The following is a 144179-nucleotide window of genomic DNA, read 5'->3' as shown; positions in this document are numbered from 1 at the left end:
GAAGGAATGATAGTAAATGTTACATCCATTTAATTGTTGAACAGGTATTTTTGTGGATGGCATATGCTCTAGAACAGGAGTGTAGAGCTCAAGGGATATGTCAGGTTTCGAGATACACATTTTGGTAGCATTGTCATATTCATAAGAACAAGTTTGAGATAATTTATGAGATAAACAGTAAGAAGAGATGGCTGAGCAGGAAATATAAGGGAGCTAATATTTAACAGGGAGATAGAAGGAGGAAATCAATGAAAAAGACTGATCACAGAAGTGATTGTATTATTTTTTTTTTAAAAAGGTTTTATTTATTTATTTATTTGAGAGAGAGAAAATGAGAGAGAGAGAGAGCATGAGAGGGGGAAGGTCAGAGGGAGAACCAGACTCCCTGCTAAGCAGGGAGCCTGATGTGGGCCTCGGTCCCAGGACTGTGAGATCATGACCTGAGCGAAGACAGTCGCTTAACCAACTGAGCCACCCAGGCGCCCGTGATTGTATTCTTCTTTAATGTTAAAGTGGGATTAATTTCTGTGAACTTTATTTGACTTTGAGACCTTAAAAATAAGTAGTGAATAATTTTTGTTTATGTAAAGATTCCTAAGCTGATTCATAAAAATCAGAAAAACTGAGCTTTCATACAATCATTTTTACTTATATTCTTCTATCTATATGAATGTATGTATTATGTAATATAAATTAATTAAGATCAATATAGTATAGAGACTGAACTATATGATACTAACATTTTTTTTCTAATTTTAAATTATTGATTTGAATATTAATTAAATAGTCCATGAGCATGCACACGCACACACACACACTTACTCTTTTTTTTTTTTTTAAGATTTTATTTATTTATTTGACAGACAGAGATCACAAGTAGGCAGAGAGGCAGGCAGAGAGAGAGGAAGAGAAGCAGGCTCCCTACTGAGCAGAGAGCCTGATGCAGGGCTCCATCCCAGGACCCTGGGATTTACAACCTGAGCCGAAGGCAGAGGCTTTAACCCACTGAGCCACTCAGGCACCCCACACATTTATTCTTAAAAAGGTTCAACTAAGTAAGTTACTACAATTAATGCATATGGAAATAATCTCTGTAGCTTAAAAGGATCCCTCAGGATTTACTAGCAAGCATGATACATTATCTTATTCTTCTTGAGTGTGGCCGATTTCAAATGCTATACTCTAATAACATATGACAACATCAATAATTTACTGTTTTTTAACTTTTCCATACCTCACTTTCATAAAGAAGAATATATTGAATATTTAAAGTGAATATTATCAATAAGTTTCTTGTAGATAAGAGGCAGGATTTTACATTTTTTTAGATAGAAAAATTTAAATGTATTATGTATGTTTTCTAGTTATCCACATTATGTATATAATTTCCTTTTTGTTTGTTTAGAAGTACTAAAGTATTTTTAAAGTTTTATGACTATGCATTTGCTTTTTTTTTATCCTTGAAGTATGAATTAATCTAGTTCCATTTCAGGTTTATTCAATGTTGAATATTATAGGTCAAAATTATAATTGAACAATTAACCATGTTTTTTTTTTTTTAAAGATTTTATTTATTTATTTGACAGAGAGAGATGACAAGCAGGCAGAGAGGCAGGCAGAGAGAGAGGAAGAAGCAGGCTCCCCACTGAGCAGAGAGCCCGATGCGGGGCTCGATCCCAGGACCCTGAGATCATGACCTGAGCCGAAGGCAGCGGCTTAACCCACTGAGCCACCCAGGCGCCCCAATTAACCATGTTTTTTGCAAATAAAAAAAGATCCTATGTAATTTGAGGTTTAATTCATATGTTTCTGTCAACCTATTATCAAAGACTAAATAGTTAATGTTTCAAAAGTTCCATTAGGATGGGAAGCTTAAGAGAGATACAAAAGTTCAACTAATAAGATTTTTTTTGGTTTGTATAATTGATACTTTTAAAAATCCTCAAAGTCTTCAATGTAGTACTGTGATACTGAAGTTACAGTGACTTAAAGCTCATGATATTTATATCAACATGGAGATATCACCATTACTACAAATATTCCATCAGCTGGATCCAATGTCTGCACCCTGTTGCTCTCCTCTACTCCAGATTGGTTCCTGGCAAATAAAACACAGAAAAAGTGAAAGAAAGAAGAAAAGATGGAAGAAATAAAGAAATTAAAGAAAGAAAGAGGGAGAGTAAAAGAGAAAGGGAGGGAGAAATGTTGGAATAAGAGAGAAGAGCTCCATGGACTTACAGGTATGATATTTTAGAGAGAGGTGAAGTGAATTCTAGACTGAATTTTCATATTATATTACCTTCTTCCATGAATTGTTTCCTATGGTTCAGTCATGGGATATGCTTCAATTTCAATTCTACTGTGTCTCAATTGCCTTAATTTTTTATAGTGGTTTTTAAATAATCTAGATCACATTTACTATGGTTTTTAAGTGTGAATTTTTCTTTTCTAGCAGATTATCTGCTATTTCCTAAGAGGGACTGGACCACATTTACCTTTATATTCCCATTTACTAACCCCATAACAGCTGCATAGGAGGATCTCATTAAATATTTGTTGGGCTAATGAATTAACTCATAATTTTTTTAGGAGCTTTGGAATCCATTAGAATCTGAAATCTTTAAATAATGATAATACGACATTAAGTATTCTTCACTGATTGTCATTATAACAGTAATCACAATAATAATAAGCCTTTTCATCTCTTTTCTAATTAATACTCAATTTAAAATTTAAATCTTTCACAGCCTATCTTGCTTCCCCCCCCCGTCTTTATAGTACTGAAATATATTTAGTAATACCAAAAGAAATGAATACAGACAGATTTGCAAAAGCTGATATTTACTAGGTAACTATCTGCAGGGAATGTTATATCAAGTCTGTCACCCTGAACAGTTTGGAATCCACATGTCATAAAGGAGACTAAGTAAAGAGCAATTTTTGACAACAACAATAATCTTAAACCTAAAATAAAAACATTTGACTTCAACAGCCTGGGCATTTATGCAGTCACAGTGATCAAATTAACCTGTATTTGTTCTGATCAGAGGCACACAAATACTATCTCTTATTTGTTAGATTTAGGTTGGAATTGAACACTTTAAAATATGCTATTTATCTCTCTCTCCCTCTGCTCCACACCAAAACAAAATAAAAATATAATTTTGAAAAGAAATGGTCATATTGGTATACAGGAACAGTTTCCATAATTTCAAAACAAGGTATTTCAGATGCATTAAATATAAGGTGGAGAAAGAATAGGAAAGGGGCTAACATTTACAAAAAAAAAAAAAATGCTATTTATATGCAAATAATTCTATTCTTTTTATACATTAGCAATTGAATTAGCCCATCATAATCAAATAACCAATTTTTAAAATTTTTGTTGCCCTTCTTCTAATGGGCTTGAAGAAGTTACATGAACAAAGGTATAAAATGAAGGAGGTGAAAGAGGAAAGGGAAGCGGAGGAGGAGAGGGAAGGAAGAGGTTTAGAAAGAAGTCAAGAAAAGAAAGAAGGCAACTGTAACCAGTTTGACCACTGAATAAAGCAATTTAATTTGGCTTTCAGTGGCTAGATGTCCAAAGAGAAATGAGGAAAGATGCATGTAAAGAGAAAAGGCAACAATGAACCTCTTGGAACTGGCTCCATACTGTCTCTGGGGGCTAGGGCTAAAACAGGGAAAGAATCAATCTCTGCTGATTTTAAGGATTGAATTTAATTTTAAACTAGGTTCGTAAGAAAATAAGCATAGTGAGGTCACGTACTAGCGGAAGCATTATTATAAATTCGACTCTAGATCAATGGAATAGAATTGAGACTACAAAGTAAGTTCTTACATTTATGGTAAATTGTTTTTCAACCGATGTGCCAAGACAATTCAATAGAGGATGGATAGTCTTTTCAACAAATGGAACCACTGGATAGTCACATGCAAAAGGATTACGCTGGGTTTGTACCTCACACCCTATACACAAAAAATTAACTCAAAATTGGATTGTAGAGCTAAAACTACAAAACTCTTAGAAGTAAATGTAGGAATAAATCTTTGTGACCTTGGGTTAGGCAATGGTTTCTCAGATACGACATCAAGAGCACAAGTAACCAAAAAACAAAAGGTACAGTGGTATTTTCAAAATTGAAAATTTTTATGTTGCAAAGGAAATAGTCAAGAAGGTGAAAAGACAACCCACATATTGGGAGAAAATATTAGCAAATCATATGTCTGATAAGGGGCTGGTATCCAGAATACATAAAGAGCATTTACAATTCAATAGTAAAAGGCAAATAATCTAACTGTTTTAGTCTGTTTGGGCTGTATTCATACAAAATAGGATAGATGGGGTGGGCTATAAACAACAGAAATTTAGGAATGCGCTGGAAGCTGCAAGTGTGATCAGGGTACCAGCATGATCAGATTCTGGTGAGAGCCAATGTATTTGTGTGCTTACTCATGATCATTATTTGATTTGATCTCATGGTAGGTAATTTCATAAATAAACCCCATTAACTACACAAGACCCCTGCAGTGATCGGTTTAGCTTAAAAAATGTGTTCTATCTAACATCATCAGTTGGAAATACATTTCAGGCAATGGCAATTTCTTTTACCTAATGGATTGTAAACTGAAACTCAAGTCAAATCAATACATTTATTGAATGCCTGTTACTGTGCTGGGGTGCAGAGAAAATATTAAGTACAAAATCAATGATTTTAACCTCAAGAAAGTTTCTAAGTTTCTCTGTAGTTCAGAAGATCATTACCAATCTCCTGTGAATTCTTCAAGATCTATACCCTTACACTCAGAAGTCTTTTTTCCTTGTCATAAGCAGAGATAGTTGGTTAGTATTGTATCTTTTATTAGGTTATTTTAGGTGTCTACTTACATGTCTACTTGCCCTTACACATTTTAAGCTCCAGGTGACTTCATTCATTCATTCATATAACAAATATTTGTCAAATGTCGATTACCATGGTAAGCATATATGATGATATGATATAAAAAGATAATATATGATAAAATGATAAAAAAGAAAGACAAAGTTCTAGTTTCCATAGAACTTTTGGTAGAATAATACATAAAATAAACAGGTAGTATAAGTTCACTAATTTAGTAATTATTTCTCATACATGCAAAGAAAATGCACCTCTTACTGGATTGAACTGGGAAATACATGTATGTACCATAGCTCATCCCTGTGTGGCTCTTTCTTCCCCAGACCTACAACTAAGTATAGGAAGGAATCATCTCTTTTTGACTTACCACTAGCGGAATGTATAGTTTTCTCTCTTCACTCTGCAAACTTCCACTTTGCAATTTCTTTGGTTCAGACTTTCACTTTGGAATTTCTCAGTTGGGAGACAAATACCAGATATTTATGTTTTCCAAACCTAGGCAAACATTCGATTCTCTCAGCAGTAGCTAGCTCGTTCCATTCAGTAGCCTTGGAGTGAGGGAGAAATACTTCCTTCCCTAACCAAGCAGTGTGTGTGTGTTGAGGGCAGTATAGGTAAAGTACTACTGTTTTTGGATAGCTTGGCCTAAAGACATTCTCACTTTCTTCTTTAGATTTCTTTAACTTCGTATATATCCCTAAATTAGGTAATAAGTCAAAAAATGCAAAAATATTTTTTGATTGCCTATTTTGCAAGTCTTGCGTAGATGATTTCACAAACTACCTCAAAATTGAGGGTAGGTGGCATTAATGGTTGTTTTGTGTTTGGTCTTGACCTTAAACTGAAGTAGATGAAATTCCATTTCAATATCCTGTTAGGTTTTGTATCTAAATTTTATTTTCTACAACATTAACTAATTTATATTCTCAACAGTCTGACCAGACTTTTTCTACAAGGGAACTTAGTTATCAGTAGATTTGTTACTTTAACCAAAGATTTTGGAGAAAAATTAGTAATTTGTTTAAAATGGTGTTGAATATATACTAAGTTCATTCACATTCATGTTTGGAACTGGTAAGATTTTACACTGAATCATATATTCCACGATCATTTTAAAAATATTTATGATGGATTGTTAAAGGAAGTCCTATCATGTTTGGCATATTACTTTCCACACTTCAGTGGTAACAATAAAGGAAAGTTTTTCTCTTTTATCATAAATGACTGTATATTTTGAGTCTGAGACTCTCACATTCAGCTTATCTCTGATTCTTTTGGTAGAATAGGTCATGATAGGCATTAGGACTTCTGAAGAGCTCTCTAAAACTCCTGAAATTAATTGTATGCAAAAGTTTGTGCTTAAGTTTACAAACTGTTGTTCTACAATTTAATTTATAAGGACAGTATCTTAAAACAAGACCATTAGAAAAATAACATGTATTTTAGTCAAAGGAAACTAGTGGTAAACAACAACAAAAAAATTCACAAATTGTGTATCAAAATAATTGTGTTTATGCATTTATTATGTCATTGTACAAAGAATTTGACTTGACTTATAGAAATACATTGGGTAAACAAGATTTAAAAGAAAAAGGACTTTCAGTTTAAAAACAGAACATACTGTCAGTATATTCCCCCTTCTCCTCTAAGAAATCATGAGAAGACCACAATATGAAGAAAACACACATTTCTTTTTCAATTAAACTAGTTGACAGGTAAAACCCCAGACTCAAAGATAGTTGGAAAGTATTCCATAATCAGTGAAGACTAAACAGCAGGGCTGTAATCAGTGGGCACTGCAAGAAATTATGAATTTTTAAATAACCTCTGAGAGGAAGTTCATCTAAGTATGAAACAAAACTTAGAATATGTAAAGTAAAAGATTGATAAATTCAAGAGCATAAAACAACAACAATAATAAAATTTCTTCAAGTTGAAGAAAAATGATCAACTGGAAGAAATATTTGCAACCCATTACATCCAGTGGTCTAGTTTTCCTTATATAAAAAGAAATTTTAAAATTCAGGAAGGAGAGGCATCTGGGTGTCTCCATCGTTTGGGCGTCTGCTTTGGGCTCAGGTCATGACCTCAGGGTCCTGTGCATGAGCCCCATGTCAGGCTTCCTGCTCAGCGGGGAGCCTGCTTCTCCCTCTCCCCCCTGCTCATGTTCTCCCTCTTGATCTCTCTCTCTCTCTCAAATAAAGAAATAAAATCTTTTAAAAAAAATCAGTAAGGAAGAGATCATCAATCCAAAAGAAAAAGGGGAAATGATATAAAAAGACAATTAACGGAAAATACAGATGGATCTTAACCATAAAAAGATTCCCAACTCCACTCACAATAAGCTAGTACTATGATTATGACATTGTTCTTCACCGATCATATTGGTCCATGTAAAAAATAATGGCATGCTAGTGGGAATATAAATTGATAATACTTATATAAAGTTTTTGGGAAAATTCTCAAAATTTCAAATTTTATATTGTAAAAAAAATAATATACTTACAAGTTTGTTCATTGTAGTACTGTTTGAAATGGCAGGAGATTGAAAACAACCCTAACATTATTAGTACAGGTTGGGTTAAATAAATTATGATACATACGAAGAATGTAATACTATGTAGCTGTAATAAGAATGTAGGAGATCTATATGTAGTGACATGGGACTATGTTTCTCTATATGTAGATAAAAGAAAATAGCAAAGGATAAAATCATGTGCACGGCTTGCTTCTTTTCTGCCAAAAAGAAAAAAAAGAGAGAGAAAGAAAGAAAGAAAAAAAGGTATATGCACATGATTATACATTCTTTGAAGGCCTCTTGAAGAATAAAAAAACAAACTGATAATGATGGTTTTTCCTGATTTGGCAGGCGAGGTGGGTAGTAAGTAGCTGGAAGAAGGGTAAGAAGAACCTTTTATATACTCCTCTATATTTCTTTTGAATTTTGGACCATTCAAAATTTGTACTGTATTCATATCTATACTGCATATTCAAATAAAGAAAATTAAAGGTAAAATCAAATAACAATAATGACAATATGTATATTTATGATTTTGTATAGTTATTTCTTTAGTGGAAGAACATATGGATATATTTATTTTTAGATTAAGGAGAGCTGCAGAGTCTTTATTAACAAATGATATTATTTGTATTTGCCTTTTCAAAAAAACCAATTTCAGTTGTTAGTTATTTCTAGAAAAATGATTAAATGCCTAAACGCAAACAGAGTAAAAAATATGATTCCATCTTCAATGTACTTTAACATAATTGTATTCCATGGCTCACTTATCAAATTACTCTTTTCTGCAGAAGCTATTTCTTAACTGTCATGCATTAACAACAACACATAATCCCTAGACCATCCAGACTTTTTCTTGACAAATAAAAAGCCATATGTATCTAATTTATACAACTCGCTGAGTTTAGAGATAAGTATATACTCATGAAACCCCACAAGAACAAAGATCTTTTTTTGTTCCTAAAGTAGATATAATTATTGCCCATTTGACTGTGGAAAACTTGATAGTTTCACTCTGGAATATTTGATTTTAAGCAATATATCTTCCTGATGGACCTTTTAGGATAAAGTTGTAGCAAAATGCACATACATGTAAAGGAGTAGATACTTTTGCTATATTCAGTTGTTGATTGTAAATCAAATACATTTTGGAAGATGTCTTCCAAATTTTCTGCATCGAGTTATAGAGCAATTCATCTTTATCTGCTGTTTCTGAAGTAGTTAGGTGGCAGAAAATGTATCTATTGAGGCTAAATCTCATCATAAATGTAGAGAAGACCAATCACTCTCCATCCTCTTACAAAACATACATCTGGCATTTCAAAAGGAGTTTAAAATAATGAAGATTTCACCCTAAAAAGGAGCATCAAAACTTATCTGTGCTTTACATTGCTCTAAATTACAATCTGATCAGTAAGTGATTCTTTTTTTTTTTTTAAGATTTTATTTATTTATTTGAAAGACTGAGATCACAAGTAGGCAGAAAGGCAGGCAGAAAGAGAGGAAGGGAAGCAGGTTCCCTGCTGAGCAGAGAGCCGGATGCGGGGCTTGATTCCAGGACCCTGAGATCATGACCTGAGCTGAAGGCAGAGGCTTTAACCCACTGAGTCACCCAGGCGCCCCCAGTAAGTAATTCTTACCCACATTTATTCTCATTGTGGTATTAAGACATATATGCTGTTTAAATATAAGTATACAACTTGACCCATTCCTTCTTCTTCTTTAGAGTTGAGGGAAATGATGCTGATGGTGATGATGATGATAGTAACAAAACAATAGCAACATTTATTTTGAATAAAGATGACATACTTTATTCTGGGCACTTGATGAGTCCTCTACATCTGTAATGTTATTCAGGCCTCACAAAGACTTGCGAAGTAGGTACTATTACTATGACTATTTTATAGAAGGGAAAACATGGATTTTAGAGGGTAACATTTAAAGTCACATGGTGGCTAGTGCAAGGCAGATCCTGATAGTGTAAGGTGCAAAATTGTGTACTTGGTAAGTTTAGAACAAATTCTGCTCCATGAAAGTCTTCTTAATTTTAATTTTGTTCATCTTGAAATGTATAAATATTTCTACCTAAATCCATTCATAGGTAAGTACTCTTTGTCACCCTTTCAAGGTATCTTTCTTCAGCAAATACTCTCACTAGACCAAACTGATCAAATACATTGTCTCTATTTTGAGTTTTTTGAATTTTTCTTCCAATTTAGTTTCATCATAAATTTTCCTCACAAACTAAAATATGTTGAAGTGCATTATAAAATTTCAAAATTAAATTTTTATGCCAATGGAATTCCCATGATTTAATGTGTTTGATTTGTCCTTTGCATTTGTAGGGAAATAGTTCAATGTCTTCCTGTTTGTAAACTCTGTTATGTTTGTTATAATTTTCAAAAACTTTCAAAAGTTGAAGGCTTTTAAAAACCACTATTTATTAAATATTTCAATTAAAAATTTTCAACTTGGGGCGCCTGCATGGCTCAGTGGGTTAAAGCTTCTGCTTTGGGCTCAGGTCATGATCCCAGGGTCCTGGGATCCAGCCCCACAACGGGGCTCTCTGCTCAGCAGGGGGCCTGCTTCCTCCTCTCTCTCTGCCTGCCTCTCTGCCTACTTGTGATCTCTGTCTGTCAAATAAATAAATGAAATCTTTAAAAAATTTTTTTTCAACTTATTTTGAACAAACTGTGAATACCATTGTATTGCAATACCGTTGTAGGACACTTAGGTTGATTATAGGGTAGGATGTCTTCAGATATTTTAAATTAAAACAATAATAAGAACAGCTTTGGTGTCTCTTGAAATAAAAATCAGAATTTGGGATTGTGGAACCATGCTTCCCAACAGTATCAGAAGGTTCAGTTTTCTTGGTTTTACTACTTGGGACACTGACTCCATCTTTTAGGTCCTATCTCTTACTGGAAACACTCTATATTTTTCTTAAAAACACTGAGCAAGGTCCTAACTGGATGGCCTCTGATCTCCCACTGCCTTAATCTGATAATACCATTAGTTTGTGAGACCTTCCCTCTAAAATGTTATCATAGCTATCCACTTCACAAACTGTAACTTTGGTTTATCAGACAGAGTTCCACATGAGACTTACAGCTTTGCCATTACTGGTTCCTATTGCATTTATTACTATATTGAGGAGAAATCTACTGGGAACAATATAAGACACTATGACAACATTGCCATTTAGCAGAATTTACTCTGAAAATTCTAAGCATGTGCATGGAAAGCATTTTCTTAATTACAAAAGTTGAGTGAATATATCAACAATTTCAACTTTATTAGCCATAAGATATCGTTTGAGAAGATTTTAGCAAAGCATTGATCATTTTAAAATATAAAAATAATAAAATTGTGTTAAAATATACTTTTCAGAAAATTTCAGAGGACATCGAATTAGAGACAGCTATCACTAAGAAATTCATTTAAAGATGTGACTATGTACCAAGAGCATTTATTTTGCTTTTATCTTCTTATGTTCAGATAATGAATATAAAGAAGTCTTTGTTTATACAGATATTTAATTTTTAATTTTTGAAAAAAGTTTTATATAATTTGAGGCTGATGTAAAAAAGTTTTCTCATTCTCAGAAATGTCCTGATTTGGACAACAAATAACATGGTCATTCTTAAATCATGTCATTTCTGTGTAACCTGCTCTGTCAGTAGGTGGCAGTCCTGACAACGTCTAAGGGAGAGTCAAGCACATGAGGAAAACCAGTTTAGTGCAGGAAGAGAGAGAGAGAGAGAGAGAGTTTATAATTGGATTATAGAGAGCACTGTGGCTTATTTGCAGCCATTTCATCCACTTCTCATAGATTTGTGTAGAGCTGAAATTAAGCTGCCTGATTCATGAAGACATTTAAAAAAAAATTAGTATAGAAAGGTGAAATACCTTTATAATTTTTTTTTCTGTCAGTTGCACTTGTCCTATTTTTCTTCTATAGGTTATGTGAAGTTAGGTTGAGGCTATGAACTAAAAAGAAAATATGATGATTTATTTTTACCAATATGCTAAGGTTGTGAAAGAATAATGATAAATGATAAAAAAGAATTATACACATAGACGAACTCAAAATTGTATTGGCTGAGGGTAGAACTGAGAACTCCCAACTTGATCTAGTAGAAAAATGTTTAGTTATTTCTAGAATTAGGGTGAAAATTAAATTCTAGGCAGAATTTCACATAATATGCATATATTTATGATTTGCAGTCAAGTTGTCAACTGAATGTAATTAGCTCTGAATATTTTTGTACTTATATATTAGGCAATTCAAATATGCTGTTTATGTATTTTAGTGACAGGTCGCAGAAAGAATTATGTTGAACTTTCACAGAAACGGAAAAGAGGGTTTTTTGGAAGGTGGGTGAGAGCGAGTAAGTTGGGTGAATCTCCCTCCTGTCTCTGCCTTTCTCTATACGGCTACTTTCCCATCTTCGGTGGTCAGGGAAGACGAAGGATATGTTTCCAGAATACTCCTTCATACTACCAAAATATCACCGAAAGTGCTAAGGGGAATTCTAGGGCCAAATGTGATAAAATATATTTGGAGAGGGAAATCAGAAATATTTAGCTGTTTTTAGTAAAACATAAAAAACAATTTTCCAGGGCAAGATGATGGTTATTTGTAATTTGTAACTTTAGGGGAAGTAGGGAAACAAAGATTTTTTTTTTTTTTAACAATCAAAAGCACAAACTAATCAGATGTGAAATATCTAGAGATAATAACTTGCCAGAAACCTTAGTCTAAGGTCAGGAAGCAATCAAAAGTATTGGAAGAACCGAGGGCTCGGAAAAACCCAGCCCAGAGCAACACCTTTGTGAGGAAGTTAAAAGGAACTTAACTTGAAACTCAGGTTTGAAGATACTCCCCTTCCGTGATCTATGGATTCCATGGAGCAGTGAATTCCACTGTCCTGGTAAAAATATCCAAATTCTACTTTGCAAGTCAGGTCCCTTTGTGAGATGTCTCAGCCACCGTTTGCTTCCTAGTTGGTCCCAGTAAAGAGACACCCTGGACTGCTCCGTGTCAGGCAGGTGTCCAGGTCTTCCCATCTCTGTAATACCTGGGCTCTCCTACTCCTCTTCCCTTAAACTATCCACACCACCACTTTGAAGAGGCACACACTTGCCATATTCAATCAAATGCCTTACTTTTGCCATAAGCCTCTGTTGGATTCCCTCAGCTGGAAGCACTCTTGCCTTTTTCTAAATCTGAATTCTATTGCTATATCTCTCATTCATCTCTTAGGCCATTCTACTTTCATTGGAACTGTTGATGCCTACCTTTTCTAGGCTGTAAAGCCATAGAAATAGCTACATATTTTATTGTGCACAAGAAGAGCCAACCTTACCAATAAATACTTACAGAATAATTAATTATTATATGCATAATTATTAAATTATTATTATTATTATTATAAAAACAATGGTTAGAAATTAATTGGCATGGGTGTTTTCTTTCTTCTTTTTTCAATTAGGTCATTGGACCTCAGGGTCACTAATTTAAAAAAGGAAACTGAGGACTGGAAAGCAAATCACAATGGAGAAGGAATTATTTACAGTTTAAACCTGTTTATGTAATGTTACGTGAGACTCTAGATTTATTTACTTCTACCATATCTGGTGTTTACCCAGTAGTAAACTTGAAATGATTCCATTGTACAATGGAAGGTTTAAAAAAAAAAAAAGCAGAAGTTTTTTTTTTTTTTTCTAAGAACAGTGGAACCACGGTCAATGAAGGAAATATCTTCTCCTCTCTTACTTGAGTGGGGGAGAAGTAGGTTACATTATAGAACCAGAGGCCCTCCTTTTTGAGGTTTTCTTTGGGAGCTATGCCATTTTATCACCTGTTACATTGGTGAAAGCATTTAGCACAGTGTCTGTATATAATAGATACTCAATAAAAAAAATTATTTACCTTGTTGTTGCATTGCCAAATGCCTCTGAAAAATTTTTCTAGTTATAATAATGAGTTATGAAATAAAGTGTTTGTCTCGGCAAACCACCAACTGTGAAACAGGTGGAACTTAATTAGGAGTATAAATGATGCTTATATCCTGCTGGATAACAGATAACTCGGCTTTTTTTTTTTTTTTTTTTAAGATTCTATTTATTTTTCTGAGAGAGTCAGAGAATGAAAGAGAGAGAGAGAGCGTGAGTAAAGGGAGGGTCAGAGGAGGACCTGGACCATGACCTGAGCCAAAGGCAGATGCTTAACCAGCTGAGCTACCCAGGCACCCCAGCTCGGTTTATTTTTTATAACTAGAATAAGAAGTAGAAAGTCAAGTTGACAAGTGATTAGGAACTCTGATTTCCTTTAAAATTGGGATTCTACTATAAATATTACTATTATAATAATATTAATAACTTTGTTGGGCTACCTGGGTGGCTCAGTCATTAAGTGTCTGCCTTCCGCTCAGGGGCTGGGATCAAGCCTCATACTGGGCTCCCTGCTCAGCGGGAGGCCTGCATCTCCCTGTCTTACTCCTCCTGCTTGTGTTCCCTCTCTCACTGTGTCTCTCTCTGCCAAATAAATAAATAAATTTTTTAAATATTAATAACTTCATAATCAGGCCTCAGAGGTGGTTTCTGTTAAATATAAGAAAATGCATTTAAATATCCATTTAATATTTTTTCTAGTATTTGAACAGTTTATTTAATAAAATCTTTAATTTGAAATGACCTCTTTATATATACCAAAATTAGGATTTGTCAGCACAGCCCAGTATTTCCATGGCCCCATTATGTAATGCATATGGAAGTTATTTAAATATACTCTAAATCTTTTAGTGAGGTGTACTTACAACAGACGGAAGAATCAAAGAAGTTGTAGCATTGTAAATACAAACATAAAATAAAATGAAATACATTCTAGATACTCTTTGGGTATAGAATGATTCCATAGCATTTCCCATTTTGGACAGTAGATGTCATCAAAAAGTTAAAGATGCCTGAGTAACATCCACTCAGTACACCGAGGTTATTAAGTATTATTTGAATACAGTTGTGAAAAAATGTTAGAGGGAGAAAAACTTCTTTATCATAAACCTTTTCCCCCTGATGCCTTTAAATGCAATTTTCCCTACTATTAGACATTTTTAAAGCCCACAAAATGACAATGTATTTTATTTCTTTTTCCTGAAAGAACAATGTGTTTTCTTTTTATTATTCTACCCTTTTCTGTCACATCTTGAAATTCCATTTATAATGTTCATTTGTAGTCTGCAGACTCTAAAAATAGAAAGTTAAGTAGTAATTTCTATAAACTTCTGAGATTCTCAGATGAAAGGTGTTAAATGAAATGTATGCCTAATTACAATATGTGCCAAGTTACCCTATTTTTCTCTGAAGCTGGGGCAGAGTACTCTCCAGCTACTATCAGTAATGCCAGCATCATCATGTTTGAATATGACTGCCTAATAGTGAATTAAGGGTTGCCAGAGCCACCTCTCAGTAGGAGGCCAAGAAAGAGGCTGAGGGCCTTCCTTCCAGCTGCTTTCTCAACTTAGCGAAGGCGGACCAATTCCAACCTTGCACTAATGTTTTGATCCCAAGAGAACCGCAAAATAATCTCAGCCTCTTGGGCTAAGGGGAAGAAAAAAAGGGGCGAGGCTACCCCACCTCCCCAACCTTAGGAACCACATTGGTTTGAGGAAATCATACCCAGCAGCAGCCACAACGAAAGGAAAAATTGAGCTATCAATGAATTAGGAAAGATTCCCCTGATGGACCTATCACAAGGCTTTTTATTTTAATTAAATAATTAACTCATTAATATTGAGAGAGAGGGTAGAGAAGGGCAGAGGGAGAGGGAGAGAGAAAGAATCTTAAGGAGGCTTCACACCTAGTGTGAGCTGAAACGACGCTTGATCTCCTCACCCTGAGATCATAACCTGAGCCAGAATCAAGTGTTGGGTGCTCAATGACTAAGCCATCCAGGTGCCCCAAGACCTTTTAGACAGATCACTGTCATTTCCCCACTATTTCTGAGTCCTAAAACTCTAAAATAGGTGTCAAATGTGTCAGCTCCAATGTCCCTGGGAAGCAGGACGATAACAGAAATGTATGAATTGGTCCAAACTAGTTTCTCCATGGTAAGACATTCCAATTCAAACTTTGCCAGCACTGTCTCTGCTCAAACATAAATCTATAAACCAAGGTAAGCCCCTAGGCTTTGAGCATTGGACTCTTGCTTAATACTTGATTTGGATATTTATGGGTAATACTTAGACAAATCATTAACTTGGAACTTAATGAAAACAACCAAAGGATCTATTGCAAGCTGACTGAGCTCGCATTCTAATGATTTCATGCAGCAACCGAACACATAATCATACAGGTAAAATTATAAAGGATATGATATAGGATAAAATTATTAAGGTAAAATTATAAAGGATATGGGGGAAAGTTCTGGTATGATTTCAATTTCTCCTAAGTACTTGGAGATGATCTCTGATTAGAACAGTTCTGATTCTGTCTGTATGGCCCTTTTTTGTTGCCCTTGACCTGTGGGAGAGCTCAGCCCTTGTTCTTGTATCCAAAACACTGTCAGTGAGTTCAGTAAACCATCCTGTCAAAATCCATCTGCCTGAATTAACAGCACTGACCAAATATTTTATTGAATATAATATCACAGCACATACATAGTGGAAGGATATTGTTTTGGAAATAAATTGCAATGCAAGTTTAGTTAGAAGAGCTTATATTTAACTTGAAATTACTGACTTCTAAAAGAAACCTGAGCAATCTTTACTAGTTTTCTCCCCCAGATAAGTTAGAATAAACTATGGGTAAAAGTTAGACACAGAATTAGCAGTATTTCTACTTTTGATGATTTTTTTCTTTTTCCACATTCCTTTTGATTTTCTACAGCTATGCAGTTTTTGACAGCTGTTTTCACTTCATATTTATCATATGTTGCTACAGAATTCTGATACATGTTTTAATTATTGCCCAATACTCTTCTATTAAGTTGATAGGCCAAAATTTAACTAATCATTTCTTTTTTTTTTTTTTTTAAGATTTTATTTATTTATTTGACAGAGAGATTGCAAGTAGGCAGAGAGAGAAGGAGGAAGCAGGATCCCTGCGGAGCAGAGAGCCAGATGCGGGGCAGGATCCCAGGACCCTGGAATCATGACCTAAGCCGAAGGCAGAGGCTTTAACCCACTGAGCCACCCAGGCGCCCCAATCATTTCTTATTGTTAAATATCTAGGATTTTTTTTGTTTAGAATAAATAATTCTGCAATGAGTATAGATATTCTTTCTTTTAGATAATCCTTGGGAATATTCCCTGGAGTGAGATTATTGCATCAAAGGATATCAACATTTATATAGTTTTTGGGACACATAGTAAAAATGATTTCTAAAATGTTTATCAGTTTATGTATATACATTAGCCAGCATAGATACTTATCTTATTTTTCATTTTGCACAATCATTAGTCATAACATGTTTTTAAAATTTTAATGTCCAATTTTAATTTGTTTACTTATTTTTCCTCCTATGTGCTCAATTTTTTTCTTTTTGATATTATGTCTTTTCCTGAAAATATTTCCTTAGTTTTTTCTTCTTTATTTTAGTTATGATATATTTTATTATAAAGAAAGGATAGCTAATACATAGAAGAATCTTTTCCTTTGTGGTATCTTTTCTCTCTACTTTTTTATCAAGATTGTAAATGAGACCACTTTCCTCCAAGGTCTTTGTTAATTAGTTTATATAATTCTTCCTGGCAGCCAAGCTGTAGGTAACATCCCAATTTAGTTATTAATCTACTGGCATTGCAGGGAAGGCATGTGAAAAAAATTATCTTTAATAATTCTCATTAACTTTGAAACACTTGCTGCAAATAAACTATTATTTATTGTCTTAACTAATTTTGTTGGGAATAACTAAAAATAAAAACTTGCTAATAATTAGAAGTACAGCAAATTTCAAGGTAGTGTGCTCAGCTCTGTGAATTTTAGGCAATATTTTTTTCGCTTCAACTTATTTTAATATACAACTCTAAATATCAAGGAGAATTCTTCTGAAGTTTTTTCCTCCCAATGTAATAAAACTGATCATTGCTCTACAGAACATATCATTTGTCTTAACCAAAACCAGGTAATTTCTAATTGGTTTTTTGAAAGGTTACCATTTGCTTTCAAGTTGATTTGCTCTTTTTTTCAAAAGACTGCTTGACACCACATGACTTGTGAATTTTTTGTTTGTATGGACACATCTGGCCTTAGAATATTGCAGTTTATGGATCAAAGAAGGCTATTCATCCCTTATGTAAGAATTTGAGAAGATGAAATGCTATCATCAGCTTCATAAATATGGAACATATCTACTACCCCACTCAGAAGCCATGAAGTATTTTACGCAGAAAGAGATTTACTACAATTTGCTGAGTGTTCACAACCCTCCCGACAACAATATTAATCTCTCAGGCTTGACATACTCACTCAAATGGACTGAAATAGACCAAATATTTGCCTTCTTCATACATTTCAGAGGTAATTTTCTTGGTCTTCCTCCGTAACATCTAGCGATTTCCAAATTGAGAGATAAGAGAACACAGGCATATGCATGGAAGAGACATTTCTTAAAGCTCACTGCAAATTGATACAACAGAAAGCACACCACAAATTCGTGGAAAGGCATGACAAAATCATTGCATTTCTTGTTAGTGCCTTTGCCCACTACTATTAGGAACACTGACTGCTTCACATTAGGCTCACCCTGAATTAGTCTAAGCCCTATGCCCCACAGACTGGTGTTTATTGTCATGGTCATTATAAGCCATTATTATTTGTTCCTAGAGTGCAAATGAGTTTGTTTCCTTTTAATTTCTCTTTGGAAAAGTACCCCAAGGGAATGATAATTTGCAAAAAAATGGACACATGATTTTTTTTTTTTTTTTTTTTTTTGCCAAGTGAGTTTAAATTTAATTCGGGACTTTCTAAGGGAAAGGCTGAAGGGACCTGACTTAAAATGATTCATTCTAATTGATCATATCAAGGACAATTCATACTTATAGATGAGAGAATCTCAGGGTCAGAAGGTATCTAGAGGGTCTTGTACTCAACTCACACTAGCCTCAGGAGACTACTGTGAGAAAAGAGAAAGATCTAGCAAGGAAAACAAGGTGTCAGTCTGTGGGAAAGGCTAGGAACAGGAAACAGGAATGGCATAAAGGAATGGAGAAGTTCCAAGTGTTCAGGCATCAATTTCAACATGTTACAAGGAAATCCTTGTAAAAATGCATCCCTTTGTGAGGCTCCTGTGAGATTTGTTTCTTTGGTATTGTAGTGAAATTGTTAGTGAAGTAAAGATATTGAAAAAACAAGGTGATTCACAGCTTAGTAGAAATACTGAACCTCCTAAAACATCATAGAGAGAAAGAGTACAGGGTTAAGGGTGATATGACAGATGTTTCATTGCTGGTAATTTTGTTGATGATGGAATTGCTTCTTTTTGTTTTGTGAGTGATACCTTCATCTGCCAAACTGACGATTCTTAAAAAATGGCAGCATTCCAATACTATCCTTCAAAAATTGCAATCACTCTCTTTTCCATGAGGAAGCTTTCTCTTAAAATTTGGAACTCATATTCAAGTAGCAGTCAGTTATGTCTACACAATTCTTGGTAGTCCTCTGATTAACTATGTTGGATACATTGGAATTATGTGTTATTGCTTTTTAGGTTTTATTGGGAAATTCAAGGAGAAGCTGGAACACTTCGTCTCTTTAGCAATTATGTGTTTTGTCTCTCATGACTATGACTAATAGTATGTTCTCAATTTAGAGCATCTTTTTCCAGGAAAATGGTTTAAGAAATATATAGCCAGAATATGTGATTCTTTCTTGGCTGTTCTTCCCAATGCAGTGTTTTAGGATTATCACTAGTCGTTGCCTGTGATTCCACAATGTGTTCCTTCAGGCAATTGAACATTATAAAATCTGGACACATTCTTCATACTTAAAAAGGATCTTTCTTGCTTTCATGTGAAAAGCTCTTCATTTCTCTTTGGCTTCATTAGTCTTCAAAATTAGTATCCAGTCCTTAAATATAGCAGGGCTTGGTTTCTGTTCTGCCAATTACCATGCTCCAAATCTCTTCTACATTCCTCATATGTTATTAAAGTACAGCCCCAGATCTACCTTCAAATAACCACTGGCTACTTTTTTATAATTTAATTTTTTTATTTTTAAAACTTTCTACTATACTCTCTTTGCTGCATTTTGGGGTATTTTTGTTGTATGTCTTTAAACTTTTTTTTTTTAATGTTCAGTTAACCACTGTACAGTACATCATTAGTTTTTGATGTAGTGTTCAATGATTTATTAGTTGTGTATAATACCCTGTGCTCATCACAACATGTGCCCTCCTCAATACCCATCACCCAGCTACCCCATCCCCACATCCCCCCTTCCCTCTGAAACCCTCAGTTTGTTTCCTGGAATCCATAGTCTTTCATGGTTCATCTCCCTCTCTGATTTCTCCCCCTTCAGTTTTCCCTCCCTTCCCCTAAGGCCCTCTGTGCTGTTCCTTATGTTCCACATATGAGTGAAACCATATGATAATTGTCTTTCTCTGCTTGCCTTATTTTACTTAGCATAATACCCTCCAGTTCCATCCATGTTGATGCAAATGGCGGGTATTCATCCTTTCTGATGGCTGAATAATATTCCATTGTGTATACCTCCTTTTAAAATCTTTCTATATTTTCTGTGTGTAGAATAAAAGTTAAGTCTATCTATCTTCAGACGTTGATTTCTTCTGATCTTGAAAGGCCGAGCTCATGTATAATTTCTATGGTCTTATCTTTAACCATTCCAGTCATAAGTGGTTAAATTCTTTTCACTAAATGTATTTTGAACACATACTGTATATGAGGCATTAGACTAGGCTCTGATAGAAGGTTTCATGGAGGAGATGTCATTTAGATTTCATGGAGGACATGTCATTTAGGAGATGCCCTCAAGGATGGGTAGAATATGACAGGTATATGTTTTTGGAAAAGCTTTTTGGATGGAGGTAACAGAGCAAAGTTACCTTTGAAAAAGTCTATAACCCGTTATGTTAAAATAGTCAATAAACCAGACAGGTAAGGATTTATAAAGAGAAAAATGCTGGGATGGTAGGTTTAGGCTAGGTCATGGAGAGTGATACACACACACACACACATACACACATGCATATATATATATAGTTTTTAAAGCAATCTCAAACTTACAAATTTACAAAAAATTGCAAATTTAGGACCAAGAACTTTTATTTTCTTCAATCATCTGAGACTAAACTTGTTCATCTGACTTCTCATTGCCTTGCACACTTTAGTATGTATTTCATATAAACAGACATTATCCTACACAGCCACCCAATATCCAAATGTGAAATAACCATTCAAATATGAAAATGAATACAACTATGTATCTCATCCTAATACCTCATTCAGGTTTCTCCAGGTTTTTTCCAGTAATATCCTCTAAAGCACAAGAACCCTATTTAAAATCATATATATATATATATATATATATATATTTTTTTTTTTCGAGTATTTCAAAGGCCCACAGAGTCCCTTTAGAGGTCCATGTGCAGTCCTTCAAGAAAGAAGTATTTAGCTTGGCCCTGAGAAACTTACTTTGGTCTCAAACCAATCCAGCATTGTGTTCCTAGTGTATAACATTTCCTCTGTAAAATCAATTTTTTTCTCATAGGAATTCATTCCTGATGATTTTTATAGGAGACCATGCGGTTTTGACTAGTAACAAAGCAAGGACACCTCTGAGTAGTATCACTGCTCCAAAGCCAGGTGATGAAACCTTTCTCCGGAGGCTGTGCTGGTGGGCACTTGGTCAGCTCCACGATTCCTCCAGATGAGTCCATGTGTCTGAACCTTCATGCTGACAACACAGAAAATCCTCTACCCCACATTTAAATCATCTAGACTCAAGGTTTGAAATTTTAAGCCGCCTGGTTTATAATTTCCAATTAGCCAGAATTGTGGAATAAATATACAATTGGGAAATTATGCTAGAGAAAAGACTATGAAGAATGTTCTTTATTACTCTCACTTCCCCACACTAGAGTTGTATGATCTACTCTGCATGACTCTATGCATGATCTACTCTTAGTTTTGATCTTAATTGTTCCGTGTTTTACCTGCAGGAAGGTGTTCACCTGATGGCCCAGAATAGAGGTGAGCCTCTTCCAGCTGTGGTCTCTACATTCACAATAGAGTCTCACCAAGCCTTAGTTAGTAACAAGTCATTCTGTGTCTTCTGGTGGAACTTCAGATCATTCAGATTTCTTTTTCAGTTAGGGAAATGTTCTCATCTTTCTAGGAATAAATCTTTACATTAGAAAATGATTTTTATTTCATTTTCAAGACAACTTTTTGGAAAATTAAAATAATACTTGGCATAATTTAAAATTTCATCTTTCTTAAAACATTTGAGGACAAACTATATCGAGCTAAATAAATCTCAAAGCTTTGTCTCTCTACTGTAGTCACACTTGGCTATGACAATTCTGTTATTTTTCATGATCTTATATCTTTCCTTACTTTCATCTGATTATAGTGGAAAATGTATGAGGAAGCATCACAGATTTCATAGTAGAATTTCATTAGATTCTGTGGCTGTCACTTCTCAATGCCTCATTAGCGAAGAGGGGCTTTTTGAAGCTGGCTGCCAAGTGTCCTGCTGATTTTATTCCCTGCTGGCATGGTTGGATCTTGACAAGGGCAGGAAGGAAAAGAAAGGAAAGCTGTCTGTGACCCAGAGGCCTGTGACTTTTGGGGAAAAATGTTCCCAATGGGACCTTCATGACTGAACTCCAAAATTTGTATGCATGTTAAAATAACATGGATTCACCTTTCAAAGCAGATCATTATTTTTGAAATACAGATGTGAAACACAAGCTTTTGTATATACAACATATATAAAGACTAATACAGAAAAGAATTAGAATATTTCCATTTTATCTATCTTGTAAGGAGAAGAGGTGCTTAATTGGGATTCTCAACAAGAAATTTAAGGAGCAGAATTTCCCATGTAGTTATTCAATCTCTTCTTTTGGGGTGATGCTCTTCCATTATCACAAACAAGGGTTCCCACCCTTTGGCATTTGCTAGTAGAATATTTGGTAATAGCAACAGTAAAATATGTTTCTTGTTTTACTTTGTTGAAAGGAAATGCATCACCTATTGTACTAGTTCTGGATGAACCTTACAGTTTTACAGGGAATTCCTGATAAGAGTATTAACAACAAATTCCATGGCTACTTAATAGTGACCTTAAGGTTTGATGCATACCAGATGTTTCCATTAAAGCATTTGGCTTCTTTATTTTTTCAGTTATACTAAAAAAGTAAATTATACCTTAAATAGAGAAAAACTCACTAAAGCAGACATCGTTATTACTGGAGTTCCAGTTCAACCATTGAATTCTTTTCCTTCACATCACTAAAAAGAGCAAAAGTATGAGATACCTTACATAGCTTACAACATGGGTTCTAACCCATCAAAGGATCACCATGGAGTTTATAAATGGAATCACTAAGAGATGAATGAGTAGTTCCTCTATGTATGTTTCGATGTATCTATGATTAAACATTTAAGTGTAGCGGGTTAAACCATCTTGAAGTCAGGGTTCCCTCTGCTGCCTAGTAAAGATAATAGTAACTGGTATGTCTGCCTCTGTGATTTGTACTGATGATCATATGAGAAATATTTATACAATTAACTCATAAGTGATGAAGCATTATAAATAGGTGCATGATTCCTGTTATTAGTATTTAGATTTATAATGACTTAAAATCTCCTTTTTTTTGTAAAAAATTAGAAACTGTACAAAACTAATGATTTATTACCTATGAATGGAATTAGTCATAAATTTGCCACAGTCCTTCCCTTTCCTGCTTATGGTCCAGCAGGGATGACCACCAGTAAGAATCTGCTGTGGTAGGTGCTGAGATGTGCAGCATACGGGTATTGGGACAACAGGTGGCTGAGGAGGAGCTCGCTCTTCCACATAGCAATTTAAACTGGTTGTTAAGAAAATATGTGGGACATCAAACTTACTCTTTGAAAAGCCATTTTTTATTCAAGAGAAATTCTGTGTACATTTCCCTTTACTTTCTTCATTTTAAAGAAAATCTGTCAAAGGAATTTTAAGTAGCCTAAATAGATTTTGAAATTTCCTTTTACACCTTTAAGCTTTCTTCATAGCTTTCTTAACAACTACTTTTAAGACTTTTCCGTTTTAAAGCTATTCCGTGAGAAGGATACCTTAAAAAATCAATTTTGGAAGTTATGAACTTGTATCTCTTGTATGGGAGGGAAAAGTTTCCCTTGATCCTCTAAGGGTCTCTGGCTGAGTCTGTAAAATAAACTGACAAAGACATATTTGTGGGAGAAAAGTATATATGTTGACTTCATGTAAGCTTCATATACCATGGAAGCCTTCATAAGGAAGTACAAGCCCAAAGAAACAGTTGAACGTGAGTATTTTTACGCTAGGTTTGATGAAGAGTGGACAGTCCTGTAGAAATATGACAGGTCAAAGGAATATGAGGTAAGTGTAGCAGATTGGGGGAAATTTAGCAGGGCATTTGCTCTGATTTGCCTTGGTGTCCCTTTGTCTCCTGAGATAGGCATGTTCCTTTCTTCCAGGTATGGGGGGCTACCTCACATGAGGGTTTTATGACCTGTTTCTGAGGAGAAGGGCAGGGGAGACAGTCCGAGTGACCCCCTTTCTGCTATTTTCTTACAATTCTTCTGCTTAAAATAGTCCGTATTCCAAGGTGCTCTATTTTGAGGTAGCTTGTGCGAAGTCCCATCACTCTGTGAGTAGAAGCAAAGAATTCAAGGCTAAAAACATACCTCCTGACTCAGTCTTTAAGAAAATCAATCCCATTCCTATTGATTTTACTTCTGTCTTAGGAGCATTTATCAGTTCTCTGCTGGCTACTGGAGGAGGGAGGGGACGGGAAGCAGGTAGGAAATACACAGCATGCTCTAGGCCCCAAGGGCCTTAGTTTTAGTATTTGTAGAGATGGATATTAGTCATGTAAAACAGAGGACCATAGAAAGTATGTAATGATGTATTTAACTGAATATAACCAAGTGCTAATTCAACCAAGTGCTACAGACAATTAGTGTTGCAACAGTTATCTGTACAGATTCATTTTAATTGAAATTATAAAATAATTAAAATGTATTTTTGCTATCTTTCCCTTCTATCAATATGCATACTTACTTTTCCTGTTCCTTCCCTACTCCTAAATTTTACTTAGATCTTTTAGAGGTCAGAATGAACCAGGCTAAAATTCCAGTTTGATGGCCAACATTTTGCTCTTGATTCCTCTTCCTCCTGATGCTCCATTGTGGTCAAAGAGTCTTTGTTTTTTTGTTTTGTTTTCAATTTTATAATTATGAATTTGGAAAATAAACTGAAATTTTAATACATTTAAATTAATTCAAAAATTTTAGTAAAGTGATAGTTTTGGGTATTTCCAAAAACCACTCAGTGAAATATGAAAATGCTACTGCTGAGATTTTGTTTTCATTAAACCTTGATAAAAGTTGCTTACATTGTATTACTGAATAAAATTGTCCCACTGTGCATTAAAGGCAAAGTGGTACGGGCAAAATTTCAGGCTTGTAATTCCAGTTTTTAAATTAGACAAGAAAAAAAAATACCCCTCTGCATTTGTAATGAATGTATATCATTATACTCCATGTTCCATTTCCTTCCTCTTTTATCCCAGGTACCTCCAGAGAATTCTTCAGATCCTTGCTTTTCCTTTTTTCCTACTGTAAAACAACATGCTCTGTTTTTGAAGAGACTTTGTAGGATAATTTTAAAACCTATTTTTTCCAGTGGGACAGTGAATGCGTTAGTGCTTTCTCTATTCAGTTTATCTCTTGTTTACAGGTTTATGGGAAATGAGATTATCACCATTTTCAAGCCTCTCTGCATTGTAGTTTCCTTGACGACCAGTAGAAATCCTTTACTGACATAGTAATGGTGAATGGGAAGGTTGAACTGGACTAAAAGTTGGGAGAAACAAGTAGTTTTTAGGTCATTCCTGAATTTATTCATTAGGTAGTAAAATGGCTAAACTCTAAATTTTAATATGTTTATATGTGATATATAAACATATATGTATATGTATATGTGAAAAACTGCTTTCTTGGATTGTTATGCATTATTCAAAGATCCCTTATTAATTAATTTACATGATATAATTTTCTAAATGGTAACAACCATGTAACAGTTTTATAGGATAGTAAAAGAGATAGTCTTCCCTCCTCCACTTATTTATGTCATTATTTACTTGGGAAGAAAACATCATGAACTTTCTGGACTCAGGATTTATCACTCTATAAAGACTTTCCAAAAAATACAACCTCTAATTTTGGGAAGAGTGTTTTTCATATCACAGAATTAGAATCTTGGCAGGTACTTTCCTGTTTTCAAATTTTACCAAACAGTTGACTGAATCATGTCATAAATGCAGTGATTGCAAACTCTGTAAAACCCATAATGTCTTGACCACTAATTATTTCATGTATAATGTATACCTTAGGTTTTCTACCATGTTTAAAATTCTGTATTTGTTTCATTGTGCTGTTGAAACAGTAACGATTAGGTGCTGCACAATCTTATTGATTAATATGAGGTGAATCTAACTAGCATAAAAATGACAAAAAATCATTATGTTTTAGTAATTTTATTTTAGAAATAATAACACTAATTTCCAAGCTCCGTAAGGGAAGGGAGCATATCTGCCTTACTCACATTTGTTCTCAAAGGGTTTTTGGTACAGTGCTCGGCATATGAGAAGGGTTGAGAAAATTTTTTCTGAGTGAATGAATGGAAGGATTTTTATTCAAAACCTCACAACTAGATTTCTATGTGTTCTAAAACTGGACTGAAATAGAGCCAGATACCATGAAAACACATAGATCTTCCATCAGGAAAAAAAAAATGCTACAAAGGTATTTAGAATACAAAGGGTTCTGTCTAAAGGATTGTTAATTATTGTAACCTGGTAAAGATTGTGTTAACTGTCCAAAATCAAAGGAATGATTTACTTGTTTTAAACTAATGTCTATGAAATAATTAAATATAATATTTCACTAGCTGCCATCAGCTTTTTTGCATATTATTTTCTTAGGAAATATTGAGTCCGTGCACAAAAACATATGTACAAGTCTTAATAGCATTTGGTTAGAAACATCAGAGCTGATGTTTTAGATTTGTTTTGTCGTAAGATTTAATCAGCCCTAATCTCTTCCTTTTATTATTTTTGAGTAAAGGATTTCAAAATTAATGAAAATAGATTTGTGTTTGAACTACAAGAGTAATATTAGGAAAATTTTATGGGAAAAATACTATTAAATTTAGCTAAAGAACTTAGCTTTCCGGGGCACTTTACGCTGCCTTTTAAATGAATGACCCATTGAGATTTAATTTATACCAGCTCTGCTGTGCTGTAACAAGCAGCCATTATGTCTCTAAAGCATGAAGTTAATGAAATAATGCCCATTTGAAGTTGGTTATTAGGTGCACAGAGATATTTTTTCTTGTTTAAAGCTAATTAACAAGAGAGACAACTTGACCATTTTAAATGAAATGAGTGGGAAATGAGAGTGATATGTCCACAATGAGGCAGACAATGGAAATTTAGCTATCAAAGAAAAGTGGAAACATACAAACACTTCAAATTATGCTAGCTTTGAGAAAAGAAACATCTTTTCAGGTAATTTTTAAACCAAGTGGTGTCAGCTAAAATGATCCATTCTTTTACCAAAGTTTAGCCTAATTCTCTGTTTATATTATGTATGTGACACATGATATTATATCATTAGTTTGGAAGACTGGCAAGAAATCCACCGAAGATAAGGGAGCACATAAATGGAAATAATGCTTAGATGTATAAGAACACTTCTCAATGTAACCTTTTATGTCTGGGTCTTAGAAGAGGTCTTAAAGTGTCCTTGGAAAGGCTGAGCTTGAGAAACAGTCACAAAAAATTTATTTTTATGTGTCCTTTAGTATGGGGTCGATAGAGTCTTCCTAATAAAAAGTTCAGAGCAAAGCTTTCTCAGCCTCTGAATTCTGGAGCATCTCAGTTTTCACTCAGAGTTGGAGTCAGGAGACTGCTAAAAATGTTTCAAGTTCTTTATAGAACGAAGCTGAAAAGCAAAGGTGAAGATTCCTTTGGGGTGTCCAGAAAGTTGTGACCTCCTATAGTAGTGGACAAAAAAGTCAGCTGGGACCAGTGTTTAGAATCAGATTTCTGGGCCCCACCCCCACTAGTGGGTCTGGTCTATGAGTCAATACCCTAGGTGGTTTGAATGCAGGTGGTCTTTACCCTCCTTCTTAAGAAACACTGGCCTAGCAGCAAGACTAACGAGGTCAGAGTAACTTGGACACTATCCAACACTCATCAAAACCTACAAAATTTGTGTTGGAAATAAAGCTCTCCTCTAAATTCTGTTGCTTCCTCTCCAAGCAACAGAGTCAAGAAAAGGCAGTGATGGCAGAGAAGGAGAAACAGAAGCAGTTAATGAGACAGCAGGACATCGCCTGGAACTAAAGCACCCAACTGGTTGGAGAGAAAGAGCCTCATACACTTCAAATGAACAGAAAAAATAATGGTACTGCAGGTAGATTAGGGATTTAACAATAAATACTCGGTGAGTACTTGGGACAAAATCTTTGAAGCTTTTATCCTGCTGTGTAATGGTTTGATACAGCTTGGAGGAAATTTACCTTTGAAAACACTTAAATGATACTAGTCTTTTGTTTGTGTGTTTGTATTAGAAAAAGGAAGATGGGGCTCCTGGGTGGCTCAGTCAGTTAAGCATCTGCCTTTGGCTTGGGTCCTGATTTCAGGGTTCTGGGACTAAGCCCTGCCTCAGGCCCCCTACTCGGCAGAGAGTCTGCTTGTCCCTCTTGCTCTGTCCCTCCTTCCCGCTCATGCTCTGGCTCTTGCTCTTCCTCGCTCGCTCTCTCTCAAATAAAAAAGTAAAATCTTAAAAAGAAAAAGAAAAAAGAAAAAGGAAGAACGTTGGTAGAGGAAGCCATCCTGAATTGTCACAAAGAAGTGGAATCACTTTAACTTACTTGCATACAAGAATCATAATATATTCTCGATATTTTCCCTCTAAACTCCACCTAATTCACAAAAATTTTTAAACTCCCTGCATATCATGTATCAAATATGTGTTTTGGGATTGTTTCATCCTACATGCTTCTAAATGCTGACTTGTCTTTTATTTTTTCAATATAGTTTTTTATTTTGGAATAGTTTTAGATTTTCGGAGAAGTTGCAAAGATAGCCTGAGAGTTCACTTAGAGTTCACCTCTCACTTGGTTTCTCCTACTATTAACTTCTTACACAACTGTGGCATGTTTGTCACTACTAAAAACACGGATGCATTACGATTTATTGAACTGCAAGATTTCACTGGTTTCTCTACCAGTGTCTTTTTCTGGTCTAGGAGCTAATTCAAAATACCATATAGTATTTTGTTTTCATGTTTCCTTTCATCTTCTCTGGTCTGCCACAGTTTTTCAGTCTTTCATTGTTTTTCAGAACTTTGATGGTTTTGAGGAGTATCGATTAGGTATTTTAGAAAATGTCCCTGAATTCAGGTTTGTCTTACGTTTTTCTCATGACTGGACTAGGGTCATGGATTTTGGGGGAGAATACTACATGATGAAATGCTCTTCTCATCATATTGTATCAGGGGGTCCGTGCTATTAACATGATTTATCACCAGTGATCTTAATATTGATCAGCTGGTCAAGGTAGTGTTCGACATGTTTCTCCACTGTAAAGTTATTTCTCCCTTTCCCTATTCTACTTTTTGGAAGGAAGTCACTATGTCCACCCCACATTCAAGGAATCGGCGAATTAGACTCCATTTTCTAGAAGGACAATATCTACATAAATTATTAGAAATTCTTCAGTAAGAGAGATTCATCTCCTTTTCCCCATTTATTTATATCCATATAGACTGATAGATATTTATTTTATACTTCGGATTATAATCCAGCACTACATTAACTATTTGTTTTATTAGTTTGTTCTAGCTTGGATCACTGTGACCTTTCAGGCTGGCTCCTTTGTTCCTATAACATGCCCTCCCCACCCCTTTCCTTAATACTGCCTTACTTCCTGGCTCCATAAGATGTCACAGGTCTACCTTGTACTTGCCTGTCCTATCTGTGATATCAGCTGGCTTTGACTTTTAACCTCATAAAAACAATGAGTAAATGTATTTGGTTTCCTGTTTATAATACTTTGTGCCATATCATGAATGCTTTTGGGGATACTGATGGCATAGGCCAAGAACAAAGCAGCGTTTTGCTAGGTGCACTATGCTGGACAAAATGTAATGAATGCTCTTATCTGGCCTGAAGACACTGTTAGGAAAGTGATGACAGAGATGCTTTCGGATGGACTGCACATTTTCCTTTTCACTTCCTCTCATTATGTAGAAATAGTTTGGAGAGAACCCTGTAGGGAAGGGCGGTGGTTTTGTTACCTACCACACACAAAACCAGGCATGACCTTGTTCTTTGCTGTTTTTTCAGCAGCCTAAGTTTCTAGGGTAAACAACAAAACCGCTGGGAACAATCTTCGGCAAAGAAATAAAGAGAATAATTTATTGCTTTATTCTTCTTCCCCCCTCATCTCCCATTATTGCTTGATTAACATGTATTAAAAACTTCTGGTACTTCCATTATTCCAGTCAACAAATTCAACTGCTTGATGTTCTTATCTTTCTTGCCCAGTTGTATCCAGAGATTCTTCCTACCTTCTGGCACAGCTGGAAATGAAGTCAGTGGTTGCCTTTGTCTCCTTTGTCATACCTTAACATTCGGGATATGTACTGCCGAACAAGTAGTGACCGTACAATATAGGTTGGAGTGTCCCATTAAAAAGTACCTTCCAGGCGCCAGTCACTGAGCCATCCCTGAGGACTCAGCAGCTTCCCCTTGGAGGCCCCTGGCTTCCCCATGCTCCTAACCCTCTATCCAAACCTTGCTCTCGTCTTCCCCTGCCTCCACCTTCTACAGGCAGTTTCTACAGAGGAAAAAGGAATCCTATGTCCGCTATCCAGATGCTCTGCTCTTTCTATCCCTTTGCTGATGCAAATAAGGGTGATCTTCCTGCTGGGACTGAGGATTATATCCATAGAAGAATTCAACAGAGAAACAGTAGGAAGATCCTTACTCATCTTCTGAGGAGTGGCTGGTGATCATGAGAGAAGGAAACAAGTGAGGCGTTGAAGAGGAAATTTGCCCCCATTTGTACTGTAATTAAGCATCTAGAATGTGAAGTGATTCTGCTACAGGGTGACCAGCACGAGAACATATGCTGCTTTCTCCTAAACGTTGGACTAGCTGAGGTTCCTGGGTTTCCAGCACTTTGGCTCACTCAGCCTATGTGAGGATTTCCTTGCAATGAGTAGAAGTTCCCTTCAGTCCGTTGTCAAAAACCATTTGGAGTCTGCTTTAACTTGAACTAGTATAACTCCCTGATCAAATAAACTGAAAAGATCCATGCAAAAAATAATTAATTAATTAAAATTAAAATAAAGTAAATAGTACCTTCCTATAATGAATGGTTTTATCTAAGGAAGATAGGGAGTTATTGCTTCCAATAAGTACTAGGAAAAAACAAGCAAATGAACAAGTGAGGTAAAAATACCTCTGCACAATGAAGGAAGCCATCAACAGAATAAAAGCAACCCACTGAATGGTGGAAATCATTGGCAAGTCATGTATATAAGAGGTCAATTTCCCCAATATATAAAGAACTCATAGAACTCCGTAGCAAAAAAACCATCTGATTAAAAAATGGACTGAGGAACTGAATAGACATTTTTCCCAAGGAGACCTGTACATGACCCACAGGGACATGAAAAGGTGCTCAACATCACTAATCGTCAAGGAACTAAAAAAATCAAAACCGAAATGAGATATCACTTCACACCTGTTAGGATGGCTATCATCAAAAAGAGAAGGGATAACAAGTGTTGGTGAGGATGTAGAGTAAAAATAATACTTGTGTGCTATTGCTCAGAATGTATATTGGTGCAGCCACTATGGAAAGCAATATGGAGATTCCTCAGAAAATTAAAACTAGATCTACCATCTGATCCAGCAATCTCACTTCTGGGTATATATCTGAGGAAAATGAAATCACTACCTTGAAACATGCATCCCATGTTTAGTGCAGCATTATTTAAAATAGCCAAGACATGGAAACAACACATTCTCTCTTTTTCTCTCTCTCTATATACATAAAACAACTATATATATATACATATATATGTATATTATGTGTATATATGTGTATACATACACAATAAAATATTAAATACTTTATAATATTTATATCTATAATTATAAAATATTATTCAGCCATTAAAAAAAAGGAATCCTGTCATTTGTGACATGTGAAGTGACCTTGAGGGCATTAAGCTAAGTGAAATAAGTCAGAGAGAGAAAGATAAATACTAAATATGTGGAATCTAAAAGTAATGAACTCACAGAAAAAGAGAACAGATTGGTAGTTGCCAGAGGTAGAGGAAATGGGTGAAGATGATAAAAAAGTACAAGATTCCAGTTATAAAATAAATAAGTCCTTGGATGTCATGTCCAGCATGAGGACTATAGTGAACAATACTGTATTGTATACTTGAAAGTTGCTAAGAGAGTAGACCTTAAAATCCATTGCAAGGAAAAAATTATAACTATATGAGGTGATGGATTTTAACTAAACTTTTCTTGGTAATAATTTCATAATATATACATATATCCCATCATTATGTTGTATACCTTAAACTAATAAAATGTAATTTCAATTGTATCTCAATAAAATTGGAAAAAGAATTCACTGTGACTTTTCCCTAAATTATCTTACAACAAACACCAGATCTTGAAAGAAGCCATTTACATTTGAAAACCTACAATGATTAGTTGGTGTATTCACATGTGTAGAAGGACATATCACTGTCAAAATATATTTGTGAAACAATGGTTTGGGAACCACCTGACATAGAACTCTTGGAACATTTCTTTAATCTCAACACACAGTACTTGAGATTGCCAGATATTTTCTCCCTAAAGATTTTGTTTTCTTTAATATTCTTTTGGTTATCCTGATTGTGTTGTGGATAAAGGCAACAATTAGGTGGTTGGACTAGATTGCAAGGTCTTTTTCAAATTTTTGGCAAACACAAACATAAGAATCAGATTGTCATTATTATGGCACTAGGAGAAGTGGGTTTAGTTACCAGAAATGGACTATGAATTTTTGATCCCAAATGTCATTGCAGAGATGTGTCAGCAGGGGCACCTGGGTGGCCCAGTCAGTGAAGCATCTGACTCTTGGTTTTGGCTCAGGTCATGATCTTGTGTTTCATGATCTCATGGGTCATGATCTCATGGGGTGACCATGAGATCTAGCCCTGAATTGATCCTCTGCTCCCTCTGCATCTCCCCCAACCCATGTGTAGCTGTACACTCTCTCTTTCCCTCTCTCTCTAAAATAAATACATAAATCTTTTTTTAAAAAGGTAAGAAAAACAATGTACTGATCATTCCTTTAAACAAGTGATTTTCAAACTTGGCTGTACACTAGAATCAGCTGGGAAACCATTAAAAAAATAATGATGACTGAATTAGAACATCTTCATGGGTCCAGGCATTGGCATCTTTTAAGGCTTTCTAGGTTATTACAATGTGCATCCAATGTCATAGAACAATAATTATCAAATTTCAGTAAACATTTAAAATCTCTGGGGATGCCCGGGTGTCTCAGTCAGTTAAGCCACTGCCTTCGGCTCAGGTCATGATCCCAGAGTCCTGGGATCGAGTCCCGCATCGGGCAGGGAGCCTGCCTCTCTTTCTGCCTCTGCCTACTGCTCTGCCTGCTTGTGTGCTCTCTCTCTCTCTCTCTGGAAAATAAATAAATAAATAAAATCTTCAAAAACTAAAGTATCTGGATAGTTTTATAACAATGCAGATTCTTGGGACCAACATTAGCACTCATATTTATTGATCAGATGTGGCATCCAGTAACCTACATTTTAAAAAGTAAGGCCTCAAATACTTTGGTTCTTTGTATAATACTTTAATCTTAACTGCCATAACTGTTTGTGATACAGTTATGGCAAAAGCCAAGCCCCAGATATCACCTCTACTGAGAGCTGGACAAAATTCAATGAAATGTTTGGTTTTCTTTACAAGTTCTGAGGTCTACTTATTTCATTATATCTTCCTCATCATCTAGAGAGCCCATCTTTTAACATTCAGCTTTTTGTTACCTACTCTTGAAATATCCTGGTTCCTGCAAACTCCCTCTTTCTCTAATTCAGATTAGATTGTGTTCCTATGCAATTGTCTTACTATTTTGTAAACCTTAGTATTCCTATCTGTCTTCCAAAAAACACAGAATTCTTTAAGATGACCAACTGTGATTTAATTTCTGTGCTTCTACTGCATGACTCAATTGCTTATCACTGGTACCTCCAAAATTCCAACTCTAATAGACAAAACATTATAAATATAATGTACTGTGAAATATTCTATCTCAGTGATAAATGCAATATGCCATGGAAATACAGATATTTTTGTTCATCTGTAAATTTAATGTATTCATACTTTATTTTTTCCTTCTCCACAATTAGCATGAATAATTCAGAGGAAGCAATATTCTGTCTAGCTGTGAATAAGAAGTTCACATGCAGTTGACTCAATTTTCCAAGCTATTGGAGAGGAACAAAAGTAGATAATCCAAAAATCACTTACGTTTGTGTGTGAAATACATTTTGGCATTTCTTTTGGAATAAGTATGGCCAATGCTCTAGACATTCCCAGTATTTCATGTAAAAGATTCTAGTCATGTCTGTAAGACCTGATTCTCCAGAAGCCAAAAAGGGGCCTATATAGTTCTTCCATGCACTACCCGTATGGACTGCTTTCCTGAGGACTCCTCTGGAAGTAAGAGCAAGTTATTTAATGAAATAAAAAGAAACAAGAAAGGGATTGGCATTTGTGGTGTGCTGTGTGTTTTACTCTTGGACCTCTCCCCCTCAAATGTAGTGGTCTCCTGTTATTTCCACATATACAAGAATATTCTATTTATGTCAGTAAGAGTTAATCAAGCAAAATAGGTTATGACACCCTGAAGATCATGAATGCAAGCTAAAAGAATCAAGGGAAATGTCTGAGGATGATAGATTGGATTTCTATCCCCCCCATAAATATTTAACCATTTATAAAGAAACATTTTTTGCCCCCCTCAGGAAGACTTTTAGGTGCTTCTCCAAGTTCGATAATTTAACTTTATTTAAATATATACTTTAAGTAAAAAAAAAAAAAGGAAAATTTACAAAATTCAGATTAGAATTAGTTAACATATTTTCTATTGGAAGCATAAAAAATATATTTATGGATATGTAAATGTGGTAGATTTTTTACTTATTTTTCTCTCTTTTTATATGCTAGTGATAAAGCTCTTAATATTGATAAAATTTACAAAGCAGTAATTAAAGTATCTTCATTAAGTGTTTTAATTGCAGAGCAGTAATTAAAATATCCTCATTAAATCTTTGACTTTTATTATGGCCTTGATCAGTTATGCCTCCAGTATTCACTCTATCCCTTTACCATTGGGGTGAAGCGATGGGGATCTGAGTAGGCAGAAACCAAACAGCAAAATCATATTCTCTTGGGACACCTGGGTGGCTCAGTCAGTTAAACGTGGGCCGTCAGCTCAGGTCATGGTCCCAGGGTACTGGAATTGAACCCCACATTGGGCTCCCTGCTTAGCTGGGAGCCTGCTTCTCCCTCTGCCTGCTGCTCTCTCTGCTTGTGCGTGTGGTCTCTATCTTTTTCTGACGAAGAAATAAAATCTTAAAAAAAAAAAATCATATTCTCTTTCTGACTGTGATAGGTTCACGGCATTGGACAAAAGTTGATCCACTCAAAGGATAGCCCAGAGCTTTTAGTCCATCCTTAGGATGGTAAACACTCCCCCTTTGAACTAGAAGGAGAAACATGCATTATTTCATTTGTAGCTGGCAACTATCTCATGACCACAAGAAGAGCCAGTCTTGGGATAAAGGTTTTGGTGAAATCATTTAGTCATCAGCTCAGGCACCTGAAACCTATTCTCGTCTAAACTTTGTAACTCTGTTAACTAATAAACCATCTTTATCATGTACAACAATTTGAGTTATAATATCTGTTATGTGTAACTGAAAAAACTCTTAACAGATAGGAATACATATGGCTTATATTGTCAGATGAAAGAGAAGAAAAGTGATTATTCTATCATGGGACAGAAAAAAATAACAATCCCACAAAAAGTATGAAAGGATTTACATCTGTGGTATGATGTGTTTGAACCTAGCCTTAAAAGTTGAGGGCAGCTTTTCTTGTGTTTTGCATTTCCTCCTGATCATGATAGAATGAGAAAATGTGACACAAAACTACTCTAAGTGGCCTAGTGGGAAGTGATTTTTTTCATAATTTCCTTATGTTTGTTTTACACTCCATCTATCATATAATCCAGACTAGAAGGTACCTTTCAGATGATCTAGTCTAATCCTTTCATTTTATAAAGGAGGAAACTGAATCTCATTGAGGTTAAGTGAAATGGGCAAGGGCTGAGACAGATGTTTTTGCTTCTTGATTTCTGATGAGCCTTCTTTCCACTGCTGTATGCTATCTACAAAATGCAAACAAAAATAAAAGCAAAACAAAACAAAACAAATGACTGATGGGCTCTTGGATGCCTCAGTCAGTTCAGCATGCGACTCTAGGTTTTTGGCTCAGGTCATGATCTCTGGGTCATGGGATTGAGCCCAGTTTCGGGCTCCAAACTCATCATGGAGTCTGCTTGTCCATCTCCCTCTCCTCCCCACCTTCCTCAAATAAGTAAATAAATAACATTTTAATAAAACACACCCATACACACAAACATAAATGACTGACTCAGGTAGATTGTCTTATTGTTCACGACCAATTATTTTCTCTCCTATAGGAGGATTGTATCTCATTGCCATTACCATTTGCCTTTCAGTGCCTCCCAGCACTTTTTACTCTATCAGCAGCCTTGACCAGGTGACTTGCTGGTAAATGTGAGTAAGTGTGAAATAATCATAGCATACAGTTATGTGCGGCAGGTTGCTCTCATGCTATTTTAACAAATCCCAGGAGGTGACTATTTTATCCCAGGTCCTGGAAGGAGAAATCCCACCACACAATGCCTGTGCCTTGTATAGAGATATAGTTATATATAACATTAATGGGCAAGAAATATTTGTGGTAGTAATTCACTGAAACTTGGAATTATTACTTCAGCAAAGTTGACTAGTATTGGGAGAATCAACAGCAAGTATCCCATGTGTTTTAGAATGAGAAAAGAGCAAAGCCCTATACATGTAAAATGCATTCCTTGTTTTTCACTGGATGTTTGAAGGATATAATACTAATTAGTCTCTTTTTCATGTCACTAACATTTTACAAAATCCGAGTTAACCTATTTCATTATTTTTACTAATTGTGAGGAAGAAGGCGAAATGGCATAACACATCAAGATACAGATAAATAATGTCTATATTAATATGATATCTTAAGTCCATCCTGTGGTAGGACATAGTCTACTATATTATGTGTTTTTAAACATGTCTCATACTTGACGGTGAACTTCTAGCACCAGGTACTGTTTCTATGCACTAAACTCACAGAGATAAGAGACACAGTTATAGACCTCAAAGAGGTCAGAGTTGATTGTCTCATTCTCATTTAGGTATTGGGACATGCAGTGGAGTACTATGGTTTGGGAGAGAGAGAGAGAGAAAGAGAGAGAGAGAGAGGAGAGAGAAATTTATCTGGAAGAGCCAGGGAATTTCCAAGAGAGGATGGTATGTAATTCAAATGCCAAAGAATGAAAAGGAGTTGTCAAGATAGGCTGAAGGGGAAGGGACCAGCATATGCAAAAATAGTGAGTCATTAAGTACTACCTCATGACTGAAGCATAGGACAAATGTGAGGTGACAGGGAGAAGCAGACATGGGCTCAGCCATGACAATTTATCACATTGAGGACTTGGCCTTCATTCTGTATATAATAAAATGTCACTGGAAGAATAAAATCAAAGTACTGACATGGTCAGAATTTAGTTTTGCAAGTATCTCTTTTTTGTGTGAGAATGAAGAAAAGAAAATCTGGGAACACTGGTAAGAAAACTTTTAAAAGTATCTGTATCAGTGTGGATAAGAACTGTTAAGATACTGCATGTAAATCAATGGCTATGGAATACAAAGTTATTTAAACTTACTTATAAGGTACACTTTGCTGAATTTTGTGAGGATTGAGGTAGAAGTCACTTTCCCTAGACAAGTAGGTATAAGGAAGTTTGCAACAAGTATCTTAATGGAAGGGGAAAGAGAGAAAGAGCCTAATGTAATGATTTTGGACTCAAGATTAAAGGAGAATACCATTTAGACCAGCTCTCTGATCTTAATCATTAATCTTTTCCAAGTCTCCGTTAATAAATAATAAAATAATAAAAGTTTATTTATTTATTTATTTGAGAGAGAGAGCGAGCGCAGAGCAAGCAAGAGAGAACATGACTAGGGAAGAAAGGCAGAGGGAGAGGGAGAGGGAGAAGCAGGCTCCCTACTGGGAAGGGAGCCCAATGTGAGGCTCGATTCCAGGACCCTGGAATCATGAAGGCAGTCACTCAACTGACTGAGTCACCCAGGTGCCCCTAAAGTACCTTAAAAGTTATGGTGAGATTATGGACCCTGAAAAACAATCTGAGGGTTTGGAAGGGGCGGGGGGTGGAAGGTTGGGGGAACCAGGTGGTGGGTATAGGAGAGGGCACGATTGCATGGAGCACTGGGTGTGGTGCAAAAACAATGAATACTGTTACACTCAAAAGAAATAAAAAAAAAAGTTATGGTGAAAATGAAACGAGATGAGGCATAAAAACATTTTAATATTTAGATCCATAATAGGGGATTTATAATTTTTTGAATGTATCTTTTTTCTCCTTATTCTTATTCATTCAGTCATATCCACTAGGATAGAAAATATGAGAGATTTGGGGTGAAAGATGGGGTGGAGACAAATTCAATTTGAAAATCTAGAATCTGATTTTCCTGTAAGATGTCAAGATGCAAGAATCTACTGGAGAGTTGGCAATTCAAAGACGTATCTAGTAGGTGATTTACATTCAATTCTGAGGCTAAGAGGACCCTAGGAAGGCGGGTTATATTAAAATTGATGCCATAGGTGCGAATGATATTACTAATGTGAATGTATAGAAATAAGAATGGACAAGGGGCAAAGAGTTAAGATAGGAGGCTGAGGAGTAAGTAGCCTGACAGTGTGTGGGTAATCAGCAGAATGTTCTACAAAGCAAAAAAGACATTTTTAGAAGAAGGGATTTAATTAGAGATAAATATTTCAGATGGAAGGATATAAAATATCTAGGATAGATATAAAATACTGAAAAAAATAAATATAGACTGTTATAGAGAAGTTAGATGACAGAAGACAGATGTATCAAGGTGTGAATTAAAAGGGATTAAATAGAGAAGAGTAATTTAAGGCAGTTCTTTTAGGACCACCAAATGTGAGGGAAGGGAGACTGTGAACTCCCAGCAGCCTGCTCAGGGTCAACTCTGTCCCCACTGAGTAACAGAGTTCTTGCTTATTGTTGGTCACAGTAATATGTCCAGTTTAAAATCACAGTTCCAAGCCGCTCTACAATTGGGTGGCTAATGAGACGGGATCACACATCAGCGGGTGGGGCTTCCAGGACAACTCTTTTAAGGAGCCGCCCTAGCTGGAAGCCATGTCCTTCTTGCTTTCCTTCTGGGAAGGGGTAGAATGGCTGAAGTTAGAGCATCCATCTCGGGACCTTGAAAAAAGGTGAGGAAAATCATATACTTCAGTACTAATAACCTTGAACCAATGTCACTGTTTACTTCTTTTGTTTAAGAAGAATCTGTATTTTAACTCCCTGTTATTGGAATGGTTTTTAGCAGCTAAATGCAAGTATAAACTGACAGATTATGATAACTTGGTGACATAAGGTTAAATGTACACATATGTATATTTTTTCAAAGCAATGGCTTACATGATTTCCAAGCTTCTTGAGGTCATCGTTATTATTATTATTATTAGATTGTTTTACTATTCTTTCCTCAACAGGAAATGCTGATACAACCAGAGCTGTACTTAACAGATCACACTCCATAACCTCCTTTACACCTGGGACTGATTGACATGATTTTGAGCAGATGCTCTAATAGGATGAAACTCTGGGGAAACAGGGTTAGCCAGTAAATACATGAGCAGATGCTTCTCATCATTGGTCATCAGGGAAAGGCAAAAGCACATGGCGACATCCTTACACTCTCACTAGAAGGGCTAACCTGGAAAGGATTGAAAATACCCTATGTTCGAGAGGATGTGGGCAACTGGAAACTGGACATCTTGTAAAATATATGACCAGATACTTGGGGAAAAAAGTTTGGCCAATTTTTCTATGGTCAAACTGCTTATACCATGCAACCCAACAATCCTACTCTTGTGTATTTACCTAGCAGAAATGAAAGCACATGTTTACATAAGCAATTGTACAAAAAGTTTCATTGCAGCTTTATTTATAATAGCCAGAAATTAGAGATAATGCAATAGGTGAAGGATACAGGAACAGGTGAATAGATACACTGTGGTACATCCTCCATGAAATATTTCCCCCAGCCCATGGCTGAGCACAGAGGAAGTGCTGCTTCAGGTCCATTCCTAAGAGACACAGGCCTTCTTTGGCCTGGCCAAAGTTTTCTTGGAATTGTACCCTGCAGTCTAAGAATCTCTTTTTACCACTTCCTCTTGCTTTCCTCCTTACTTTCACAAGCATCAGAGCTGCCTTGCTCAGCAGGCTCTCCACACCTTGATCCTCTCACCATTCTCCTTCACATTATTTCCCCTACATTTCTTTCATGGCTAATCCTGTCTTGGCACCTGCTTCCCCGGAGTATATGAATTAAGAAAATGATTGGGTTGGGCTGGGCTGGGCTGGGGGTGGGGGCATGAAGGAAATTTTGGAGCAATGGAAAAATGTTCTAGATCTTTATCACTCCAGTGGTTATATTCATTTTTGTCAAAACTTATTGAAATGGATGCTTAAAGTGAGCATATTTTATTCCTCAAAAAAACTGATAAAAAATAATCCCAGTGGGTGCTGTGGTTTACTGGTCAAGTCAGGTAATTGTTAAGTGACATGATTTGCACAGACTGCAAAGCAAAGGAAATAAGAAATCTTCATGGCACTGGAAAAAATGCATTCTTCACTTATTTAAAGGCTGCATTTATAAATATTTAGGAATCATTTATTTCCTTGATAAACCTATACTATTAAGCCATGATGGCTTATTCATAAGCAGGCATGAAATGGTTAAGAAATAAAAACCTGGGTGGTGGTACCAGGGGGAATATTTGAATGAGACAGAGAAATTATCATTAAGCAATGGCTTTCTAAAAATTTTATCTGAAAATTATTTTTTTCCCCACTGGAATGGCTCCTGAATTTATAACCACTGACTGTACAGAGTGCGATAGTATACTGAGACAGCAGCCAGCATATTTTATAAACCAGGAACATTGGAGGAAAAAGGCAACTCTAGCTTTTACCAGTATATTTAAATTCTCCCTTTCCTCATCGGTTCTTCTCCCACATTGTGACTTTCACGAAAATAACAGGGGATCTATCCTTTTTCTGTTTCTGGGTTAGCTAACTCACCATAGGCAAGCAACGTATTTTTATTGAAGAGATTATTTAATGAATAAATAACTTTCCATCACAATCTTGCTTCTCATGAGGCAACTTTTCAAAATATCCCGTGTTCATTTTCTTCCAGACTCAGCTGAGTCCCTGTAATGACATGATTGTTTTATTGATTTGTTTTTCTTCATTTACCATCTATTTTTACTAGCAGGCTTAGCCTTTACTAAAAACTAAGGAGCCAGATCAAAAGAGGATCTTACTATTCTAATTGAGGTCAGAAAGCCTGTGTTTCATACAACCCAAGTACAGATGGTTTGTGGCATATAATTGAATTGCTAGTTTGCTCAATCTGAATGCAGTCTTTTCAAGGTGACTTTACCACAGCAGAACTATTAGAAATGTCAAAATCCATGGGATACAAGATTTTTGATTGACTATTTTAAAAAAAATTCTGTAGAGCCACAGTGTGAGAAAAGCAATAGTTCTGTTTTTAAAAATAAGCTTCTGGGGTGCCTGAGTGGCTCAGTGGGTTAAGCTTCTACCTTCGGCTCAGGTCATGATCTTGGGGTCCTGGGATCGAGCCCCGCATCCGGCTCTCTGCTCAGCGGGGAGCCTGCTTCCCCCCACACCCCTGTTTGCCTCTCTGCCTACTTGTGATTGCTGTCTGCCAAATAAATAAATAAAATCTTAAAAAATAAAACAAAAGTTTCTAATTTTAGAATACTTTTTGACTAACAGGGAAGTTCTAAAGATAGTACAGAGAGTTCTAGCATGTATACCCTTTCCCCAGTTTTCCCTCATGTTAACATCTTATATTACTGTGATACCTTTGTCACACTAAGAAAACAACATTGTATGACTATCATCTGGACTCCAGATTTTATCCGGATTTCACTCTTTCCCCCTGATATCTGCTATGGATCCCAGGACCCCCTGCAGGATAGCACATTACATGTAGTCGTCATATTTCACTCTTTCCCCCCTGATATCTGCTATGGATCCCAGGACCCCCTGCAGGATAACACATTACATGTAGTCATCATGTCTCAGGCTCCTCAGTGTCTCCATCTTTCCTAGTTCTTGATGATCTTGACAGTTTGGGGGAAATGTTTTGTAGAATGTCCCCTCCATGGGTTTCTCTAACGTCCTTCCCATGGTTGGACTGTGGTTAAAGTTTTGGGGGAAAGACCAGGGAGGTGTTAAGGGAAAGATGGTGAGGGAAAGACCATGACATCCTATGAAGGCAGCATGCTATCCCCATCATTTATTAATGTAATGTTAGCCTTAATCACCTGGCCAAGGTAATGCTTGCCAGGGGTCCCCACTATGAAGTTCCTTCTTCTCCCTGCTGTAGTTGTTCTCTCTTTGGAAGCAAGTCACCCTGTGTAGCCCACACTCAAATGTGAGGGGTGATTTAAGCTCCACCTCCTGGAAAGGAAAGAATCCGCATAAATGACATGAGATTCTTCTGTGAGAAAGAGTCCGTCTCTTTCCCCTCATTCGTCTACCTACTACATCATTTATTTATATCGGTACAGAGTCGGGATGCTTATTTTATGGTTTGGATTATCATCCAATACTATGGTGTTTATTTTATTGTTTACATTGTTCCAGCCTTGGCCATTAGGAGCTCTTTCCCCTTCATTCCTTTGACAGGACCCATCCTTCTATTCTCTGAGCACCACCTACTTTCTGGTACTTGATGTTGCTTCCGGCCCCAGCTCTAGAACCAGCCATTTCTCCAAGGAGCCCTGGTTCTTTTTTTTTTTTTTCTTTTTAGAGAACGGTGTCAGAACCCAAGATCTGGGCACCGGGTCATAGTTTTCTTAAGGGCATGAAGGAAGAGTTTTGCTTCATATATTGGATATATTCATCAGGGCTTTCTGTTTTGTATTATTTAAGTTCTGTTTACAGTATTATTTCTTTTGAATTCTTATAAGATATATGGAATATTAGATTACGGTGGGCATTGTCTTGGCAGCAAACAACAACCAGTTTTTAAAAGAACTCATCACTGGATTGATTTTCTCCCTGCAGAATTGCACAATGGCTGTTAAGCTATGCAGAGCTCACTGGGTTAAGGAGGCCTGTTACAGAGATACAGGTACATTCATTTGGTGAATTTATTATATTTGGAGTTAGGTTCCTTTATTCTTCTGCTGATTCATCAATGCACTAGGAACTGATCTATCTTTCCTGAGTGGGTTTATGTTATTCAAGTTTGTAAAAATTGATATATCTCTATTAATTCTGAGTTATTCATTTATGGTAAGAAATGCAATAGTAAGCAAACTAAAATGCTTACATCAGTAGAATCTTACTCATTAAATGAGATCTTTAGGAAGCAAAATTACAGTCAACCCTTTCTGGCGAGCAGAGATTAAAACAAGAGGAGTTTCAAAATTTACATATTGAATGACATGCTGTCAAAGTAGCCTAATTTGTTTTCTTCTTGACAAGGTACCTCTACCTCTAGAAACAGAGAACTCTAAATGGGCATAGCCTACTTTCTGGCTGACCAGCCCCTTCGTTGTTCCTCTGTGAGCTGACAATTCTCTCTTCTTTTTGCAGTTACTTACTGAATATGGCACAGTGGATGTGCGTCATTCTCTCAATGCAACATTTCGCTCTTACTCCAGTTATAATTTTTCTGAAAATAACTGCCTCACTAACCTTAATTCAAGATTTTGGTATTTGAAAATTCTTCAGTTACGTATTTAAAAAAAAAAGAAAAATATATTATTTTGGGGTTTGCTTCTATAAAAGGCTTAAGCACAGATATTGCTTATGGATTTCACTACTTTAATCCAGATAGAGTGACTTTTTTTTTTTTTTAATTCCTAATTCCATTCCCCAACTCCTTACTGGTGCCCTTATGCTCCTTTTACTGGGAGAGGCACTTTTCTGTTGTCCCCATGTAATTGTGTTACATCGGCTAAATTATTTAACTTCCATAATCTCCTGTTTCCTTATCTGTAGAATGAGGAAAAGTAATACCACTTCAGAAAGTTGTTGTATGGCTTAAACAAGACAAAACATATCAATCTCTTAAAAAAACAAAAAACAAACAAAAAAACCCACTGGTGAATATTAAGCATTTAGTAAAGGTTAGCTATATTTAATAACTAACAATATCCCAAACAACAGCTTATAAGTAGAATCAACATTTCAAATGCTGCAGCAACAATCTTTGTTCCGACTCAGTGTTGGCCTCTGAAAGTGGTATGGATAAGCTACAGTTATTTACTGAATAGAGATCTGTCAGGCTCAAATATTCATCTTGGAGGCTAAATTGTCTGTTTCAATCATTATTGTTGTATAGATGCAGCAATTAATTTCTAAACATTTTTAAAATACAAAACACACAAAAACCAAGAGTAGTTTTTCATGAACATTAATTCTTGTTCAATGAAAGTGTCTAATAAGGGTTGGCAAGTGTGGATTGTGTCCATTATGGTATTTTTATGTTAGAAGAAAGTATTCATATTCATAAACTAATAAATATGTATGTTTATTACCATTTTAACATCATCATTTAAGTCTTATAAATTGGCTTTTTTTTGAGGCAGCTCTATTTGGAAATTAAATGACTAGCCTACAAAGCAATGGGAGTTATAGTTGAAAATGGCCTTCCCTTATTGCTGTGTCATAAATGCAGGACTGTAACAAGGAAAGCCTTGACAGAAGGTCATCTGCTTGGATTATTGTACACATGGTCTGTCATTTAGGTTCTCTGGAGAACCAAGGAGAAGACTGTTGTGCATCGTGTTAATATGTGTCAATATGAATATCTCTCTATAAAGAGATATTTACCAAAGATTATGTTCAATATCCATGAGTCTTTCAGTGGATCTTGAATTTCATCTGTTTCATTAAGCTCTTAGAATTCTTAGTGCTCCAGAAATACCCACCCAAGTGAAATCACCAGTGTCTCCTTCCTGTAGAGTGGACCGTATCTCAGAGGCACATCTGTTCCAAAGACCAGAAGTTATGGGGCATGCAGCTGTGTCCTACAATTAAAAATTACTCATCTGGGTGGCTTAATTGGTTATGCATACAACTCTTGATTTGGGCTTAGGGTCGTGAGGTGGAATCCTATTTCAGGCTCATGCTGAGCATGGAACCTGCTTAAGATTCTTGTTCTCTCTCTCCCCTCCCCACTGCATGTGCACACTCTCGCTTTCTCTAAAAAAAATAATACAAAAATTATTTAATTGTTTTCAACACTTAAATTTAAACTCTCCTCCCATTAGGACTCTTTTCTCCTGTTTTGTTTATTTTCTTGTTTGTTTGTTTGATTTAAATTCTGGGCTGTGGTATATATATTGTCAGATTCTGCTCTGTCCTATTGCCCAGTTTGGTCCTCTCCACACTGAACTTAATCTTTGATTCTAACTGTATTTTTTGTTTGGACAAAACTCCCTGCCTTTTACCCTTGCCCAGTTCGGATTTCTGAAGTTTAACTTTGACCTCCTACTTAGAAATTATTCTTGTCTATGTCCATGGTTTTGACTTTATCACCTTGGAAAATACACTCAAGATTCATGATCTGGTGGTTTGAGTCATTCTTCCTCATGGCTGAGTCTCATACCAGAACTAGATAAATGATGTTTCAGGATGTGCAGGATACAGGTGATGGGGAATAAGGGTTTTCTTTTTGGAGAATCATGACACTATTTTTCCCTGAAAAGTCAGAAAAAAATAGAAACTGTGCTATTGGAAAGTTTATTTTTACAGCTTAGAGATTTTTATGAAAAGTTACACTATGGTAAACATAATAATTAAGTTTACTTATTTAAACAAAGACATTCTTTTCAGTTTCTTTCCTTATATTTCCCAAATGCACATACTTTCTAAAATATTTGAAATGATAATTATTCTGATTTCAATTTTGACAGTATACAGATAATAAAATGGGAAATGTGAAAAGTGAGCATCCTTAAATCAGTAAAATATAGTAATAAGATCCACTTTCTAGGATTGCTGTGTTGTATGAGTTTATGCATGTAAAGCATTTCACTCTAAGCCTTGCACACAAAGTGTGCAATTAATTACCTCTGTTATTTTTTTTCAGTTGTCATTTATTTTGGCTCTTGGAGTAATGTTATTTTTTCAATATAAAAAAAGCAAGTTCAACACAAAATAGAAATTTGAAACATAGGAAAGGATGAAGCCAAGGGAAGGGAAGGGAATAGCAAAAGAAGAAATGAGATGTTGCCAAAGATGGAGGGTCTCCTTGTACACTCTCTGGAAGAATGATCCAAAATTCTGGAAGATTTAGGTGGCAATACACACCTTTCCATATATACACAGCAGAGCTGGGTGTTTGCTAAGAAAATGTGGGGTTGAGGAGAGCTTTTCTGGAGGCCAGTCCTTCTTTCCCTTCTTGGCCCCCTTCTCCAACCAGGGGAAAAAGAAGGTATCCAACATATGAGGGAGGTTATGTAGGAAAGGGAATGGTCCTGCTTAATAGAATGGGACAGATCCCAGCAAAAGACACAGCAAAGGACAGAGCTTGGAAGAAGACTAAAAATAGAGATAATACTGTCAACACCTCTCATGAAGCCGAGAGAGGAGCAGGGGATTTCCTGGAAATTAGAATTCAGTAGCCTAGATATCCCTCCCCAAAACTTCTCTAGAATAGAAAACCTCCCCCTTCTTTATAGGTACCTCTACTACGATGAGGTAGCTTGGTTTCCTTTTCCCTAGGCTACCACATGGATCTAGGATGGTGGCCATCTACTGGTTTTCAGCACATGGTTCTAAATGGGGTCTGATGAGACCCAAGTTCTTGGAGAATTATCTTAAAAACAAAGAGAAATATCAACTGGACAGCTGAAGGAAGTGGACATTAAAAGGAAATACGGAGTTCCCCAGAATGGCAGAACTTTAGGTTTCCCAGAGTAGAAGAGAGGAGATATTCAACAAACAACAAATATTTATTGAATGCATATTATGTGCCATGCACTGTGTTCTAGGACCACCCCCCCCCCCACTTCTGCTCCAAAGAGGGAAAACAAAACAAAACAAAACAAAATGAGACAGAGGCAGAAAATGCAATTCTGAGGGAGAGGACAGGGACAGCTGAGGAAGAAGACTGAGGAGATGGAGAAGCCTGAGGTGATTGTGCTCTGCCGTAGGCCTCCTCTTTGGCCTCCTCACCAAAATTCTCTTCTTCTGTGGTGGCATCCTTTTACTGCTGGTACTCAGAGACAAGGTTGTTCAAATTGCTCTCAGCTTCAGTGAACTCCATCTTGTCCATGCCCTCACCTGTGTACCAGTGGAGGAAGTTCTTGTTCCAGAACATGGCCATGAACTGCTCTGAGATGTGCCTGAAGAGCTCCTGGTTGCCTGTGCTATTTCCAGTGAAAGTGACTGCCATCTTGAGGTCACAAGGTAGGATATTGCAGAAAGCCTTGGCATTGTTGGGGATCCATTCCACAAAGTAGTTTCTATTCTTATTTTGCACGTTGAGCATCTGCTCATCGACTTCTTTCATGGACATCCATGGACATCCATGGAAGACAGCCACGGTGAGTTAACAGCCATGGTGGGGGTCACAGGCAACCATCATATTCTTGGCATCAAAGACCTGCTGGGTGAGTTCAGGCACAGTGAACAGTGCACATGCACAGTGTGGAAGCCAGCATATATTGCTGGCTTCCATGGCTGGTCAGAGTGCAAAGCCAGGCATGAAGAAGTGAAGAGATGTAAAGGGCAACATGCTGTTGGCTAGCTTGTGGAGGTCAGCACTGAGCTGATCAGGGAAGCAGAGGCACGTGTTGAGATCGCTCATGGTGGCTGAGACAAGGTGGTTCAGGTCCCTGTAGGTTGGCATGGTCAGCTTGAGAGTACAGAAGCAGATGTCATAAAGGGCCTCATTGTCAAAGCAGTAGGTCTCATCTGTGTTCTCTAGCAACTGATGGATGGAAAAGATGACATTGTAGGGTGTGACCACTGTGTCAGATGCTTTGGGTGAGAGTACCACACTGAAGGTGTTCATGATACAGTTGGGATACTCTTTTTGGATCTTGCTGATGAGCAAGGTGACCGTTCCAGAGCCTGTGCCCCCACCCAGGGAGTGGGTCAGCTGGAAGGCCTTCAGGCAGTCACAGCTCTTGGCCCCCTTCCTCACCATATCCAGGACTGAGTCAACCAGCTCAGCCCTCTCTGTACAATGGCCCTTGGCTCAGTTGTTACCTTCTTTGACTGATCAAAAACAAAGCTGTCTGGTCTGAATATCTGCCCAAGAGGCCCTGAGGGAACAGAGTCCATGGTCCTGGGTTCTAGATCCACCAATATAGCACAAGGAACATATTTGCCACCTGTAGCTTCATTGTAGTACAAGGAGATGTGGTCATGTGCCTGTGGGCCATCTGGATGAAATGTTGGTTCGTTGGAGAAAGGGAGAAATATCTTCTTTGGAGAAATGTCTGTTCATGTCTTCTGCCCATTTTTTAATTGAATTATAATTTTTTGGATATTGAGTTGTGTAAGTTCTTTATATATTTTGGATACTGATCCTTTATCAGATCTATCATTTGCAATTGTATTCTCCCATTCTGTAGGTTGTCTTTGGGTTTTCTTGATTGTTTCCTTTGCTGTGTAGAAGCTTTTTTATTTTGATGTAGTCCCAATAGTTTATTTTTGCTTTTGTTTTCCTTGCCCCAAGAGATCTATTTAGAAAAAAAGTTGGTATGGCCGATGTCTTCGGGCCTCATTAGAGATCCAGTAGATTTTTATTAACAGACAAAGATTAGCTTTTATGGTTGGTGAAGACTTTGTGTCCATGAAACCAAATAGTCAAATGTACATGAAATATCTGGTCCCTTTGAAGTTACTTATATTAATCTTATTACCTCATTTAACAAGTTGTCAGAAGATTGGTAAAAAAAAAAAAAAAGAGACTGCTGTATCACTTACTGATCAGAAAGTACAATGGGAAGTTCCTAGGAATCTTAGTCTTATTAACTTATAGATTTATTAATTCCTTAAAAATCTGCAAATCATATGAAAAGCATCATGCTAAGGGTGGGACATTGGAATTCTAGTTCAAGTACTATCATTAATAAGCTATGTGATCTGTAGCAAAAACCTTTCCCTGGACTTCAGTTTTCTCACTAGTTTAACAATATTTATTAAGTCCTTACTGTATGCTAGGGTCCATGCTTGGCATTAGGGTCACAGAAAGGAAAAAAACAGCATTGTGAAGGAGATAGATATGCAAATGATTAAAGTATGCATGTTAAAATTATATATCATTTTTTCTATTTAAAGAAAAAAACAGAAAGTCAGTGACTAATCTTCTTGGGGAAATAGGATTAGAAAACCTTCAGAGGAGAGATGTTTAAGAATAAAAAGAGTTTGAAAAAAAAGAGAAAGTCATTTCGTATAACTCATTAAAGACAGCTCAAATTTTCATGATCTTAGCAATATACCTTTTGAATTTTTGGAGCAAGATGTTGGGCTAGATGCTAATAATATGAACTAATTATTAGGGGCGCCTGGGTGGCTCAGTGGGTTAAGCCGCTGCCTTCGGCTCAGGTCATGATCTCAGGGTCCTGGGATCGAGTCCCGCATCGGGCTCTCTGCTCAGCAGGGAGCCTGCTTCCTCCTCTCTCTCTCTCTCTCTCTGCCTGCCTCTCCATCTACTTGTGATTCCTCTCTGTCAAATAAATAAATAAAACCTTTAAAAAAAAATAATATGAACTAATTATTAAAAGTGGTATTCAGATACTTTGAAAATGTCAAAAGCCTTATAAATACAACTACCCATCATATACATGTTTAAAAATTGTTTGGGATTTTGGGGTTTTTTTTTTGGGCCTTATTTATACATTTCCAACAAGAGCTATCTCTGTCTGAAACAGAACTCCCTTTGCCATAAAGTAGCCCAACTTTTCCTAAGGCATTTGACTAATAGTTCAGAAAAATGACTTGATTTTATCTTATGCTTTCATAGTTATTAAGATATAAAAGTTTGGTCTCAGTGTATGTAAGTTCACATAGAATATATATTTGTTTCTTTCACTCTAAAGATTCCTGTGAAATACAGAACTAAAACCTATAATTTTTTTTAACTGCACCATTGACATGTAGTTTATTCCCTCAGTGATTTTTTTTAAAAGATTATTTATTTAATTTATTTGACAGGAAGAGAGAGAGACAGCTGAGAGAGAACACAAGCAGGGGGAGTGGAAGAGGGAGAAGCAGGCTTCCCACTGAGCAGGGAGCCCAATATGGGGCTTGATCCCAGGACCTTGGGACCATGCCCTGAGTCAAAGATAGACGCTTAATGACTGAGCCACCCAGGTGGCTATTCCCTCAGTGATTGCTGTTTTTGTTGAGATCCCGTAGAATTTAGTTTTAAAAAATATAAATCTGGGGCACCTAGGTGGCTCAGTGGGTTAAGCCTCTGCCTTTGGCTCAGGTCATGATCTCAGGGTCCTGGGATCAAGCCCCACATCAGGTTCTCTGCTCGGCGGGGGGCCTGCTTCCCCCCCCCTCTCTGCCTGCCTCTCTGCCTACTTGTGATCTCGGTCTGCCAAATAAATAAAATCTTAAAAAAATGTATATATATATATACATATACATATATATATATATATATATATATATCTATCTACCTAAACTACTCCCTCACTTCTCCTGACAGGTTCTCAGCTGAACGTCTGGATTTACAAAGATTTTAAAAAGAGATTACCCCACATTTTCTCTTATCTTACAATAAGATATAGTCCCTTGGGATGAAACCTTGTTCAGTGCCAAGACGACTCAACCAAATGGATTTTTTGGTTGGCTGAACTTGCAGACAGTTAGACACATCAATAGAAGAGCCATTGCTTTATCCAGTGACTATATCAAATAGCTATTGTTAGGATGTAAAGGTCTCAGTCAATCAGGACTCGAGAGTCTCAATTTTTTTTTTTTTAAATTTCTCTTTAAGAGCTATTTAGATCAGACTTGAGAACACAGAACAATTCTTGTTCAATAAGAGATGAAGTTGGCTATGAGACCAAAGGGACTTTTACTTCAATGGAATATGAGAGGAAGAATAGGAGTAGATCTCAGAATAATAGAATTTTAGTGTAGGAAGGGCCCTTAGAAGTAGCTAAGCAAATGCTTTCAGTGCACATATGAGAAAACTAAAATGCAGAAATGTTAAATGTCTTCCAGAAGCCATGCGGCCAGTTTTCACATAAAAGGGCCAGAAGGTGCCTTTATTGTACAATTCAAATTCAGGCTTTTGACATTACCTCCCAATTAGTTTATATAAATACCCACCAAGCTACAATGATAACATTGAAATATATTCATCCCTCAATTTAAATATGCTGTAATTTCTATAATCTGGCATCCTTTACAATTTAAACAGGTACCTCCTTTTTCAATATCCATTTCTGATATCCTGGAAATTTTCAGATACACATTTTAATCATGATTTTCATCACTGTTCACTTGGAAATAAACTAAATGATGTTGTCTAAAGGATATGAGTTTGGAGGAAATACACACAGAAAAAATTTGTAAAAACATTACTGCAGGCAAGCTGGAACCAAAAAGGTTTTAAGGCTGTAAAAGACAAGTATAAGGGGTACCTGGGTGGCTCAGCTGGTTAAGTGTTTTCTTTCAGCTCCGGTCATGATCCCAAGGTCCAGGGATCGAGTCCTGTGTCAGATCCCCTGCTCAGCAGGAAGCCTGCTTCTCCCTCTCCTTCTGCCTGCCTCTCTGCCTGCTTGTGCACACACACACACTCTCTCTCTCTGTCAAGTAAATAAAATCTTAAAAAAAAAAAAAAAAGACAAGTTCAAGGTAAATTGATGATACAACAGAGTTGAAGGGAAAGCGAGACTAACAAGGTGATGCATAATCCATCAAAGATGAGAACTCTGAACAGTCCTCCATGAGTACTTGACTGGAGTGGCAAGGATGATTGTCCTCAAAGATACTCCTCTGGAGTAAGTGGGGGCTAGCTGGCCCCTGGGGATATCAGTGCTGCGGCTGCTGCTATCGTTCTAGCCATCTTCAGCTCCTCGGGGACAGGCGCAGAATAGGAAGACAGCTGGACTTATTGGGGCCAATTCCACATTAAAACCTGTTAAACCCCTAGGGCCTACCTGGGCCTACTTCACCATAGTGACTCCATGTTGCCTAGGTAGACATTTTGTTGTTTAATAAATGCCTCAACAGTTATTGATATCGGTTCCAGGTAACTGTTAATAAAACACACACCTAAAACAAGGCCAGATAGGTGGAAACATCCAATCAGCCAAAGCCACATATGTAGAGGTCTGCAGGTGTGCCCTATAAAACTAGCCTGTAAGACCAAAGGGTCGTCGCTGTCTTCAGAGGTGGCCCTGGCCAGTCAGTCTGACTTCTAATTCTTGGCATAGAATAAGGCTTTGTATAACTTTCACTTTATCTTGTTCCTTTGATAATGGACCCAACAGACTTAACCGAGGATTTAGTTACAGTCATAACAGGCTGGATGATAGAAAAAAAAAGGGTCCCCCCTGTTTTCCCCACATATGAGGCTATATGCAAGGGAGTAAATATACTAATTATTTGGAATCCAGCCCAAGCAATGAGAGAGGTGAGGTGGAGAGTAAGTGATGGTAGCATCTATAGGATCGGTGGTTAAAGATTACTCAAACAGACCTGAAAGAGAGGAGGGGGCCATAAGAGGGGGCCTTTTGCAAATGGGAGTTTGAAGGTGTTGCAGTTATTATTAATGAGAAGGTGTAGGGCAAGAGCCAGAAAATAAACACTTTCAGCTTTGCAGTCTATGGGGTCTCTGTCTCAATGTCTCACTCTGCCATTGTAACATGAACACAGTCATAGACAATATAATAAGCAAATGAACATGGACACATTCCACTTAAAAATATAAAATCCAACCTTAGTTTGCAGGTTGTACAAACACAGGCAGTGGGATGGATGTGTAGGCCACAGGCCAGCCCTCTGTTTAAGGTTATAAGCCATGGGCAAAAGTGGCAGAGTGAAGTATAAAACATTGAATATGAAAAGAACTAAGAATTTGAAGAGCTAGATGTTTGGATGAGTCATCTACATTGATGCTAAACTCACCATGAACAATGACAGAAATTCTGTAGGAATAAGCACTTGAAACCTAGTGCTAAAATCTCCAGTGAATACAGGAAGTGACCAAGGGAAAGGTAGAATGAGATGTCTGTGAGAATGAATGTTGGTATAATGATGACATGTATTTTAAACACATGACTTTTTTTTTCTTTTTATGACAATGGGGTGGGGGCATTGATCTGGAATCCAGAATGGAAAGCAAGGAGTCTGCCAACTGTGACTACTCCTAGTGTTATATGGGAAGAGGGAGCACAAACATTCCCCATGTCTAAGACTTATGGGGAATGTAGTGCCCTTGAGGCATAGCCTGGTTTCAAAAAAGCAGGAAAACTATAGGAAACTTCAACAAACATGAGGGTGGAAGTTTCTTTGCAGATGCCATCCTAGAAGGCACAAGTAAAGGGGCCTGCTGGGAGGTTGGGTGGTTACAGGGAAATGCAGAGGGAAATTCTGGAAAACTAGGAGTTCCTGTGTCTAAAGAAGGTTGCAAATATGATGAGGGTGTTCTGCATATATATATATATATATATATATTTTTTTTTTTTGCAAGGAGAAGTAGTGCTGAATAATGCTGAATAATGGTGAATAATGGGTTCTAATTATAGTCTTCTAGGATACTGATCTCTTTGGTTGTTAGGGGGTGAGACAGGCAGCATTTTTAAATGGGATAGGAAAGAGAGGGGCCATTTTACAGGATTGTGAGGATCCCTGTGGTGTCGTCCTAGTTTCTTTTGAGGAACTATGCATCCCTTATCATTGTCTTGCTAGTGTCCAGAACAATAACTAGCAGACCAGCTGGGTGTAATGAAGATGAATATACCAACAACATTAATAAGAAGTCAGAATAAAAGAATGGTGTAAGAAATGTACTGATGAAGGAATTGGGAAAAAAAGTAAAAAAAATAAAAATAAAAATCAGATTAAGCAATTGCGGGAGAGGTTCAAGAAGGCAATGCATTTGTTGTGGGCCTTGATGGGTGAGATTTTGACAGGGCGCCCCCAGTGTGCTCTGACATTGCTTTCTGAGTGCGTGGGAGGGTGCTGATGTGCTCACGCAGTCAGATGGCAAGGATGGCTTCCAGTCATTCTAGTTGCCTCTGTGCATGCTCAATGATGTGAAATGAAAAGGTTTGGTTGTTCCACATTGCCGTGTGTTCTTTTTTTGACATTTCCTAAGAGGTAGAGAACTAGAAACGGCCAAATGAGTAAGAACAAATTGAAAATCCCAGATCATTTCATCTGTTGTCTGTTTTAAAAGGGAGCTGGGGCCTATTTGGAAAGGTATCCAGGGTAGAGCAAAAAAAAAAAAAAAAAAAAAAAAGACATGAAAGATAATTTCTATTATTTCTCCAAGGAAATAAGTATCATTAAAAAAAAAAAAAAAAAAAAAGGCTTCACCTTCCAGACAAGTTTTGGTAAAATGTTGGTATTGCATAAAGCACCATGTTTGGTCAGCCTCTTCAGAGGTATAATTTAGTCAGCAGAGAGCCTGAGGGCCCTTCTAGATCTAGAATGATTTCTTTGTGCTGTCAGGGCAGAAAAGTAATAACTCAATGCTTTCCATTTGGATTTGCTCCTTGAGTCTAGTTTTTAATAAAATTATAGCCATAGGCTATTTTTATAAAATTCCCAAGCTGGTACAAAATTACTTTAGCCTTAAGGGTTCTTTCCCACACTTAGATTCACTTTACCTCAGGTTTTCTATCAGTCCAGATATAATGTGTGATGGGAAATATTCCCTTTTCACAGATATGAACATAATTGAAGAAGGAGTTCTGAAGTCCTCATAACAGCCAGATATTTCACTTTGGAAGCCTTTATGGATAAAGGTTAATAATGCTTAAGACCCCTCTCCTCTCCTTGCAAGCTGCCTTTAAGAAAAAATACATTTTCTCCATCAGTTTGTTTTTATCTTCAATATTATAGAAAAAAAAATCAGCTCTTTCTGAGTAATAAATTATCCCAAAATATAGCTGCTTAAAATAGGAAATATTCATTATCACCTATTTTCTGAGGCTCAAGAATCTGAGAGGATGAGGAACTTGGCTGGTACTGGCTCAGGGTCTCTTGTGAGGTAGGACAACTTTCTGAAGGAGACTTGGACATCTCCTGGCACAGCTGAAGCTGGAGTATCTACTTCTGAGCTTGTTCATGAGGTTGTTCACAGGCCTCCATTCCTTACTGGCTGTCAGTTGGAGGCCCACATTCCTTGCCAAGTAGGTTATGTCTTTATGACATGGCAATGGCTTCCCTCAGAGCAAGTGATGAGGGAGAAAGAGAGAGAGAGAGGGGAACCCAAGACAGAAGCCACCGTCTGTTATAAACTCACCTTGAAAGTGTTGTACTGTCATTTCGGTCATATCCTATTGGTCACACAGACCAACACTGGCACAGTGTGGGAGGGGACAGCCCACGGGTATCACCACTCAGAGGTGGGGATCATTGGGAGATCATTTTGGAGGCTGTCTATCACTAATACAAATTTAAGTTTAATGTTATATCACAAAAGAATCACACATTTTGGAAAATACAGAAACAAGAGATTTAGAGGAGATAAAGTACTCTTTTACTACAGGGAGACCGTCTCTGTTACCACATTGATATATACAGATTCTTCCAGAAATTTGCTGTGGGTATACTGATCACATGGTACCTAGAAAACAGGTTTTTCTGAATTAAAATCTCAAATCAATTAATTCCTTCCATTACTGACAATTGTTTCACTCTACTTTTTTACTTTTGTCTACATCTGGGACTCCTTCCTTCGTGTATAAATTACTCACTTATACTCATTTCGCAACTTTAGTTCCCAAACCTGAATTGCGACCTCCTTCAAAAAAGCCTGATGTGATTGTCAGATTTCAGGGTGTCATGTGGGCGGGAACACTCTCACTCCCTTTAATGTCTAGTTGTTTTTCATTTTGGCAGGAAACGGCTGGCTGAGCAAAAGCTACAGGGTGAGACATTCTGGCTGCCAGCCTTGGGTTGGGGGGATTTGGGAACAGAGATGGGGAGAAAAGGCAAACCTGGAATTGGATTCAAAATGATCTGCAAAGGCTGAATGGGTCCACAAATAAGATGTACAGTGAAACACAGGAAAGCGCCTTCTTCCTAAAGGGTAGAACTGGTCTAGTTCTTTTGTGTGTATCACTGTTTCTTTGAAAGCCCTTAAAAGAGGCTTCTGTAGGTGGCAGCTCCCACGGGGTAAGGGGAGGCAGCACCACACAGCAGCTCTTTTCTCCCTCTGGTGGTTGAGCTCTGACCAATCCCTGCTCTATGGAGACAAGGCTAGAGCTGAGGTGAGTGACCTTAATGTCATGGGGCATATGCCATTTGCAATGGATATTTTATTTTGTTTTTTTTTTTTGCTATTATTTTTAAAAAATATTTTCCTCATAAAAATAAAACTGCATTTTATAAGAGATGCTAACCATTGATTTGGTAGTAATAGCTAACTTTAATAGCTAACTTTTATTGACGGTGTTCTAAAAGTAGCTTAAGTGTTTTATCTTATTTAATCCAACCACCATGGGGAATGTTATTATTATACCCTCACTACTACAGATGAGAAAAGTGTAGCACAGAATATCAACAAACTTGCCCCGAATCACTAAGCTAGGACTAGCAGAGTCTGGCTCCCAAGGGAGCCCCTTAACCACTGGGTGCTAATACCGCTTCCCAGTATGTCCGGGGCACTGTGGTAAGCAATATGCTTATATTCTGTCATTTAATCTTTATAGGACACTATGAGATTGGTATTATTGTTTACATTTTAGAGAGAGGGAAACTGAGGCACAGAGAATTTACTTTGGCTAAGCTCCCATGGCTGATACAGACAGAGCTTACATTCAAACCAAAGTTCATGCAGGTTTTTTCTATTGCTCATATCCTCATATTCCCAGAGTAAGAGAAGAAACCATTTTATGGTGAGCAGCAGATACATAGAGAACAGTTTATGTTAAGAAAATAAATTCTGTGTGAATTAAATAGGGGAAAAAAAGGTTTGAATGGAGCATGCCAACTGTACTTTACACCCTTGGTTTAATTATGACACAATTTCTTAAAATTTCTTTAAATTAACTTTTAGGCATTTTGGTCTCAGATTTAAAAGCCGATGTTTTTGTTCACAAATAGAGGATGAGAGAATGTGAAGTGCGACTGTAAAGTAGCCAAAGTTACTTCTGATATGATCTCTAGATTTATCTGCATAACTCAGTTAAACAGAAGCAGAATTTTCCATAGGCATGCAAATGCACACATATGAACATGGAAATACATGTATACACACACTGAGGGTATGCAGTCTTTTTTTAAAATTTTTAAATTTTTTTAAATAAACATATAATGTATTTTTAGCCCCAGGGGTACAGGTCTGTGAATCGTCAGGTTTCCACACTTCACAGCACTCACCAAAGCACATACCCTCCCCAATGTCCATAACCCCTTCACCCTCTCCCTCCTCCCCTCCCCCCAGCAACCCTCAGTTTGTGAGGGTGTGCAGTCTTTGACTAGACTGGTATACAGGGAATAAATTCACTGGCAAGTAAATCTGATTTTTTTTTTTTTTTTTTTTTTTTTTTTTTTTTTTTTTTTTTTAAAGATTTTATTTATTTATTTGTCAGAGAGAGAGTGAGTGAGAGCGAGCACAGGTAGACAGAGTGGAAGGAAGAGTCAGAGGGAGAAGCAGGCTCCCTGTGGAGCAAGGAGCCCGATGTGGGACTCGATCCCAGGACGCTGAGATCATGACCTGAGCCGAAGGCAGCTGCTTAACCAACTGAGCCACCCAGGCGTCCCGCAAGTAAATCTGATTTTAAGTTCTAGGTTTGCCTGCAGGTATTCAAGGAGAGGTTAGGCACTGGGTAAAAAAATAATGTTATTCCTTTATTTCTATATTGTATTCATGTAAGAGGACTTTAAAAATTTTCACAGGTCTTCATTAATGAATGAAAGCAGTAGATCAAGTTTCTTTGTAATGGCATGTAATTTTATATTTTCACCAAATGATGTATTTATGTGGTTATACTTGAATATTATTATGTCTGATGTTTTGTAACCTAAGAAAACACTTGGAATGAACCCAAGTCACAGGAAGGACTAGGGATTCATTCCATTTTCCATTCTGTTTTTTGGCTCAGATCTTTCCAAACATGGAAACAAACAGCTTATCTGAAACAAAAACATTGACCTTTATTGGAACAGGTTTTGTGGTTGAATATTGAAGGTTCACACAATTTCCTTTTCGAAAGACAGACATATACAACCAAGGGCAGGTTATTAAAGAAAAAGCACTTAAAATGTTATGTGTTTTTAAGTCGGTGCTTTGGCTTTCCATGGATAAACTACAATGAGGTCAAGTATTTTAGGTCAGTCCTTGTCATAATTTTAAGTTGAAAAATGTTTTCTCCAGCATCTTTCTACTTTTTCCTGTTTTTCTTTTTCTCTTCTGGGTTCCTGTCTCTTCTTCTCTTTCCCTACCACTATTACTCCCCAAACGCTATTACCCCCCAAATTCCTGCCCTTCTGCCCTCTTGGGGACACATGGCCTATATAATGATTGCAGTATGGATCCTTGGAATCAAATCCTCTATCTCAAGTCCTGACTCTGGACTCATTATTTTAGATGACTCACATGATTTCTCTGAGGTGTGTTCCTTATTTGCAAGCTGGGATGAATAATAGTTAATTTATACAGTTGTCAGTGACATAGTTTTGGAATATTGATGAGGTCCAGAGCTGATGGCCAAGAAAGAATTCAGATGTCTTTGGAGCAAAAAGGTGATTTTATTAAAGCCCAGGGACAGGACCTGTGGGCAGAAAGAGGTACTGCACTGGGTTGTGAGAGGTGACTGATAATATACTTGGGAGTTGGGGGAGGTAAGGAAAAAGTTAGTTGTTCAAAAGAATTTTCATATGCTAAGACTCACAAGATCCTGGAGGCCTGGCTATTGTCATGTTAAAGTTGTCTTTCCTTCCAGTAAGGCATTCACATTGAGACAGTTAGGTGCTTCCTGGAGGAATGTTGTACTCTACCTATCTCAGGTCCTTGTCAATGGGCTATAGGTCATAAAGAAACTGAATTTTGCTTACTTCCCTTCTACCTCTATTTCCCACATCACTATGGAGTGGAGGGTGGTGTTAGGGCTCCAAGAAGTTGAGTTATGGGTCTCTGAAAGTTCAGCAATTGATAACAATGCTTTTTCCTTGTAAATCTTTATAAATCACCTCCTATACTGGTAAACTGATGGGCTCATGTCCTGCAGGACAGTGGTTTCTATTAGGTCACCATTTGTTTTCCCCTTCCCTTAGTTTTAGGGCAGCCAGGAATGCCTAAGGAATGTCACACAGATCCCACCGAGGGGAGGAGGGGCGTGGGGAAGGAAGGGGATGTTTGCACCGTGTCAGCTTGTGCTTTGTCTTCAGAGTGCCTTCTCCTCCCTCATCAGTCAGGATTCTCCAAAGGTGCATGTGAAATTCTTGATACCAGGACACCTGGGTAGCTCAGTTGGTTGGGCCTCTGTCTTCGGCTCGGGTCATGATCCTGAGGTTTTGGGATCCAGTCCCACATCATCAGGATCCAGTCCCACATCATCAGGTTCCCTTCTTCTCCTTCTGCCTGCTGTCTCTCCTGCTTGTGCTCTTTCTCTCTGACATATAAATAAATCTAAAAAAAAAAAAGCCTGATACATAGTAGCTCTGATTCTTAGAATTATTACTACCCAGGCTGCCCCCCTCAAAAATGCCTTCCTACTGCAAAATTATTTCCTATCCCTTCCCTTATCAGCTCTCCCATTTCCTCTGTGACTTCATGTCAGTTACTAAATAAGGAAAGGATTAGGCAGACTCATTTAAATATGAATTACTGGTAACAATGTGTAATCAGATTAATGAACAGTGTGAACTTGATGGGACAAAGATACAACATTGTTAATCTTTTCCTTTTCAAAATCACTTCCTTCAACTATTCTCTGGAGAATTTCCATTTTTATTACACAGTGACATCTTAAGAGAAACCCCAATATCCTCCCTTTCAGTTATTAAACATCAGCCTGGGCCAGTTTATATCCAACTTAAATCTTTCTCTTCCTGCCATCAGCAACAAGACTTTGGCTCAAAGGACTAGGAGTTGGGAAGTGAAAAGGTCTGACCCAGGAACATTTCTCCATCCTTCCTTTACTGAAGCTCTTTCCGTCTAGTGTATTGAGGACAAAAAAGTGAGATGGGAGAAAAGGGTAAGTCAAATGACTCTTACTTAATTGGGGTTGGTCTTTTCCTTTCTTGACTGTGACAGTTTCCTTGGTGATGACCTCTGAGTGAAAGACGACCAAAAGCAGATTCTCTCTGGAGGAGCATGCATGGGTGAATTCTTTGGGACACCCTACAGGAGACTCCTTGCTATATATATGTATATATAGTTCTCTGCCATAGAAGATCTACTCTGCCTTGAATTCTTCCATCCAATGAATCCTTTAAAAAGGTATAATTTCAGACAATAAGGCAGTGGTTGAAGTTGGAGTTTGGGGGAGGTTTTGCCTCTATCTCCCAAATTATAGCTTGTGGGCAGGTGATGTCTAACCTATTCATCCATTCCTGGATCTATCACTGTTGAAGAGAATTGTATTTCTTCTTCTTGTCTTCACTTCAAAGAATGTGGTGGCAGAGGTAGGCATAGCATTTGAAAAGTGAAGGGATTAAAATGGCTGTAGCAAAGATGAGAAAACTGCCAAGATTGGGAACCAACAAAAGCTAACACATTTTGTTCAGGCAAGCCACAATTCTAGGGACTAAATACTCTTAGCTTTCCTAATTGCATCTGTTCTGACAATGTGATTACTACCTATAGAGGAGCATTTCCCTCGAGGGGTCTTAGGCATGCCATCAGATTTGTGCTTCCAAGAAGGTAATGCCCTGGCATTTTTATATTCCAGTCATGATGCTGAGCAAGGTTATTGGTGAAACTTCAGCTGAAATCATTACCTCTCCTAAAGTAAACTGTGAGCCAAGATTCACTACAAGAAAGCTATTAAGAGAAAGTGTTATTGTACCACAATATAAAACCCATAGTATTCCACGTGCTTGTTTGGTCCCTAATGAGAAATAAAGTACACGTTTCTTCTGTACAGAGTAGAAAACCATATTATTATTTTTATTTTTAAAATAAAGAGCCAATATATCTTACTCGGAAAAGAGGTCAACTCCATCGTGACAAGAGTAATCTTCCTCTCCTTAACCATCAAGAGTGAAAGAGCATTTTGTTTACTGAATAGTCTATGGGTACACCCACACTATAAGGAAACACAAACACTTTCTTTAAGCCATTTTTACAAACTTCAGTGTGAACAACTCCTTTGAAAGTCATTTATCAAATGTAGTTAGAAATTATGACCTCCCTCTAGGTCAATACAACCATTACATTATATCGTCAGCTAGCTCTTCACCTACTAATCCTATTTTCACTTAGAAGATGAATCTCATTTCGATAAACAAAGTCTTGCTTCATGTCAGGAAGCTTGACCTTTCCTTTCTCTGTTTCCTGTTTAAACTGGCAAATTTCCCTTCTCCATACTTTACTCAAATGCCCTTTGCCCTCCATATTATTTATTTCCATGAGCCATTCTCTTTCAGTTTCTTTCCTGAGATTCATGAAATATTTGTCCAGCTGTTTTTAATAAAAGCCTTAAAAATAGACCCAAGTTGTTTAAATGTGCACCTGCTCCTAATAAGGGAGTAAGTCTGGGCTCATTGCACACACAGTCTTTACAGCAAGCAGCATCTTCCCATGGCCTAGACGTCCCATTTCTTTCATACATGCTCTGCATTTCACTCTTTCACTTCTATCCATGTTTAATGAATATCAGATATTTAATGAGTAAAGCTATGCATTCAAAATCTAATTTCTGACTTTTTGTCTGTATTAACAAAATATAAAAATAATTTTATACAAAATAATGCAGTCCACGAAAGGTGGAAAAACATCATGTTAGTGAAATTTTTGAAACCAAAAATTACTCCATACAAGCTCTGAAATCCGTGTATGTGTTCTAAATAATAAAACACAGTCTGGGTTTTTGTTTTACATTTTGTGTTGTTTTTGATTTTATGGAAGCTCACACTAACTCCAAAAGAGATAATTATGAGAATTAACTTTAAGACTGCTTTTCAAAAGTACTTGAAGATTCTGAATGGGAAGAATTCTCCAGGAATATGATATGATTTTAAAATATAAAAATATAGATCATAAGTTTTTTTAAAAAGATTTTACTTAGTTATTTGACAGACAGAGATCACAAGTAGGCAGAGAGGCAGGCAGAGATAGAGGAGGAAGCAGGCTCCCCGCCGAGCAGAGAGCCCGATGTGGGGCTCAATCCCAGGACCCTGGGACCACGACCTGAGCCGAAGGCAGAGGCTTTAACCCAGGGGCCCCAGAACATAATTTTTTAACATAAAAATAATCTGACAGCTTAACAAAGGAAAAGCCATCTATCAAATTCACTGAAGGTGTAGTGAATACACATTTTGGCCAGTGGTTGAATGTTCAAATGTTAAAACCAACAGCTGGTCAATAGGGATATCATAAAATAGAAAGAACATGTCAAATAACAAAATAAATCTGAAATGTTATTACATAAAATTTAGCTATTGAGATTTTGTATAATTTTGACAATTGCATTTTAAGGCTTGACATTATAGAGCAGAAATATTTTTTCAGCTCTGGTGACTGGTAGGTTGCTCTTATGATAATTATATTGCACGTGAGTAAGACTAAATAGACTTTCATTCTCAACTGTGGTTAGTGGAGGAGCAACTTCCTTTGTTAGCTCCTACAATCTAGGGTATATCTGACATAACAATGTGATCAAGTTATTAACAACCCCCATAGACCCCCACCCAACTATAACTAAGTGTCCCACCACTTTAGTTTGGGGACTAGCATGATGATAAGGTGATGCTAATGATGTAGCCCCACAAACTGAAGCTCTTGTATCACCCCTGAAGAAGATGCTTTCTGAATATTTTCAGAAGCAGTCTTGCAACTGTGAATCTCACTTATATTTTAATATCTAATATTTTCACAGGCATTTCTGCTTCACAAAATCTCTTGAGAAAAATTTGTCCTTAAACCTGGGACTAGAACTTTGGCAATAGAAAAATATGACTGGCTTTCAGGATAATGAAATTGTTCCTGACTTTCTATCTGCCACTCAGGTTTCTAGCTATCTCTCATTGACAAGTATTCCTGGAGAGGAATGATGGAATGATAGGTGGGTCTGTCCATCAGGTAGCATTGAAGAAATACTCATACCTCATGATGTATTAGTTTGATTTCTTCAGCAGGTTTCAGTAGAGGAAGGCTCTATTAGTTGTCAGTATATCTGCAAAGTATATAATGAGGCTTGCTTCCCTTGTTCAAGCAGGCTTTGAACATGTGATGAATTTAATTCTGTCTTGGTTGAACATCTTATATAAGAACAAGATAAGGCAGTTTAAAATATCTTGATAACAGTGCAGCCTGATTTAGGTGAGGTAAATTATCATTGCAATTTTATATTTTACAATGATTACTAATATTTTAAATTAAATATTCAGATGTTCATAATAAAACCAAGTAGATAAATGAATAGATAGACATCTGATAAAGCAAGTATAATAAAATGTAAGTGGTAGAAACTAGGTGGTAAATACATGGTATCACTGTAATGTTTTTTAATCTTTCTATATGTTTGACAATATTCATCAGTAGGAAAAATAATAATTTTTTTAAAAAGATATTATTTATTTATTTGACAAAGACAGAGAGTGAGAGAGAGCACAAGCAGGGGAAGCTGGAGGCAGAGGGAGAAGCAGGCTTCCTGCTGAGCTAGGAGCCTGATGAGGGGCTTGACCCCAGGATCCTGCAATTGTGACCTGAGTTGAAGGCAGACACTTAACCAACTGAGCCACCCAGGCATCCTGGGAAAATAATAATTCTAAAACAACATGCCTTATATTATAGGTCAGAATCTCTGTGGGAAGATCAGGAAGGAAATGTAAGCTTGGGTAAGGCAGCTTCCTTCGATAGGAGGCAAATCATGGAGAAGGACTCATCAGTGAACCTCATTGGTCCATTCTCCTGGCTTTAGGAGGAATGACTACCTCAATGTATTCCCTTATCCATTCATACTATTCATATCATTAATGATGTTAAATGACTATGCATGGAGGTTTCATACATAGTCCTCTACCCATGAGTTCATATTTATCTGATAACAAAGAGTAACACCATATTTTGCTGATACCCATTCAAAAACTAAACTTTGGTACAACGTATATGCACTAGCATTTGAAAAGATCAATGATTTTTTTTCCAGAGAATCAACCTGTGAATTAAAAACAAAACTTAACTTAGTACAAGTTAACAAGTTAACAAGAATGCGTTTTAATTGACTTGAGAACTGCTATTGGTTCTTAGAGAAACTGCTATGTCCACTGTGAAAATCTCCATGTTATATTTTTCCCTTCATGATTGAGTCACCTCATTACACAAAAGTCCAATTAAATGTTGGACTTTTAATTAAGACATATTTTAGTTAAGACATATCAGTTGATCATTTAAATCTACCAATTAAAGTAGTATACATTAAGTACATTTAATTTAGCATGATAATTGTCATTTCTTATTTGTTCACCTTCTACATATCAGAAATTAGACATATTCTTTAAATACATGTATTATACTCAGCAAATCTGCAAGGTAAGTATTATTATTCATTGAGACATACAGAAAATTGAGGATTAAAGAGATTGGCAATTTTTCTGTTTCTCCTTTTTTTTCATAACATGCAAATTCTGGTGGTCGTGGAACATGGACAGAGGTGAGGAATGTGCCATCACTGATAGTTACATCATTGTGTGTGAGAGTAGGGATCATATTTTTTAGCTCATCATTATGACAATTATGCTTTGACTATACTGGTCACAAGGGTGAGTTTTTCTTCCTCCTTCCCTTCTTCCCTGCCTCCGTCCCTTCCTTCCTTCCTTCCTATTGTGGTAAAAAGCACATGACATTAGCTCCACCATCTTACCAAAACTTTAAAGTGTACATCACCGTATTGTTGACTCTAAGAGCAATATTGCCCAGCAGATCCCTAGAACTTTTTCATTTTGCATAACTGAAACTTTTTACACGTCGAACAGCAGCTCTCTGTTCCTCCCTGCCCCCAGCTCTTGGAAACCACCATTCTAGCTTCTGCTTCAATGAATGTAACCTCTTTAGATACCTCATATAAGTGAAATCATGCAGTTCTTACTTTCCTGCTGTGACTGGCTTAGTTCCCTTAAGATAATGTCCTCAAGATTCATTTATCTTATAGCATATGACAGGATTTCCTTCTTTTATGATTGAACAATATTCCATTGTATGTATACATCACATTTTGTTTGTCCATTCTTGTACAGATGGACATTTAGGTTACCTCCACATCTTGGCTACTGTGAATAATGCTGCAATGAATATGGCAGTGCAGATAGAAATTCTTTTTTTTTTTTTCTTTTGCAGTTCTTTTGGATAAATAACCAGAAGTGGAATTGTTGGGTCATGTGGTAGTTCTATTCTTAATATTTTGAGAAACTTCCATAGTGTTTTCCATGGTAGCTGTGCCATTTTACATTCCCACCAACATTGGACAAGAGTTCTAATTTCTCCACTAGGGATGTTTTCTTACAATAACTTTATTGTGTTGACTTCAAAGTGGTTCACTTGATCCAGACATTGATTGTGTGGCATCACTGCTAGGGGCCTGCTCATCCACCTTAATGTCTGTCCTCAAAATCTCCAGGTAAAAGAAAAGGATGGTTTTCCTTTGCTCCATAGCAGAGTGTATTTTAAGGAGCCATGGAATTATAATCACTAGTCCAAGAATCACTGATGGGAAGTTCAAAATGTTATAGCAATCTGTACATGGATTTTTTTTCCCCTGTATTAAGGAAAAGAAAAAGACAAACCATGAATTTCAATATGGTGTCTTAAAGTGAAAAGACGTATGTGTTGGGCAACTCTGTTAAAATTGTCGCTAATAGCAGAAAGGATATATATAGTATTCCTGATGAGACTGTCAGCTGGGACTTCCATCAAAATTAAGAGGTATTTTTTTTGAGCACAAAACAGCCTCAGGCACCCTTTAAATCACTGTGGAGTGGTGTGACTGAGACATCAATGAATTCTGAAAGAGCACATGTTATTTCTTCCCTTTGTCATTGAGTCACTGCTGAACAGAACAGTCCAATTATACAAGCTGATGTCCCGGGTGTTACTTTTGTCTGGGAATCACGTTTGGGAAATAAGTACATGGTCATTGCTAATGAACATCACCTACCATACCGTGCGCTTGTAAGATGCTTCTATCAGTGCTACTGACATTTCACGCCTGGGATATCACAGTACTAGTGACAGTTTGGAAACAGGATGCTAGAACTCAAGAGCTTAAGTCAGCTGATGCAGTGATAATTGCCAATTGAAATGTAGTTCTGACTTGTTGATTTAAAAATACTGCCCCAGGCATAGTGGAATTACCTTGGACCTTCTTCTACCTTTCTTGGGAGAAAAATGTTAATGCAAGCATACAGCATCTCTTTCAATGTACAAGTTATTCTTAATCTGAAAATGGGGTAAAGGAAAACCTATTTGAAATGAAGTGAATTCTGAAGCATGAGGAATGAGAATTCCTGACCCATGGCTGTAATTTGGGACTGTAGAAAAAGATAATGAGAAGGGACAAGCAAGAGCTAAGTTCAGCTGCTTAGAAGGAATGCTCGGACTGAAGCCTGGGGTAAGCCCGAAGAGCTGACAATAGCCAGGAAAGGTCAGAGGAAGGAAAAATGAAAGACTAATAATGTGAGGAACTGTTTTTAACAGCTTCACTATAAGCAAAAGAGAAGGTTGAAGGGCCCCAGGTAACGCAGAGCTACCCATTACACCTGTGAATGGTGATTATAGGGTTTGAGTTTGTTTAAGACACCTCAGAGACAAGGGAGCAAGGGTAAATTCTGTAACAGAACCTGCTCTATGGCTCACTTCAATGCTGGCCTGATAAACATTGGGTGCTTTGAAAGAGAATTTTATTCTTTACTATTGGGAAAATGTAATTAAAAATAGGATCTCCCAGCCTGAAAAACCGGTCCACAAAGGTATAAAGAAACAGTTTTATCACCGAGTAAACATAAAAATACAATGCACATCACAGACAACCTGCTGAGAGATTGCAAAAACAGAAATCTCACCCTTTTGTAGAGTCAAGGAGATGAAACCATTACATACACATTCTCAAGATAAACAATAACTAATCCTCAGGAAAGAAGACTTGACAACACCATTTTTTACATGGTTGATTCTAGATCCATTTCATAATTGGGGTGACCATCTTGTGGTAACTAATTGGCTTTATCCAGAGGAAAAATAAACTTCTCATGTCTTTAATGATAGAAAGTAGTTTTGCATCTTGGCGTAAGGCCACTCAGGTTAGACTCCAACCCTCCCACAGAAACTGGGAGATGGGGGCATTATCTCCTTTGATGTTTACATTTCAAAGAGACAGGTTCTTAGATCCTTGAGAAAGACATCCTTGTATCATAAAGCTGGCAAAAGTCCTGTCTATTTTTCAGATTTACACACATTTCAAAGAGAGGGGCAAGTAAATACGATTATAAATTTCCTAAAATAAATGCTCTAAGAGAAGGAAGTGAAAGTAAGTCTATTGTTACATTATTTTTAACAGGGAGAATTAGCCTGTTATTTTTAATTTGTACTTTTACATTATTCATGAATAACATTTCTGGTAAACTCCATCCTCTAGCACAGTAGCCCTTGATATTTCCAAGCATTATGACTCCTTCTTAACATTAAAAAAAAAAGTCTATTTACCATTTCTCTGTGATAGTAGTGCTATACTTAGTTTTTTGAGAAAATTTATTTATTTATTGAGAAAATACACACTAATTAAACACTACTATAAGTCCAGATACTCTTTTAGATCAGTTTGTATTTTATTACTCTAGACATTATCTACATTTATTTAAAACTAGTAGTATCTATGTATGCAAAACATAATGGTCTTTAGTTAAGCTATATTCCTTTAGTATGTATGTATGTAATCTCTACACCCGAGGTGGGGTTCAAACTCACAATCCCACGATCAAGAGTTGTGTGCTCTTCTGACAGATCAGCCAGGCATCCCAAACTATATCCTTTAAATAACACCTCCCACTCCATCATTGGCTCAAAATATGGAAAACACTAGGATTAACTGAAATAGCTTCTGATCAGCTGAAATTATTGCTAAAAAAATCACCTGAGTGCTCACATTATTGTATATCAACATCAAATTGCATTTCAAAATCAATTACTTGATTAACAAGGAATGAGCCTCAGGACACCGTTTAGTAATTCCTGATTCTAATTCACACAGAATCTGGCAGATCTGATTATCTGAAGCCTCAGACCATTACTCTATGGAGTCCCTCCAGGTTGTGTTGGAGAGGACCAAGTGAAAAATCTCTTAAGTAGAAGGTATAGCTGGGGCAAGGTGCCGTCAGGTTGTATCTGCTCAGTGTTCGCTGCCCCCAAATGGCTGGAGCGAAAGCTGGGTGACCAGGAAGACATGATGGAGGGTATAAGAGCTGCTTGATCTATTCCTAGTTTGCACCACACAGTTACACTCATCAAGTTCAGCCCATTACAAAGCTTGTAGGGTGGAATCTGACAAAAATTCCTTAAAAATATGTAATAACAGAGGGTTAATGAAACAAATTATTACATCCTGAGGCTTTCATCTTGTATGTATGTGATGAGTGAGCGATCTCATTCCAGCGTCCCAACGGGAAGATTTGCTTTTTATTCACATGAGATGGTTTGTTTGGAAAACGATCCCAGGGAGAAAGTCTAAGGGACTGCAAAAGAGAGAGAGAGAGAGAAAGAAAAAAGTACAGTATAAATAGGTTACTGTCATTGGTTCTTGAAGTTTGATCCTGTCATAAAGTTCTAAGGAACAGTTAGAAAGAGTCCCCAAATTGCCCACCTGCAGGACAGAAGGAAGGAACGTTTATCTATTGCTTCTCATCTTTTTTTTGCTTGTGGGTTGCCCCATGGAGTGTTAGCTTCTTTATACATACAGATCCATTCATATCAGTCCTTCGCTGAGACCTCAGGGAAGCCCAGGGCAATGCAGCTGGACATGGGAAGAGAGGTGCTGACAACTCTTGGGTCACAGTACACAAAGCTGGTTGCAAGAGCAAAGGTTGGAATATAAGTTGGGCTGAGAGGAGGTGCGGCAGGATATAGGAGGTGTCCACTACAGGAACTCTCATCCTGGCCTCTTTCAAAGCTGCTTCAGTGATAAAGATAGGCCTTCTCCTGGATGCCTGTGGTGCCACTAGGGAAAGGTCTTTGGTGTTGAGGTGTCTAATTTTTTCAAACGTTCTTTGTTTTCTTAATCAAGACAATTGGGATGTAAGAGTAAATGACGGACATTTTACTGGTATGACTTGATATGTTCCAAACCCTTGATTGTTGTCTGTGACTACTTCCAAATGGTCTTTTTAACAGTATACTCTTTCTTAACAAATGGTACCAGCCTTGACTCAGTTTCCCAGATCACACTTTGGAGGTCATGATTCTTTTCTTATATTCTATCAGCACACCACGAATCTTGCCTGCTGTACCTTTACAACATATTACAAACCTTCTACTTCACACCACCCATGCTCCCACACACTACTCACAGGCCGTACCACTTCTCATGTGAATTATCCCAATAGCCTCCTCACAGTTCTTTTTGGTCCCACTCCTGACTTCTACAGTCTGTTTTCTGCACAGTAGTCAAAGTAGCCAGTTACTTTTAAAAATAAGCCATCTTATTTTCTGCCTCAGCTCTTCCATCATTCCATTAGGTTTCAAATAAAACCCAAAGTCCTTATTATGGCCTGTTGTTATATCATCTGGTAGGATATTGAATATATATTAAAAATGGACCTATCTCTCTATATAATAAGTATATTATAAATATATTATATTAATTAATATATAATTAATTATATATTGATTATATATAATTATTATATTATAATATATATTATATATTGATTATATATAATTAATTATATTATTATAATTATAGTATTATATAATATAATTAATATATAAATATATTATAAATATATACATTATATATATTTTAAATATACGTGTTATAAATTATATATATGTAAATGATCAGTGAGTCTGTGATCTCCTTTCCTACCACTCTAGCTCTTGCTCTCTGGCCTCTACTTACTCTGACCTCCGTGATATTTCTCAAACTTGCCAAGCATGTTTCTATCTAGGCCTTTGCATTTGCAATTTCTTCTGCTTGGAGTGGTTTATTCTCAAAGAAACTTCCCAGATCCCTTTGTTTAAAATAGTCCCCTATCATGTAACATACATAATAATATATATTATATATAATATGTGCGTATATGTGTATGTGTGTATTTCCCTGCTTCACTCACTAGAATATTTGCTACATAAGAGCATGGACTTGAATTTACCATTCTATTCCTATTTTCTAGAACCGATCTTGGCACATATGGGTTCAATAAATCTTGTTAAATAGATCAATTAATGAAATCAGATCAAATGGCACTTTAGATTTCCCTTTATGTATTCCTCAGAAGCTACTAGTTAATAATGGAAAAAGAAAGAATAACAACAAAGCATCCCTGTAGCATTTGTCAGCATTAGCTAACTTCTGTACAACCACAGCCATAGTCATATTGAATTTATGTTCACTTCATTAGTCTAATCAGGGTTTTCTGGGAGTATAATAATTTAGGGGCCAAGTCTGATAAATACTCCATGTTCTTCAATGTCCTGAAGTCATCTAGGCAGCACATGAGAGACAGAGCTTGGATGTAGAGGACATTTTAGAAGCCTCTATTGGAAATGGCATACATCCTTCCCACCAACACCCCATTGCTCAGAATTTAATCCTATGGCCCTACCTAAGTGTAGGGGAGGCTGGAAAATAGAATATAGTTGTGTGCTAGGGCAAAATGTAACTGTATTGACTCTGTCACAATAGATATATGGATGATCTTCTTTAATCCTTAAAAATCCCTGAGAGATAAGTACTCTATTCCCATTTAGAGATGAAAAAAATCTGACCCTCAGAGAGGTTGAGCTGTAACGAAGATTATATAGCTAATGATTATGTGGCAAAGCCAACACTTTACTCCAGACATCCTGTGATTTTCCCTGTCATTTTGGGTACTGGAAATTCCACAACACCAATCATTTTGATGAGTTAGACTTTGCCTATGATTTTATCTGTACTTACACATCAATTAAGAGTAAATGTAAGCTTTGTACTTGAATATTTTTTAATGTGTTTGTTAACATACTGTGATTTTTCTTTATAGTTCAGTCCCATTCACTGTTTATAAGGTATCTCTGTCATTCACTTCTTTGATCTGACCGATCACAGTATTTCATTCCTTTTCAATAATAAAAATTGTATAACTAAACTTTTTATTCTACTTTTCCATCCACTTGGATATGTATTGAAAATTTCAGTTCACAACTGAACTGAAATATATAGCCTTATTGATTAATGTTTCTGATTTATTTCATTGTAATCGTCCCCACTTTGTACTTGAGACATGAATTATACTTGATTACCTCCACTTGCCAAACACTGAATCTTTGCAAAGAATTATATCCCTATCAATTGAGGTTAATTAAATGGATCATCAATAACAAGATTCAACGTAAATCAGTGAAAGTGCAAGATGTAGTTCAGGGCCAAATTAGAGAATTCATAGAAAACACCAGCTAGGAGGTTTTGTTTTTAAGGTATATTTGTCACTCAGATGCTGGTTCTCTTGTGGGTTTAGAAATGATTAAAAAGCCCTTCAAGGGGCGCCTGGGTGGCTCAGTGGGTTAATCCTCTGCCTTTGGCTCAGGTCATGATCTCAGGGTCCTGGGATTGAGCCTGCATCAGGCTCTCTGCTGGATAGGGGGCCTGCTTCCTCCTCTCTGCCTCCTCTCTGCCTGTGTCTCTGCCTACTTGTGACCTCTGTCTGTCAAATAAATAAATAAAATCTTAAAAAAAAAAAAAAGCCCTCAAAATCTCACTCACAAAATAAATTCAAGAGATAATGATGGCTAACATAGAATCCAAATTCTTTGTGTATAGTAAAAGATGTAACATTTAGTGACTAGAACACTCATTTCCTCTGTCTAGGTCACCCCTTCCTGCTTTCAAGATACTGAGTAAACAAAATTATAGGCCTAATGATTTCATAGCAAATAAAAAAAATTATGAAATTTGGTAGTTTTAAAGGAAAACATGCCTAGGAATTTTAAGACTTGACAAAATACTTCCATATCATAAAATTAAAATACAAAGCAAAACAATAACACTAATAAATCTTCCCTAGGGAATGGAAAGACATTGTACATTGGATAAATTTCCTATCTTGAAGATAGTGGGATAAATACCTGACCAAATTCTTGTTATCTCTTTCAACATTTTCTTAGATCCACGTATCCCACCTAGGCCTCTCTGTGAACATGTTCTTCAGAGAGATCACATACATTGGTAAGACTGGAGTGTTCTTTAATCAAAATAGATTTCAGAGGAGCTGTATTTTTAGTGGAAAAGGCAGAGAAATTGAAATTGAGCAAAATTAAGATTAAACCCATTTAATAGCCATTTATCTGATAATTTTAAAAAAATTTTATTTTACTGTGTAAGAACACTTAACATGAATCTGCCCTCTTAAATTTTTAAGTATACAATACATTATTGTTGACTATAAGTACAATGTTATAAAATAGACATCTAGAGCCTATTTATCTTGCTTAACTAAAAATTCATGCTCACTGATTAGAACTACCAATTTCTCCTCCACTTCCTTTAAAGCCCCTCACAACCATCCTTCTATTCATTGTGATTCTATGAATGTGACTATTTTAGATACTTCACCTAAGTGGGATTATGCAGTATTTGTCTTTCTGTGACGGACTTATTTCACTTAGCATGATGCCCTCAAGATTCATCCATGTGGGATAGTGCAGAATTTCCTTCTCCTTAAAAGACCGAGTAGTATCCCAATGTACATATATATCACATTTTCTTTTTCCATAACCTGTTGAAGGACACTTAGTTTGTTTTCACAGCTTGGCTACTGTGATGCAGCTATTGTGATGAACATGAGTGCTAATATTGTTTTGAGGTCCTAATTTCAGTTCTTTGGATAAATACCCCAAAGTGGGATTGCTGGATCTTATGGTAGTCCTACTTTTAATTTTTTGAGGAAGAGGCACAATTTTTTCCATAGTGCATGCATGAATTTGCATTCGCACTAACAGTGTACAATGGTTCCAATTTCTCTGCACCCTCTCCAACGCTTATTGTGTGTGTTTGTGTATATAATAGTCCTCTTCATAGATGTGAAATGTTAGTTCATTGTGCTTTTGATTTTCATTTTCCTGATGATTAGTGATGTTGAGCATTCTTTCATATACCTTTCGGCCATTGTATGTGTTCTTTGAAGCAATATCTATCAAAATCCTTTGCCCATTTTTAAATTTGGTTATTTGGTTTTTGCTCTTGAGTTGCAGAAACTCTTTGTATATTGTAGATACCAATCTTTTATCAGATACGTAGTTTGAAGATTTTTTTCCGCAATCCACAGGTTGCCTTTTCATTTTGTCAATTGTTTCCTTTGCTGTGTGACTTTTAGTTTGAGGTAGTCCAACTCATCTACTTCTGTTCTTGTTGCCTGTGCTTTTTCATGTCTCATCCATGAAACCATTTCTGGAAATGTCATGAAGCTTTTTGTTCATGTTTCTTCTAGTAGTTTAATGATTTCAGGACATTCATTTTAAATCTTTATTTTGAGTGGGTTTTTATCTACGGTGTAGGTCAGGGGCCCAATTTCATTATTTTGTAGTTAACTGGTATTTTCAACACCATTTTTGAAAGAGACTATCCTTTATGTGCCATAAATAACATAACACTTCTTCAGAACCCAGAGAATCTTCTGTTATTTGATCTTACTATAAACTCTACATGTATTCTTTTCTTATCCTGGTTCTCTCAAGGGCCATGCCTACTTGAATCACACACTGAACATACTGAGAGTTCTTTCCTCTTCTGGGCTCCAGCCAAAGCTGGAAACCTTCTTTGCTATTCAGTAAATAGGTCAGAGTACTGTTCCTCTGTTTTCAGAACCTGAAACTGTGAACCAGACATTGTATGTTTCTCTTCGTGCTGGAAGATCTGGGATACAAATATCCTCTTTTACATTGAGGAAATAATGCAGCATGCCACAAAGTACTGGATTATTGAAAACTTCACTAATGAGGCAGAACCTCGAGTCTTTGAAGGTTGTGCTATTCAACCTTTCTGGTACATTTGTCTTACCTATACCTAAGCCCCAATTTACATTTTAACCAAATTAACATAATGTCATAGGTATAGTAGCCTGTGTGATGTTCTGTGGAATTGGAATGTTTATTTGCTCAAGTGACTCTGGACTATATTCTGGAAAAGACCAGGGAAATTGAAGTAGTATTACATTAAGACAATACATGCATATTGTTGTCTATTCTATTTAAATGTAAACTGTTTTGGATCCTCCTTACTGGTAAGGATGGACAAGAATGCATCCATCAGATCAGTGGCTACATAACATGTGCTGGAGCTCTGTTAATTTGCTCTAGTATAGATGTCATATCTGACATAGAAGCTGAAATTTGGGTTTCTATTTGGGCAATATCCTGGGTTTATTTAAATTTTGTAGGGGCCAGACTTTTGAATTAAATGGGAAATGATGGAGGCCAATATCCCAGCATAGTTTATGCATTAAGTGTGGCAATGATCTCATTGATTTGTTTGGTAATATGTTATTGTTTTTGACTTACTATATTTACTATCTTAGCCAGAGATAGAGGGGCATTTTAGGAGGTTCCACTTGGCCTTTTCCTCCAGTATTTCTCTTATACCACAGTTCAAGGAAATAATGTGGGACTTCTACCATTACCACCTAAATCTAATACAATTATATAGTTAAGGAATGAGAACTCTTGGGTGTGACCACAATTGTGAACTGAACCTACTCTAAGACAACATGTATTAGCTAGATAACATCTTCACATTTTCTATGAGAGAGATGATAATGGCACTTTAGACATCTAAATAACAATGCCAACATATCAATGTATACTAACATTTTCAAAAGATTTGGAGAAATTCTCTTTCCCAATGTATGGTTAACCAAGTGAATGGTTATAGGTCCCTTTAGGGAAGGATGGAGGAAATTACTAGTGAATAAACTCGTCATAGTTTTGTATGAGTTTCCTTACATGATTCCAGAATTTTCTTTTAGTCAATGAGTTCTGGATCTGAAAACTGACTAAAGTCCAGAGATTGTGCATAAGGCCAATTATACTTTTTCATGGTTTTTTTTTTCACATTTTATTATGAATTTTACATAAAATACAGAAGAAATTGAAAAAACTATTCAGTGAATACCCATCATCTAGATTCTATTATCAGTTTTGCTGTGTTTATCAACTATTCAATCATCTTCTTATTCATCCTCCTATAAACATAGGAATAATTTTTTGATGACTTCAAGGTAATTTACTCTATCAGTACACTTCACCCTTAAACATTTCAGAATGCATATCTTCATCTAGACTTTAATATATATATTAAGATTTTTTCCCCCCACTGTACTGTTCCAAGGAAATGTACCTTAGAGTAGAGAAATAAATGTCACATTATTCCTTTTCATTTTCATTTGATGAATGTCTCTACTGTTTGCATTGTCCAAAAAAGGGCTTTAAATATCCATATATCTAGAAAACAAGAGCAGACAAAAGAGTGTCAAAAACAAGTACCACTTTTGGCCCAGAACAAAATTCTTGCTCTAAAAGAAAATAATAGAAAAAAACACAAGCTGTTCTTGTTAGTTACATTGATCAGCTTGACAAGCAAAGGAGATCTCTTGTAACATGAAAAAATGTGTCTTTGTTTTTATTTGTATGAGGTTCTGTTTTCTTTGATGTTTTACAATTGTTTGGTTCATTTCTTTTTGTCAAATATGAAGACTAGTGGATATTTAAAGGAAGTAGTTTCCTTTCAAGTCAAGCCATTTATTGATCATCCAAAGTTTGAAAAAAAATAATGAGGGCTAAGTAGTGCTCAGTGAATTTTTGGGTGTTGTCAGTGGAAGATCTGCTTTTAATGTGGTTTGTTAAGAGAGGCAGAAGTCTCCCTTCTTGTCTAAATAATATGAACCAGCAGGAAAGTAATAACAAAATTATGAATAGAAATAAAGAGATTTGTGGGCAGCCTGACTTGGATTTTCTTTTTTCCCCAGTTACCTCTCATAATACTGATTCTTTCCTCTATACATAATTGGTTTGGGCCTTAGGGGATGATGTGGCTTAGAGTAAGGATATGGGCCTTGTACTGATGTAGACGAAGCTTTGAAAATTTTGCTATTTGTTATTTCCTAGCTGTGTACTTAAGGGAGTATCTCACTTTCTCTAAATTTCATTTTTCTTTTCTAGAAAATGGTGGGAAATAATGTCTTTCTTAGAGTATATTTTTGAAAATGTTGTTGCACAATGAATAGCTTCTATTGATACTGATTTTGTTATTTGGCAGGCATTAATTGATGAGTATCTCTGATCTCTGATGTATCTCAAAAATATAAAGTTGATAAGTTCCCCGCCTAAAGATGCAAGTTATGTAAAAGAAAATTATGAAAATCAACAGCTAATATACTTTGTAATAGTGCTATCCAGAAAGGAGACATTGAATGGTAAAGAGCTTAAAAAAAAAAAGTATGATAAGGAATAATAACCAATTAAGTCTTGGGATTGAGAAGTTGTGTGAGAAATTGGTGAAGGTGTTAAGAGGAATGAGGAATTAAGACTTGAATTATTTCTTGAATAATGATAGTCAGATAGGTGAACAAGAGAAAAAAGGATGTTATAGAAAATGCACACCTGAAGTATAAAGACACAGAGGTAGAAAAGAACATGGCTTGTTTGGGAGCTTTGTATGATTGATACAAAATGTATGTGTAGGGACAGTAAGATAAAGAATGAGAGAAGTAGGCAGGATCTATACAATAAAGGAGCTTTGCTAAGAAAATTCAGCTTTAAACTAAAGACCATGAGATAGCTCTAAGAAGTTAAAACAAGGAAATTACAAGAATTTTGGGAAGTCACTACATCTTCAGGATACAGGGGTGAGAATGAAATTGGAGAAACTAGTTATGATGCACCTCAATATAGCCTACAACTTAAAGAAGTAGTAGTAGAAGTGTTTATTGGGGAGAAATTTACATTGTATTTAAGAGATAGAATGGATCTCTTAATTATCTTAATATATAGTACTTTGTAACTAATTGGATATGCGTAGTGATGGATCAGAATCAAGAAAGATTCAAACTTCTGATTTCTGAGGTTGAATGGTTGGAAACCTATCAAAAGGGGTAGATTTGAGGAGAAAGATACTGATTTCTTCTTTAGATGTATTGATTTGAAGTGTTATGGAGCATTCAAATGGAAAAAGAGTAGGGAATTCTATGCAGAATTACAACATTCACTATATGCTGATATACACATGGACACATGTGTAATTCTGGAATTTCTGAACCTGGTAAGATCTAAAAGTCAGAATGGAAATTAGTTATACCCTTGGTGTGCACTGGAAATGCTCAGGATATTTTATTTGCCTCGAAGGAACGAGAGTGAAAGTTCAAAGTCTGGATAATACCAATATTTAAGGTTGAGAATAGGAAGTAAAGAAGAAGAAAAAGGAACTGAACAGGAAGGTTAGAGAATCGCCAATACTCACTTGTTTGTTTACTAGTGTGTTTATTCAAAGAATGTATATTGATCTCTTTTCTAGCTTGGATTGACCCCAAGTCAGAATCTGAGATGAAAGTATGCATTCAGTAATTTATTTAGAAGCAAGGCCAGCTAAAAAACAGAAATGAGGAATTAGTGGAGCAAAATAAGAAAGTACTATCAAGGTGGCTGTCATTGAATAGTAACCAATGCTTAATCCTCTGGGATCATTTGAGGAAATTTATGAGTTTCCCAGAACTCTGCACTCTAGGGACGAAAGAGAGAAACATTTATCTATGGAATTCTGCCTTCCATTGGCCAACAGTAACCCCACAGGTTTAAACAACTCACACTTCCAGCATGTACATCAGTATCTGAGTGGGTGCACTTGGGAAACTCATGCTATGGCAATAGAATGGCTCTAGTGCAGTAATGGAGAAATATGTAGTACTGACCAAAGTGAGTCCTAGCAAGTTAAACCATCATGAATTTGGTTTCTGAATGGAACAGTGTCACTAGAATAAGAGGTAGAACTGAAAGGATAAAAAAGTGGTGCAGAAAATTGTTTAGTACAGTCCACTCCTTGCAGCACTTAAGTCCTCCCTCTTGGTAAGGGTTTGTCTAATCCATCAAAGAGTCTCCTTCAGGATGGAGGCCAGCTGCACTACAGTGCAGAGAAGCCCTAGGTTGGAAGATGTATGGAACTGGCCAATGTGAGGTCTTGACAAGTTGCAGTTGGGGAAGTCGATTGAACCTTGCGGCTGGAATGCGGGGAGGCTGAATGGACATGAAGTGGGACAGTCTCAGTCTTTTATTTATTTATTTTTTTAAAAAGATTTTATTTATTTATTTGACAGACAGAGATCACAAGTAGGCAGAGAGGCAGGCAGAGAGAGAGGAGGAAGCAGGCTCCCTGCTGAGCCGAGAGCCGGACAACACAGGGCTCAATCCCAGGACCCTGGGATCACGACCTGAGCCGAAGGCAGAGGCTCCAACCCACTGAGCCACCCAGATGCCCCAGGACAGTCTTTTGATACAAGCACTTGCTATCTACATCCTGTTGTATGGTAAGCAAGATAACAATCATCCAAACCTTCATGTAATTTACATTCTAGTGGATGAGAGAGGCAAAAAAATATACAAAGCAATTGCAAAAAGTGCTGATTTAAGAGGGAGACATTTAAGATGTGTTGAAGTTGTTTCGAAGGAGGAATCTGTAAGGAAAAAAAAAGCATTTCACAAGTCTTTTCTTTAGGACTTACAAATGTAGCTACTGTTCACCCCTGAACAACATGAGTTTGAACTTCACAGGTCCATTTATATGCAGATATTTTTGATAAATACAGTATAGTACTCTAATGCCTTTTCCTTATGCTTTTTTTAAAAAAAATATTTATTTTATTATTCTTTTTCTTTTCTTTTTTTTTAGATTTTATTTATTCATTTGTCAAAGAGAGAGAGAACACAAGCACGGGGAATGGCAGACTGAGGGAGAAGCAGGCTCCCCACTTAGCAAGGAGACTGATGCTGGACTCAATCCCAGAACCCTGGGATCATGACCTGAGCTGAAGGTAGACGCTTAACCCACTGAGCCACACAGGCATCCTGAGATTTATTTGTTTATTTTAAAGAGAGTGAGAATGTGAGAATAGGGGGCTCAGAGGGAGAGAGAGCATCTCAAGCGATCTCCTGCTGAGTGCAGAGCCAGATGTGGGGCTTGATTCCATGACCCTGAGATCATGACCTGAGTCAAACTCATGAACTGGAAGCTTAAGTGGGGCACTGAAGACCTCAACTGAGGCAATCAAGTACTGCTCCCTTACACTTTTCTTTCCTCTAGGTTCCTTAAATGTAAGAATACAGTATATGATACATATAGCACACAAAATATATGTTAATTGACTGTTTATGTTGCTGGTAATGCTCTGAGTCAACAATACGCTATTAGTGGTTAAGTTTTCAGAGGGTCAAAAATTATATGTGGATTTTTAAAAGATCTTTTATTTATTTGAGAGAGAGAATGAGGGGAGAAGGAAAGAGAATCTGAAGCAGACTCCACACTGAGCACAGAGATTGATGCAGGTCAGTCCCACAACTGTTGAGATCATGACCTGAGCTGAAACCAAGAGTCAGATGATCAACTGAGTGAGCCAGCCAGGTGCCCTATATGTCGATTTTTGAGGGAAAAAGGATTTGGTGTCCTTAACCCTCATGTTATTCAGGGGTCAACTATAGTTAGTCTTAGAATAGAGAATACTATTTTATCCTCCCCCTCCTTCACCTTATTTGTTTTCCACACAAACACTTAAGGCAACTAGGCAAGCTTTTCTTCCTTTGAATCAGCGTATTTATTACGAGTCCAGCTCTCCAAAAGATTTGCTTGAAACTTGGAGCTGTAAAGCTATTAAATAGTGTGAATAGCTCTGAACCTTTTGGTTTTTCTCCAACATACTCTCCTACTAAAAGGGAAGAAAAAAACATTAAAACCAGTGAAATGATAGAAGGAAGAGTATTTATCCTCATGAACACTTACATTTTCCATTCATTGATATTCCCAATGGGGCAGTGGGTTAGGACTTAGATATATATATGAAACAAAAAAATTAAAAATATTACATATGTTAAATATTAATGTAAATATAGCATATATTTTATAAGTATAAATATATTAAATATAAACAAACATATTTTATAAAAATATGTTTTAATTATATTATTTATATATTTAATTATATTATAATTATATGTTATATTTTCTATGTAGTATGAATATATAAAAACTATACATATATAACAAAATTCTCCACTGCTTTTCTCCTTTGATTTGTGGTTTAAACTTCATACATTACACACTTAGCTGTGTTCATCCACCTTATGCCTTTATGATTCTGAACTAATAAATCACTAAAGACAATAATTTAGTTTAAATTGTTGCATCATAATTTTGCCTTTAATCATTTCAAGGACAACAGCAGCAAACAGAATTTGGTTTTGTCTGACTTGGTGACCCTCACCCACAAGCACATTTAATTACAACCTTCCTCATTTTCATTATAGTACTTTGCTAATTTGAAATTCCACCTAGTCAATTAATGTAGCTTATGGTATCTGTAGAAAATCATGAACCCATGGTTACAATTTTAATTATAGCGTACATTTTACAAATCTCTGTCATCCATCGCCAAGGACATTCTCCTTTGTGTAAAATGTCATGAAATTGGTCTGCTTCCTTTGACTTAATATTGCCTTCTTGAAATATAATGAATACCTTTTGGTGACAGCATCCTTTTCCCGGTCTGGATTGGTGAGAATCATGAACTGCACTAAGAGGTATTTTGCTAAACGTAGGCACTGGAGCAAATGTGCCATTTATAAAATGTCGTCGTGATATGTGGCATTTTTGAAACACTGAAAAGACCTTAGTGCCTAACAAGCTAACAGAAAGGCATAACGTCTTTTTTGAAAAGAAAAAATACTGGGAAGAAAAGTATAAAAAAAATACAGTGTATCATTCATAAATATATGTGTTTATTTCTCAGATTTCCACAAGTTTAAAATTCTAAGGAAGATTACAGCTGCCTTTGGACCATTAACCAAAAATAATGACAGAAATTGCAGAAAGGATAAGCATAAGGAGAGCTAACATTTTTCAGTTCAGATTTCTATGGGTTTATAGTATTATGATTTGATAAGAAATAATATAATTTATAATTTCTTATAAGCAAAAGCATGTGGATTATTTACTTCCCAGTTTCATGTCCTATTTCTTTCTAAAAAAATACTTAATATATTTTAATTCTAACTACAAAAATATAGCATATCCAAGATTCTCATAAAAAAGTCTTGACTTCAGAGGTTATATATGATGGGGCAATTAATTTATAAAGTTATGAAAGAATATTGAGGCTAGTATCTCCATGGTCAAGCTAGGCAACAAGTATGTTGGCCATTGTAATAGAAGCTGTATGATCCCATCACTGCAAATTTGTTTACCAACTAAAGTTCTTGTTATAAGTTATAAGGTTCTTGAAGTTATACTCATATTTCATTTGATGGCTCAGAGTAATGTTAGCCAGGAGTTTTATAGTGTCATGTTTAAAAGGCCAGACACCAGAACCAGATTGTTCCAGTTCAAATCTTAGCTCTGTCTCTTATTAGCTATATGACCTTGGGCAATTTATTCAAGCTCTTCATGTCTCCGTTTTCTCATCTCTAAAAATAGGTGTTAACAGTGACACCTACCTTGAAGGTTTATAATGAATAAAAACAAAACCAAGCCATAATAAACACTTAGAACAGTGTATATTCTCAAATATTACCCATTATTAGTAATATTTTTATTTTATTACCTGTAAGACATACTTGCAACAACCAGGTCTTCATGACAAATATGTTTGCTGATTTCCGTTGTGTGTCAGTATGCGCTGTTTGCATCAGAGAGAAAGAGAAGAAGGTGAGAGGGAGGAAGGAAGGCTAAAAACTGTGGTAATTAACATTTTCAAGTCAGGTATGATGAAATGCCTTTAGTGCACACAGTGATCATCCCTGGAGTACACTTTCCTATGTCTCTCCGTTAATTCTCTCGGTCGTTGACTGATGTCCCACCTACGTATTGATTTCATTATTTGAGTAATGGCATTTTGCAGCCTTGTCATTGAGGCAGGAGACTGAAAACTACATGGTCATTCTCACCTCTGTGGTCACGGTGGGTGGACAAGCACCCCCCCACCCCCAACTCCCAACAGCTCTTACTAAGGTCTTATGAATGACTGAGCCTTCAGGTCCTTAGTTATGTGTTTTTGAAAAGTCTCTGCCATCTTCTCCAGAATCTCCCTCTTCCTCAGCCTGCTTGGAAGCATGAAGACAGAATCACTATTATTCTCACTCACCCTTCACCTCCCCCACGGCCCCACCTCAACAAGTGGGAGTTTTAGCCTCAGGGAAGGAAAAATACACACACACACACACACACACACACACACACACACACACGTTAGGGAGGAAACTGGCAAGGCACAGGACAAAAAATGATCAAAACTATAAATCACAAGTGGATATGCTTAGGATGTAATGCCTAAAACCAAATGATACAGTCAGCAGGAGCAGCAGGTTTTTACGGGTAACTAATGAGCTGATATTTGCATATGTTGTTTTCAGGGACCTGGGAGGCTTCCTGTTTCTTTGTGCTCTTATCCGCTTTCACTCTGCTCTCCAGACATCTGAAGTTCTCCTGACTACCGAAAAATGCCAAACCCACTTCTTCTACTTGGTATTTTTGTCCTTGTCTAGGGTGGTTCTCAATCACCCCTTCAAAGGCTGATTTTGTTGTTGAGATTGTACCTCCTCTTTTAAAGCTCTTATCAATCCCACTTTTAAGTTGACTTCCCCTTACTCTGTGTTCTCTCTACATTGATTGTGAGGGTATTACAACATTTATTTTATTATACTGGGACTTTCTGTTCACATTTGTCTTCCCCACAAACTGTGTCTTGGTAGTGGAAGCTGTGCTTGTTCATCTCTGTCCCCAGTGGTAGCCCAGTGCCTGGAAGCACAATATAGGTGCTTGATAGATGTTTGAGGAATAAATCAATACATGTAGAACATTTTCTTTATCATTTCTTTATCATTCATAATAAGTAATTATTACTTAGTAATTAAGGAATTGACAATCAACTTCTTAGTCAAGCAGACCCCCAAATTAGAAATCATCTTTGTATTTTCATTTCTTCTTTATCCTTTATATCTAATTAATCAATATTTAAGATAATTTTCAATTTCCTTGCCAGTGCCAGAGTTTTTGTTCAGAAGCTAACTGTTACATGTTTACAAAATTAAAATAATCGTTCAATCGGTATTGTTAACTCTGGTCTTCCCCATCCAATCACTTGTATGCATTTCTAAAAGTTTATTTTTTCTAAAATTCTTACAATTTCCTAAAAGTCTCTAATTTTGAGTCTCATTTATTTTTAATAGGGTGATACACATGTGGTAAGTAAATTAAAAATCTAATGTAAATCACCCTTCCACCCATCTTGCACTTCATAGAAAACCATAGTTATCAGTTTCTTTGGTGTCTTTCTAGAAAAATCTCTCTACATATATCTGTATGCACGTGTGTGCAGATGTATATAGAAAGCCTCTACTTTTTTCCTTGAAACTGGGAGAATAGTCTATACACACCATTCTGCATCTTGCTTTTTTAACTTAATATGTCTGGGAGATTGTTCCTTGTCAATAATTTTGGATCTGTAGAATTCTTTTTTTACGAAGAATTTTTTATTGTGTTTAAATATATGTAACATAAAACTTAGCATTTTAACTAATTTTAAGTGTACAATTAAGTGGTTCTAAGAATTTTTGCAATGTTGTACAACCATAAGCACCATCTGTACCTAAAACTTTTTCACTATTCCAAATAGAAACTCTGTACACATTAAATAATAACTACCCATTTCCTTTCCCCCTCAGTTCCTATTAACTTCTTATCTACTTTCTGTCTCTGAATTTGTCTGTTCTAGGTAACTCATACAAGTGGAGTCATGCAATATTTGTCGTTGGCTGGCTTATTTCATTTAGCATGTTTTCAGGTTCATCTGTGTTATAGCATATATCAGAAATTTATTCCTTTTTATGACTGAATAATATTCCATTGCATATATATATACACACCGCATTTTGTTTATATATTCATCTGTTCATAAACACTTAGGTTGTTCACCTTTGGACTATTGTAAATAATGTTGCTATGAACCTTGGTGTACAAATGTGTAAGTCCCTGCTTGCAGTTCTTTTAAGTATATAGGTAAGAGTAAAATTGTTGAATTATATGGTAGTTCTCTGTTTTGAGGAACTGCCAAACTGTTTTTCACATTGGCTACAACATTTTACATTCCCACCAGCAATGCACAAATGTTCCAACATCCTCACCAGCGCTAGCTTGCACCCACCTACCTACCTTCCTTCCTTCCTTCCTTCTTTTATTCATTTACTAATAGCCATCTAAATCAGTGTAAAGTGGTATCCCACTGTAATTTGGGCTTGCATTTCCTTAATGACTAACGACACTGAACATCGTTTTGTGTGCTGATTGGCTGTTGCATATATTTCATTCTGCTAAAAGTATGAAATATTTTGTATACAAAATTTTATGTTTGATAAGTATCAAACATCAAGTATGAAATGTAAAGATTAATCATAGAACAAAACCGCTTTTTAGGGCTGATTATGTGCCCTACATTCATTGTCCAAAACCCTCCCAACCCTTCCAAGAGGGCAAAATTAGCCCCACTTTGCACACAAGGAAGCTGGCTCAGAAAGGTTAAGTCACTTGCTGAAGGTCCCCAAGTAATTTGAGGTGAAAGTACTTTCGAAATACTTTCACAAGGTAATGCTTCTACCATTCTCTCACATGATTATATAAAATATAGATTATAAGAATCCCCTCCCCATGTTTTGTATTATATGTATTATCTGAAAAAAAATTTAAGTTGTTTTTTGTGGCTGTTGTTCTCATATCTAGTTTCTATAAATATTCCAAAAATAAGTGTGAAGATACTGTGGGTGTCCATAGTTGTTGTGTACAAGGTACTATATCTGTCCATATATATCAAGCATGAGGGATGATTAAATATACCAATGACAATGACAGTGGATTTGTTAATTTTTCTTTTCAGTTTTTGAAGCTATTATTAAGTGCATAATGATTTGATTTTATTTGATTTGCCTGATGCTGGAACTTGTTACAGTGACTCATTCTTTGGCATGGCTTTCAGTCTTAAGGTCTATTTTCTCTTATACCTCTGTCAGTTTTTTATTTTGAATTAAAAAAAATTTATTTATCTGTTTGAGATAGAGAGAGTGAGCAGGAGGACAGTGGCAGGCAGAAGGAGAAGTAGGTCCCTACTGAGCAGGAAGCCTGATGCGGGACTCCATCCCAGGACCCCAGGATCATGACCTGAGCCAAAGGCAAATGCTTAACTGACAGAGCCATCGAGGCACCCCACTTTGTCCATTTTTTAATAGTAATTGTACGCAAACAATGAATCATGGAACACTATTTCAAAAACTAATAATGTGAATAACACAATAAAAAATAGTAATTGTGATGGTTATTTTAATATGTTACTTAGACTGGGATAAAGGTTGTTCAGATAGCTGGCAAAACATTACTTTTCGCTATGTCTGTGAGGGTGTTTCTTGAAGAGATTAGCATTTGATTTAGTAGCCCAAATAACAAGTTGTACCCTCACCAATGTAAATGGGCATCACTCAATCCTTCGGAAGCCAGAATGGAGCAAAAATGCAAATGGAGGATGAATTCCTATTCTCTCTTCTTGAGCTGGGAAGTGCATCTATTGCTTCTCAGAGCTTCTGGTTTGCAGGCCTTAGCACTCAGACTGAATTAAGCTACAGGTTTTCCTGGTTCTCCAGCTTGCAGATTGCACGTTGTAGGATTTCTTGACTTCCATAACTACACGAATCATCCCATAATAAACCTTGTATATCTATCTACTTTTCTTGTATCCTAATGGTTCTGTTCCTATGGAGAATCCTAAAACAGTAATATAGGTATATCAACCTTTTTTGGTTGTAGTTTTAATTTTAAACTCCCTGTGTTCTTAGGTTTTAAGTATTTCTTATAAATGACACATAACAGGATTTGTTTGTTTGCTTATTTATTTAATATACATCCAGTCTTTTTACTAGAAAGTCAATGCACTAATGTTTATTATGGTTATTGATATATGGATTTATATATTCTCTGATTATTTTGCTGATATTGAGGAATTGATTTTAGTCTAACTGCCATTTCCTTGAAGCTAATGTCATTTTTTTCTCTGAATGGTTTTAATATTTTATCTTTTATCTTTTGGATATTCTGTATGGTTGCAGCACAGTGCATCTAGAGGTAGATTTTTTTTTATCCTGCTTGATTTTATATCCCTTTAAATGATGACTTTTTTAATAACATTTTTTTCAGCATTATTTCTTCCATATTATTCCTTTTACATTGTTTCCAATACCTTCTTTTGAAATTCCATTTAGAGGTTGATTGGGACTTCATCATGATTCTCTGCATTTCATAATATCTCATTATTTTCCATCTCTTTGTTTCTCTGTGACTTTATTTCCTGATTTATTAGTCCTGAGCCATTTGAATTTTCTGCAATTTAGATAGAATTATTTCTAAGCTTTCAAACAATAATTTCAAAGCTCCTAGGTTAAGCTGGAGTGTAGATTCGATATCTACTTTTCTTTCTTCCAATGATTTCAATTAAAAAAAGTGCTTCTCACATAGTAAACATACTTATTTTGTATTCAGCATCAAAATATAATAATATCAGATGTCTTTGTGTTTTTAGGTTTCTTGTTTGTCATTTTCTGCTGACTCTCATACATGGTGGCTTGTTTCCTTTGTATCCTGTGTTTTCTTTTGTAAAGGGTGACCTCTTGTTTATTGCAACTCTCTCTGTGTGGGTTCCCTCAGACTGGCATTTAGGGGGAATTTTAGAGGGCAGTGGTTTCTCTTTCTACAAATTGCCTAAGGACTCTATTAGCTAGGGTCTTCCTATATCAAGTTGTGTCCTCACCTGTTAATATTAAAGGAATTATTGAAAATTCACTTTAAATGAAGTTTAATCAGATTATTAATGTTTTGTCTACATGGTAATAATTCTCTGTAAGCTAAATTATTGAAAAATTTTTAGCATAATATGATTTAAATGTCACATACCTAGTTTTAGATGAGGGATAGTAGCTTCTGAAAAATTTTAAAGAATGCTTCCATAACTGCACAGAAGTACAATTTTGTACTATTGTTTACTTTAAGAAAAAAATATTTTCCCTGATAAAATTTTTAGAATAAAACAAAAGAATTTCTAGATACCCTAAAGACTACTCCTCAGTTATTCTTGCTGTATATGTTTACCTAGTTATTTCTAATATTGAAACTAAAAGTAAGTTTTGGTATCTTTCCAATATAGGCAGCCAGTCTTTTATATAAATAGACTAAATTTATTATTTTGATGATTTAAAGAGAATTGCAGTCTATGGTATAAAATTCCTCCAGGTTATTAAAAGAAAGATTTTAAGGAAAATGTACACACTAGTACAAAGAAAACAAAAGAAGCAACATGTGATGACATCTTAGAAAGAAAATGGATTATGGTATCTCTAGTTTCCCTTATATTATGGCTGTGAAGAGTTAGAGGTAGAGAAGCTAGCAAATTCTCTATTACAGAGATGGCAGATTTGTTTGTGGATTTCAAAATTCAGGATAGCTGCCACATTTAAGCCTCAGGAGAAAACCAGAAAGTTTTGAATGAGAAAGTGATCAATGGTTGCCAGTAAGATATGTGACCTAAGAAGAGGCCCATATCCTATCAAAAAAGGATAATTTCTTTGGGAAACTAAAGTTTGAGTGTCAAATAAATAACTACAATACTTCTAAAGTCAGGAACCATGCATCCAATCTCAGACTGGTATTGAAATCAAAGGAATACTTCTGAACAAAGTAAGTGCAAAGTAGCTCTAATCCCTACCACTCACTAGGATTTTGCTTCAAATTAGGTAGAACTACATTGCTGTAACTCAAACAGCATTGCTTCTCTTGCTCTTCTCTTCTAAATGAGACCACTCTCAACTTCCACTTTCCCTCCAAGCCAGACTTTCAAATGTCAATAGTGATATACTCCAAGCCTGACCGTCCATGTGATTAAAGATTTGCATTGCTGACTGCCATTGTAGAGGACAAAGCAAGTTTGTACCCTAGTTTTCTTCTCTACTAATCACAGCAGTTTTAACATATGGAACAACCAAGTTCTTACAGGTTGTTATCTGTGGAACAATCTGAGGAAGCATCTCTTATGTGCAGGATAAACTGTCTCATTATTTGTATGACAGAGGTATCAATCAAGTCCCAGTGGTGGGGACCAGAGTGCAGGTCAGAAATCAACAACAAAAGTACAATCCTGAGCATGTGAAGAAATGGTTTAAGAAAAACGCTGAGTGCTCGCTTCGGCAGCACATAGACTAAAATGAGAGCAAGGCTGAGATTTCATGGGAAATGAGGCACTAGCCCTGGGTAGTTTAAACTGGTTTAAGAACGATAAAAGTTAACCAAGATCTCACCACCCAGTGGAGCTAAACCTTTTTTGTATGGCTCACCTGGCTGGCTTTGGCTGAAGAGCAATCAGGGCAGCACCTGGAGAAGGAAGGTCTGAGAAAGGTAGCAATTAAAACTCAAGGACTTGCCTGATACAATGCCAAATAATTTTGACATACTTGAAGAACTTGGCTTTCACGAATTTATACATACAACCAATTTAGAGTAACACAAATAAACAAAATAAAAGATGTCAAATTCAAACAACTGCTTCAGTCCAAGATAAGCTTCTTTGCTCAATTGTTGAATATTGAAGCAATTCCTAATACTGCTGGATGTGTAAAGACAGCCTCAGAGAGCTATGTTCCTTTTTCCCTAAGGAAAAACCCTCTGGTTTTTTCATAATTGTGATCTTTGACTCTATGGAGGAAAGATTATCTCACTTTAGAATTATCTTCTTCCCCTTCCCATGTGAGCAGGCTAGTCAATTTTCTCTAAGCATTATGGGAAAAGCCCCTCATAAGTGTATATAAGCCCATTTAAAAAATTGTCATCTGAATGTGTGTAATTAATAATTGCATGTTTATCTTTATATCATTTCTAAATTATTACTGTAGTTGAGTCAGCTCCCTTCGAGTTGTGATACAGTACACATACATTATTTCTTACTTTTATTATGGATAATCTTTGCTTCCTTCTTGGTGGACTACAAAACTAAAATTAATCTCTCCTTTATCATTTTATATTTCTATTTTTTTGTTATTTGATGAAATGCTATATATAGACACATCATTAAATAACACACATTTTCATCAAATTATGTTTTTCTGAGAAACTAGAAATTCTAAAAGGAAAAGTTAGAGGAGTTTCCGCATTATTCCAGTGCCTAGGGACTCTGAGTATTGAAAATTTTACGCTCAATTTATTCATTCATCCATCTGCCCTGCCCCTCAAAAGATTTAAGTAACCATGCAGCTTTATGAATGACAGCGCTTTATGCCCCACTGGGAAGTTTACCACCACCTAGCAAAATCTTAGCATTTGGGGGCCACTGTATTTTGGCCTGAAGGAATTAGGGATTCCTTTATTCATTTTGGAGCTGTTAGCATTCCGTGTGGCTAACATTCAAAGTACCAATCTATTTATTAGAGGTGCACAGATGTGTGTACAGATGTGTTAAGAGAGACATAATTCCTATTACAAAATAAAGGAGGGGCACCCATTCAAGGCACACAAGTTTTTATTTTCACCATTTATAGTGATAAGAAGTGAATTATTATACCTCAGTATGGATGACCTTAGAACATAAATTTTTAAAATGTCTTAAATCTTATAATTAGTGCAGATTATAAGATACACAAAACCCCTTAAAAATGGATACATAGATGAATTTAGCATGGTAATCTAGAGTAAAAGGTTATCCAGCTGGGTGGAGGTTTGAGTTTATGCATCAAGACAGCTGCAGAATTGGAAACTTCTGGCAAATGTATTTCTAGGCATTTTTGGTCATTCATAAATATCTGGAAAGGTTTTGATGAAAAATATCAAATATTATTGCATTTGTGTTTATTGTAACATCTTTTTAAGTCTGCTGTTTTAACTGAACTGTATGTGCTAGACATATTTTCATTTTGAGAGAAGGAAATTAAGTGATTATTATAAATAAACTTTTTAAATTTTAGAATTGTTTTAGATTTACAAAAAAAATTGTACAGGTAGTATAGTAATTAAAACCACTATCAATACACTATTATTAACTAAAGCCCATACTTTATTTAGATTTCTTTGGTTTTTACTTAATGACTTTCTGTGTATTCCAGAATCCTGTCCAGAATACCACGTTACATTTTATCAACATGTCTCCTTAGGCTCCTCTTGGCTATGACAGTTTTAGTCACTAGCGTTGTTTTTGAAGACCTTGACAGTTGTCATGAGTACTGATTTGGAATTTTGCAAAATGTTCTTCAGATGGAATTTGTCTTTTACTATTATACTGGGACTGAGGCTTTTTGTGAGAAAGACAACAGAGTTCAAGCACAATTCTCATCGTATCTTATCAAGGATAACTCCTATTCACATGACTTGTCACGACTGATGTTAACTCTGTTCATCTGGCTGAGGTAGTTAGTTTGTTAGTCTACTGCAAAGTTAGTCTTTTCTACTCTTTTCAGACAGCAGTCTTTGGAAGGAAGTGTAGCACATATGTAAAGAGTGGATAATTGTACTACCCTTAGTGAGAGTGAAACATCTGGTAAAGTACCTATATAAATTATTTCTAATTACTCTGCATGGGTGATTTGACTGTTCTCCCCCATTTATGTATCTAGTCATTTGTTTATACCTAAATGAACTTATGGATTTTCATAATTTTTCAAAAACATAAATTTTCAAAAATGATTTCATCCTTTGGGTAATAATCCAATACAATTTTACTTCTTGGTTGCCCAAAGGCTCATCTTGTGTGTTTTCTGCTCCAGTCTAACAATCAGCCATTTCTCCAAGGAGCCCTCATTTTATTTGAGAATAGTACCAGAAACCAAGACCCGAAACTTGTTCAGAGGTTTGCTCACTGCCAGTGGGATGTCATTTCTTTTATATCCTCTCAGCTGACAGTGCATACACTAACCTGTGTGTGTATTGTTAAGAAAAATTCAGCTGAGTAAATTTGAGGGTCTAATTGGTTTTATTCAATAATTTATGAATTGAGCACTTTTCATCTAGCAAATGGTTGGAACTCAGAGGAGTTGTACAAAATAGAAGGCTTTTATTGGGGGGGGGTGGACAAGGAATTGAAAGGGTAGATTGTTTCAGGCAAGGTGACCTTCCCTTAAGGGAATACAGGGGGTTTTATCATGTAGATGTCCTCATTAGTGTTGGCCAGGAAATTCCAGGCTGGTTTAAAATTCCACTCTTGAGAGAGGCTGAAACTGAAATTAGGTTAGGTATCAAGTCTTGGTGGGGCTTAGCAAAAGTGGCTCCACTTTAGAGCTGCTGTTTCTTTTTAATGAGACACATTCATAAATATTGCTATATGTAAGAATTTTATCTATAATAAGCTAAACGTGAATTTATACTGATGTTGAGAACTCTAATTCAATACCATGTAAATCAATATAGTCTTCCATTGCTTACTATAACCCCCTATTCCAACCATGAGAAACCTGGCTCCCACCATTGCCATTCATTTACTTAATCATTCAATTCCATTATACATGTGGTTTTAGAATTATTAACATATACTGCTATGGGAAAAATTTTAACTCAAGTACAGTGCTTCTGTACAATTCCTTTGTCTTTAGCCTAATGAGTAGGCTTGTAAGCAAACTGTTAAACTAATAGCCTGGTTTCTGTTGAATGCTTACAGTTAAGTGTGAGAGGAGAGAGAAATTAAAGAAACTGTTAAGTGAAAAGTAACCAGACCCTTAAGATTTGCAAAGTTCTGTCTATGCATATTACAAGAAAGGAGAAAGTACATTCTGGAGGAAACACCAAGGGTGTGGTTGGGCAATCACTCCATAAAGAGATTGTGCGTTGTGTGTTGATTAAAATTAACAGTCAGCAGAAACCAGATATAAAAATGAAATTATACTAATACAGACTGCTAGTTTGAACTGAAATGGTTAGAGATCATCTGAATTAAGGAAGGTTTTTGGACTTCAGGGGTTTTACCGGGTAGGAGGATAAAGTTTTCCAGCTGCAGGTGCGCTATATGTCCTGCAGGAAAGGGGAAGAATGACTCTAAAGGCAGTTTAGAGTTCATCAGGGCTACCACTTGCACCACAGAGCCATGGGTAAGGCTGTTTCCTCCTTACTTTCGCAAGGTGGGCCCACTTCCTTGGTGTCAAGAGAAGAGGTGAGGTGGGGCCATGTCTCAGGGTCCTGGGGTGATGCTGCTGCCCCACGGAGCCGCTGAGGACAAACCAGTGGTCCAGGAATGATTCTTCTCAATCTTCCTGTAGAATTCTGTAGAATTCTCAAAATCTATTGGAATTGACTTGCTAGGTTTTGGACTTTCTTGATACACACTGCCCTTTTTTCCTTTCTATTGCTCCTATTTGCAAAGGGAGTGTCTATCCTATGCTTGTCCCAACATTGTATTTTGGGAGTGCATAATTTGTCTGGGTTCAGGAGGTAACAGCTGAAGAAGAATGTGTCTCAGGATAAAGCCAACCTTAAGTCTTACCTATACATGATTCAGAGGATATGTGGATGATATTTTGGACATGGGATTGATGCTAGGTTGTGTTAAGATTTTGGAGCTATTGGTTCAGGGTAAATATACTCTGTATGTGAGAAACACAGGAATTTGGCAAGGGAGGGTTTGGGGGAAGAATGTTATGGCATGGATTGCAGTCCCCTAAAATTTAAATGTTAAGGCTTTAACTCTATTTGGAAACAGTCTTTAGGGAAGCAATTCATACTGAATGAGGTCATAAGGGTAGGGCCTTAATCTACAGGACTGATGTCTTTATAAGAGGAAGAAGACACTTAGGAGAAGACACACTCTTTTTCTGTCTGTACAAATAAAGAAGGAGGGCCATGTTAGGACAAATCAAGAAGGCAGTTTTTTCTAGCCAGAAAGAGAACTTTATAAGAAACTAAATTGTGTGGTGGTTTGTTTTGTTTTGTTATAATTATCTTTTTGTGGAACTTTGTTTATGTATTGTTTTTCTGGCATCAATGAGTTGTCTGTGTTTTCTAGAAGTTCACCAACCTTCTTTAAAATAATTATTTTGACTTATTTGTCAGGCAATTCATAGATCTACATATTACGGGTGTGTTAGTAGAATTTTCTTGTCTTCCTTTTGTGTTACCTCTTTTCCTGTTTTTTTTTTTGTGTGTGTGTTCCTTGTAGCCTTGTATTGGTGTCTGTTTACTAGAAGAAGCAGTCACCTCTGTGCAGAGTTTATATATCTGCTTCAATAGGGAAGGTCTTATATTTGTGGGTAAGCATGAGGGTGGCCACCAGGATGAGGTGTGTAATGGCACCCATCCAGGGGGCACACAGGTTCTGTGAATGCTAGATTTAGGAGAATATAAGGGCACCAGTTCTGGGAGATGGAGTATGATAGCACTGGTCTAGAAACACATGTAGGCACTGGGACAGTTGGATGTAAGGGGTTCCAGGTCCAAGGGTGTGTGGTGGTTCTGGTCCTTGGGGAGCAAAACAGTGTCAACTGAGAGGTGGTACATGGTGGTGGCAATTGGGAGGGCATACAGTATCTCCAACTCTGGAGAGATACAGCAATTTGAGCCCCTGGTGGCTCCAAAAGCTGGGGTTCTTCCGGGTGAAGGCAGTCCCTGAGAGTGGGAAGGACTGCTGGTGTCATCTTGTCCTCTTTTTCCCCACGGGGGATCTCAAAGCTGGAAGGATTCATCTTACCACTGAGCTGTGTCTAGGGGATGGAGTAATGAGGGTAAAATGAAGCTGCTTTTTCTGCTCTCTTCTACACAGTTATTTTCAGTTGTTTTGCCCCCTGCAGGTGCTGTGGCTTCAAACCTGGACCCTGGAATTCTTCCAGAGTTATTTTCACTCTAGAAGTGGTTAAGTCATAGTTTTGGATGAGGAGCAAGGCCTGGGGCCTCCTAGTCTGCTCTCTTGCTGATGGTACTCTGCTTGTTTTGTTCCCTGTGGTGGGTAATCTTAAGGGGAAGCCATATTGCTGCTCTTCTTTCCCCTTAAAATTATTTCCTTTGTCAGAAGTTCTATTATGTGAGAAACTGCAATGATGAATGAGGAATTCCACAAATCTCAGTCTTGACAGAGACATCATGAACAACGAAAGTAAATTTGTATGCAGAATATTTATCGATTCCTGTGACAAAATTGGCTCCTCCCTCCCTGATTGAAATATTGTCATCTCAGGCTTCTGGTCACCTTGAGAAAGGGTCTATATCAGGGGCTCAATTTTAATCTTTGCTATTGATGGTTTGGCCTCTCTGTTTGATCTATGGCTACTTTGTACATGTGCCCACTGAGCAAGAATTAAGGTAGTTGTTCTATGGAAGAATTTGAATCTCATTAAATTCCTGGAAGTGGTCAGTGATTGCAGGGGCTTCTGAGAAGAATTGGTCTCTCTTGTGAAGTAATTGACAAAGAGAAAAATTGTTTAAGGTTTATAAGCACTTTTTGGAACATTTGTAAAATACCCAAAAGCATATGGAAGAAAAACATTAAGGCTGGTTCTATAAAGGCAAAGCATTCATCTATATATTGTTAGATTTTTTTTTTTTTAGTCATGAAAAGAAACCCTGGATTTTCAAAATAATTATTTCCCAAAGCTATTATTTTACCTACATTTTAAATCTATGGCCCGGACTGCTAAAAAGATGGTTCACATAATTATATCTGTGAATGCAAGCATGAGGCTCTGATGAGCAGGGCTTAGAAATTGACAATTAGCAGTAAATCAAAGGATTCAGACAGCCTCATGTTAACATCATCATTAAAATGAACAAGAAGATTACATTGATCAAATATGAAAAGAGTACTTAAAACATTGAATCTATGGGCTTGCCTGCAAATTATTACCTCAGAAAGCTATGTGATCATCTCTCCTTTTCAACTGATTGCCTGCACTCAAATGATTTTATTGCTGCATTATAATTCAAGATTTAGATTTAAAGTATTAAAAGAGCAGCTTGTTCAAAAGGAACTGTGCTTTTCCTCTGTCCAGTTTTGTTCATTTTGATCCTAAACTTTTAAGAGTTTGAAGTATCTTAGAACCCTTAGGAGGATACTTCTCAGAAAGAACTCAGACAACACATCTTGGGAAACATCGGTGCGCTTCAGATGAGCCTGTCATGCTGGTCTTTAAAAACCCAGTGTCTCCGTCTTCCAACCTCATTGTTGCTTCGCATTGTTCTTTTAGTTCTGGCCAAGACAATAAGCTACAAAAAAGAAATAGGACATAATTAATAGAAGGAAGATAAAAAAAATGATTACCCTTTCACTATAATATTCTGATTTCACAAATGAGGAAATTGAGCACAAAAGGGATTGCTTGGAAAGGACAAAGTTGAATAGCTCATTAGTAAAAAATCCAGTTTAATAGAGCTAAGGTTTAGAGAAAATGGTAGAGATAGACTTTCTGTGGTGTGGTTTATAATCTATAATGTACAGAAGAAATAATTGTAAGACTAATCTTCAGACATTGGTCGTTTATTTTACATTCAATAAATCTTCCTTTGAGTGCCTCCCTTATACAGGAAGACACTGCACTCTGGGGAGGGAGAGATGGCTTAGGCAGAAGCCGTGGATTCCTGCTCTTAAATTGCCTTCATTCTAGCGGGGGTTGCAGATGTTTCAGATGCCTAACCAAAATTCATTACTATTGTAATAAATACTTCCAGACAGTAAGACACGGTGCTAACAGTGCACAGGAGGGAAGGATCTGATCTTCTTTGGTAAATCAGAGTTAAAAAACAAAGCAAAATCCCTTAAGCATTTGGGTAATCCCAGTTTTCTTTTTAGTTTTTTTTTTTAACTTAATCCTTTTACAATCTAGAAAAATTGGTAATGAAAAAAGTTGCACAATAGGTTTTTAAGCTATCATTGGGTAAAAAGCATGATATAAGAAAAGGGTGATTAAAAAGTAGACTCCAGATTTATGAGGTTTAGGTAAATAGAAGTTTGCCTAATTCTGTACAATTCTTCTGCCTAATTCTGTACTAATTCTTTTACTAATTCTCCTTTGTAGTTCTCTCAGGAATGATCTCTGAAGCACATGCCTTAAGTAGCGTGCAGGCTGCTGACCCTACATTACATGCGGAATCCTGGCGTTATTATGTGAGCCATCCAACACACTCTGACCTTAGATGGCACCTTACAGGACATGGTATTAGACCCCATTCCATTTCTACAGACAGTGGTCCTTGGCCAAGAGGCAGACATGCCTGAGAAATGAGACAGGAGGTAGGGCATTTTGCTCAGATTCCAGCTGCATGATTACTATCATTGGGGGTCAAGACATACTGGCAATGTTTGAATAAATCCAGAATAATTCTACCTGTGAGGGCACCAAAGCATCGCTTCCTCTCTTGATGCAGAAAAAGAAATGCCACTAATATGGATATCAATATTTAGGTTTTGCCAGAAATCATTAAGACAGTGCAAAATTCATGTTAAATGCTATAACGCTGCAAAGGCGTTCTGCAACAAGTTTATTAGTGATGTGTTGGTTCATTTTTTCAAAAAAATAAAATAAAAATAAAAATAAATTTTTCAACAGCAGCTTTCTCACACACAAAAACACTTCATGTAAATGAGAGACAAATGTCACTTTCAGAATAGGGGGATATTCATGCATTGACTTGTTTAAATATCCGGTTAGCTAAATTTTATGAAGTTAGTTGATTGGTTTATGGAAGTCACTAGATGGCAGTACCAACTAGTTAATACGATATTACATTTCAGATTCAGATGCTTTTAAAATCCAAAACTTGAAAGGAAGGTAGGAAACTAGGTTTATTCAATGGTGACTCTAGATGAGTGTTTATGTTGGCACGGGGACACAGGCTTCTAAAGGCAGTACTAAGGGGTGCCTGGGTGGCTCAGTTGGTTAAGCGTTTAACTCTTGATCTCAGCTCAGTTCTTGATCTCAGGGTCATGACTTCAAGCCCACATTGGGCTGCATTTCTGGGCATGGACTCTATGTAAGAAAAACAAGTAAATAAATAAAAAATAAAGGCAACACTGAATCTGTGACAAGATCTCAGAGTTATAGAAGTGCTAGAGATTTCCAAGTTTTCTACAAAGTAAGTCTCAGCAGATAGAATAATATTTTTTATTTGTTTGTTGTGTTATGATTTATAAGGAAATTTCAAATTTTTTTTTTTTTTATAATTTAATTCTCACATCAGCCTTGGCATTTAGGTAAGGTTGGTATGATTATCCTCATCCTCAAAAGCTAGAGTCTCTTCAGGCCAGTCTTTATAAAACACCAAGTAAGGATCTTGGTAACACACAAAGAGTTCGGGTACACTGCCTCTGTAACTTTGTGACAAACGTCTCACTGTTCTGTTTTTTCTTTCTCTTATTGCATTTGTTATGTAATTTGAATTTCACTGGAGAAGGAACTGGTTAAATATTTTTGTGACCTTGAAAAATAATTTGTCCTTAGCTTTCTAAAATGCAGCCCTCTTTTAATTGAGAGATTTCTATCAAAATAAACTGGCTGCATACATTTTCTTCTGAGCCAGCTCAAGTGAACTGAGTATTTTGCTGGTGAGTGTTCTACTGTGAGCCAGGTAGAAGTCTAGGTGCTAGTGGTGATAATGTGACTGGGATGTCTTTGAGCAGCTCAGGATCTTGCCAAGAAAAGAAGCAGGGATCAAAAATAAAAAATTAAAAAAAAAAAAAAAAAAAGAAAAGAAAAGAAGCAGGGAAAATCTGACGCTAATACAATGTGATAAGTGTGATATTAACAGTTTGAGCAAAATGTAGGGAACACAGTGGCCTGAACAATTAATTCTGCCTTGGGGGGAAGATTCACTGAACTGGCAACAGAAAAGAGATGGAGGGAAAAAAAAGTCAGTGCCCTGATTTTAAGCCTTTCATTCTGTCTTCAGGAAATGTGGGAAAATGCAACATTCAGAAAACAAATACTCAAAAATTAAAAAATAAAAGATATCTGAAGACTTATATAGCAAAAATCACCTAATTTGAAAGTTGCCACAAGGTAATTAAACACACAGGGGTGCTATATTAACTATAAATAGATATTTGTGACTTGAAGTCCCTAGGGACCTCTCAAAGAGATGTCTGTATCATATTCCTCCTATTCAAACCAACAGAGATGCTCTTGGTGCACTTAGTTCCAGATCTACAAGCCTAGATTAGTGGTATGCTGGTGAGTAGTAAATGGCTCCCCTATAAACAAAATCCTTGATTTTATAGCATTTGTTGATTTTTGTGGTATAAATATACTCATCATGGACAATTTTAAATTACTAATAGAAAGTCATCAAATGCAGGGTGGAGGAGTATTGTACACAGGGGTCCTCATGAGCCAGCACAAGCCGGTCTGAGCAGACAGGAGGTCCAGAACTCAAAGCCTAGACTCATACTCCTGGCATGATAGAAAGTACTCAATCAGCAATTCTAATTCTGGCATGGTCACTAAAAAGCTGTGAACTCAGTTAATCACTTAAACACTGACATTTAATTGGGTCAACATCTATTGAGCACCTTGTGCTAGGTGATATTCAGATAATTTACTGACATGTTTTGTATGTTTACATGTTTTTTAGTTCTGAAAGGTGGGCATGATTATGCCCATTTTTCAGAGGAGAAATGAAGCTCACAGGTATTAAGTGATTTTTTTTTCCTGATGCAATAATGCATACAAACAGTATGAACCACTGTGGAAACTGACATACTATTATATTGTTAGAATAAATTAAAATGGCCATACTCATACTCTGTTCCAGCAATTTGAGCTATTGGAAAATTTGTTTTAGGAAAGGTATTTGCTACGTTCTAATTCTAGATCATCCTCATTTGCTCCGTCAATTCTGGCATTTCTTGAGAATTCACAGAGTGTTGTCTAAAGACTAGTTTGTTCAAATAGTTGTCTTTATTTGAAATGTTCTGAAAGGTTTAATTTTATTATTGTTCATAGAATACACTAAGACTGCAGTTTTAATTTTGTGTAATGTAATATTTATTCACTTACAAAGAATAAAATGAAATAGAAAACATACCAGAATTATCCAATCGGATAATCCTTGCTGTTGTTGAAAAAGCTACACAAGGGAAGAGACAGAAATTTTGAATAGTATAGAAAGATACAAAACAAAATACGACAGCCACTCCCTTATTCACACCAGTTTTTCTCCATGGGTAGTTACTATTCTGGGAAAGATAGTTCACTTAGAGTCTCTCTCTCTCCCTCTCCCTTTCACATAAGGAAAATGGAGCGTATAGCTTATAAAGGCAGTTATGGCCCCTCTATTTTTGTCATGATTTTTGTATGATTTTTAGATAGTTTTAGAAAGTATTTTATTCTATTCATGAAGTACAGATCATTTTCATGGCTGTCTGTAGCATGTTCCCACATCATCGTATGATTAAGAGCTGAATCTAATATCCATAATGAAGAGGGTTTGTAAAAGTTCCAATAGCTCTTCAATATTTCTTTCTAAGCTGTTACTTTTATAATGAATTAATTTGTAACAGTCCATTTCTAATATAATAACAATAGTAATAACAATAATAATTACCGTGTTTTTTTTTATTATTTATGACTACCATAAATAGTGAATACTACCTCTTCTGCATCATAATGAGATGGTTTATAGGCCCTGAAGTTTTAGCCCCAGATACATTTCTGGTTCCTTCTCCTACTATTCTCTTTTTTTCCATTTCCAACCACACTGATCCAGATATACTAAAAAACCCAGATATGCTCAAGCTTCAGAGGATTTGTTTTTGTTTATCGCTGCATCTGGAATGTTTTAGATTCAGATACAAGATTGTATGTTTCCCTCCCCTCTTTCAGGTCTTCACTCAGTGATTCATTCCCTACATACTTTACTTAAAATTCTAATCTACCCCTACATTGCTTGTCTTCCTCACTGCATGCTTTTCTTTCTTTCTTTTTTTTTTTTTTAAAGATTTTATTTATTTATTTGTCAGAGAGAGTGAGCACAGACAGACAGACAGAGAGGCAGGCAGAGGCAGAGGGAGAAGCCGGCTACCTGCCGAACAAGGAGCCCGATGCCGAGACTGGATCCCAGGATGCTGGGAGGCAGCCGCTTAACCAACTGAGCCACCCAGGCGTCCCACTGCATGCTTTTCTCATAACCATTTACTTAACACACAATTCCTGCGGGCATCTGTGGTATAAGTGGACAAGCTTCTGGTCCTTTGCCCCAGGGTTTACCCCTGGTGTGTCCTGATGAGAGCTAGATCACGTGTCCTGCATGAGGAGCTGGATAATCCATAGATTAGAAATCAGGAAAAAATAATATTTCTCTGCTTATGAATGGGGAGGTAAGAAATTTTCCTCCTCCTCCTTGGAAAAGTAATGGGACTGAATCCTAACTCCAGCTTTTGGTGTGTAAATTAAATCTTTCCAAGAGTCAGCCCCCTCTGTCTCTGCTTTTTCAACCTAAGGATGTTTCCATGTTTCTGGGCTTCATTCCTCCTTAAAATCGAAGTCCTTAGGGAGATAGCCTTCAGTCTTCCTGGAATTCTGGAGCTTAACATAGGCACCTCCTCTGGGCTCCATCAGACCATTTAACTAGACAGATGGCTGCAGATACAATTCTCATGGCCTATGAGAACTATGAAGAGGCTAGATTTCTTTACAAGCATACTAATAAATCCAGGGAAGTTTTATCTCACTGTGGAGCTGGTAGTGAATACTGGCTTTCAATGACTCTTTCAAAGGTTGTTACTGCACTTCATTGATGATAAACATACATGCAAATCTTACCCACGGTATCTAGGAAAGTGTAAATAATTATTTGTTTCCTGGTCATGTTAAAATTACTGTTTATAATTTTGTAGCATAAATGTAGAACCAGGTCTTTTCTAGAACAATAAGCACAATAATTCTAGAAGGCGATCTCTCTAAATACTGATTGCCATCCCACCTTCCACGTTGCACCACCAATGGGAAACACAGGAAAAGGGTCTGTGGACTGAGCAAGAGCTGTCCCATTCACAGAAGAAATATTTCTCTTTATTCTGGTTTAGCTTAAAGCCAACTGGGGAGAGCATGAGCCACCACATTGATTATAAGCAAGAAAGAATACCAGTCAGAAGGTTGATTGGCATTGTAAAGCACTCATGTGAAAGCCTTCACAGCAGATGGGTGCAGGCACACCTGAAGGACAGCCTGATACATGGCATGAAGTTTGCCCTGGGTGCCAGGATTAGGGGGGCTCCCACGATAAAGGAAATCTACTAGTACCACTAAATTTGGGTGTTGTAAGCCAGAGAAGGAAGCTGCAGTCAATAACAATTGAAATACAGAAAAGGAGAGCTAATCCGTGGGCCCACACATAAGGCTCAAGCTCAAAGATCATGGTGGGACTTTGGTAGCTGTGAACCCTCATTGTCCCAAGTGTGCTGAGTGAGGCTCAGTCAGTGCAGGCAATGTGACACCACTGTGGCAGCCCAATCTTGTGTGACACAATATAAGAAACCCCATGCTGATGACTAGGGAGAGTTATCCTATGACCAGGACTATGACTACGTAGTGAACCTTATACATTGTGGTGGTGGTGGTGGTAGAGTTGCACAACACCCTGAAGGAAAGATGTGGATCCATAAGGATCCTGGTCTAAATTAGGGAACAGGTTACAGCTGTCCCTGGCTCATCCAGGCACTGGAAACTCTTTCAGGTTGACGAAATTACTTTTTATTCTGTGTTTACTGTTTTCATCATAAGAGGGTGTTAAATTTTGTCAAATGCTTTTTCCATGTCTATTGAGAGGACCATGAAGTTTCTGTTCTTTATTCTATTGATAGAGTATATTATATTATTTTTGAATGTTAAGCCAAATTTGGATAAATTCCACTGGTTCATGGTATGCAGTCCTTTGCACGTGTTGTTGCGTTTAGTTTGCTAGTATTTTTGAAGGATTTTTACTTTTATATTCATAAGAAGTGCAGATTTCTCTCACTTTCTGAAAGTAAAGCATTTCCATGAAATCTTTCATAAGCTGAAATGGCATAAAGCAGAAAAGCAATTACCATTAATTTATATGGAAAAATGTTTGAGTATTCTTAACCTGAAAAATAACCTCTCAGGCTTTTCTAATACCTTAGGACACATCTTGCTAACCAATGCACAAAATAAATTGAGATAAAGCCCAGATAGATGCTCACAGATATAGTTGGGAGCTATAGTATCTTTATGCTAAGATGTAGAGTCTAATTTCAGAGTGGGAGCTTGGTGCTGGTACCGTAACTTCTCTGGGTACATGCTGCCTTTATAAGGAATTGGCTTACTGCAAAACAAACCTGAACACTATTTATGATTTTCACTTTTTTTTTGTCCCCATAAAAACAAAAACCCTCTTTGGACTCCTTTCAGTTAGCAAAAACAGGCATTAATTTAGGTCTTTTGCCAAAGTATAGTGGCATAGTAAGATCTTTCAAAAAGTTGGGGATACCTGTGTTGGTGTATAGTTTTCTTATGTTGCCTTGGTATTGGTATTGGTCTGAGGGTAATACTGGCATCTTAGAATGAGTTGGGAAGTGTTTCCTTTTTCATTGTTTGGAACAGTTTGAAAAGAATTCCTCTTTAAATATTTGGTAAAATTTGGGGTGCCTGGGTGGCTCAGTGGGTTAAAGTCTCTATCTTCTGCTCAGGTCATGATCCCAGAGTCCTGGGATTGAGTCCTGCATCGGGTTTTCTGCTCGGCAGATAGCCTGCTTCCCTCTCTCTCTGCCTGCTTCTCTGCCTACTTGTGATCTCTGTCTGTCAAATAAATAAATAAAATCTTAAAAAAAAAATTTGGTAAAGTTTATCAGGCAAGTTATCTGCATTTGAGTTTCTTTTTGTGGGACATTTATTACTAATTCAATGTTTTTATTCACTATAGACCTTATCAGATTTTTATAATTTCTTTTTAAGTCATTTTCGGTGGTTCATGCCTTTCTAAGAATTTAGATAGTAGAGTGAGATTACTAGAAATAAATTTCCAGTTTTTGTTTACAGGGGAATGACTTTTTTGCCTTCCTTTCTGAATGATAGTTTTGCCAGCTATAAGATAGTTGGATGATAGTTTTATTTTTTCTTTCAGCCCTTTCAATGCATTATCCCACTGCTTTCTGACATCCATTGTTTCTCATGTAATGCTAGTTCTTAGCTTAACAGGGGCTCCCTTGTATAAGATGTGTCCTTTCCACTTACTGCTTTCAGGACTTTTTCTTTCTCTCTGCTTCTCAACATTATCACTATGATATGTCTAGATGTAAATGTCTTGCATTTGTGTTATTGAATTTCTTTGATGTGTAGGTTAATGTTTTTCATTAAACTTCTGAATTTTTCAGCCCTTCTTTCTTCAAATACTTTCTGCTTCTGTCATTCTCTTCTCTTCCCTGATACTCTTGTTGCACAAATGTTTGTGCACTTAATATTACCCTCTAATTCTCCGAGAGTCTGTTAATTTTTCTTCTTTTTTCCTCTATTCTTGAGATGGTTCTCCAAGTGTGCTGATTCTTTCTCTGTCAGCTCAAATCTACTATTGAGTTCCACTAATACATTTTTCGTTGCAGTTACATACTTGTCATTACACCTTCTTTTGCTTACTTAAGCATTGTTTCCTTTGGTTCTTTGAACATATTAATAGTAGCTTCTTGAAGTCTTTGCTTGCTAAATTGGTCATCTGGACCATATCAAAGACAGATTCTGTTGCCTTCTTTTTTATTTCCCTGCTCCTAGATCTTAATGTCCTGTCCCTTTGCGTGTTTTTAAATATATTTTTCTTGTTGAAACTGAACTTTTTAGGCAATGTAACAGATCTCTTTCTTCTGAGTCCTTTTGTTGTTTGCTTGCTTAATATTTTAGTGATTGGCTGGACCATTTTAGTGAAGTCTGTTTCCCCTTCAGTGTTCAGCCTGTGATGTTACTCCTCAGAGAATGAAGTCTTGGGTATGCTCACAGTCATCCTGGGATGACAGTGATTTTAGCAGGGTTCTTTTTTTACTGTCACTTTCCCTGATATCTTTGTTAAGATGTTTATGTCTGTTAGTATCACATCTAGCTGTTAGCTTTCACCAATTTCATGCTACTTGCTCTATTGTTTTTGACAGTGTGCCTGGCATAAATTACTCTACATTCTGATCCATTTAACTCAGTCCCCTTTATGGGATAGTCTTTGAGGCCAGTCTATGTGGTTCATTCCAACCCTGAGGTGAGGTGGGGAGCTCTCCTTAGCTGTTTTTATCCCAGTTATCTCTGGAAAACTCCATTATTCTACAGTTTAGCTCGTTGCTCTCATGGAGCAACCAGGCTTCTCTTAATTGTTTATCATCAAAATCCCTATTATTTTTGATGCTATACTTAGATTTGAGCTTCCTTATACTCTGTTCCAAATAAACTCAGTTCCCATGGGAAGAGCTTCAGAACTCTCTCTTTCTATAATCAGCCTTGCCCCTCAGCAAAATCCCTACACCACTGTTCTAGAGTTGGAAGCAGTGTAGTGGCCTCTTCTTAGGGTGATGTGCCTGCATTATGAGCAGGGTACTAAGTGGGGATCTTGGGGTGAAACTTCCATCCTACATGTCTGCTGGAGCAGTGAGGATCTCACGTGTCCCAGCCTGCTACACCTGGACTGAGAGTTGGGGGAGAGGAATCTCCATTTCTTGGCCATACTCATGAAAGTGGAACTTCCATTTTGAAGTGGAAGTCATGGCTCAAATGCACACAATTTGGCTGTTCTTACAGAGATTATGTTTTTTTAAGATTTTATTTATTTATGTGAGAGAGCAAAAGTGAGAGATAACAGAGAGAGAGGGAGAAGCAGACTCACCTCTGAGAGGAGAGCATGATGTGGGGCTTGATTCTAGGACCTTGAGATTTTAATGTGAGCTGAAGGCAGATGCTTAACTAATTGAGCCAACCAGGTACCCACAGTAGATTTTTTTTAACTAAATGTTTCTCCATTTTCTATATGCCCTTATGATAATTTAGAGACTTTAAAGCTATTTAAAAATAATTTTCACCAGTTATGGTTGTTTTTGCAGTAAAAATTTTCATAGAACTCCTTATATCATCATTTTTGTATGATACTTGGTCAGTAAATAGAAGTTAAAATTCACTGAATAGTTAGGATTGCCAGAGAGAAGTTTAGGGATTTTGCAGGCTTTAGCTCATTGAATTTCACCTCAAATTTATGAAGTAGTTACTATAATGGCTCCCATTTTATAGATAAAGAAACTGAGGAACACAGAGTTTAAGAAATTTAACACAAGCTGGTAAGTAGAGAGTAGGATTCGAATCCAAGCAGTCTGGTCCCTGAGTCCACACTTTCAAGCATTATGCTATTTATCACCATTGCTCAAATAATATAAAGCTTCAAATTTGCTGACACCTACACATAATCATAGCAAAACCCCTTTCATATTATAATCAAATATTTGCTGTCAGAGAATAAAAGTCTTTTAAATTACTTTTACTGTTCTTGACCCACTCAGAAATTAAAATTTTAAATTACGTACAAAAAGGCAGGACAAAAAGTCCTGCTTCCTTCATTTCTTCTTTTTCTAAGTGATCCCAAAGTTTAATTGCGTGGTTTTGTTCCTTCTTTAGGTTCTACAACTAGGCCAATTTCTACCTGAATTGGTAAAGATTAAGCCATTTTTAATGGTAGATAAATCTATTTCTTAATCTTTCATGTATCTTAAATTTAAAATTCTACAGGGTCAAGAGGTCACCACACAATGCAGAACCAGATTTTTCTTTTCTTGCCTTTTTTTTTTTTTTTTTAAGGACCAGAGTTTTTAATGTAGCTTGCTTCTTAACTACTACTTCCTTCAGAAAATAGCATTGTCAAAACTTAAGTGGTATTCCCAAAGTCTAAAAACATTTTTAAAAAAATTTTATTTATTTATTTGAGAGAGAGAGAGAGAGAGAGAGAGAGAAAGCACGAGCAGGGGAAGGGACAGAGGCAGAAGCAGGCTCCCCACTAAGTAGGGAACCCTGATGTGGGGCTCAATCCCAGGACCCTGAGATCATGACCTGAGCTGAAGGTAGATGCTTAACTTAGCTACCCAGGCACCCCTAAGAACATTTTAACAAAAGCTCATTAAGTGTTATGGACTGAACTGTGTCCACTCCCTCAAAACTCATATGTTGAGCCCAACCCCATATATCACTATATTTGAAAGTAGAGACTTTAGGGAAGTAATTAAGGTTAATCAAGATCATAAGGATGGACCCCAAGTCCAGTAGGACTGATATCTTTATAAGAAAAGGAAGAGACATAAGAGATTGCTCTCTCTCCCTAAGACACACAGAGAAGAGGCCATGTGAGGATCCAGGGAGAAGGTGGTTTTTCTCGGAGTCAGGAAATTGTTCTCACCAGAAACTCACCTTGATGACATCATGATCTTGGACTTTCAGCTTCCAGAACTGGGAGAAAATAGATTCTTATTGTTTAAACCACCCAGTCTGTAGCAGTTTGTTATGGCAGCCCTAGCAAACTAATAGATGAAGTTTACCCATATTTAGAAAACAGCTGTGCTCACCACTAGACTATCAAATGCTTGCTGCCCATATTAATTGAAGGAAATGGATAAGCAGAAAGAGAACTGAGAGAAAAGTCAAAGCTTTATTATTTTAGCTTCATCAAGCTATTATTCAATCTTTTCCATTTATTTGGAGTCTACCACCTATAAACTTAAACCTTATTTGGTCAAATTTCTCCTTGAGTGGTTCAAGTATTTACGGAAGAGACTTAAAAGTCCATTCTCATATAGATGGCTTTCTTTGTAAACTAGCATCATGTGGAAAAATTGAAGTATTTATGGTAGTATATAGTCTCTAGGTTTTCCCAAGGTTAAATTTTCTGTTTAGGTCCTACATATGGAGGCCCTTTTAGGGCATAGACTGTATACTTCAATTATATGTCTTTTGGGGGGGAAATAAATAAAAAAGCCAAGTATTTGGCTTTGCTTTTGTCTTGAAATTGCCATTTCATGTTCTTGTCTTATTATTTTTCTAACTCCAAATGAATTCTAAGGCCTTTTATCCTTATGTCTATTGACCTATCCCAAGACAATCTCAAATGTCATAGGAAGTGCAATGACTTATCTTATGGGCTTTAATCAAAAAAACCTTGCCTTTTCTGTCTTCTTAAATTGCTATGCTGTCATTTCATACCTCACTGTGGCTACCTGTCTTTTGACATGACCCAAATGACCCTTTGAACTTGACTCTCAGCTCTGGATAAAACCTAAATATGAAGAAAAAAAGTTGGGCCTGGATCAAGAAAACTGTTCCACCCTCCAACAGCCAACACTACCACTACTCTAAAATCTGCCCATGACCTTAAAGAGAGCTCCCTTTCCCCATCAAAACTAGATCCAACTCCCTCCATGTAGTTTGTAGCCCAATGCTAGACACACTAGCATTCTAAGGTACAAACTCCGTCTAGCTCTATCTCTGCCAAGACTAGTGAGGTAGAGTGATTTCTAATATTGTAATTTGCATTTTTCTTTCTATATTTCTGTATATCCATAATCGAACAACTGGCAGGCTCCATGCTTTCTTGTTTGATGGGAGCTCTGTGGAATGGGAAAAAACCAAAACAAAACAAAAACAAAAACAAACCCAGAATTTAGATGCAAGAATGTAGGGCTCGTGATATCCTGGCTTTTAATTTTTGGAGTCTAAGCCCTCCAAGGAGATTGTGGTAGGCTTCTGAAGGTGAGGAAAGAGGGACATATTGAAGAGAAGCTTGAAGGAAGGAGAATCTCCGTCAGGAAAAGAGTGAGTCTTTGAGATGTGGAAATGGTGGAATTCTGGTCTTCTTGAATGGTAGATGTGCATGCCTTTCTTCTTTTCAGTACACCCCAAGTGGGTAGTAGATCCTGTGAGAGGAATGGCTGTACAGTTTCCCAAAGATTCGTTTGTTCTTCACAGGGATGAGTACTGCAGACCTGGAGAGGGTGGGAGACAATGGCACAGTAGGAGTTTCTGTGGGAACCAGCACAAATGCTTTATGATTGGAGTCTCCAGGATGCCTTGCTAAAAGATAAAACCATGACATCATTAAATGAAGTGATTGAGGTTGAATTTAAACCAGCTAGGCCAGGTGAGGATTCAGCTTTGAAATCAATATATTAGACTCTTTCTTACTGAGATTTTAAGCTAAGATTTCTGTACACTGTATGGAAATCTACCCGTATATGCAACTGTCTCTAGAATTTGGCATTTCTAAACAATCAAGATTCAGACTTAGAAGGGAATCTCAAACCTTATCAATATGGAACCCTGACTTCACACACACACACACACACACACACACACACACACAAACTGTTAAATGCTTTTGCAGTTGCAGGTGTCACCTCTAGAGCTCCCCCAAAGAAGAGTCTTCAATCTTGAGGGGATTTGGTCTCCTAAAGCTGGGAACACTGAACATATACTTACTTTGGTTGGATGAGATAGAACAATGGTATTGTGATTGGTATTTGAGAAAAGTAAAAGAAAGAAGAAATAAAAAGTGTGAGTGGTAGGGAAACAAAATGAGAATGTAAATAAGACCCTACATTGAACTTTGATTTTTAAACACAAGATATCACAGACTGTTTTATCCCCATGATATCCAGACCCTCAGCAAATTTGCCTTTTTTCCTGGCATCTTTGGGGAGAGTTAGAGGAATTCTGAATGCCCTCTGGAGTAGTACTACCAAAAGTATTTGATTCCCTCCTTTACCAGACTCTAAGCAAATGCAACCTGAAGTCAGGCATGGTTTTTTACTCATAGACCTTGGTAGAGAGGGTGGATCTCCTGGTTTCAAGCATTGATCTTGCACTTAGTTTTGTGATTCTATGCTCTCTGGATCTGAGTTTCTTCTGTAATAAACTAGTTATAATAGCATTAGTGTTAAAAAAAAAACAGAAAAAACTGTACCTGTAAGAATGTTGTAAACTAAAAAATTATATAGTGCTAAGGCGATATTATCACAAATATGACAGTGCTGCTTTCTCTGCTGTTGAAAGAAAAGACCTGATATAAAACAAATTCCTTTTGTGAGGATCTAAATATCTATTTGTATTGCACTTACACACAAACACACACACACTCCCTCACACACACATTGTCACAAAAACACCCTACCTCACACACATCACAGCTCTGAAAACATTAAATTAAATTTCTTTCCATATGGCTCAGAACATCTGGTGATTAACAGTTAAAGAAAATTAATGAGGCCTTCCATTTTTATTAGTCACGTAGTCATCCATTGGAAACAATAGCTTTTTTCAAAAGATCTCTGTTTTTTAGTTCCCTTTCTCTCCAAGTTTCTCTGGCTGACCTGACTTTGAACCTTGCTCCCATATAGAGGGAAGTATTTGGCTTACTATAAAGGAGCTAACCTTTCCCCATGCATCTCATTGCCAGACTTCCATTCATCCCTGCTGTGCTTGATATAAATCAGAGGACCATCAGCTTTAATGTTTATTGCTTTTTATTTCTTTATTTCTTTTTGTCTACAATACCAAATATCCTAAGTGTGTGTGTGTGTGTGTGTGTGTGTGTGTGTGATGTATGACATGCTTGTTCTATAGTACATACTAATGACTTTTTTTTAGCCATGGGCATTTTATTGTCATAGCATCATGTTCAAAATGAGAAATAATTTATATTCCACCATGCCCTGGCAACATTCATTACTGCTAATATGGAAATAGTGTGGAACTGGACATTTTCTTGTGACCTATTGCTTAATAAATTACAAACATTATCCTATCAGGATTGACACTGGTACATAAACAACAACCTAAATGACCATTTGCAATATCAGCTGGCTTATGGTTCAGCATGAATATTTATTATGATTTAATATGAATACTTAATATCCTATAAGAGGTTGGATATGTCATTACCAGTAAAATTAAAGGTGCTTTGGTGATTTTAACATTTAAAAGTCATAGAGTTTAATAGTCTCACTAGGATCTTCATATTCTAAATGATTGATTTGAAAGCTCCATAGGTTTCAAGAGGTGACTAGCGAACTCATTTCAATTGCATTAAACTACAAAGAAAATATATCTTTAGACACCATCTGGCTACTTATCAAAACCGATAAGAACATTTTCACACTTAACTGTTTCAAATGAAATGAATACAAAGTAAGAATTATTTCCTTAATATAGTAGATAAAAATATATGCTGATTATTTTTCTGACTTTTGAAAGTCCTCCTTCTCCATTTAACCACAAGTGTTATTTTATAACTACTAGCACCCAAGAAGCTATTTTAAAATTCTCTAGCTCATTTACCCATTTTCTAGATGAGGAAACTAAACTTTGAAGCTAAGAACTTGCGCCTGGTTTTGTTAGCTAGGTGGTGGCACCCTGAACCTAGTTTTCTCATAGATTTGGCAATGTTACAAGTATCTTAGACCTAGGAATTTGACCAATTTTTAAGTGATTTGTAAGTGTTCATGGGTGGCTCAATATAATAAGACAACATAAACTACAATATGTAAAGTACTTTACAAATTCACTTTTCACATTCAATATATTCCTAAATTCTTATAACTGCTCTGTAAAGCACATTATCAATGCTCTCATTTTCCTGGTGAAGAAACTTAATCTCAGAGCAGTTTAATAAGTTGTTTGCAGTCAGACAGCAAGTAATAGCAATGCTGTGATTCAATCATAGGACCGACCAGTGGTTATACAGGTGATTCTCTTTGTACTGCACTATTTTTGTCTTGTTAATCTAGGGCCATTAATAATTTCATTGTTTATAATTACCTTGGGAGATTGAAGCTTCCTATGGTTACATTAAAAAGAGTCCCTGCGGCGCCTGGTTGGTTAAAGTCTGCCTTTGGTTTAGGTCATGATCCCAGGGTCCTGAGATTGAGTTTTGCTTTGGGCTCCCTGTTCAGTGGGGAGTCTGCTTCTCCCTCTCCCTCTGCCCCTGCATGTACTCTCTCTCTGAAAAATAAATAAGGTCATCCCCCCATCCCCAAAGAGTCCCTGCATCCATGTCAAAAAAGTAAAAAATAACCTGAGCCTCTTGCCTTATGTTCTGGATTCTGGAATTATGCCTGCTAATTAGGAGATGTAGGGGGTACAGTCACCTACAGTAGCTCATCCTGGCATGGGGGAGAGTGTGCACTTTGAAGCTGCAGAAAAGAGCTGAAGGATTTGTGAGAAGGTGATGTTCAGTGATTGTTCAGATTTGCTTTTTTCAACTAGAAAGACGGAAACGTGCTAGTTGAAAGAGCTGTGTAAACTACAAATGGCAACCAGGCTTTTTTAGCAGTAATATTGTTACATAAGGTCTAGAGGCAGGGTCTAGAAGGTCTAGAGACAGGGGGAGTATTAGGACTTTCATGTTACTATAGGGATGGAGGTAGAAAAATAAATATTCATACCTTTAAAGAGAAAATAATAATTCTGCATCTGCATTAATGTCCATGAGGTTTGAATACCAGAAGTTCTGGATTAGGTTATGAGCCAAGAAGGAGGTGGCTTGAAGGATGGCATATTGGTAATCTGTTTCTGGATTTAGAGGCTTAACATAACAATGCTTATTATTTCAAAGTTTGTGTGAATCAAAAATCGTGGTGCAGATTAGCCGAATGATTCTGGTTCAGGGTCTCTAAGGATGTTGTAGTCAAGATTTTGTGTGAAGTTGAAGTCATAGCAAGGCTTGACTGGAGAATGATGGCTCCTTCACATGGCTGTTGGCTAGAGGCCTTGGTTCCTTACCATAAGGGCTTTTTCATAGATCTGCTTGAGTGTTTTTATGACAGAGCAGCTGGCTTTCCCCAGAATGAGTGAGCTAAGAGAGAATGCCAGGTGGAAGCTTCAGTGCATTTTATGACCTAATCTGGGAGGTCAGATACTCACTCTCACCAGATTCTATTCAATAGAGGTCAGGCACTACGTCACATTCAAGGGGAGGGGATTTAGGCTCTGGCATTTGAGAGATGAACTAAAAAAAGAAATGGTGGACATATTTGGTGTCCACAGATGAGTTGATGGGTGTGCGTGTGATTAAATGCTTAGAAGTAGAAGGAACTTGAGACAGCGACATGTCCCCAACCCTCATTTGACATAAAATCTAATTAAGACTGAGTTGCAATGATTTCACTACAACACATGAGTTTTGGTGGAAGAGCTGTGGAAAAACCCTGTTCATCTGGATCCCAGACTCCTTCTTTTTTCATTTCCAAATTATATGAGCTTTAAAATATGTTTTTAAAGTCTGTTCTTCCTATGTATTTGGAATACAGTGAAAGTTTGCTAAATTAGTTTTAAGAAGGCCTAGAAAACATAACGAGAAGTCTCTACAGTCCGACAGCAAGGCTAACGCTGCCAGAGCGAGGAGCAACAACCCATCTCTCCTTCCCTGCTCTATAAATGAAGAGGCATTCAACAAGGCTGACCATCCAGCACATGCTGCTATGATAACAAACAAAAATGTGCCTCCTCAGTTGAAGCATTTCTTGATTTCACTTCCCCAGCTTGTAAAACCAGCGACCCCTTCCTCGGTGTTCTCCCCATATTCTTCTGTTTTAGGACCTCTAACACTTCGTATCATCCATCTTTCTACAAGTCTGCTTCTTCTACCTTCCAGGACCTCAGCTATGTCCTGACCTCCTCATTCAGTATTCCCAGTACCCAGCATGCTGTCCAGTTTCCTGATAGACACAATGATAGATGATAACAATGACAACATTGTTTTATAGAATTAGTGAGTATATGTCATTTAAAAAAAAAATACTTGACATGAACCTAGGATTTAAAAAGGAGGCAAGTTTGTTTTTAAGAGACCTATCTGCTATGTGATTGCAGGTTCCACTTCACAGCTTCCCAGCTGGACTATATACATTTTAAACACTTATTAATTGAGATATGATTGACTTTTAGACATTGTATCATATGTTGATTTGATACACTTATATGGCAATACAATTGTCATGGTAACATTATCTAACACTTCTTTCATGTCACATAATTATCGTTCCTTCTAGTGGGAGAAACAACTAAGATTTCATCTCTTAGCAAGTTAATGTTTATAATTTTGTTGTCTATCAGACTATACATTTTTAAATGGATTTACAAGTGTGAAATCAGACAGTGGTTTTTAAATTTTATTTTATTTTATTGGATTCTCTGTTGCCTCTTGCTCAGTTGAAAGTGTCAAGGCAGGCACCTCACAATCTTTTACAGGAAAGTTTTGTGTAATTGTGAGGCACAGAACAGATTACGAAAGAACATGGTACTACTCTTGACCACCACTAGGTGTCCTCTGTTGGTTATTCTAGTCCATAAAATTTTTTTGCTTGATTTCTATCCTCTTGTTTATTTCTGTAAGATTTCACAAATAGATACATCTTAATGATTTTTATAATAACCATTGGAAAAGGCTGATTGGGGCACAATTAAACAGTGTAAGCTAGTCTGAATTAATTGAAAAGATATATGAAGCCCATGTTTCAAACTCGGCAAAGAAGTTTTTGAATTATTTAAACTTTTTTTGGTGACATAGTTTTTCCCAGCAGTTTTCCAAAAATTACTTTTTCCTCTTCCCCCTTATAGCTAGTCTCTTTCCTCCCCATATTTATATATTTCTTCATCTATAAAGATGAAGAAAAAAAGGCCACCTCCATTTAAACTGAGCTGTGTCTATTTCATGTTCTTGGCTTTGAAAATTGTCTTTCATGCTATGTGCTTTTCCAGATATAGAAATAATTGGATACTGCTGTAAGTTAAAATAAAAGTATGTCTAAGTATTTCATAAGCACAAAGGATGATATATTGTAGTAAGAGCTAGTAGCTCATGGGCAAGTGATGCTTAGTAAGCACCTCAAAGTTATAAGTTCTTCACATTTCTCTTAATTTATAAATTTGGGGTAGGATCCCTCCACTGTTTCAAACAGTCTCACTTAGACACATTTGCTACAACCTCATAACCTCATAGACTATCTTTGGTATGAAGTATTTTATGGCTTCCCTTCTTTACTCAAGTTTCAGCCCTGGAGTCTAATATAAACATTTTAATTTTTATTAAATCCAGAACTTGCTCAACGTTTGTCCCTATTTCTTCATGCCTGCCTGCCTGCCTTCCTTCCTTTCTTCCTCCCTTCTTCTCTTTCTTTCTTTCTAGCAGAGAGAGCAAGCATGAGCAGGAGGTGGGGGCAGAGGGAGAGGGAAAATGAGAATCTTAAACAGGCTCCACTCAGCATGGATTTTGAGGCAGGGTTCGCTCTTTTGACCCTGAGATCATGACCTGAGCCAAAATCGAGAGTTGGATGCTTAACTGACTGAGCCACCCAGGTGCCCCATATCTTCCATCTTTAGAATATGCTCTCTTAGAATATGATCTTCCCTCCTGATGGGCAACTTCTATGTCAAATTCTTCTCTTCATACTTCTAATTCACCAGTTTTCTAATACATGGAATATATTCCATTAAATCACAGCTTATAGAGAAACATAAAGCATAAAATTTTTTTGTCACTACCCATAAATGAATTAAAGGAATTTAATGGGCCATCACTAATAATATTAGTAGTAATATTAATCCAAATATTAGGAAATAAAAACATGACTATACTGAATAAAGGAGTTGGTACAGAATCGCTCCAAAGAAGTATTTCACGTATATAACTAGTCAAATAGAGCCACTGTTTGTTTAGTAGATAAAGATGATACTCAGGTTATTGTAGAGGAACAATGGTTTGGAAATTGCTGCAGAGATTATTAGCTAGTTAAGTTGATACACTAAAAAGAAATGAAGTAGGAAAGCTCCCATGAAACAATTGTTCAAATGTAATACAATATGTTTCCTATACTTAGATGCAACCTCTCAAAAACATTTCTTGGAGGGTTCAGTCATAAGCAGCCACCACAGGTAGAGAAATGAGAGAAAATGAAAAGAGAGAAAAGAGGTATTATAAGAAAGAGATTGAGAGAGACAGACACACACATATGGAAAATGATGACCTATTATAAAAACTTGGGACAACTTAGGCAAAATTCAAAGGGAAAGATTAGATGAGGAATACCCTAGTCCTCTTACTCTTTATAGCTCACACCTTCCTCCGGGTAAGACATTACAAGTTTGGGGATGAAGGTGGCTGATATTGAAAGGAACCAAGATGATTTTCAAAAAGCTAGTAAGGAGATTTTTTGGAGAAGATTTTGGGGGACTGTCTGTGTTGCCCAATGTTGTTTTTGCGTTGAGTGTTTACTTTGATTCTGGAAAGCTAGGTAAGAAAAGATTTCCAAAAGAGGATAATTAGGAAGATTAATGGCAGGTTTTACTTCTAAGACTTTGAGCTCAGATTTTAGACATAGAAATTTTTTTAAAATGAGGAAAATATTAAGACCTGATACCCTTTTCATGGTTATAGATTTGTATTTCATGGAATATATGCTGTGGCCAGTATTCAGAAGTGACATTTAATGGTGTGGGGTAACATGGAAACCAAAAATAAAGAGGGATCCACTAGTCATTTCCTGGCAATTTGCTTCTGAGCCCTTTTTGAAATATAGAACACAAAAAGGAGGAGCAAAGAGAAGGATGAGGCATATAAGCTGTGACCCCAAAAGGATAATCTGATCCAAACTCCAGTACTTATAAAGAGAATATGAGTTCACCAAACAGCCTTTGAAATAAAAAAAAAAAAAAAAAAACCACACGTTTGAAACAGTACGCAGAACTCACCGAATTTCCAAAGTGAAAAGGAAATAAGAGATAGTCTGGTCCAATATTCTTTTATTTTCTAATGAAATCCTTTTCCTGCGTCCTTGATAATGAAAACCATGTCTCCATTGGATTTTTTTTTTTAAACTTTATTTATTTGACACAGAGAGATCACAAGTAGGCAGAGAGGCAGGCAGAGAGAGACCGGGGCGGGGGCAGGGGAGGGGGGCAGGGAGCAGGCTCCCCGCTGAGCGGAGAGCCCGACGCGGGGCTCGATCCCAGGACCCCGAGACCATGACCCCAGCCGAAGGCAGAGGCTCAGCCCACTGAGCCACCCAGGTGCCCCTCCATTGGATTTTTTCTTTCTTTTTTTTTTTTTTAAGCGTACTCTTTATTTCCCAAAATACCAGTGCCTATTTCGGAGTAACTCCCAGTATGAAAAGGTTCCATTTTCGATTATTCTCTTCTTTATAACTTCTATTTATCTTAGCTCTGTTCTCTGGATGCCATTTTGATTTAAGTATCTATATCCACATATAATGCCCATTCTAAGTCTTCTTTCTCAGACTAAGCAGTACAAAATTTTGCATTTGTTGCCTATACATTTTCATTCATAGACCCTTCCTCATCTTCAGGTGCTTCAGATTCACTTAGTTGAACACAATATCCGTATCAAGAGAAATGAAAAAAAAAAAAATGAGGCTGCCACTGTGGTGGTAGGCAACACGAAAGAGAGAAGTAATAATATTTACTATGACGAAATTTGTCTAGAAATTCAAAGTGACAACTAGATAGTAACTTATCATGGAAAAGTATAGCTGGTATAGGTAGCAAACCACAATAGTGATGATGAAGCCAGAGTTGGGAAGGTGGAGATTCAGTCTGATAGATCTGCAGCTAGAACCAGAGGTTTAAGAACACTGAGAGGGCCAAGGAAATGAACAAGTGCTGTTGTCTGGACAACCAGAGTGAGGAGAGGGGCAGTCTACAACACAGTGTATAGGCCATCAGAAAATCAGTTTAGAATTATTAATTACTTTTTGACAAAATGGTGTGGGAGCATTAAATTCGTACAGAACAGCTATGGAAAAATGATTTTAATAGCCACTAATATTTCTTTTTCACAAGATAAATGTTTTATATATTATGTAAATTATACAAACATTTACAAAGTCAAAATTCAAAAAACTATTTGGAGACAGTAAAATTTATCAAAATCACCCTACCACGAGAAAACCATATTTCCTCTTTGGTGATTGTTTCCTTAGTGCATCTCTCTATGCCCGCACATGTGTGCACACAGAAGCATGCACACATAATAGTACACATTTGGGTCTTATTACATATATTATTTTCTGTGAACACTTATTTTTTCAAGTTTCCTTTTTCTAAATTTGACTCTTTCTTTCCTCTTATTTTCTGTTCTTTTGGGCCGCCTCTAGCTGATCCATGTTATAAACCTCATGGATCAATTTCCACAGGCATTCTCATGTCATGCTCAAAATCAGATGTACATATGAGGGTTTTATTTAGTCACAGTTTGTTTTATGAATGTGAAATTACATTATATGCATGTTTCTTCAATGTATTGTTTTTCTCGAAACGTTCGGTGGTGCTCTGGTGAATTGATTTTTATGGGTGTATGATATCCTATGATAGGAATGTATCACAATCTATTTTCCTACCGAATGGCAGTCTCTTTGTTTTAGGATTTTTCCATGATAAATGTGTAATAGTCATCCTTGTATATATAGTCTTAATCACCGATGCTTTTATTTCTATGGGGTAATTTCCCAGGAGTGGAATTGCTGGGCTTATGGACATGTACATTTTAAATTTTTAATTGACATTGCCAGATGGCTTTCCAAAAAGCCTGCAAAAATTCACTTTCCTCTTTTCCCCTATATCCCTGCCAGTAGTGAGATTATTACCGTTCCAGTTCTAGCATTCTGTTGGGTGAGCTGTGAGAGCTGTTATTATTGTAATCTGCATTTTTCCAACTACTAGTAACTGCCTATTCATATGTTTGGTCATTTTTTTTATTATATGTCTGAGTATTAGAATTTAAATAAAAATGTAATATATTTTTTGCATCATTAGAAATAAATATGTGAAAAAAGATAAACCTTTAAATATACTTTTTATAATAGCAAGCATTCCATAAACCTCTCTGGTGTCACTTAATCCTGAGGCAATTAGAGAGTCTGTCAACATCTCATGAGTATGGGTGGGTAGTCTTAAGAGAATTCATTGACTTGTAGAAAGCTGAAGCTCAGATAGTATCTGTTTTATAGGATATACATAATTTTTAAGTTAACAAGTGGTTGGATTAGAGGATTTAAAAACAGAAAGAAGCAATTACATGGGTGGTAGGTGAATATGGTTGGACTCAGCATACCAACACAAAGTGCCTAAATCCTGAGAGGGAGGATGGAAAAGGGAGACTTGTATTTAACATTCCAGAGACCTTCTTGGCCTGAGAGGCGGTAACACAGAAGCTAAGGCAAAGAATGCATATGTTCTGATGTAGAGGATGTGTACTTGTGCTAGAGGCCTTATTTGGAGGCCTTGCTCCCAGTTATCTTTAATTCTGCTTCAACCAACACCTCTCAGTTATGGCTCTTGACAGCATGAGACCTGGGTCACTATCTGACTTGTCAAGTCCATGGCCAGTTGTTTTTTTCATTACGTCGCTGGTGGTTATTTCCAAAATAACTAGGATTTGTTTTAGGCCAAATGTTAGACTGGATTATTTTTTATTCTGAACCCTTTATCAGTTTACATGTTTACTTCAAATTCTTATAGATTAATACATTCATGTATTTTGAGTCAATTCAAAGGTGAAATTTTCAAAATCAGTTTGACCATCTGTCTTCCAAAACAGTGATAAACATTTGACACCAATGATGAAAGCATGCAGTATTTCTTGATCTTCAATAATTCAAATACGTCTAAAGGTATTGATTTTATGCTCAGGATGACAGAATTTTAAGCAGGGAGATAAAAATAAAGCAACACTAAAAACAAGTTGAGTGGATTATAAAAAAAAAAAATCCTTATATTACAAGTATTGAATGAAGTTCCATACAGATCCTCTTGGCAAAGGGTGGGAAACATGGCAGAAAGACAGTTAAGGAAATCTTCTGATTGATCATTCGTTGATCACTGAGTTATACTGATACAAGGATGTCCCCTAGGAATACAAGCTTAAAAATAAAAGTGCAATATGCCAGACATGCCAAGAGACTTCATTATGTAAAGTGGGTTCTCCCAGCATTAATTTATCTAATAGTAGAAATGGGCCAGTTGAAAGAGAAGGTTCTCTAAAGAACAATAAATAAGAGAAGTGAGGAACACGTTTTTCTTTACCTTAGGCCCAGTGAGAATTCTACCTAGAAAGGTCATCTGGAGGGGCAAAGGAATATGACATCATGGGGACTACATCAATATCTGTGAGTCAGAGAGTATTATTAAAAAAAAAAAAAAATGTTGAGAATCCCAATGTCAGATGACAATATGCAAAACAGACTTGATTCTTCCTCTAGGACACCTGAGTTGGAAATGGTAACTAGTAAGTGGGGCTAGAGTTGGCAGGGTAAAGAGAGAAGCTCTTCCTGTAGGAAGTCCCCACTTTCTCATTTCTGGCTTATAAACCTAGAGGAGTATTAAGCTGGCAACAGATAACTAAATAGAGTAAGGGTTTGGTGTCATAAGCAGTGAGGTCAAACTGGAGGTTAAGGATGTTAAGGAACAGTTTTCTAGATGGCCAAGTCTACCCAAGATTCTCATAACGACTGTAAGGAATTTACTTAATGTAAATCCAGAGGGAACTCCCTACAAGACTGTTTTCACTTCAAATACCACCTTCAATTTCAGGGTTCCCAAGGGCCACCCTCACATCCAACCAGCTGGCTGCAAATGTGGGAGTCCCCATGGATTCCCTTAGGTTTAATAATTTATTAGAACAATTCACAAAACTCAGGAAAGTACCAAATATAAGATTACAGTTTTATTATAAAATTAAAACAGGACAAAGGAAGAAATGCAAAAGGCAGACTATGGAACCGGGACTTTACAAACTTGAAACTGTCATGACTTCAGGGACTTGTTATTCTGGCACTGGTGATCTGTAGCAATGAGCATACAGAGTATTGTGATCCAGGAGGCTCACCTGACTTTGGTGTCCAGAGACCTAACTGAAGGTTCATTGCCTAGGCAGCACTGATTGAATCATGGCCCACGTGAACTGGATCTCCAGCCCCATCCCTACTGTAAGTCATGCTGATATCACCTGACCAAAAGTTCCTACCTTCTTATCATGTGATTGTGTTTCTGGTGTGGCCAGGTCGCATATTAAGACTATTGAATTTGCCCTGTCCACACTGAGTCGTCACATGAACATAAATTATCAGGTTTGGTCCAGGAGCCCATCATGAATGTCAAAGACATTTCTAGTATCTATAAAACTTCAAGGGTTTAGAGTTTACCTCCCAGGAGCAGGGGCAAAGGACAGACTTCTCTTTGAAGATTAATTTTTCATTACACAAGTTGTATGTTCATATTAAAATGACACTGCTTTTGTGAAATGTGACTAAAGGAGATTAAAATCCAAGGACAGGGAAAGAACTAGCCCATCGAGAGGATTTGAAGGATCAGTGGGAGAATGGATAGTTGCTTATGATAACATAGTCTTGAGTTCACTCAATATATCTGTTACCTGAGACTGACATATTTTGAAATTGCATTTGTATAAAATCAAAGTCAAGCTCTTTCCATTATGCTATACGATATTTTAATTTTTCTACAGAAATGAAGTTATAATTTTAATTTGAAGATTGAATAAAATTCAATGTGCTTAATTTTTCTTATCCAGAATTGTAAGCTTTTACTCATATATTAAAACTGTTTCACTGTGTATAATTTTAAGTCATTGTAGGACATTGTGTATAATCTTTAACTCATTATAGGACAACACTATTATGAAAATGTTGTAGATAATTCATGCCTTCAACAATTCATGTTGAAAATGAGACTAGTGAAAACAGTTGGATTAACAATATGTTTCAATATAAACTACTTTAAAAGCTCTTTAATCTCACAAAATAAACTGAGGGTTGCTGGGGGGAGGGGGTTTGGGAGAAGGGGGTGGGATTATGGACATTGGGGAGGGTATGTGCTTTGGTGAGTGCTGTGAAGTGTGTAAACCTGGTGATTCACAGACCTGTACCCCTGGGGATAAAAATATATGTTTATAAAAAATAAAAAAATTTTAAAAAAAAGCTCTTTAACAAAAATAAATTTTAAAAAAGAGAATTGTATTAATACTGCATTGGAGCTATCATCTAGCTTGTGTCACTCTGCTTCACATAATCTGAATATCAACATTAGTTTAAAAAAAGTTGAGTTGGTCAGAAAGCTAATTTTACAAAACAGTGGTAATGAGTTAAAAATAAACTCATTTCATTGTGTAATAAAATGGTCATAGACTGCTCCCGTATGAAACAAATACATTGTCTTCATGTGAGTAAAAGGAGTTGAGAATGGAAAAGATTGCTATCTTCCGATATTTTCATAGTTTGTTTTAGGAAAACCTATGAGATATTAATTTTCACATAATTTAGAATAATTTGAATGATTTCTTAATGAATTTAGTAAGAAATTACCAAATTATTTTTTACTCCCCTTTTTACTCCCAAATTACCAAATTACTCCCTTGGATATGATTTTAATATATCAAAGCAGAAATCAGTGAAGTATGAATGCCATATTACAAGGAAAAATATGGATCAGAATTCTAAAAGTCTTTTTTTTTTCTTTGACTTGTCCAAGAATAGGATACCAGGTGGTGAGGTTATGCCTTTTTTATTTTCTTATTTATTTTAAAGATATTTTTATTTACTTATATTTTAAGTAGTCTCCATGCCCAGCATGGAGAGGTTATGTCTTTCCACAAAAGGCATTTATTCCAAAAAAACCCCTGAGGTTGACTTTAACATTCACCTTCCTGCAGCGTTTCAACTGCTGCTTCCTGTTCTCATCTCTTCTATCCTTATCCTCTACTTTTACTTCAAGTCCATGACTTCTGTCTATTCAGGTCTATCCTCATCTGAATGTCCTGTTTAGGAGTTGATATTCTTAGGACACGTCCTGTTTATGCTTTTCCCTACTTAAAATATTTGCCTTTTCTCAAAGCATAGGTGTGTTGGTACAGATGGATTAAACTATTTATCCATTCCAGGTACTTTGTTTGAATTTTAAGGACTTAGTCTCTAAAAATAGTGGACCTAATCTGGATGCTGGAAGTTTCAGGTACTAGAGCAGAATTCTTAGAACAGAATCATTTTTCCTCGTTGGAACCCACTTGACTTCTTATTCATCTGGGCAGTTTATGAGGCAGAAGAGGCAGAGTTTGAAAGGTTGGGCACTGAGTTTATAACTTCCTCACTTATTAGCTTTGAGACCTAATGAAAGTTAGTTAAGCTTAATATGCTTAATGAGGTTCCCTAACTCATGGGTTTGTGGTAACGATGAAATGAGATAATGTATGTAAAGTACTTCCCTCGTGGTAAATGCTCAAGAAGTGTAAGTGATTATTATTCCTATTTATCTATCCTCTTGAAGCTCTTGGGAATACTAATGAATTTGAACCAAATTCATTCTTATTTTCCAAGTTCAAGAAATACCTTTGTTGATATGGTTCAACGAGCAAAGGTTAAATAATTACTAGATTGGTGCCACCTATGAAGGCATGTGACTTGTGTTTTCTGGGCTGGCGGCTGGGGGTTTGGCTGCAGGTTTTACTTATTAGCTGCTGCAAATTGTGCTCCGCATAACTGAATAGAGGCCACTGCTGATTTGAATGCTTGGTGTGTGCTTGCCAATGTGAAGGGAATATAATACTGTTTTCTAGGAAAAGTAAAATTAGCTTTTGTGTTGGAGTTTGCATTATGAAGGACAGGACAACTGTTCAGTCTGCCTCTTATTTCTGGAGTATGTAAAATGGGTTAAATATCTCTGTTTTTAGTCCCAGTGCAATTTTTAAGTGCTATTCTTTGCCCTGTTCAAATTAATGTGAGAGTCAGACATTTACCTTAAAATGTAAATAGTGGTTAATTATTTTCAGGTAAATCTATGTAATTTGATGATATAAATACAGTAAGTGCAAATACCATGAACTAGTTAATTAATTCATTTTTTTAAAATTTTATTTATTTATTTGACAGAAAGAGATCACAAGTAGGCAGAGAGGCAGAGAGAGAGGAGGAAGCAGTCTGCCCGCTGAGCAGAAAGCCTGATGCAAGGCTCGATTCCAGGACCCTGGGATCATGACCTGAGCCAAGGCAGAGGCTTTAATCCACTGAGCCACCCAGGCGCCCCTCGTGAACTATTTTAATGCGGAATATTCATTCTATTCCTCATCTCATGGTGGTGAAATAGCTGACTAAAGTCCCAGTCTTGTTGCTTCCCTTTATGGAATCCATATATAATATTCCTGGAAAAATGCTTATAAAGAATACTTTTTTCCTACTTAAATTTCCTATAAATTTTCCTATAAATTTGGCTGCCTTGAAAGATCAACTTAGAAATGTATAAAAGAAAGAGAAAAGCTTTCAGAAACTTTCATACTTTTCTGGCAGGGACTTTATCACTATGAGTATAAATGAGGAATTTTGAAAGTAGATAGTGGGTTATTGAGCCATTTTGTAGTCCTGTTGCCTACCAAGGGTATGCTGTTCATAATGAACCCAGTAAAAAAGTATCTGTTGCTTATGAGAATGGCTTATCATTCAGTAGCTATTTCCAAGTTGGTTGATTAATATTATTCTGACACGAATGAACTTCCTTAGCAATACAGACCAGAGCATGATCTGACTTTCTCTTGTGAGTTGTGGTTATTAGGAACAGCAGCTCTCTTCAGTTCAGTTGCTAAATACCTCATCTACTTTTGGATAATTGGATGAAAACACAATTCACTGTTCTTCAGGAGTACTGTAGGCTCTTCTAGGCCTTCACGGATGCCAAACTGCTGCTTGTGATGGGACTGTGGCATTCCAAAGATATTCAAATATAATGTGTTACTATATGGCAGGAGTGGGAACACTTCTTTTATTTCTGCCTTAAGCAAAAAGAGTATCAACAAGAAAGAAAATGTAAGTGAACCTATAAAAGTAAAACTTTGTTCCTATTAGAACATTCCTAATAATATTCAGAATGCCCCTACATATAATGAAATGCACTAAGGGTAATGTCTTGGCACCATGGGTAAATGGTTTAATTGTGAGAAACTAATTGTAGCAACCTAATGAAATGCATTTATAATCCCACATAAACCAAGCTATTGAGAATTATGTCAGATTTTCTCACACTTGTTTAGCAGAAGAAAAATCTGTAACTCTCCTGGGTAACTCTAGTTCCATTCTAGCACTCAGTAGACACTATTGTTTTTTATATTTTCCTTGCTGTCCTGATGTTTTTCTTGAAAATTTATACTTACTTTTCTTTAAATTAGCATCTTTGGCTGACAACCCAAGCAGTGATTCCATTTTGTGGCAAAGCCTATGCTTGCATTTCATTCCCAAACTATCTTCTCCACTATCATGTTAAAATTAGGAATTAAAATGTAGATATCTGGCTTCTTTTCCAGGAGTAGAAAGGACTAAAATGGCGCTATTTATTGATTTTTGTTTGAAGAATTGTGTGAGTAAATTTTGGTTGTAAGGAAAATTAGGCAAAGATAGTTCTATTTTTAATGTTTTGAGAAATTTCCTTTGTTTTCCATAGTGGTTGCACCAATTTACATTCCTACCAACTCTGCATGAGAGTTCCCTTTCTCTACATCCTCACGAACACTTGTCATTTTTGTCCTTTTGATTATAGCTAATGTGACAGGTATGAGGTTATAAGTCACTGGTTTTGATTGCATTTCCCTGATGATTAGTAATGTTGAGCATCTTCCCATGTGCCTAATCCATATGTCTTCTTCAGAAAAGCCTATTCAAGTCCTCTGGCCATTTTTAAATCCTGTGTGTGTGTGTGTGTGTGTTTTACACTAATTTGTGTAAGTTCTTTTATATTTTATCTTTATATTAGTCTCTTATTGAGTGTATGGTTTGCAGATATTTTCTCCCATACAGTAGATTGACTATTTGTTTTATCGACAATTTCCTTTGCTGTGCAAAAGCTTTTTGTTTGATGTAGTTTCACTTGTTTATTTTAGCTTTTGTTACCCTTGTTTGAGAAGAGTGGTCCAAAAAAGATATTGCTAAGACCATTGTCAAAGAGATTATAACCTATGTTTCCTTCTAGGGGTTATGGTTTTAAGTCTTTATTCCATTTTAAATTTATTTTTATATGCTGTATGGTTATATGATGTTAGATAGTGGTCTTGTTTAATTCTTTTACATGTAGCTGTTTAGTTTTCCAAATGCTATTAATTGAAGAGATTATCTTCTCTCTGTTGTAAATTCTTGCCTCCTTTGTCACAGATTAATTGATCATATATGTATGAATTTACTTCAGGACTCTCTATTCCATTCCATTGATCTATGGGTCTGTTTTTGTGCCAGTACTATACTTTTTTGATCACTATAGCTTTGTAATATAGTTTGAAATCCAGCTTTATTCTTATTTCTCAAGATTGCTTTGGCTATTCAGGGTCTTTATAAATTCTTTGTTCTAGTTCTGTGAAAATACCTTTGATCTTTTGACAAGGATTGTGTTGAATCCATAGAGTGCTTTGGGTAGTTATAGACATTTTAACAATATTATTTTTTTAAGTCTATGAGCACAGATATCTTTTGATTTGTTTGTATCATCATCTATTTCTTTCTTCAATGACTTACAGTTTTCATCTCTTTGGTTAAATTTAGTTCTAAGTACTTTATTCTTTTCAATGCATTTGTAAGTGGGATTATTTTCTTAATTTCTCCTTCTAGAAGTGAAACTGATTTCTGCTCATTTTGTACCTTACAACTTTACTGAATTCATTTATTCCAATAGTTCTTTTGGTGGAGTCTTTGAGTATGAAAGAAAGAAGGAAGGATGTTAAGTGTAGGTTTCTTATATGTGCTCTTTATCATGTTGAAATACATTCCTTTTATAACCACTTTGTTGAGATTTTTTATCATAAATAGATGTTGAAATTTGTTAAATGCTTTTCCTTCATCTATTGAGATGATCATATGATTTTTATCCTTTGTTTTATTAGTATGTGCATCACACTGATGGATTTGCAAATGTCAAGCTATCCTTGCATCACTCTCACTAGATTGTGACATACATTCCTTTTACTGTATTGTTGAATTTGGTTTGCTAATTTAAAAAAAAATTTTTTAAAGGTTTTATTTATTTATCTGACAGAGAGAGAGACAGAGATCACAAGTAGGCAGAGAGGCAGGCAGAGAGAGAGGGGGAAGCAGGCTTCCTGCTTAGCAGAGATCCTGATGTAGGGCTCGATCCCGGGACCCTGAGATCATGTCCTGAGCTGAAGGCAGAGGCTTAACCCACTGAGTCAGCCAGGCGCCCCTAGTTTGCTAATCTTTTGTTGAGAATTTTTGCATCTATATTCATCAGGGATATAGGCTTCTAATTTTCTTTTCTTTCTCTTTCCTTTCCTTTCTTTTCCTCTCCTCTCCTCTCCTCTCCTCTCTTCTCCCTTCCCTTCTTTTCCTTCCCTTTCTTCTTTCTTTCCTCCCTTCCTCCCTTCCTCCGTCTTTCTTTCTTTCTTTCTTTCTTTCTTTCTTTCTTTCTTTCTTTCTTTCTTTCACGGTGTCTTTTTTCTGGTTTTGGTATCAGAGTAATGCTGGTCCTGTAAAAATGAATTTGGAAGCTTCCCTTCTTCTACATTTTTGGGAACAATTTGAAAATAATAGGTACTCACTATTCTTTAAATGTTTGGTAGAATTCAGCTAGGAAGCCATCTGGTCCTGGGCTTTTGTCTTTAGGGAGTTTTTGAAGTACTAATTCAGTCTCATTATCTGTAATTGGTCTCCTTAATCTATTCTGTTGTAATTCAGTCTTGGAAGGTTGTGTGTTTCTTAGAATTTATCTATTTTTTTAAGTTGTCCGATTTGTTGGTGCATAATTGTTGATAGTAGTCTCTCAGAATCCTTTATATTTCTGTGGTATCAGTTGCAAACTTTCTTGCAGTTCTGATTTTATTTATTTGCCCCCCACCCCCTTGGTGGTTTTTTTTTTTTTTTCTTTTTTGTTTTGAGAAGTCTGGCTAGAAGAGAAAAACATTTAATTATGTACATATGGGGAATTCACATAAACATGAGAGATTCCAAAGATAGTCTGGCAAAATGTGGTATACACATCATTCTGAACTAAGGAGAAGGGGCTGGGAGTGAGGGACTTCAAAGGAAGGAAAATCAATTCACAGGAAGATAAAAACGCAGTAAATGATTAGTAAACAAATGTTTGCTGAGCCATATAGAAACAATGGGACATAGAGGAATTTTAATAAACAAAAAGTGCTAAATTCCTTCCTGTCTACCACACCTAGTTCATATTATACTGTAGTCATCTATAATGAAAGCTCTTTTCCTGGAGCAGTTTCCCTAGCTAAAATTTTTTTGGCACTTAAAGGAAAGGTCAAAAGTTCTAGCACCTTCTGTTTCTTAATAATCAACCCAAAATAACCCACATGCCAAAAGACACAAATTGGGGTGGCAAATTTTCTCCCCTATGCTCTGTTCAAGGACTTCTGCCTGAGCTCTCTCTAAACTATTGGTTTTCAATATTTAAAAGGTCAAAGAGATGCCTCTTCTCATCACTGCCAGAAAAGCTTCTGTTCTGTTTTCAGAGCTTTCATTTCTTTGAAGCCTCTGTGTACTGTTTCCACTTGACCAACACCACAGGAGTTCAATTATCAAAGAATGACTCCCTTCTGAGAATTCTTAAAGAAAAACACTCCCATTCTGAGATAAGATAACAGATGCAATAAGTTTCCCATTCACTCTGTAGGATATTAAACAATGTCAGAATTCTCTGTAGTTCAGCCTTGGAGTGGGATTTTTTAAAGTTACAGAATGGTCAAGGCATATCCAAATAATGCCAATGGAGGCAATTTTGCAAATTCATTCTTGTTTTATCTCTGGACACTTGAATGCCAGACTGACTTTTTCTGTCCAGGACTTTTCTGAGCCTTTCCTCCTGACTCAACATGCACACTCTCCAGTGCTTTCCGTCAATAGGACTAATGCCTTCTTAAAAAGGACTGAGGAAATGATACATCTTGTGATGAACCGTATCATTTGTTGAAATCAACATTTATTGAAATAAATAGAATCTTTGGGAATATTTTTTTAAAGATATTTTTTATTTATTTGACAGAGAGAGAGAGAGAGATCACAAGTAGGCAGAGAGGCAGGCAGAGAGAGAGGAGGAAGCAGGCTCCCTGCTGAGCAGAGAGCCCGTGTGGGGCTTGATCCCAGGACCCTGGGAACACGACCTTGAGCCGAAGGCAGAGACTTTAACCCACTGAGCCACCCAGGCGCCCCTGGGAATCTTTTTTGAAAGAAATTTATATTCGGAAAGAATTTTGTAAAACAAATGGGGGAAAAAATCCTCCGATTTGTTTAGGGTGCTTTATATTACAGGTGATTGTCATCTCATTTAATCATTACCACAGTCCTATAAAATAGATGTTTGTGATTCACACTTTACTGAGGAGACAGGTTTGCAGTGCACTAAAAAACTTGCATGATATCACATGCTAGAAAGAAAGAATCAGTGCACAAACCCAGGTTTCCTGAATTCCTTGTCCTGTTCTCATTTCAGTGACTTCTTCACTTATACTAACATCATTTCAGTGGTAAAAAGGTAAGTCTTTCCCATAAAATTTAGACATTATGAAACTAGATTCTTAGTTATTGTCTGTGCAATTTAAAATCAAAGAACACAAAATGTATAGGTGAGATTTGTGTCCATTCTTCTGTGAAGAATAGAATTGAAGTTGAGGATGTGAGTCAAAGAGTAAAGTTGATTTTGTCACTAGGATATTTCAATGGAAATTGAATCCGTTCTTGAGTATTTTCTTAAGAAATATGGCCATCTGTTTAATATTCTAATGTAATGATCAGTAAGAGTACACACACAGACACATACACACACACACACTTTAAAAGGATACATCACATAGAATGTTGAACGCCAGTATCTTCAAACTCCTTCCTATTCATAGGTAGTAAAAATTATGAATGTGAAGCCCTAAGTTTGATGCCCTAGATCATGTCTTGGTGGCATCACTTACTTTATGAATGACTTTGGGAGAATCATTTAGGAATCTTAACATGGTTTTTCTTTTTATATAAAGTAGAGATAATAATATCTAATTCACAAAAAATGTGTGTGTACCAGATTGAAAGCATCTGTTTTCTAGAATAGAAATCCCAACTTGAAATGGAATTTTGTCCTCATTGAATTGAATATTCCAAGGGCAGATCTGGCTTGAGATATGATTTCATCCAGAATTCAAACAAGGTCATTGAGATCCATCTTTAGGATCTGGTTTCTTTTTATTTTGGCTCCAAACATAGGTAGGGAGTAGGTTCTTGGCAAATGTTGACTAAAGTTGTTTTAAGCCCCAATCCATATACCCAGTGGAAAACATGTAAATTTATTTTTTAATTTGTTTTTTTAAAAAGATTTTTATTGATTGATTGATTTGAAAGAGAGAGAGCGTGAGCACAAGCAGGCAGAGCAGCAGGCAGAGAGAAAGGGGGAAGCAGGCTCCCCACTGAGCAGAGAGCCTGAAGTGGGGCTCGATCCTAGGACCCTAGATGATGACCTGAGCCAAAGGCAGAGGCTTAACTCACTGAGCCACCCAGGCTCCCCCAAACATGTGAATTTATACAGAAGAATTCATAGCTTATTTTTCATGCTCATCTCTAAATTAATTATTGTAGTGAGTTGATGAGATACCAATTGGCTTCAGCCATTAAATTCTTAAGAAAAAACGGAGCTGAAGATATTTATTTTGGAGGGTTTTTTTTTAATTTTTTATTTTTCATAAACATATATTTTTATCCCCAGGGGTACAGGTCTGTGAATCGCCAGGTTTACACACTTCACAGCACTCACCAAAGTACATACCCTCCCCAATGTCCATAACCCCACCCCCCTTCTCCAAACCCCCCTCCCCCCAGCAACCCTTAGTTTGTTTTGTGAGATTGAGTCACTTATGGTTTGTCTCCCTCCCAATCCCATCTCATTTCATGGATTCTTCTCCTACCCACTTAAGCCCCCATGTTGCATCACCACTTCCTCATATCAGGGAGGCCATATGATAGTTGTCTTTCTCTGCTTGACTTATTTCGCTAAGCATGATACGCTCTAGTTCCATCCATGTTGTCGCAAATGGCAAGATTTCATTTCTTTTGATGGCTGGAGTTATTAAAATATGGAGGATATTAAACTCATAGGTTTGGATACAGTAACTAAGGGAGTGTAGAGGAAGAGAGAGGAGGCCCAGGGTTTGAGGATTAAAGTGCTTTAATATTAAGTGGTTGAGAAGGATGGATTAAAAAAGAATGCCAGTATGGAGCAATCAAATGAGGTAGGATGAAAATCACGAGAATGTGTTATTCTGAAAGCCAAGTTAATAATCTTTATTTTTTTTTCTAGAAAGAGATAATGATTACCCAAGTCAACTTTTACTGACAAATTAGGTGAGAGCAAGACCAGTAAGTGAGAAGCAATGAGGAAGTCATTAATGATGTTGATGATAATGATTTTAGTGGTGTGGTGGGAGCAAAAGTCTGGTTAGAGTGGGTTTAAAGAAAAAGGGATATGAGAAATTGGGAAAAGGAAGAATAGACAAGTCTTTCAAGGAATTTTCTGCAGAAAAGGAATTGTCAAAGGAATCACAGCAGTAGCTGGCAAAGAAAGTAGAGTCATGAAAAGATTCCTTTAATATGGAAGAAATAGCACAATATTTGAATGATGATAAAAATGATTTAGTAAAAATGAAAACTTAATGAGGAAAGAGACTGGAGAATTACTAAAGTGATATCCTAAAGGAAATGAGAAGAGATGGGGTCTACCAGAGGGACTGGCTTTGGATAGGAGCAAGGAGAAAACCTCTAATGACTAGACAGAGGAAAGAACAGTAGCAGGTAGGTGGTGAGATGAAGCCCTAGGAATCTATGGAAGATTCCCTCTGTTTCAGTTCCTGGTGTGGTAAGAAGAAAGATCATGAGCTAAGAATGGAAATGGGCCAAGAGGTATTGAAAGTTTGAAGATAGGGAAGAAAGAAGGAAGTTACATTTTTTAGGAGAATGGAAGGGTAAATGGACACGAGGGTAAAGGGTGTGATTCCTAAGCAGCATTTTAACAGCTTATTGGCAACTATTTTCATGAATTTAAGAGGAAATCAGTTATCTTAGATGGATGTTTATCCCCAGTCACATTTAACTTCTTGAGTACAGGAATGGACTTGGCAAAGACTCAGATTTATCCAAGGTTATAGTATTAACGTTATAGATGAGTAGAAAAGAGGCAAGAGAATCAAGGGAGTGAGGGATTTGGTGACACTGTCTTGACTTAAATGACCATCTTCTCTTTCTAATGTTACTGCGACAATCTTCTAAATGACATCCTTGCCTTAATCCTGTTTCTCTCAAATGCCTTTTCTGCAATATAACCCAAGTGATTTTTCTGAAGAGCAAATTTGAGATCACTCTCTTGTCTAAATCTCTTTAATGGATATTTACTGCCTTAAGGATAAAGTCTGAAGTTTTGGGTTTTTTTTTTTTTTTTTTTTTTTTTTTTTTAGATTTTATTTATGTATTTGACAGAGAGAGATACAGTGAGAGGGTAACATAAGTAGGGGAGTGGAGAGAAGCAGGCTTCCCCCTGAGCAGGGACCCCAATGCAGGGCTTGATCCCAGAACCCTGGGATCATGACCTGAGCTGAAGGCTCAGGCAGATGCTTAATGATGCTTAATGACTGAGCCACCCAGGTACCCTGAAGTCCAAAGTTCTTAACATGATTTCTATGGACATTGATGATCTGACATTGCTTACTTTCTTAGGCCCCATTTCTTTCCACTTCCTGTTCTTACTCTTAAATCTGATGGGTTAATGGATTTCAATTTGAAGCTCTTTCTAGACTTTGGGAAATCTTTTCTCATTTCCAAACTCTTCTCCTGGTTAACTCCCATTTGTCTTTTAGGATTCAGCTAAAACAGTGATTCGTGCAAACGGTCTTCTTGACAGTATAAAGGTTGTTTGTAGTTTTCTACTCTTACCTGTTTAGTTCATAAGATTTCATATGAATAATGTTTTTGTGCTATTAAAAAAAAAACACTAGGATCTTACTAATCTAGGCTAATCCTCTCATTTTATAGGTGGGAACACTGAAGCTAAATTTCACAGATAATTAGTGAGAGAGTCAAACTCAATAATCTCAGTTCCTTTCCTTATCACTCCAGTGTTCTTTCCACTGTGTCTGTGATTATTTCTTTGGCTACTACATAAATTCCTTTGTTTTCAAACACTCACTGATTACAGAGTACATTTTCTATACCTAGACTTCTGACAAGCAGGGCCTAGCTGCCCTCGAAGAACTTTTAATCTCAGGGGAGGATGGACACCAATAGATGATTATTAGATCATAGTGTAACTGAACCCAAATCCATCTGCCTGATACAGAATAAAGCCAATTTGAGATATCAAATTTGCAGCAAGGAAAGAGTTAATTTCAGGGGCAAACAAATGAAGAGATAGGAAATAAGCCTCAAATCACCCTCCCCAAAGGAACACAGAGTAAGTTTTTTATAATCATAAGGGTTGAATTACGTGCGTATTGATGAAAAGGGCAGGGAAACTTATGACTATTCATGAGGACAAATGGAGTGTGTATATTGAGCAAGCATATATGTAACATATATCCCATGTTCATTTTGAAATGGAGACCTACATCAGAAAGAGGCAAAATTCAGCCCATGACATGAGGAGCTTATGTAAGTGCAAGGAGAAAGGGCTATAGGCATGCTTGGGGAGCTGAACCAGTATAAATTGGACGGCATCTTGGAATGCAGGGTCTTGCTTCTTCATAGGCTGGAACCATATCAGTTGACTTGGATTTCAAGCTTCCATAGAGACAGCTAACAGATTTGTTAGTGCAGTCTGAAAAGACACAATTAGATTAGAAGGAAAGACTTTCCTGCAAAACAAGATTTAACTTTATAGTAGCTTCAACCTCACTAATGCTGTGGGACATGGTTTCAATAGGGAGGTGAAATATTAGAGCTATAATGTATTCATGGATTATAACTTTAGTTTACTGCCTTTTGTTTCCATGTGTACTGATTGTATTGATCAAGCTACAATGTAAACTCTATGCCCATAGAGTGCTTAGTTGGTTTCTTTTGTCTTCTCTCATCTGCTTACTGTCAAACATAAGGTTTTTCTCATACCAGGATTTTAATAAAACTTACTGATGGAATGGGGCTAATCCATTGTTTTCTATTTCCTGTAAAACAATAAATGCATGGCTATACCAAGCAGGAAATGTTAAACACTTTCTGAATCTAAATATCTCTATTAGAATTATAAAAACTAAATGGAAGGAAATTCTTAGACTTGAAGAGGGATGTGATATAATAATACTTAACACTGACTCATGTATTTTTATCTATACTATCTAATTTAATGATCACAGTTACCTAATTCTATCATTACCATTTTGCAAGTAAGGAAACTAAAGCACAGAGACTTCAGAATATCTTTCAAAATCACACAGCCCCAAAATTAAAGAGTGGAGATTTTAACCCAGATAGTCTTACTTAGATGCACACATTTAACTAAATTACTATAATCTTTCACTATCCTCTTTCAGGTCCCAGCTAGGAGACCCAAACATCTTTTCAGGCCCTATTTTTTCCCCCCAAATTTACTTTCTTTTGGGCAAGAGGGTTCCTTTTTTTTTTTTTTAAGATTGCATTTATTTATTTGAAGATGAGAGAGTGAGAGAGAGAGAGAGAGAGCAGGAGCAGGGAGACGGACAGTGGGAGAGGGAGAAACAGACTCCCTGTTGAACAGGGAGCTTGATGTGGGGCTCTGTCCCAGGATGCTGGGATCATGACTTGAACTGAAGGCGGATGATTAACCCCACTGAGCCACCCAGGCACCCCAAGAGTGTTATTTCTGATTAGGAACAGAGACATATCCTTATCATTTTGTATAGCATTCATTTTTACCACCTGCTAATATTAAAATACAGCTCTTCATTGGGAACCTGGGTGACTCACTTGGTTAAGCAACTGCCTTCAGCTCAGGTCATGATCCTGGAGTCCCAGGATCGAGTCCCACATTGGGCTCCCTGCTCAGTGGGGAGTCTGTTTCTCTCTCTGACCCTCTCCCCTCTCATACTCTCTCTCTCTAATAAATAAATAAAATCTTAAAAAATAAATAAAATAAAATGCAGCTCTTCCTCTACTTATGGTGAGGTTGCGTCCTTCTTAAACCTAGTGTAAATCGAAAACAGCATTTGAAATAAATTAATACTCCTAACCTACCAAACATAGCCTAGCCTAGTCTATCTTAAACATCCTTAGAACACTTGGGCGCCTGGGTGGCTCAGTTGTTAAGCTGCTGCCTTCAGCTCAGGTCATGATCTCAGGGTCCTGGGATTGAGTCCTGTACTGGGCTCTCTGCTCAGCAGGGAGCCTGCTTCCCTCTCTCTCTCTCTGCCTGCCTCTCTGTCTACTTGTGATCTCTGTCTGTCAAATAAACAAATACAATCTTAAAAAAAAAAAATCCTTAGAACACTTATACTAGTCTACAGTTGGGTAAGAGCATTCAATACAAAGCCTATTTTATAATAAAGTATTGAATACCTCATGTGATTTACTAAATACTGTACTGAAAATGAAAGACAGATTGGTTGTCTGAACATAGAATGGTTCAAAGCTTATCAGTGTTTACTCTCATGACCATGTGGCTGACTGGGAGCTGCGGTTCACTGTTGCTGCCCAGTATCATAACAGAATATCTATCACATATGACTAGCCCAGGGAGAGATCACAATTCAGACTGTGGTTTCTACTGCATCATGCATATTGCTTTCACACCATTGTCAAGTTGAAAAATCGTAAGACAAACCATCGTATGTTGGGTACCATCTGTAACTACAGATCACACAGTCATTCACATTTTCTCAAACTTCTAATAAAATCAAAAGATTTGAAAACCAGATTCTACTGGAAAAGTTGAAAAGAATAATCAGATTTGAAAATCTGATTAATGTAGATGAAATACAATTTTGTATTTTCCTCAAATAAAACTATCACTAATTTAAAATTCTTTCAGCATAATGAGGTCAGTTTGTTATGTAGTGATTAATGGCTAGGGCAATTTGTTTTTCATCAGGCAGAAGCTAGTATTAGATAACCTCTACTCCTAGGCAGACAGGCTACTTTTAAGCTTTCCTTCTAGAACTGTGCCAAGTCTCCAGAGAACCCAGTCTTCCTTATCTGGAAATGGATCTATAAATTGACTGATACTCACCCATACCAAAAAGGCTTTTGCGAAGCCTTTGAGAAGGTTGATCTTCCCACACGCCACTCACTGAAAGATAATGAAGGAAGACAGCTTTTAAAAGATATTTACTTTCTTGGATGAAAGTATAATTTCATGCTTGCATATAGGATTTTTCTATACTCACAGGAGGCTCTGTTAAAAGAAAAAAAAAAAAAAAAAGCCAGCCTTGAAAATTGCTTGAGTAGGCAAAACCAGTTTAGTTGTACAAATAAAGCTTAATTTAACTTACTTTGCAAGACTAACTTAGCCTGTATCATTTCCTGTTTAAGCCCCTGAAAATCATAAGTGAGATGTAAACTGATGGCCTAAAACTGATATGGGATAACGACTAAACAATTCCCTATCATTTAAGGCAATTCTGATATTATAAGCAATCCTTATGAAGAATAAACAGTCACTGCTATCCCACTCTATCAGCTGCTTTATAATAGTATACCACTGAGCTTTATTCCATGTTTTGGTATAAGTGGTCCCAACCTACTGACTGTCTTTTTGGTGTATGTCTTCTTGGTGACAGTGTCCGAGGACTGATGAGGGTTCTTGGCTTGGAGTAGGATGGAAATCAAATGTGAACCAAGAGGAAGTGAGAGTGGAGTTTATTGAAGATCTAGAGAGAGCAGATACTGACAGAGTGCCTAGAAGACTCAGAAAGGAAAGGAGAGTGAGTCTCATCTTTACTTGGGGCCTGGGTTTTTTTAATCAAAGATGGTGGTCTGGTGTATGCATCCCCTGAAGGATCCAGGAAATTGGTGAAACAAGGATGAATGCTCAGGTGTCCTCCAAAAGGTACATACTGGAGCCAGGGGTCTTGATGTCAGGATGTCTGGAGTCAGTGGTCTTGTAAAACATACATGAATGGCTTTCCCGGTCACTCCTTAGATTTTCTCTTTTGTGCTAGAAGACTCCAAAGAAATCATGAACTCCTTGGCCTTTACAAGGGGGGTATACATTATTAACTATAAGCCATAGTTGGGTAGGAGTGCAGGTCTGTGCAAGAACAGAAGTAGAAAAAGGAGGAAATAGCTTTTTCATGGAATCCCTTAGGTTCCCTGTCTCATATGTATAATAACTTCTACTAATTACTACTTTGGTGATTCATTTGTTTTACTTCTGTTATTTATGAACTTTTCAACTCACATGTATGATCTTCCTATATTTCTTGTACTTACAGTATACTATACTATACACATAAATTTAGACTTAGGATCTATTGTTCTATTGTTAGGCAGCTCTGCACTACACATTTTCCTTATAGTATTTACAGTATCTTAAAGATTTTTCAGAATACAGTTTCACCTATCCAAGAAGATAGCCGCCCTGGCCTTTCAGTCAGCTAAAGGGCAAAGAGAAAGCACCATTGCCTCCGAAAAGGAGAAAGACTTGAGAATGTACAACTTATAAAGACTTTTAAAGAACAAATGGCAGCTTAACAAGACAAGGAATGGCCAAGTGTGCAAGGAAATCAGTAAAAAGCTATTGCCTTTTGAAACATCAGAGAAGTTTCTGCTTTAAAGTCTTAATCTTGTTAAGATAAGAATTTGTCAATGAGCTCAGTGGGAAAATTGGATTATACTTTGACCCATGGTTGGAGGAGTTGCAGAGTATCTTTCAGGACAAGAAATTAAATAAAAATAAATCCAATTCTTCTTTGATGTGGGACATAAATATTCCCTAGCCACCATTTTCTTTCTTTCTACCAAAAAAGATAACATGCTACTTAAATAGAGAGCTCTAGGAAATTATCCAGGATTATTATTATTTTTTTTCCTCTACCCAATTATTACTTAAAATCTTGCCACTTTTATTCACTCAGGCATAGTCCTTTACATTTTCATGGTCTTTTAGATCTTTCAGTCTTTGGTGATTGTCTACTTAATAGTTATTTTCCTCTTTTTATCAAATGAACTCTTTTTTTTTCTCCCCAGTTGTCAGTTTTCCTGCATGTGAGGGCATGCTTCAGGAGAGGCTGGCTCCTGCCTAGGGCAGAAATCTTGATAACCCAGTTATATTTATTGGATAATTATGGATTGATTAAGCCAATTTTGGTAATTCCATTGCCTATTGACAATGATCGTTTAAGGAGTACCATGTGGCCTAATGCAGGTCAATAAGACATGAGGAGAAGGCGGCTGGGGATTCTAAAAATTTTTTTAGATCTTCAAAAGGTGCAGAAAGAGTTGGTCCCCCTTCCCACCTTGTCTCACTTCTGGACATTAATGTTTATGAACAGACTGTTTGAAACTGGCATACCTGTCCTGAGACAACAATATGAACTAGTTGACAAAGTTAGAAAAGTAGAATGGAAATAAGGCTTTCCGTGCTGATTTCTTTTTCCCAAAGAAATCATAACACTTCATCAAAATGACTTGACATAAAAGTAGGGAGAAATAAAGCCAATATCTGTAAATAGACATAGAAAAGGAATTTTCAAGTGGTTTTTAAGGATTAAAAGAAATTGCACAATGGAGAACAAGCCAAATAGATAGATTTCTTTACCATTTCTGGCACATAATAGGTTTATGATATTTCAGTAAGTATTTGGATTCTTTTTTTTCCCTAAGTATTTGGATTCTTGTTCATCCTTTTTGTTTAATATATTGTTGTACCTGAATTCCTGTAGATATGTGAGGTTCCTGCTCCATCAAGAACAGGTTCCTGACTTAGATCTCTACTGTTTGACCAGTAAAAAAAACAAAAAACAAAAAACAAAAAAACCTGGTAAGTCAGGGATGTTCCTAAATGCACCTTCCTGCCTCTCCATCTCAGTCTTCTATGACTCCTGACTCCTCATGAATGTTTTATTTATTAATTTTTTAAAGATTGTATTTATTTATTTGACAGAGAGACACAACAAGAGAGGGAATGCAAGCAGGGGCAGTGGAAGAGGGAGAAGAAGCAGGCTTCCTGCTGAGCAGGGAGCCTGATGAGATACAGGATTGGGCAGGACCTTGGGATCATGACCTAGCCAAAGGCAGATACTTAATGAGTGAGCCACCAAGACACCCCTCATGCATGTTTTAATCTTTAGCACACGTAACCAGTGTATTTCTTTGACACCAGTGTACTCTCTCATGCATCAGTACCCTTGTGTATGTCTATGGTATTACCTAACTTACCTCTGCTGATCTGTCAGTGGGCAGAGCCTCCAAAAGTCGTTCATGAGAGCTGTGGAGAACTGAGCAATAGAAAATCTCTTTTCAGCTTAGATTACAAGAATGTAATGAACTTTCCTAAAATAAGAAAAGACAATCCTTCCTTTTTCTCCAGCAAGACGGTAGAGGAGGCAAAATAGAAATACGGCTACAGTTCTGAGCAAAAAGAAAGCCATTTCAGGGGTTAACAAGGAAAGTATGTAGACAGCAAGCACTTTACAGAACTAATGAATTAGGAGAGAGAGTAAAAGATGGGAAAGAAAGTCTCTGTAGAAATCATTTGGTTAGACTTATTTCTTGAGACAAAATGAACAAATGGGTTTAGCAGGGACTCAACAATAAGTTCTCCAGCATGATAAAGTGAAACTCCCTCACAGTGTGCCTTTGGCTCTGGGCACACACTAACAGAGAAACAACTTAGAGGATAAGGATTCTCTGAGTTTTTGTGGTGATTTCAGGCATTTTCAAAAAAATTCTTGCTGTGTTTACAAAAATCCCTCCAGGTATTTTGAGATATAAGTACTTTTACTGAGTAGCTTGCTCCTGCTGTTTTAAATAAGTGCTCTAAATTAGGAAAGTAAAGCAAATAGAAAGAATTCTTTATTAGTCAGGGTCCCACCAGGAAATGAAACAAAATAAATACTTGAAATTGAGGTTTTCTGAGGAATGTTTAATAAAGATGTTATAGGATTTCCTTTCCTTTGGTGCCCACAGTTCTTGGTCATGCCACTTCAAAGAATGAAGAGATAGATGAGACAAAGAGTGGTAGGCAACAAAGCAAAGTTAATTGAGTGCTAGTGAAGTTTACTGAGTGATGGTAAAAGATCCCAAAGAGGGAGGGGACCCAAGAGGGTTGCCTATTTGGTGTTTAGATCTAGTAGGTTTTATGGAATTGTTGGCAGGCTGTTTTAATCTGATTAACTCTTTGTGCTCCTGTCACCCAATCAGATTTTTGTCACCTACCTATCATGAGGAAAGGGAGGAGGGCTCTTTTCAGGGTGATTAAATTTTTTTAAGGGTACTTTCCTCTTAGGGCAGTGGGGAGTGGAGGGGCTTGTTACTGCCTGCCTGACTTTCTTCCAACTATCCTGTATTAAAGAGACCATTTATAGAAATGTCAGCAAGACAAAGGGAAATCACCAGAGTGTAAATCCTCTGGGCCAGCAGGAACAGGATGCTGTTCCTACCTCTAAGTTTAAAGGGACAAAAGAAACAAAGCAATTAATAGACCTCAAAGAGAGAGGGCCATATGACAGGAGCTGTGACCATTGAGAGAGGAATGTAGCCCATCTTGAGTGGACCTGAAGAAAAAAAAAAAGAGTAAATAACTATACTGACTTTGCTCTCTTTCTTTACTCTGATGTTTTGCTGCTGCTTCCCATTGACGAAACCCAACCAGAAGCCAGAAGACAAAGAAGTTTGTTGATCCAGTTCATGGAGGTCAACCTTCTGTGACGGAATGCAAGATGGCAAAGTGCGGAGAGTAGAGATGTGCACCACAGTCCTTTTTAAGACACATCCTTGACAAACCTTGATGATTTGAGTCCGAGTGTACTTGTGGTACATTTGAATATAGTGTTTATTCTGACTGAAATGCCTCTTTATTCTCCACAGGCACAATAACCTCTTTACCGCTAACCCAATCTCCATCTGGCTTAAGATGTAGTTCAAGACACAAATCAAGTGTTACCTCCCTGGGAAGGTAGGAACTATTTGTGTATAGTCCTGATAAACTGAATCAGAGTCAGGATCAGCTGAACAAAGCAGAAAACTCAATAAAAAAGTTTATTTCTTACACATATAAAGTATATCTACTTAGGGAAAACTCACAAATCTCTAGAAACTTTCCTATAGAAAATGAATGAACTTATCCTGGAGCCTCAGTCCAACGAGAGATAGTCTACAGAGTATAATCATCAGCTCACAATTTTTAAGTTGGAGAGACACTAATTTTCATACCTTTATAGTAATGTTGAAAGAATCATTAGAAAACAGTGAACCACAGTGGACCATTTTATATTTTAAAATGAAAGAAAAATAGAATAAGAACAATGATAGGGGAAAAAAGACTTCAGTCACACTGCAGACCTATTTTCTTTCAAGACTACAGAAGAAATGCAGTGAGAGGAATCTAGCCATGTGAACACTTTGAAAATAGTTTTCCCAATAATTTCCTCTCCAGTAAGGGTAATCATTGCCCTTCTATATGATTCTCCAATTGCAAGTACATTTCAGGAACTGGCACAGAGGACTATGAAGAGTTTGCTAATGATAGTCAATGTTTTTAAACTATGTGAAAGCTGGGATAATAATTGAAGGGAGACCCATTTACTAAGTTTCCTGGGTAATTGTCCTAACTGCCAAGTACATAGGGAGGCTGTACCCATCTGCAACCAGATATTGCAAATAGGAAAACCAACTCCCATTCTTCATTCTATTAACATCAGACCTCATTTAAAAAGAGGTAACATTCAGAGCAACATCTACTGTTGCTGCCATCTACTGTTACTGCCCTAGATTTTACCAGACAATATTGGCTACTTGATTCTGATGAAGGATAGTTGGAAGAAGGGCAAGCAAGGACAAGGGACCCCCCCCCACCCTAAGAGGAAAACACTCTTAAAAGGATCTTACAGCCACTCTAGAAGGAGCCCTCCATCCCTTCCCATGAGATAGGTAGATGACAAAAAGCTGATTGGGTGACAGGTGCATGGAGGGTTAATCAGATTAAAACAGCCTGCCAACAAGCCCATAAAACCCCTTAGACTTAGAAACTCCAGGGGCAGCCCTCTTGTGTCCCCTCCCTCCTCAGGAACTTCATACCATCGCTGAATAAACTTTGCTTTGCTGCACACCACCCTTAGTCTGATCTACCTCTTCATTGTTCGAAGTAGTGTATGACCAAGAACCTTGGGTATCAAAGGAGAAGAAATCCTTTAACCAGTCCAGTATTAACGTCAGGAAAGTGACTTCCCAAGGATTGAGAGAGAGAGCTCTGTCACATGTTTCTTCTCAATTCTTGAAAAGATAATCTTTGAAGCAAGTAAAACTGTTTTTTAAAAATTCATATTATTGAAAATCATTTTAGAGGGACTAATTCTGCTAATAGTATTTTTGCACTGACTATCAAGGTAGTAGGGGGCACTTAAACATTGTGGTTGTCTTCTAAAATGTGGTTGGGATTTTGTCAATGACCTAAAATGTCTTATTGGAGCTTTCAGCATCTCTCTCAATCTCTGTCTATCTCTGCCTCCCTGTCTATGTCTCTCTGTCTCAATACAATTCCTATTCTCGCTCCTGCTCTCATTCTCTTTCTCCCATTCCATAAATGTCTCTTCACCTCAAATGAAATACCAAACAACATTTTTGGGGATAATTTTATTTGATAAAGAAATCATCTAAATAAAGCTCTGGAAGAATATAATTTGAATCATTGAGAGAGAAAAGGGGTTGAATATTTAGACATTGTTCACACTTGAACATTGACTTTACTAGCTCATAAAAATCCAAAAAACAAATGGAAAGGAAGGAGGAAGGAAGGGGGTGAGGAGAGAAGTGGTTGGAGGTAGAGAAGAAAGAAGAGAGGAAGAATGTAGGGAGAGGGAGGGAAGGAAGACTAACTCTTCAAATCACAGGAGATGTGTTTGTGAAAGCCTAAAAGAATGGACTGGTTCTGATGAATGCTAGGCTATGGCATTTGAGTTCTATAATACATATTTAAGTCTTTAAAAAGACATTTTAAAGTTGGTAAAACAATGATTTAAAGAGAAATATAACACTGTCTCATTACATTTAGAAATTCATTTGGTAAAATTCTGAGGAATTTTACTCAGTTGGCAGAATCTCAACACATTAAAACAATCCATCAAGTCTGAAGAGAAAAAATGAGAATAAAATTCCAACTATATATATATATATATATATGTATATATATATATATATATATTTTTTTTTTTTACTGCTTTTGGTGCCAAAATAGGAAAATGCATTTCATTGCTTTGATTCATACATTGTTCTTCAGTTGGCTTTATAGAATTGAATTTAAATTAGGCTTGACTATACAGGAGTTTGCTACAGGTGTTCTGGAAAAAAAAATAATCTTTTTGGTTTAAATCTTAACTTCGAAATAAAAAAGCCCCAGGTTTGCTTTCATATGTCATGGTAAAAATCAGCTAGAAACAATTGTATCATCCTTAAAAAATATGTTTTAAAATTGGCTCTAAACGTTCATCTTCCAGATGGGCAGCCTCAAGCAGACCCTGCTGGGGTGGCATATTAAAGGCCTAAATATGCCTCTAGTCTACACATGGATTCCCCAGGTTGACAATAAATATTTAAAGAGTTGTTGGTGTGTCACAAAAACAAAACTGCACCTTGTGTCTACGTGGAATGGTTCATAAATATATCTGTTCTCCACTTTTTTCTTGTCATTTTTATTTAAAGGGGCTGAATCAACTACCTCTTCAAGGGCTCACCACTAAGCTCAGCCACATGGCTGAGTTACTTAGTTATCAGAAGCTACAAATATGTGCCATTTGAAACCATCCCTATGTTCTATGAATGTTGCCAATCTACACATTCATGTTTCCAGTAGAAAATACTGCTCTCTCAGAGACCCAGATGACACCACTTGAGCCTTAGTAAGACTATATACGTTCATTCATTTGCGAACACTGTTCAGGCACTTCTAAGTACTATGACTGTAAATCAGGATAATAATACTGATAAGAACCAATGTCATTCAATGAACAATCGTTTTGTGGCA

The 144179-nt window shown here is 36.7% G+C and overlaps 1 long non-coding RNA gene and 1 pseudogene across 2 annotated transcripts; one reads left to right on the top strand and one right to left on the bottom strand.

Moving 5' to 3' along the window:
* Positions 1-47250: 47250 nt before the first annotated feature.
* Positions 47251-48559, bottom strand: LOC101685700 (annotated as a pseudogene).
* A 7760-nt stretch (positions 48560-56319) lies between these two features.
* On the top strand, positions 56320-143246 carry LOC123391861. Of its 2 annotated transcripts, none has more exons than XR_006606553.1 (3): positions 56320-56670; positions 60465-60600; positions 140814-143246. It is a non-coding gene; the product is annotated as an uncharacterized LOC123391861 (long non-coding RNA). The 2 variants fall into 2 exon arrangements; XR_006606554.1 differs by lacking the exon at positions 56320-56670 and adding an exon at positions 58121-58169.
* The last annotated feature ends 933 nt before the right edge of the window (positions 143247-144179 follow it).

Source organism: Mustela putorius, unplaced genomic scaffold (assembly GCF_011764305.1).
Source record: "Mustela putorius furo isolate JIRA1106 unplaced genomic scaffold, ASM1176430v1.1 tig00000382_pilon_pilon_pilon, whole genome shotgun sequence".
Taxonomy (NCBI): Eukaryota; Metazoa; Chordata; class Mammalia; order Carnivora; family Mustelidae; genus Mustela; species Mustela putorius.
The sequence above is the reverse complement of the archived record's forward strand: the minus strand, read 5'-3'. Positions and strand labels throughout refer to the sequence as shown.